This window comes from Desmodus rotundus, chromosome 1 (genome assembly GCF_022682495.2).
Source record: "Desmodus rotundus isolate HL8 chromosome 1, HLdesRot8A.1, whole genome shotgun sequence".
NCBI lineage: Eukaryota > Metazoa > Chordata > Mammalia > Chiroptera > Phyllostomidae > Desmodus > Desmodus rotundus.
Window position 1 is genome coordinate 119,430,017 of NC_071387.1, and position 118,981 is coordinate 119,548,997.

General features: G+C 42.3%; 3 protein-coding genes across 3 annotated transcripts; 2 read left to right on the forward strand and 1 right to left on the reverse strand.

The window, feature by feature from the left end:
* Window positions 1-1,235: 1,235 nt before the first annotated feature.
* BCL7B (BAF chromatin remodeling complex subunit BCL7B) lies at window positions 1,236-13,816 on the forward strand (the record flags this gene model as incomplete). The annotated part of the gene is given in 5 exon segments (XM_053930165.1): window positions 1,236-1,311; window positions 8,764-8,860; window positions 11,627-11,797; window positions 12,415-12,494; window positions 12,768-13,816. Coding segments are annotated over 5 exon segments (517 nt in total), but the record flags the coding sequence as incomplete, so codon positions are not given.
* A 9,207-nt stretch (window positions 13,817-23,023) lies between these two features.
* Window positions 23,024-96,180, forward strand: BAZ1B (bromodomain adjacent to zinc finger domain 1B). The gene is made up of 19 exons (XM_024571328.4): window positions 23,024-23,489; window positions 33,447-33,563; window positions 37,016-37,160; window positions 46,046-46,247; window positions 47,566-47,687; window positions 50,167-50,364; window positions 59,409-61,110; window positions 66,389-66,527; window positions 67,416-67,549; window positions 70,057-70,162; window positions 70,895-70,993; window positions 76,344-76,521; window positions 78,208-78,390; window positions 87,351-87,498; window positions 88,577-88,724; window positions 90,394-90,509; window positions 93,190-93,338; window positions 94,499-94,602; window positions 94,902-96,180. The coding sequence occupies exons 1-19, from the start codon at window positions 23,383-23,385 to the stop codon at window positions 95,257-95,259; spliced, it is 4,455 nt and encodes a 1,484-aa protein (XP_024427096.2). The 5' UTR covers window positions 23,024-23,382; the 3' UTR covers window positions 95,260-96,180.
* Window positions 96,181-100,987: 4,807 nt separating this feature from the next.
* FZD9 (frizzled class receptor 9) lies at window positions 100,988-103,351 on the reverse strand. Its single transcript, XM_024571307.4, has one exon. It carries the CDS (start codon window positions 103,109-103,111, stop codon window positions 101,336-101,338), a length of 1,776 nt encoding a protein of 591 aa, XP_024427075.2. The 5' UTR covers window positions 103,112-103,351; the 3' UTR covers window positions 100,988-101,335.
* Between the last annotated feature and the right edge of the window lie 15,630 nt (window positions 103,352-118,981).

A 118,981-nucleotide genomic window follows, 5' to 3' on the forward strand; every position in this document is an offset into this window, starting at 1 on the left:
GTCTTTAGTTCATTCTTTCTGTTACATTACAGTCTCTTTTATACTTTCCTGTGATGTCATTTGCTGAGTAGCATCATCAGTAGCAACAGTAACAACAGTTACATTTTTTTGCCTTTTTATATGATCAGATTTGGACTTGAAACTTTCAGAAGTCATATTTCAGGCTCCCCACCTCTGCTTGTCCATAATTTACTGCCTTATTCAAGAGTGTCACTTACCTTTCCCTAGATATGTACCTGGGAGGAAAAATAAAGCTACTTACATTTTTAAGATAAGTAGCTTATCTCGAAAGTTACTTCCTCTAAAGTAAAACTGCAAATCAGCCCTTCCATGGCTTGGTCTTCATGTCTTCCAGAAGACAGTGTAAGGCTCGGTTCTGTTAGCTGGAAGCATCCTGGCCTGTGATTATTTTTTAGTGGAGTTGTGTTTCAACCCAGAGTTCCACAGGAGTCATAGTTCTCTCATCTATGGCATATCCTAGTCTTATTCTGTCTTTTTGTTTTAATTTTACATATTTATTTATTTTGGAGATAGAGGAAGGGAGGGAGAAGGAGAAGGAGAGAAGTATCAATGTGTGAGAGAAACGATGTGCGAGAGAATCATTGATCGGTTGCCTCTTGCACGCCCCCCCAGTTGGGGACCTAGCTTGCAACTCAGGCATGTGCCCTGACTGGGAATTGAACCAGTGACCTTTCATATTGCAGGCCAGCGCTCAATCCACTAACCCACACCAGCCAGCGCTTACTCTGTCTTTTAGATTTGTCATCCTTGCCACCTTCAATTATTTCCTTATTCCTTCCAATGAGCTCCCCTAGTAGGGACCATATCTTATACATCTTTTATATCCTACCCTGCAGGGCCTTGTATAATAGGGCTGTGTAAGTATCTGTGAAATTGAGTTAATTTTTGGAAAGTAAAGAGTTGCTAGGTAGATACCTGAGTTTGGAAATGTGCTGACACTCTGTATTGGTATAGTCTGTGAGGAGAAAAGCAGCTCTGGTACATTGTATGTGAGAAAAGGTGACAAGTAGAGAGTTCAGATTCAAAGGAATTTGACAGAAGTGTTTCTGAAAGGATGACTTAGCGCTGAAAGTTACCGTGTAATTAGACGGATAGGGAGTTTGGAAGGCATTTAAGATTGAAGGAATGATCTGCTGAGAAGTAGGGCAGCACAAGTTATGAACAGAAAATCTGTTTTATTGTTTTATCAGTCCTAAGAAGTGTCTTTCTTTTAGGGAGAAAAAGTGGGTGACTGTGGGTGACACATCCCTTAGGATATTTAAGTGGGTTCCTGTGACAGACAGCAAGGAGGTAAGTGTGGAAGAAAATCCCAACAAAAAAAGGTACTGTTTTCTTTCTTTCTTTGACTTTTAATGATAAAGGAATTTATTTCCCCTGACTTTCAGCGTAAAATACGTAAGGGCACCATCCTCTGTCATTGGCCCACACAAAGCTTCCCTTTATTCCCTTTCCCTAACCTATTCCTCTTTTCCAGGGCGAGGTGAGCTACAGCTCAGGCCTGTTCCCTGTGAGTGTTCAGTGTAGCTTTTTTGGAACTCAGCTATGCCCGTTGGTCTTCTTATTGTGTGACTGCTTTTGAGTTACAATGGCAGAATTGAGTAGTTGCCATAAGACCTAATGGCCCACAAAGTCTAAAATATTTATTACCTGGCTCTTTAAGAAAAAGATTGCTGACTCCTGCTTTTATCCAATTAGCTACTCACTGTAATGTACTTTTGTGTGTTTTATATGTGTGTATGCCATTCTCATTTCTCTTCCATGGGTTTATTTGGACACCTGCGTATTCTTGCAAAATACATAGCATTGTTTCATACTAGTATTTTAAAAGTTTTACATCTAAATGTAGCATTGTGCTATAAACCTGTATTCTGTTTTGTTCAACCTTATTCTTGAGAACTCTCTGTGTTTCAATAATTGTAAATAGAGTTTCTGCCTTTGACTCTTGCATTGTATTCTCTTACGTACAGTGATCACATTTATCTACACATCCCCTGGCTAATGAAAAACCCAGATTATCTCCAGCCTTTTTTCTCTAATTGTTTTTGAAAAATCTAAAATATAAAACAGACATAAAAGTATATAAAACATAAATGCACAGTATAATGAATAAATATAAAGCTGATACCCTTGTCAAAACAACCCAGGTCAAAAAATAGAGCATGAACAACTCTCCTGGGGGCCTCTGTGTGACGTTTCCCAGCATCCCCTCCCTACCCGCTAGAGGAAATGTGGCTCTACTTTTCTTTTTCTTACCACTTTTCTAGTCATTAGCAAGCATTTTAAACTTTATATAAAAACAGTATCATGAACTGTTTTTTTGTGTGCCTTGCTTTTTTAAAAACTCAGCATTATACTCATAAAATTCATCCATGTTGTCTTTGGAGCTGTTTGCTCTTTTTTGTTGCTACATGGAATTTCATTATAGAACTATACCATAATTTATCTTTCTGATTCTTCTGTGCGTGGATGTCTGGAGTGTTCCCAGTTTGACATACTAAGAACAACGCTCCTGTGAACATTCTAATTCAGTATGTGAGTCAACATGTGCGTGAGTTTTCCTAGGAGATATTTCTGGGAGTAGACTTGCTGGATCTTGGATCTGTGTTTTTTGACTTAAACTAGCTAATGCTAAAACTATTTCCCAAAGTGAGTGTTTGTATCAGTTTACAGGGGTGAGCAAAATTAGGTTTGAGTATCCAGTTTTGTCAGTCATTGGTTAAATTACCAGATCATTACCTAAAAGATAAATCATAAGTAAGGATAGGAAATGCTAACAATAATAAGAAGAAGACGACAAATAATACAATAATTAATAAATAAATAATAATACAAGAATAAACTCTGCCCTGGCTGGTGTGGCTCAGTGGATTGAGTGCCAGCCTGTAAACTGAAAGGTCGCTGGTTGGATTCCCAGTCAGGGCACATGCCTGGGTTTTGGGCAGGTCCCCAGTTGGGGGTGCGTAAGAGGCAACCAGTAAAGTTTTTCTCCCTCTCTTTCTCCCTCTCTTCCCCTCTCTCCAAAAATGAATAAATACAAATCTTTTTTTAAAATCTTAAAAATAAATGGGAGCTATTATTGTTAAAAAAATAAGTAAACTCTGTTTTGTGTACTCACAACTATAAACCTAGTTTTGTCCATGCACGTATATTCATACCAGAAACATGAGAGTTCTTCTTCCACATCCTCACCAACAATTGATATTGTTGGATTTATATCTAAAGGTATCTCCTTTTGTTTTTAATTTGATGACTAATTGTATAATTACTAACAACATTCAACACCTTTTCAATGTTTATTAGTCTTTTGGGTTTTCTCTTTTAGGAAGTGCCTAAGTCTATTTGTTTGTGGATTTTTTCTTATGACTTGTAGGAATTCTCTATGTTCTGGACATAAATTTTTTTTTTAATCCTCACCTGAGGGCATGCTTTTTGATTTTAGAGAGAGGGAGAGAAACATCGATGTGAGAGAGAAACATTGATCAGTTGCTTCTTGTAAGCACCCCAACCAGGACCAAACCCGCAACCTAGGTATGGGCCCTGACCAGGAATCAAACCTGTGACTTTTCCGTTTACGTGTTGACCCTGCAACCAACTGAGCCGCGCTGGCCAGGGCTGGACATAAATTCTTTAAGTTATGTCCTACCCATACCTTTTCCCAGTCCATGGTTATCTTTACACTGTCTTAGGCTGCCTGAGTGAAAGAACGTTTTAATTTTAACATAGGCAACATAATTAAGATTTTTCTTTAATGCCTTAAGAAATGTCTCTTCAGCCCTGGCCAGGTAGCTCAGTTGGTTAGAGCATTGTCCCTATATTCCAGTGTTGTGGGTTTGATCCCCGGGAGGGACACCTACAAGAAGCAGCCAATGAATACATAAATAAGTGGAACAACAAATTGGTATTGCTCTCTCTCTTCCTTCTTTTCTCTCTCTCCATATATCTCTATCTCTCTTCCTCTCTCTCTCAGATCAATAAATTTAAAAAAAGAGAGAGAAAGACTTTATTTAAAAAAAAAAGAAGAATCCCTGACTGATATGGCTCAGTGGATTGAGCGCTGGCCTGCAAACTGTAAGGTTACCAGTTTGATTCCCAGTCAGGGCACATGCCTGTGTTGTGGGCCAGGTCCTCAGCAGGAGAGGCGCGAGAGGCAACCACACACTGATGTTTCTATCCCTCTCTTTCTCCTTCCCTTCCCCATTCTCTAAAGATAAATAAATAAAATTATTTTAAAAATAAAAAAAGAAGAAGAGATCTCTTCTTAGAGAAACACCAGGACCAGTGTAGTGGTTATGATCCAAGACTCCCCAGGGACCCAGAATCTTCTAACCTTTCTGCTCCTTTAAAAAGTAATTTTAGCCCTGGCTGGTGTGGACGGGTGGATAGAGTGCCGGCTTACGAACCAAAGGGTCGCCGGTTTGACTCCCGGTCAGGGCACATGCCTGGGTCGTGGGCCAGGTCCCCAGTAGGGGGTGCACAAGAAGCAACCACACATTGATGTTTCTCTCCCTCTCTTTCTCCCTCCCTTCCTCTCTCTAAAAGTAAATGAATAAAATCTTTTAAAAGTATATTGGTTAAAAAAAAACCGCCCTCAAACTTTATACCCATTAAACAATTCCCCATTCCTGTACTCCATTTTTGACCTCGTATCCCAAGGTCAGGCTTTAGCCATCATTCATTCGGCACATTCAGGTTCCAAGCAGCAGGAGGAGTAGAAGGATGGCAAATGGTATTTTCAGGAATTTAAGGAGTTTCCTAGGAATTGCCTCAGGACAAATATATACAGTTACTTTGTGTGTTTACAATAGGTTGTGGCACATCTAGTGACCAGGTGGGCTGGGAAAATGTGACCACCTAAAAATCCTATTAATATAGGCAAGGATTTTTGCCATACAATTGCTTTTTTCTCTCTCTTCACCTCATGATGACAAGATAAATTTTCTTCTGCTGATTTGAAAGTCCTATTCTTTTTTTTACTATTGGCTACCTCTAACTTAAGAGTTAATATCTGTCCCTATAAAGCTTATCAAAATCTGTATATTCCCTCTGAACCTGCAATACCTACAACACCTCTGGTCTACACCTGTACCACCTCCAATCCTACCTTGTGCTTAGTTTTTATTGTAATTTTAGATTAGATACTCAGTTCAGATATTTCAGTTTTTTACAGATATTTCTTGTTTTACTCATTGCTTAATTGGACAAAGTAAACATTACTAATTTTTTACTAACCCTTTGCCACCTATTATTATTTTCTCCTAGATTCATTTCTCTTTTTGCTGGAATCCATCCTTTAAGAGTTTTTTCAAAGAGGGCTTTTGTAGAATAATTTTCTGAAAGTATCTTTATTCCTAAAAAATCTGCATTTTATTTTCATGTTTAATTGATTATTTTACCTGTACATGGAAATTAGGTTCAAAATTATTTTCTTTCAGCATTTTAAAATTATTACTCAATTGTGCTCCTGGTGTTGCTGTTGAGAAGTCTGATGTCAGTCTAATTCTTTTTTTTTTCTCTATAAACTGGTAGTTTTTATCTATTGTATTTTTTTCCATTGGCATTTAGTCCCCTTAAAAGAATTCTTGATTCTTTGTAGCTGATCCTCTTGTATTCCTGGAAACTTTTAGAATTTCTTCCCTGTCTTTGATCTCCTGCGTCTTCTCTAAGAATATCCTATAATGTTCACATCTAGCTTCTTTATTTCTGAACTTTTCTCTCATTTATTTCATCTCCTAATTCTTTCCTAATTTCCCTATTCTGATTTCTCAACCCAGTTTTTGCTCATTAATCCTTTCTTCACCTGTATCTATTTCAGTTACTAAACTCATTTACTTAATTTTTGTTTTGAACAATTATTTATACGAATTTTTTCAATTGGTTCTTCAAAACAGCTTTCCAGTATCATCCTTATCTTTGTGAGCAGACTTTGTGAGCTATGTTTTATTTAAACTTTCTGTCCCATTACCATTCTGGTATAACTTGTTCTATTTATAGTCTTTCATGGTGCTTGTTTTCCCCCGGTGTCTGCTGAGTTTTTTCTGTGCACTTACCTGTTATTCCTTTGGGACTCCAAGCTGTCTTGGCTAGTATATGTAACTGGGGAGAGTACATAAGCTTAAGCTCTGGTTTTCCCTCCTTTAAATGAATTTAAGGGATGGGGTTAGCCTCAGGATTCAGTCTTTCTCTTTTCCCTCTGCCATCTTCCCCTGCCTTCCGGGGAACTCCCTAGTACCAGTCTTCCATGTGCTACCTTTGTATAGGAACACCCATCCCTCCTGTCATTGGCAAGCCCAGGGAGCAGGAGGGCGAAAGCTGGGAGGGCTCTGGAGCCACCCTTTTTTCTTTATCCAACCCTGACTCCAGTGATACCATTACTGCTAGAAACAACCTCCTCACCCCACCCCATTTCTCCCATGTAAGTCCCTGGCTCTTTCCTATTCAAATTCTCTCTGCCCAGGACTCAGCTCCCTTTGTCTCTCCTGAGGGCTTCCCACAGTGTTTGTGTTGCTTTCTGAGCTGGACCCTGAGGTCCATCAGTTTATCTTATCCTCCAGTGATCCATGGTAGTATGCCATCTTCTAAAGTACCAGCATAGACCTGTTAGATTAGGAAAAATCGAAAATGACAATCAAATTGGTAAAGAAAAAATTGTGAAGGCCCTGGCTGGTGTGGCTCAGTGGATTGAGTGCCAGCCTGTGAACTAAACGGTCGCCCATTCAATTCTCAGGGCACATGCCTGGGTTGTTGGGGGGACATGTGAGAGGCAACCACACACTGAGTGATGTTTTTCTCCTTCTCATTCTCCCTTCCTTCCCCCTCTCTCTAAAAATAAATAAATAAATAATCTTTTTTAAAAATGTGAAGTTCATAAAAGAGTGGAATACCCACTGCTGATTGGCAGTAAATTGGCACCAACCTTATACAGGCCAAGTTGCTCATAAAGCTTTCAGTGATAGATATGTTGATTAGACGGGGGGAAAGATCATAACGTACAGGTATATCAAGTCACCACAATGTACACTTAGGTATCTTACAGTTTTATTTGTCGTGTATAACTAACTCAGTAAAACTGAGGGGTTAAAAAGCTTTCAAAATATGTATCCCTTAGGTCTAGAAGTTTTACATCTAGCAGTTTATCCTCAGGAGATAATCATATGTGTACAAGATACAGCTACAATGTTCAGTATTACGTTATTGTTCATAGTGTTTAAAATTGCAAGCAAAATGAATTCTTATTGTAGAATTCATTAAGTTATTATGCATCTATATCTTGTAAAGCTTTGTCACCATTATAAAAAAGATCACTCAATGGCATAGGAAAATGTTTTTAATGCAGTCAATGAGGAAAGGGAAGCAAGTTTTAATACTATGATCCGTTTTCATACAAATAATGTATAGGTCGACTGTGATTTTCATTTCTTTTTCTGTATTTCCAGGATTTCCTATAGTGAAATATGTATTTTACATGAACACAGAATCATTAAAATAAAGACAAAGAGAGATCAGAAAAAAATAACGATAAAGCTGAATGTCGGCATGGGTGCTTATGAAACTAGCACACCAAATACCTATATTGCCACCATCCTTGTAGAGAGTGGGGGGGTACACTGCAGTTCAAGGAAAATGATACGTTTATACTTTCTGATCTAGAAGGGATATATTTTTGTGAATTTCATCTGAATAAAATAATCCAGGAAAAAGTGAAAGTTGAGCATTGTGACTTTATTCCTAGTAATAATAAACAAACACAATCCTAAATAAGCTAAAGCTAAATGTTCATTTGTTGAGAAGTTATTAAGTGAATTATCGTATAGAGAATATATGCATTTATTAAAAATTATGTTTATGTAGCTTATGTGGTAAAGTGTAATTACATTAAAATTACATTTGCATAGAAAAAAATGAAGGGAAGGACATACATAAATATGTACAGTTGATTTATTGCAGAGATAGGGTGGAGAGTTATAAACAAAAATTGCACTGTGTTACTAGTACAGTGCAAATAGAATAAAGAGACATGTATAAACAGTATGAATTAGTGAATTGGAAATTACCCCTAACCTTTTGGTTGTTGGGACACTCTCATTTGCAAATTTCCTTTCCTGTGGGCTTGTCTGTTGCAAGCTAGCCCTTCCTACTGTGGTTCTCCATCATGTGTAACCTACATCCTGCTCTAATGAAATCACGTTATAGACAAAGATTGAAGTAGGCTGATCATTTTGAATGGACTAACCTGTTTCATTGGTCAGGAATAGAACTAGCAGGAGCCCTTTTGTCCTATAACTTCTTGCATTACATATAAAGTGACTTCTTCCTTTTTCCAGTCAGAGGTCCAGTCTTTCGCTTATTTTTCCTGCTGTGCTACTAAAATAGGAATCTTTTTCAAATGAGTATTTTGTGTTTCTCGCCCATCCCCATAAGGAAGGCTTGGATAGAGCATTCTGATCAGTGCAGAAAGCAGAAGAATGAGTACCACAGGGGGATCTAGGGAGGCATGCGTATCTATCTTTCACTTTTCATTTATGATATTAGCGCTGAGAGGGTCCATTATACAGATAGAGACACCGAGGCTTGTGGCACCTTGTCCAGGATTCTGCTATGCCTTGGGCCCTGTAGTCTCAAAACCACTGTTGTTATTCCTTTTCAGTCCTAATCCAGACCTCCGTGGTGTCTCAGAAAGCACCAGTCTCCTTCTCTGAGTCTCCTGGTTGGCTCTGTCATATTCCTCTTTTTTTCCTTTTCTAGAAAGAAAAGTCAAAAGCGAATGGTTCAGCAGCCCGGGAACCTAATGGCTTTCCCTCTGATGCCTCAGCCAATTCCTCTCTCCTTCTTGAATTCCAGGGTGAGTTGCATCCGTATGTCTTCCTTGCAGGAAAATGAAAACTTAGATGAAACCATTAAAAATAAGAATCGTTCTATGTATCATTTCAGTGCCTACTGTTTTGCCGGAATCTTGCTAGGCACTATAATATATCTTTTCATTTATACCTTACAATAACCCTGGCAGATAGATGATACTGTTCTCATTTTCCATTTTAAAGAAACAGGCTCAGAGAGGTGAAGTTACGTATATAAAGTCACATAACGTATAAGCGACAGACTTCACATTAGCTTCTGGTTTTCTGGATCAGAAGCTCTTTTCTTTAGACTGTATACTTTATGGTAGTGCCGGAGAGTAGGCCACCCGAAGCCAGCCTTCCTCTGCCTGCCCCCTGCTGGCACAGGTTCTACCCCTAAATCAGTCTTCAGTCAACATCCTGACTGTGTCAGCACTGCATTCATAATGGCGCCTCTCACACCTACGTGGCGGTTACTGGTTGTGAAGCACTTGCCCTTTAGTTTCCCGTTTTTATCCTTACACCCGCCTGCGATATGAACCGGGCAGTTATTGTCATCCCTAGTTAAGGACACTGATGCTCTGAGAAGAGAAGTGTTTGCCTAAGTTCAAAAGTGATAGAGCTTTATTCTTTTTTTTTTTTTTTTGTATTTGTTTTTCTTTCTTTCCTTTTTTTTAAAGAGCTTTGTTCTTTTTATAATAAAATGCAATAACTTTCAGCCCTGACTGGTGTGCTCAGTGGGTTAGGCATTGTCCCACAAACTGAAAGTTTGCCAGTTCAATTCCAGATCAGGGCACATGCCTGGATTTTGGGCCAGGTCCCTGGTTGGGGGCATGCAAGAGGCATCTGATCGATGTTTCTCTTGTACATTGATGTATCTCTCCCTCTCTTTCTCCTTCCCTTCCCCTCTCTAAAAACAAATAAAATCTTAAAAAATATAAAATACAACTTTCATTTTAGCATAGAAGATAGTGGTCTTCATAGGAGTAAAGACTAGAATGGGCTTATGATTTTCTCCCCAAAACTAGTCTGGGAGCATGCAGGTATCCCCTCCCCGCCTTCCCCCAGTCCTCTCCTGACCCCAGGGTCACTGTGCTATAGGAAAGGGAAGGTAAGGGAAAGGTTCTCTAGCTACGTGTGGGGAGTTCAATAATTATAGAGGCATATGAGGCTCCATTTTCTCAGTCCGGCCACCACCTCATCCTTTTCAATCAGTGAACATTTAATGACCTTCTATCATCTGCCAAGTACTATGCACAAGAGATTCAAGGAACAGTAAGCCACAGAGCCGATCTGCAGAGAGTATAATGGAAGGAAACTGGTCTGTAAAATACCAAATATGGGTGTGCACAGCATACAACAGGAGCATAAAAGAGAGGGTGGTCATTTTTGCCCAAGGGAGCCTGGGGTACAGAGCTCTGCGGAGGACATGATGCTTGAGCTCAGTATTGGCCTGTATAGGGGCTTTCCAGGAAGACTAGAAGAGCAAGTTGTAACAGGCACCTGTGCATGAAGCAACTCTTCACTTAGGATCAATCTTGGCTGGAGCCAAGGGGTATGTATGGACTAACAACAGGCAGTGAGCCTGGAGATCACAAAAAGACTCTGTACATTTTGATACGGCCTACTTGTGCCTCCCCAGAGAAGCACTGGGGTTTGAAATGTATCCTTTGGGCAGCAGGGAATCATTGAAGGGTTTAGGAAGATCATGCTAGCTAAGGTGTGAAGTACAGTGGGATTACATAGTATTGAAGGAAGGGCAGCGAGGGGGCTGTTGCTGGAGGCCAGGCCACAGATAATGAGGCCTAAACCAGGGCAGCAGAAGACGAAAGAGTGAACACAACTGATAGAGCAGTAGGATGAATCATAACTGATGACTGGCTGCCAGAGGTAAGGGAGAAGAAGGAGTTGTTGACTCCTATGTTTCTAACTTAGGTGATGACTTTAGTCCTCAGACAGCTTCCCAGGTGGGACTCCCTTGGCCCCTGAAGCATCATATGGTGCCTGGGCCACTGAAGGGCCTGAGCTGAAATCTCCGGACACCGCCACGCTCCTCCTTCAGATACAGAGCGTGGCCGTGTCCAGCTTTCTGGCCTCTTCTCTGGACCAGCAGGGGTGTCCAACCTTCTGGCAGGGGTGTCCAACCTTCTGGCCTCTTCTCTGCGCCACACTGGAAGAAGTGTTGTCTTGGGCCACACAATAAATACATTGCGACACATAATCACAAAAAAATCTCAGTGTTTTATGTAAATTTATGATTTTGTGTGGGGCCACATTCATAGCCATCCTGGGCTGCATGCGGCCCCCGGGCTGCAGGTTGGACACCCCTGGCAGAGGGCCAGACACATTTTATAATTTTCTACACTTTGTGTCGTGAGAAAGGTTGAGAGGCACAGCTATGTCCCTCTCTTCCACCGCACAGTAAGAAAATACCAGGTCTTGAGCTATCAACGGTAGGTAATAGTAACTGTATCCTGACCTTCCTGAAATATACATGTTGCATAAATTTAAAGATTCTAACTGTATCTGGCTAGTGCTCAGAATATGTTGTGAAATAGAAAATGCTTAAATTAATCAACTTAGACTGTCGCTACTTTGCAGTGCACAGAAGCCCCAGGCCTGTCTGCCTTCATTTCAGAGTGCACCTGCAGCAGTGATCGTTGCACCTGGTGTGTCTGTGGCTGACTAAGGAGACCAGGCCCTTGCTCTGTACCAAGTTGGAGGACAAATTACCACTCTCAGCTGTTGCCTTTATTGTGTTTGGTTTTCAGATGAAAACAGCAATCAGAGTTCTGTGTCTGATGTCTATCAACTCAAGGTGGACAGCAGCACTAACTCAAGCCCCAGCCCCCAGCAGAGTGAGTCCCTGAGCCCAGCACACACCTCTGACTTCCGCACAGATGACTCTCAGCCTCCTACTCTGGGCCAGGAGATCCTCGAGGGTGAGTCTCAGTTGACCCAGGATGAGCACCTTGGAGGGGCCTTGCCTCTTGCTCTTGCTGTTTCCCCTGTCTAAGTAAGTGGTTAGAAAAAATGCTGCAGAGTCTGGCAGCCTCAAGCTATTCGTTAACAGTTTGGGCTGTTTTGGAGAATGGTTGTGTTTTCCCCTTTCACAGAATGAAGGAAGAAAACGTGTAAAACAAATGAATGCCAAGCTCTATGTGAGGCACTTTCAATATTTAATGCCTGGTACAATTTTCTTCCAGACCCTACGAAACAGAAGTTATTATCTCCGTTTTACAAATGAGGAAGTGGAGTCTTAGAAAGTTTAAATTGCTTGTCCAAGATCACATAGCTAGTAAGTGGTAGAACTGAGTGTCTCCAATTGCATTCCTTCTAACTTCAGAGCTTATGCTCTTTGCATTATCTCCTGTGAGTTTCTTCTTATAGTACATTATTTTTTCTAAAATATATCTGTTGATTCTTCAGCCAGTGTTGCCTCTTCACCAAGGCACATCTACATAGCTCTTAGGAAAGCTCCCCTAGCTTAAGGCAGATTCTATAGGAGTCTCTCACCTCAGGAGGCCCTGCAGTTGTGCTGACCTTCCTGCTTTTTCAGAGCCCTCCCTGCCTGCCTCTGAAGTGGCTGATGAACCTCCCACCCTCACGAAGGAAGAACCAGTTCCACTGGAGACACAGGTAAGGAGGCACTTTGGGATTACCAGTTTCTAAGTGAAAAAGGAAGCATGTCATTGCTGTGAATTTCACCTACTTTGTTGAAATTGTGTAGTAGGGTAGAGTGGGGAGGCAGCGAGGGAAACTGGTGTCTCCAGGTTATAAGATCGGGGAAGCTGTTTGGTTATCCACGAGAAGGTTGGCATTGGGCTTCTGTGTTGTAGTTAGGGCGGATGGGGAGGTTCTGGTTCACAGGGATGTCCCTGTAATTCCACGTTCTGGCTGCTCTCCTCCTAGATTGCTGAGGAAGAGGACGACTCGGGTGCCCCACCCCTAAAACGCTTCTGTGTGGACCAACCTGCAGTGCCGCAGACAGCATCAGAAAGCTAGCACCATCACGGCGCCCTTCACCTCCTGGCCCCCCGTCTCTATTTATTGCATTCTGGTTCTGGCTGTGCTGTGTTGCTGGGATAAAGGCAAGCACTGGGGTCCAGAGCCTGCCCATAGGAGCCTTCTGTACTGGAAGGCTGACATAGGACTTGGGGTTTTAGCATCATCTTCCCATCCCTGGCACCTGTGTCTGCTTGCTCCTGAGGAGTGCTCATGTCCTTTCTGTACCCCAAGTAGGCTGGAGCATCAGCCATCCCAAGGTTCATCTGTCACCTCCAAATAGCAGTCTCTGCTCCAGAACCTCTGGACAGAGCTGCTGGCACTTCTAGAAGAGGAGAGATGTGGAAGGCACCCTTTAGAGAAGAGTGTCAAGAGTTACTTGAATTTGAATAGTGACTGTAGACTCCTGGACTTGCCCATAGGGCTAGGCGCCCTGTAGGCGGCTATGGGAGAATGCCTGGGTAGGGACTTTGAAGGGAAAGGGCTTTTCTCCACAAAAGGGCAGAAAAGTCCATAATAGATTTCTTGCTGCCCTGGCACTTCTGCCCATTCCTGAGGTTTTCCTGCCTCTCGTGGGCTCTCTGGCTGCTGACAATTCTTTGTCCCCCACCATAAGCATCCCCTTCCCCAAGCACACATACCGCCCATGCAGCATTGTTTTCACCGTACATTTCATTCCAGCGTTCCCTGCCTCCGGCCACGGTCCCCAGCTCTCATGCCACAAACTGCCCCAGCAAGAATATGAAGTCTGACGAGAGTACTCATCCCCCACAGTATCCCTGCAGCTCAGACTTTCTAGAAAGATTCCTTTTCTTTGAAATCTGCATGTTTAATTGAACTTTGTGATTTTATTTTTTGTTTCATAAAAGTTTAAGAAATGGAAATGGGCAACAGTGAGTGAAGACATATTTTAGCACTGAATAGATTATTTTTAAAATTAAACTATTTGAAATATGTCTTGTTGGTATCTGAGTGCTTCATTCTTGAAGGTTGTGGGGATAGGGGCTGGGCGTTGTGGAGGCTGAGTGCTCGTGAAGTCACTGGGCTGGGCTCTGCTCATTGTCTCACTCCTACTGAGTGACTTTGATGAAAGTGATTGGAGACGCCCTTTGAAGTTGTCCTGTAGTTCAAATGGTACATCTGTTCCTTTGTGCACTGAATGCAGAACACCTGGTGTGTGTTCCACAGCTCTAGCTCCTTAGGGAGGCGTTCACGAGTTCCATGTTTTTGTTTTGTTTACAGCAAAATACACGTAATATAAAGTTTATCATTTTAACCATTTTAAAATGTACAGTTCAGGGGTACCAAGTACATACCTGGTACTGTGCAATCATCACTGCTTTCTACCTCCCACCTTTTCACTACCTCAAACAGAAACCCCATAGGTATGGACCTGTGAAGCAGTTGCTCCCCACTTGCCCCTTCCTTGAGGCCCTGGCAATCACATATTTGTTTTCTGTCCATTAGTTCCTTTCTGCTCCTGGTTTCTGAGGAAAACAATAGAGTCATGGTTGAAAAGAATTCTGCATTCTGTATGTTCAAGAATTTTATTTCAGTATTTTCTAAAGTGATTCCTCTCATTTCCCTCTCTTTTTTAAAAAAAAGATTTATTTATTTTTAGAGAGGGGAAGGGAGGAAGAGAGAGAAACCAATGTGTGGTTGCCTCTGGTGCACCCCCACTGGAGACCTGGCCTGCAACCCAGGCGTGTGCCCTGACTGGGAATTGAACTGGTGAGCCTTTGGTTTGCAGGCTGGTGCTCAATCCACTGAGCCACACCAGCCAGAGATGACTTCTATTTTAGTACAATTAGTATTCTAAGAAATTCAGGCTAGGACTCTACTACCATCCTAGAATCTTGATGCGGGTAAGGGTTAGGAGGAGGAGTAAAAGAGAAGGGGAAAGGCATGTTATAAACAAATAACTTGTAAATTTCCTCAAGGTAGTGGTAGCCCCAATACATAGGCACATTTGAACTACTAAGAAAAATCTATATGAACCCAGTCACTAAGTTCACTGAACATGAATAAGCACTAAAAATCAATAGAGCTTGATGGATTTTTTACACAAGAGAACTTTGGAGTGTGGAAAAGGTAAGCGCATGGGAGCAAATTTGCTCATTATCTTAGAAAATGGCATTTATTTGTTTTACAAATATTTGTTGAAAGCATGCCCTGGCTTCTCTGTAAATTACAACTGGTAGACACGTGGTATCCGCCTTTCTGGAGCTTGGAGTCAAGTGAGGCAGAGAAGCTAGATGGGAGTTTGTGTTATGGTTGTGGTGAGGGTAGAATACTATTGGGCCCCAGAGAAGAATCTTGGAGGCTTTGAGATCAATAAAGCTTTTTTGTTTGTTTTTTTTAATAAGAGAAAGTTAATTTAGAAAGCCATAGAAGTAGAAGTGAGCTTGTAGGTATTGTCAGTTCGTCCCCTTATTGGTGATGAGTTTGATCAGTTAGCTAAGGTGATGTTTTCCAGACTTTTCCACCTTTAGGATGCTTTTATGTAAGTAATCTGTAGGGAGTGATAATTTTAGATGGTTCCCCAACAACCTTTCACCCACTGATTTTAGCATACCTTGATGATCCTCATTGGAGGTTGCAAAATGGTAATTTTTGTAAATCATCCTTTTCACATTCACTGACAGCATTCTGTAAAAGATTTCCCTTCTCTTTCACTTCTGTCTTTTCTCTCTGAGTTTCATTACGGGCTCATGGGTTCCTTTTATTTATCTTTTTTAAAGATTTATTTATTTATTTTTAGAGAAAGTGAAAGGGAGGGAGAAAGAAGGAGAGAATCATCAATGTGTGGCTGCCTCTCGCACACCCCCAACTGGGGACCTGGCGAGCAACCCAGGCATGTGCCCTGACTGGGAATTGAACTGGCGACTCTGGTTTGCAGGCTGCCCCTCAATCCACTGAACCACACCAGCCAGAGCATGAATTCTTTTATATTCAATGTGTATTATATTAAATTAATTACTGTCAACTTTTTTAATGTTCAAACTCCCAGATTCAGCCAGTTTGTGGCTCCTATGTCCTTTTGACATGTCCCATCATTATTTAAGCAGTTTCTTATAGGCACAAGATATTCCTGACTCACCTTGAACTTTGCTATCCCCTCTGTCATTTTTCCAAGGAGCCCTGGATCCTTTTAGTGGCCAATGGTATTTAGAAACCTAGATAAACCTGGCTTTGCTGAGTAAGGAGTTTGAGGGATGTGGTAGAAAGACAGGACAGATTGTGGAGGGCCTTAAAGGTCAGGCTAGATAGTTGTGTTTTACTCTGTTGGCTCTAGGGAGCCAACCACTGGAAGCCAAGACCAGGAGAGTGACATAGTGTGCGTGATACTATGGAAAGGAAAGCGAGGGAGGCAGGGGGACAAATTGGAGGGACATTGCCCACCTGATATTTTTGCACATATTGAGAGGAGACATTCAGTTTAGGGATACAGTGAGCCGGTATAGGACACAGAAAACAAAATAAAAACAGACTGAAAGCAAATCAGGGAAAATAAAAGGAAATATAATCAGTTCACCGTGTGGATCACATGTGAATAATACATAATTATAAGTTATACACAATTCTTATTTAAGGGATTACAATATAATTGTTTGGGGAATATCCTTATATATGTATATATGTATGTAGTGTTTCTTGGGGAAGAAGAGGGCTAAGTCCTCATCTTCCACTGGAGAAAGTAAGCAGCTAATATTAAAACTGAAAAATTAGCCCTGGCCGGTGTGGCTCAGTTGGTATAATGTCATCCTGCAAAGCGAAATGTTGCAGATTTGATTCCTGATCAGGTCACATGCCTGGGTTCTGGGTTTGATACTCAGCTGGGGGTGTTCGAGAGGCAACGTATTGATGTTTCTCTCCCTCTCTTTCTTTCTCCCCTCTCCTCTCTCTAAAAATAAATAAATAAAATCTTAAAAAAAAACTGAAAAACTAAAGAATAGCGTTACATACATTATTTAGAAATATGGAGGTAAATACCGGAGAAGGCAGCTTAACAAATTGAAAATGGCTGCCTGGGGGGGCAGGAAGTAGATGAGGACGGGCTTCAGGGCTGCTTTTTGTAGAACTATTTGTGGTGGTTGTTTTTAACTGTTTATATGTTTCCTTTGGGGAACTAAGTACATTTGACCATGAAAAATATAATTTAAAACATTTTAAAACAACGAAGTCATAGTAGTAGTTTTGGGCAGAAATAATAAAGGCCTGAAGCAGGAGGGTGGGGATAGACCAAGATCTTAGGCAGGCAGAATTGGTTTTATCCGGGTTTTGCTTTCCATGGTCTCTGCTACCCAAAGTCAACAATGGCCTGAAAATATTAAATGAAAAATTTCAGAAATGAATTCATAAGTTTTAAATTGCATGCCTTTTGGAAATCGTTCTGTCTCGCTCAGGATAGGAATCATTTTTTTGTCTAGTGTATCCACACTACACACCTCTCACTGGTTAATCACTTAAGTAGTGCTCTTGGTTACCATTGAAGTATTTATGTTCAAATAACCCTTATTTTACTTAATAATACCCCCAAAGCACAAGAGTAGTGATGCAGGCAATCCAGATTTGCCAAAGAGGAGCAATTAAGTGCTTCCTTTAAGTGAAAGGGTCTGGCCCTGGCCTGGTAGCTCGGTTTGTTGGAGAGTGCCCCATGCACCAAGGTTTTGGTTCAATCCCTGGTCAGAGGCACCTGCAAGAATCAACCAACGAATGCATAAATGAGTGGAACAACAAATTGATATTTCTCTTTCTCTCTTTAAAAAAAAGGAACAAATTGTTTTTTTGCCCTGGCTGGTGTGGCTCAGTGGATTGAGTACCAGCCTGTGAGCTGAAGGGTCACCTGTTCGATTCCCAGTTAGGGCACATGCCTAGGTTGCCGGCCAGGTCTCCAGTTGGGGGTGTGCGAGAGGCAACTCATGGATGTATCTCTCACATATCAATGTTTCTCTCCCTCTCTCCCTCCTCCCTTCCCCTTCCTCTAAAAATAAGTAAATAAAACCTTTTTAAAAAATAAATATTTAGCCCTGGTTGGTGTGGCTCAGATTGAGCGCCAGCTTGAGAACTGTAGCGCAGCGGGTTCAATTTACAGTCAGGCAAGTGGCTGGCTTGCTGGCCAGGTCCCCAGTAGGGGGTGCATGAGAGGCAACCACACATTGATCTTTCCCTCTCTTTCTCTTCCCCTTCCCCTCTGTCTAAAAACAAAATAAATAAAATCTTTAAAAAATACCTAAAAAAATAAATACTTAAAAGTGATTAGGTATGTATGTGTAGGAAAAAAATGTGGGGTGTGTTAAACAAAAACTTCTATGGCTGAAATCTTTTCTAAAAGAAAGGGTTTAGTAAGACAAATGTAGCCAGAAAAAGGCCCAGGTCCTGGAACGTGAGTTATAAACCCCCAGTAGCAGTGCTAGTTGGAAAAAAAAAAACATAGTCACAATCTTAGGGTTGATGGCTGGCTCTTATGCAAACAGTTTGGAAAAGAAAGATGTAAGTCATTTTGAAAGAATTTACATTGGCTATAGATAGTGGGAGAAGGTGAAGCTGGGGCTAGTTCAGACTCCATGAGGAAGAAGCGTTTGTTACTTTGGATTGGCTGTGGGTGACTGTCAGGAAAGTTCAAGTGTAAACAAGAAGTTGAACTGCCCAGTAGTGAGCTACTCAGCTATTCTCTTTAGATAATCCAGTGGAAATAGTTCTCTTTAGATAATCCAGTGGAAATAGTGGAAGTTCATTCAAAGTTTTAACATATATTTAGGAATGTAAATAGTCTTTTGTTGGTTTTTCCCTTTATCTGTTGACTGAATAATCTCTCTTGTCTCCTCCTTCCACCCTCATGTCTACTGTGATTTAATTTAGGACTTCTCAGAATTTTCTCTCTGTCATATATAGGGTTTGGTCCTATTTGTGGTTTCAGGCATCCACTGGGGGTCTTGGAAATTTTCCCCACATATAGAGGTAGTGGGGACTACTGTCTGGTTGACCCTATGACTGTAGAGCTCAAGAGATATCAAGGCAGAGCCTGTGAGGTGGTAAGGAAGCTGGGGTCCTTAATAAAAATAAGAAACAGCCCTGGCTGGTGTGGCTCAGTGGATTGAGCGCCTGCCTTTGAACTGAAAGGTTGCAGGTTCGATTTCCAGTCAGGGCACACGCCTGGGTTGCAGGCCTGGTCCCCAGTTGGTGGCACGTGAGAGGCAACCACACATTGATGTTCTCTCCCTCTCTTTGTCCCTCTGTACCCACCTCCCCAAAATAAAATCTTAAAAAAAAAAAAACAGAAGTAAAGAACACCCAGGTAGAGCAGATATTGGAGGAAAAAAAGATAATAAACTATGGTTTGGGGATGTGTTGAGTTTGAGGAGCCAACAGGACAGTCAGGAAAAGATCGGCCGGAAGATGGAACTGTCTAAGCAAGGGTTTATGTCTGCATCAGCAAAGGATGGGTGTCTGGCAGGGCACAGCTCCATATGACACTGACCACAAAAACAGGCCCCGCTGATTGCGCTCCTGCCATAAACCTACCCAGTGGAGATCTGAGATCTGTACAGGGAAATGTGCTATGCTTCCGCAGTGTTATTCCTGCTGCTAAGCAGTCCCAGTTGACTTTGACCAGCAAAGGCTCTGTTGTAGATTCCTGGAAACTACACATTTTAATCTCTGCCCTTTATTATTACGTATTCAAATGTTGGGAGAGACAACACATCAAACAACAAATTTTGCTAAAATTCTGATTAAAACTCGAGAATTCAGTGAAAGCATTACATGGGCTGGAACAATCGGGAAAAGGTATTAGGAAGAAAGTGTGAAATTCAGATGCACAGAGGAGAAAGAAATACACTTTTGGCAGTGGGGAATTCCGGGAATTAGGAAGAAGTGGTTTACTTGGGGCTTGCTGAGACAGGCACTGAAGACTGGACAGGAAGAGTAAACTCGGAAGAGTACTGTAGGCAGCAAGTCAATGAAAGTATTAGAACAGCAAACTGGTAAGTTGCATTAATTTAGTCTCTCCCCCTTTTTTTTTTGACACCTTAAGGACAAGATGTTAAAATATTATGTTAATCGGTTACATTGTAAATTTGAGCCATAGAAATAGAGGAAATCCGCCCTGGTTGGGTAGTTCAGTTGGTTAGAGTGTTGTCCGGATAAGCCAAGGTTGTGGGTACAATCCCAGGTCAGGGCACATGGAAGCAGCAACCAATGAATGCATAACTAAGTGGAACAACAAAATCAATGTTTCTCTTTTCCTTCCTACATCCCTCCTTGTCTTAAAATAAATAAATAATAAAGAACATCCACCAAGGAAGAGTCACATTAAAGTTTTTTTTTATAGTGTTTCTTCATGTTGTTTTCCTTTTATAGAGGTGGGCGGAGAGAGAGAGGCAGAGAGAGAAACATCGATTTGTTGTTCTACTCATTCATGCATGCATTAGTTGACTCGTGTCTGCCCTTGTCACAGGTGGGCACAGGTAACCAGGTTCTTGGTAATTGTGGACAAAGAATTGAACTGAACATACAGAGACTTTATAGCATAAAGAGAGAGAGAGCAGATTTATTAGGCAATAGTATACTCCATAGAACGTGGGAGTGGGCTGACTCTGAGCAGAGACTACCTCAGGGGCTGGAGGGATTCTATTTTTTTAAAGATTTTATTTATTTTTAGAGAGAGGGGAAGGGAAGGAGTAAGAAAGAGAAATGTCAATGTGTGGTTGCCTCTCACACACCCTCTGGGGAGTTGGCCAGCACCCAGGCATGTGCCCTTACTTGGAATCAAGCCTGCGACCCTTTGCTGTGAAGGCTCGCGCTTAATCCAGAGTCACACCAGCCAGGACTGGAAGGATTCTATTCTTATAGGGTGGATATTTTCTGGCAAGTTTGGTTGGGCTTTTATTGCGCATGTAGAAGTAATTATATTGCTTTAAAGCTACTGTGTATGTGCCTCCCATGATTTTCCTTGATTGGCCACCAGAGAAGGGGGTCACACAATGTTATATAATGCTATTATAATGAAGCAGGGGTCATGTAGCATCTTCTGTGCAGGTGCATGCATGATTCACCATGATTCAGCGCTTTCCCAGAAATTGGGAACAACCAGTTTTAGAACAGGGGTCTCTGTCTGGTATCGATGTCCTTTATCTTAGCCCTGGGGCACCTCTGCAGTTTCCTCCTTCCTGACTGTCTCCTGCCTCACCCTGACCGGGGATGAAACCCACAACCTTGGTATATTAGGATGACATTCTAACCAACTGAGCTACTGGGCAAGGGCCTTTGTTTGTTTGTCTCTTACTGTTTTGGGTCTTTACTATGTGTATAGTCTACTATTAGGTATCTAGTCCTGCAAATGTCTATCCCATCAGTCTTCTAGTCTGTGCCTGTTAAATCTGTCAGCCTGTCTCCACTGATCTTGTTACATTTGAGGCCCTTGGTATCACTGCCATAAACTACTGCAGTTCTCTTTCAAGTGGCCACTCCATCACAAGCTGCGGCCAGGGTGATCACTTCTTTTGCCACTCCCACCTCTTGATGTTTTCTGCCTCAAAACCCCTACTTTATAGGCACATGTCCTGAATTTACTAAGTCTGCCCTGCTGATCCCTCTGCCTACAATGTTTGTATCTCATTTTTCGGCCAAGTGCTATTCATCTTTTCACAATCAAATCGAATGCCATATCCTCTGAGATCTCTTCTAATCCTCTTAGAAGAAATAGCTGCTGAAGAAAGATGAGTTCTCTTCTCTGCTCGGCGATCAGAGGAAAGTTCATACAAGTGGCCTCTGATCTAGAACTTACCTTACACTAGGGGTACACTTCTTCCCTCAAGGCGAGAAGGAAAGGAGAAAACGTCTGCTACGGTTGAACAAACTGTGAAGGATGTTCTGGGGCCACTGAAAATCTTTGACTCAAGGTAGACAATTTAATAGGGGGAAAATGATTATCAGTGTGTTTCTGATTGCATTGACTAGCTAAATAGATTCTGGACTATGTTGGTAGTCTGCTTGGAGAAGCAGCCCAAATGTCCTCACTCCCCAAGCACAGTTATTGCTGTCTTCTTACTGTGTATTTTGGTGAGCACTCATCACAATCACAACTATGATTATTTTTTTCTTTCTGTTTTTTTGTGGTCAAGTCTCTCCTTTTTTTTAAACCCTCACTTGATATGTTTATCAATTTTTAGAGAGAGAGAGTAAGGGAGAGAAATATCGATGTGAGAAAGAAACATCGATGGATTGCCTCCCATATGCCCCCCAACTGGGGATCGAACCTGCAACCTAGGCATGAGCCCTGACTCTGGGATTGAACTTGTGACCTTTTGATTTAAGGGACTACCTCCAACCAACTGAGCCACCTGGCCAGGGCATTTGTCTCTTTATCTTTTTTCAGGGAAGTCTGTCTTATCTTTTTCCCTTATAGCACCCAACACAGAGCCCTGAATGTTGTAGGTATTAGTAAAGACTATTTGAAGGAATGGATGTCTCTTTAATAGGTATGTCCTTTCCTAAGAATCTTCCATATTATCCTTTCCAGCAAGCCCCTAGAAAGGAGCACCACACCAATACCCAGATCTCAACCACACTCTCATCCAGCATTAAACTTTGGAGTGAGCAAGACTGGGGCTCAAGTTGTCCTTCAGTTGAACCTTTGCTAGGGCAAGGTTTTGGGGTTACTTACCGCTAACCCCTCCTCCCTTCGGCTCTACCCGCGCATCCCCGGGCGTGGCCGAGCGCTGCGCCTTTAAGAAGGGGGCGGAGCACAAGTGGAAAGACAAAGCCCCTGGCCGCGCGCTCCCCCTTCCCCCTCTCCAGCGCACCACACGGACAGTGGTGCCCGGATGTCGGTGTCGCCGTCGGTGACAGATGGCGCAGTGTCTATGTGTTAAGGGGTTTCTCTAGCCTGCCCGCCTTAAATTCCCGACTTTACGATTCCCCGCTAGCCCCACTTTCAACTTCAATGCTGGACGCCCGCACGCCTGTCACCGGCGCTTACATAACGTGACCTTTCACCTCTTCGTACTGCCCTATAGTGCGCTGCAACCCAACTACGCGGTCAGGGCAGGGGGCGGGATCCGAGCGCCGAGCGGCAGCTCCTCTGAGCCAATAGACTGTGAGCCCCGACTAGCTTTCCGCCTATTGGAGCACTCGCCAGCGGCGCAACAGGGGAGCAAGTTAGTGTGTATGCTGGCCCGGCGCGGGGGAGGAGGGGAATCTCCCGCCATTTTTCAATAATTTCCTCCTGTGCAGCTGAAGAGTCGTGTCTGCCGAACGCGGGGACCGGTAGCGGAGGTTGGCTGGAGGCTGCCAGGCGGCGCATCGCTGTGTGTTGGAATTCTGCGCCATTGCGTCCGGTTCCATGGCCTTCGCGCTGCCGCGCCAGTAGTGAGGGAGCCGAGTTCGCGCCGCCCTCTCACCCCTCCCCTCCCCCACCCTACCCCCAGGAGCCAGGCGCTCGCTCTGGGCCGCGGGGCCTAGTGTTGCGCCTAGGGCTCGTGGAGCTGCGGTCGCCTTCCCTTCCTTCGCCGCCGCCGCGATGGCGCCACTCTTGGGCCGCAAGCCTTTCCCTCTGGTGAAGCCGCTTCCCGGTGAGGAGTCGCTCTTCACCATCGCACACACTCAGGAGACCTTCCGCACTCGGGAGTATCCTTTTCTACCCGCGCCGGCCTGGCCGCCCGCGGGGTGGGGCGGGGTGGGCCGGGGGATCGCCGGGCCTGGGGGCCACGCAGCCCCACACCAGTGGCAGCTGTCAGCGTGCCCGACGCGGGCGGGCCTACACCCTGATCCTGAGTCCGCGGTTCTGAGGGGTGGGCGGGGGTGCGGACCGGCTCCGTTCAGGGCGCCACAGAGTCCCCGCATCTTCCATCCCTTCCCCGGCTCCTCATTTTGTGCAGGGGCCTCGCTGTCGGGGAGCGGCCCCCCGTACACACACATCCCCTGGGGTTGGTTGGCTTTAGGCCCAAGTACCACGGAGACAGGGCTTTCCTTTGCTCTTTTCTTTTTAAATTAAACCTTCAACTTAAGTTTTTGAAATTGTACCCGCGTGGTCTCGTGATCCGGCTTGTACAAGTCTCGACTGCGTTTTACCCCAGTCTGTGCGGGGGGTACTTGTGCGTTTCTCCTCCCGAATGGATTCTAGGCTGTTGATGAACTGACAACGATCGAGAGGCCCAAAACCAACAATAAAGTTCCAGACTTAAGAGTAAAGGCAAAGAAGAAAAAAGTACCTTGGAGGAGCTGATGCCTTCTTTCCCTAGGCAAGCACAGGTTTGAATGTTAACGACTTGGAAGGAGATTGGTATTTGTTTTTAAGTAAGATTAAAAACATAACAGGACATACTTAAAGTTTTTCTGATGTAATTCAGGAGTTTGAGGCTGATGTTTTACATTCTAAGCATTCTCTTTAATGATTGTTTCTTGCATGAGCTTAGTTTTTTGGTTAAAAGTTGCACGACTTTTATTTATTTTATGGGCCAGTTGAGTCCTTTTTGACGCGTTAAGTGTAAAAAAAAGATTTTTGAACAAAGCTTTAATGTACAGAAACTTAAAAGAGTGAAGGCTGCATTTAGTTTTTTCAGCCCTTCCTTTTTGGAAGGACTTGATTTCCTTTTTTCTTTCTCTTTCTTTAATCCTCACCTGAGGACATGCTTACTGATTTTTACAGAGAGGGAGAGAAACATCCATGTGATAAGAGATAAATCTATTGGTTGCTTCTGCAATGTGCCCCAACCGGAACTGATTCCACTACCTAGGCAAGTACCCTGAGGTAGAATCCAAGCGGGAGACCCTTCAGTTTACAGGACAGCACTCCACCCAACTAGCAACACCAGCTAGGGCAGAACTTGATTTCTTGTAGTTTCTTACTGCTTTTGTATAGAGGAGGAAGTGCCCATGAAGGGATATTTGATTTCATTTGTTTTAGATCACCTCTTTAATGTAGTACTTTATAGGATAATCTCATTCTTGTTAGAATGCACTTTGTGACTGTTGAGTGTTTACATATAAAGGGACCTGGATAGTGAGTCCCTGCTGTAAGAATGCTTTTGAAATACAATTATAGCATCTTGGAGCTGAATGGGTCTTGGAAAGGTTCAGGTTTTCCTGCCTGCTTTGCCAGGTGGTCCCAGAGAATTGAGGTTGACATTGTGTGAATGATGAGTATCCGGAGTAGAATCCAGTGCTTTTGCTACCTCATCTCTGTACGTAAATCAAAAAAAACAGGGACCCTGACTGTTGTGGCTCAGTTAGTTGGGCGTCATCCTGAAAAGCGAAAGATTTCAGGTTCAATTCCCAGTCAGGGCACATGCCTAGGTTGAGGTTTCAGTTCCTAGTCTGGTTAGAGTGTGTACCATTGATGTTTCTCACATCAGTGTTTCTCTCTCCTCCTCCCTTCCCCTCTCTGTAAAAATAATAGAAATTAAAACAAACAAAAAACCAGAATGCTATTCCTTCCTTTTAATGCTGTCACTTTTGTGTCAGTTTGGTATAAGGTCCATTTAAGGGTGAGGTAGGGGTGGTAGTCTGGTTCTTTGTTTTGTCCTGTTAGGACTTTTGGATTGCTTTGGAGAAGTACTCTAGCTCTACTAAATACAGCATTATTCTAAAGGTGCCCTACTTTAAAAAATAAATAAATAAATAACACTCCAAACATTGGTGGAGTAAAAGAGTTAATGGTGAGAATCTGCCATATCCTTCTCAAATGTCTTTCAGATATCTTTTGAGCAGTTGAACTACTATTATCAAATGTTAGTTTTTCAGGTCTGATTCTAAAGGCGTGTAAGAGATGAATTCTAAGTCTGTAATAGGTACTGAACCTTGTGGAAGTGATAGTAGCCACCTAATTTAGAACTGGCAGCACAGGATTTTTCATGTCATTTACCGAAATCATTGAAATAAAATGATACATATGAAGAGTTCTGAAAACTTAAGCTTTTAAAAAAAATTGATTTTAAAGAGAGGAAGAAGAAACATAGATTTTTGTTATTCCAGTATTTATGCATTCATTGGTTTTTTGGAGTTTTTTTTTAAAGATTTTTTTTATTTCCCTGGCTGGTGGGGCTCAGTGGATTTAGTGCTGGCCTGCAACTGGTTTGATTCCCAGCCAGAGCACACGCCTGGATTGCCAGCTAGGTTCCTCAGTAGGGGGCGCTGAAGAGGCAACCACACGTTAGTGTTTCCCTCTCTCCATCTCCCTCTAAAAATAAATAAGATTTATTTATTTAAGTAAATTTATTTATTTTTAAAAATAAAGATTTTTAAAAGATTTTATTTATTTATTTATTTATTAAGAGAGGGAGAGGGAGGGAGAGAAACATTGATCAGTTGTTTCTCCCATGCACACAACTGGTGACCTTTCGGCTCACAGGCCAGTTCACAGGCTGGCACTCAAATTCACTTAGCCAGCCACACTGACCAGGGCTTTTTGGTTGATTCTTGTATGTGCCCTGACCGGGGAGCCCACCCACAGTCTTTGTGTATTGGGACAATAACCAACTGAGCTACCTGGCCAGGGTAGAAGCCTGAAACTTATAAATGGTATGTATTTAATAGAAATCTGCATTTAAAAATTCCCATACCAGTACTTAACAGAACGCTTTTAACAGAGGAATTTTTTTTTAAAGACTTTATTTATTTGTTTTTAGAGGGAGGGAGAAAGAGGGAGAGAAACATAAACGTGTGAGAGAAACTTCCATCAGTTGCCTCTCGAGAACACCCCCAACTGGGGAACTGGCCTACAACCCAGGCATGTGTCCTGACCATGTGCCCCAACCCGGAACTGAACCTGGGACCTTTCGGTTTGCAGGCTGGTGCTTAATCCACCCAAGCCACACCAGCCTGAAACCGGGGAATTCTTAAATTGTGTTACATTGGGGGGGGGGGGGGGCGGGAATTGCTCACTTGGGAATGTCTACAAGTAGAAGCACTTAAGGATGGTTTTTAAACAATTGTATTGAGTGGTTAGCAAGTTGGCATAGTTCTTTATTAGGCAATTAGAGACTTTATATAGAGGAGAACACGTATATGGTTGGGAATAGCTGCCTTTGAAATACTGTTATTTCTAGTTCTTAATTTATATTTACAATTGTTTTTAATGGGGATTGATACCTTAGTTTTCTCCTAAGTACTACTTTTTTACTGCATGTGTATTCTATAACATATTTATATGATTTTTATTGACTTAAAGCTGTGAGTGTTGGTATGATCTTAAAGGCATTATTGTACATCTTTATTAAACTTACAGTGGTAGTTGTGAATGATGCATACGTTTAATGACTGGGTATTACATATTATTGATGACTGTTTATTGTACTGTGTCTTTACGTCTGTGCTACATTACTCCCTAGGTAGTACTACAGGCAGGACACTAGATCTTAGTTGGAAAGTTTCACTTTATCGGAATCAGTTTTTCTTTTTTTTTTTTAGAATCAGTTTTTTTCCTTCAAATTATTTTATTTATTTATGTTTAGAGAGAGTGGTAGGGGAGAGGGAAAAATCAATGCGTGGTTACCTCTCGCACGCCCCCTACTGGGGACAAGACTTGGTTCACAGCCCAGGCATGTGTCCTGACTGGGAATTTAACCAGTGACCCTTTGGTTCACAGGCTGGTGCTCAATCCACTGAGCCACACCATCCAGGGCAGCAAATTTTTTTTCTTTTGATATTATTTTTTTCTTTGATTGATTCTAGAGAGAGGGAGGGAGAAAATGAGGGAGAGAATCACTAATGTGAGAAAGAGACATCGATTAGCTCTCTTGTATGCACTCCTACCGGCGACCAAACCCAACCCATTACCCATTGCATGTGCCCTGACTGGGAATCAAACATGTCCTTTCAGTTTCATGACAACATTGGCCAGGGCTATCAGAATCAATTTTTTTTTTTAAGATTTTATTTATTTATTTTAGATAGTGGGGAAGGGAGGGAGAAACAGATTGAGAGAAATATGAATGTGTGGTTGCCTCTAGGATGCCCCTTAGTGGGGACCTGGCCTACAACCCAGGCATGTGCCCTGACTGGGAATTGAACTGGCGACTCTTTGGTTTGCAGGCCAGTACTCAATCCACTGAGCCACACCAGCCAGGGCCATAACAGTTATTTTTAACTTAATGACAGTTGGTCCAAAGAAAAATAGGATGAAAAGCAAATCTTGACTTGGCGCTTTGTTGTCTCCCTTAGAACTCTTATGGTTATAGTTGCACTTATTTAAGCTCCATACTTTTCCAGACCACTTCCTTTAAGGATGTCAAGTCCTTTATTTAAAGAAACAGCCTTACCTGGTGGGTGGAGATATAAAGTTCTCTGATGGAAGGGAGGTGAGTATTTGGAAAGAATACAGTCTACCATATTTTAGGGTTTCAGGGGATGTATTTCGGGGAAACTCACTTTTAAGTTGAGATCTGAAGGATGATTAGAATTTAGATGAATAAGAGAGGACTTCGTTCTTAGAAGAGTTTGTGAATTTGAAAGTTTCTTGATTTAAAAAAAATTGGAAGATGGCCAGAGCAAAGAAGTGGGAACGGAGATGGAGTTGCTTAGTGGTGACATACAGAAAAGGTTGCATCAGACCGGTCCTTGTAGAACAAGTTGAGGGGTTTGGACGCTACCTGAAATTTAGTGGGGGCTGTTGAAAAATTTGAACAGGAAAGAAGCAGGTGTTCAGGTTAGGAAGATCACTGTGGGGAGAGTGGATCTGCTACTAGATTCGTGAAGTGGTCATTAGATAATGTAGCCAATAGATAATGGTGGTCTGAATAAATTTACTAGTCCTTGACATGGAGAGAAGTACAATAGATAAATATCAGAAATAAATCATTACAGATAGATTGGACAGTTTGGTGATTGATTGGGAAGGAGTCAAAGATAATATTTTGGTTGTCACTTGGTTAGTGGTGTCATTCTCTGATATAGAGAACTCTGGAAGAGGAGCAAGTGTTTTATTTATTTTGTTGGCTTGGAGTGGGGAGGGTGGGATAGGAAGCGAAATGTTTAGTTTGGATGTTCTTATATTGAGTTGCTGTGGATATCCAAATGGAGATGTCTATTACTAGTGTGTATGTGGTCCTGGAGGTCAGAGAGAGGAGACTGAACTGGTGATAGAAATGATTACTGTCTAAATTTTGATTGCAGTAATGTAATGGAAATGGATGAGGTCAGCCAGACTAAGATTGCTATACTGATAACAGTGATTTTCAAAGGCGGGTGGGAAAAATATGTATATGGGTAGAAGAGACTTTAATTGTTTGGAAAACCGTAAATCGTTAATATTTGATATCTAAATATGTATTGTTTGAAAAAAGTTTCCCTTTTTTTTTCTTAAAATAATAAAAATAACCAAATCTACCTCAACAAAATCTTATTTGGTGGAGTGACTTTTCAGTACTGTGTGAGTCAGGATTGTTTCCTTGTGTGGGAACTGTTTGCATTTCAGGGGGCCTGAGGGCAAGTGAGTTTTATAAAGTAATCAGAAGAAGAAATGGTTTTAAAAACAAACAGAATTGAGAAAAATGGATATTAGGGTGAGAAGCACAAAAGACCAAACAAATAAAATTGGCTCTTATGGTGAGAAACACAAAGGACCAGAGAAGAGGAGGATTACCAGTGAGGCCAATTAAAATGTTTTGGCTGGGTGAGAAATGAATATCAAAGAGGCTGGATTTAGTTAGTGGCTCTGTTGGAGAGAAAGGACTAAATTGAGAAATATGTAAGTGGTCGCAGTTAGGGACTGAAAAAATGAAGATGATTTCCTGATTTCTGACTTGGGCACTAGGGACCATTCAGTGAGACTGAAAACACCTGTTAAGGAACAAAGTTTGGGAGAATGAGGTGTGGTTAATAAGAATTAAGCTTATCCCTGGCTGGTGTGGCCCAATGGGTTGAAGGTGGGCCTGTGAACCAGAAGGGTGCTGGTTTGGATCCTGGTCAGGCCACATGTCTGGGTGTGGGCCAGGTCGCCTCTCGGGGGCATGTGAGAGGCAACCAGTCAGTGTATCTCTCACACATCAGATGTTTTTCTCCCTCTCTCCCTCCCTTCCTGTCTCTCTAAAATAAATACATAAAATCTTTTTTTAAAAAGAATTAAATTTAGCCCTGGCTGGTGTGGCTCAGTTGGTGGGGCGTTGGCCAGCAAAGTGAAAGGTCTGTGGTGCGAATGCCTGGGTTGCAGGTTTGGTCCCTGCTTGGGGCAGGTATGAGAGGCAGTTGATGTTTCTCATCTTCTTCCTCCCTTCCCCTCTCTCTAAAATAATAAATAAGTAAAAATCTTTAAAAAGAATTTAGTTTAGAAGAAGTTGGGTTTGAGGTATTACTGCGGCATCCAGGTGATCCCAGTAAGTTGTTGACTATATATGTGGGTCTAGAACAAGGTGAGTGGACTGGGCACATTTACTTCTAAAAATAACTAATTAAAAAAACTTAATGTTCTTTGTTTAGTACATATTTGCTAATATCATTTATGTTCTCTGGTTACTCAGTGAATTTCAATGAAGCTGAGTAACTATTACAATGTTAAGCTTTTTGTATTTTAAATAAATCTATTTACTGGTTGTCATTACCTCCCTTCCCCCAGTGCAAAAAGTCAAATAAAAACAAACAAATCCATCTTGTTGATTAATTAGTTATGATATTAGGAGCCATGCTATTGCTATTTTTGTCTACACTGTAGTCCCACCTTTCCACAGGGAATTAGTTCCAAGACCCCCAGTGGATGCCTTGAAACAGTATTGAAATACTGAGACAGTACCAAACAAGGACTGTCTGGGAAAAGTCGAAACATTGTTAATATAGTGAGAACAGTTTGCGTGCCATCTATGTAACCTGGCAGCCAAAGAGAGGGGACTGGAATGTACATGCGTGAACAATGATGACTTTACTAGTCAGTTGAGGCACAGATGCCATTGAGTGAGCCTGTGTACTGTGTGGTCGTCTCATTGAAAATGTGCATCAAGTTTTGCGTTAAGCTTGAACTTCCTCTGTTGAAACCGCTGGGATGATTCAGAAGGCTGCAGCTATGGGCAACTGGTGATTGGCAGCCTCGTCATGGCAACACTCCCCTCATGCATAACATCTGTGGAATTTTTTAGTGAAACATCAAGGCATCCAGGTGACTTAGCTCTGCTACAGCCCAGATTTGGCACCCTGTGACTTCTGGATTTTTCCAAAACTAAAATCACCTTTAAAAGGGAAGAGATTTCAGAGCATCGATGAGGTTCAGAAAAAATACAACGGAGCAGTCGATGGTGACTGGGAGAACTGTGTGAGTTTTCAAGGCGCCTACTTTGAAGGGGACTGAGGCCTCTTTGTCATTGTCCTGTGTACAATGTATCTTGTATCTTGAGTAAATGTCTTTTTCATATTATGTGGCTGAATACCTTCTGGACAGACCTCTCGTATGCTGTATTTTGTTCTTTACATATATACCTCTGATAAAGTTTAAGGCTTCTCTTTGGCACTGAATTGCCAGCAATATTTCTCTTGTGCTTTGAGGCCATTATTAAGTAAAATAAAAGTTATTTGAACATAGCAATAACCATGATGGTCAGTCTGGTAACAGAGATGGCAACTAAGTGACTAATGTGCCTGAATACACTGGGCAAAAGGATGATTCAGGGAGTGGGATGGTGCAAGATTTAAAACTTATAAATTGTTTATTTCTGGAATTTTCCAGTTAATATTTCTGAACCACGTTTGACAGGATAGCTGAAACTGGAAAGCAAAAACTGCAGCTAAGGGGGACTAACACAGGCTTTTACACATTTTCAGTGATTGGATTTACATAACTTTGTATGGATGTCTGACTCCTGGCTTTTACTTTTTCTGTATTTTGTTTAATTCTATGAATATTAGCTTCAACCCCAGTGAGGAAAATAGACTTATTGCTTTGTTTCTGTCAGATCCGGAAAATGATGTGAGAGAAGGTGTTTTTACTATTGGCTAAAATGGCTGTTTTGGATTACCTCTGGATTTGTCCCTGTTAATTGTCTTTTTATTGATCATAACCCTGGAAAACCAAGAATCTTCATAAATTAAAAAGGAATTACTGTCCTGACTGGTATGGGTCAACTGGTTGGGTGCTCGTCCTGCAAAGCAAAAGGTCGCTGGTTCACTCTCAGGTCAGGGCACGTGCCTGGGTTGCTGGTTCGGTTCCTGGTTGGGGTGTGTACGAAAAGCAACCCATCAATGTTTGTCTCCCACGTCAGTGTTTCTCTCCCATGTCAATGTTTCTCTCCCTGTCTTCTCCCTCCCTTCCCCTCTCTCTAAAAATAAATGAATAAAATTTTACAGGAATTACTTGTTCATTTGTGAGGTGATATTACAGAGGGAGCTGTTTAAATACTTTATTTCAACCACTGTAAAATAAAGTCACTTGGAAAGTATAGAGATTGGCAGCTAATTCTCTAGTTGTGTCAGTTTATTTTCTTGCATAGCATCTGTTTATAAAAGTGTATTAGCTAATTATCATTGAATTTGATAGTTGTGGCTGGCTGATAGTGACGTACGGTTGGAATGTTGTAGAAAGTTCCCATATATATGGCACTACCTTATGACGTCCTCTTCCATCTCTCTCATGATGACTGAACAATGACTGGTAAATGACTTGTGAATGTATTGCTGTTGTAGACAACATAAAGACAATAAATATTATGTCAAAATTATTTTTAGGGCTTTATGGAGTTTTTTAAATCCTAAGGATCAACAGGTGTTCCAAAGGTAGACTAGAAGACGTAGTAAATGGATCCTTAGCAGATGCACAAGGTTACTTCAAACCGCGTGTGACGCTGGCGTAGTCATCTCATCTTACTGTGGAAATGATTCTTAAACTTGATGACCATCTGAGTTGTGTAGTAATTCCACATACCCTAAATTCTTATTTCTCAGTGACTTTGTCTTATTTTGTCTTTATTTTTTCTTATGAATTTTTAGTACTGTGTGAGTCTTGTGAAATGAAATTTGGATGAATTGAAGCCACATTTGTACCATAAAGTATTGTTTTTTAACTTATTTTAAAAATTCTTGATTTTAGAGAGGAAAAAACATCAATTTGTTCCACTTATTTTTTAAGGTTGTACTTATTTTTTTAGAGAGAGGAAGGGGGAGGGAGGAAGAGAGGGAGAGAAACATAGATGTGAGAGAGAAACATGGGTCAGTTCTGACTGGGACCAAGCCCTGGCACGTGCCCTGACTGGGAATCCAACTGGTGACTTTTTGCTTTGTAGGACAGGACATCACCCAGCCATCGGTGCTTCACCGGTCAGAGCCTGCCTACTTTTGTATTCGTTGGTTGATTCTTGTATATGCTCGGACCAGGGATCAAATCTGTAACCTTGGTGTATCAGGATGACTCTAACCAACTGAGCTACCCTGCCAGGGCTAAAGGTATTATTACTATTTTATTTGTAAAATGTGACAGACCATTCTGATCATACTTTAGTCTTACTCATCTTGTTTGGATTTGCCAACTGAAAACTGACTTCAATTTTATCTTCTGCTGTATGTCACAGAAAGAATACTATAGGTTTTTTTCTATATATGATAAATATTTTTTGGGTATGGATTAGTTGCCTCTGTTGCTTGAATATTGTTTTCCTGAGCTGCTGCTAACAGAGAATATGAAGCCCGCTTGGAAAGGTACAGTGAGCGCATTTGGACATGTAAGAGTACCGGAAGCAGTCAGCTAACACACAAAGAGGCCTGGGAGGAGGAACAGGAAGTTGCTGAACTGTAAGTAATATAAACATTGCTATTCTAGCACCATCTTCACATTATTAGGAAAGGGGGGGTAGTAACTGCAAAGCAATGTTTGTATTAAAATTTATGGGGCATAAATTGTAATACATTAGTATACTGTATTGGTGTTTAAGGGTCCTTGCCTAGTGGAATTTTGCTAGTAACAAAGTGTGTGGAATATGTAGTTGTGTGTATACTTACGTAGGTATTTACCAAGCTTTTGAGTGTCCTGCTCTATACCTTTCTTTATCTTGTAAATATTTTGAAAATACGGTTGTAAGCAACAGAAACGAATATGATATAGAAGTAATGTGGAGGTGTGAATAAGCAGAACGTTTTTCTTAATTTTGTGGTCATTTGAAATTTGAGATAGTGTTTATAGCAGCTATCAAAATAGAGTTCCAAGACCATTTATCTAAGTGGGCTTGTTGAATGAGGAGTCTTAAAAAAAATCCTGTCTGTATTTGGAGTGCTTGCTTATCTAGGTGTCACCGCAAAGAAAACACTTGGAATTTGGGCAGTAGAAACGTGCAGAAAATAAGTAGAAACTGTGGATGATAGATTACTCTTTTTGGGAATTTGGAATAGACTCCTTTTCTGAGGACTTCTCATTGACTTGTCCTGATAACAGATAAACAGAGCATATAATTCTGCTCTTTTGCGTGTACAGTAACACTGGGTTTAGTTGAGGTTTTGGTTCTAGTTATGGCTATAGCACAGACTAATAATTAGTCAAGTTTGTTAACCTGGTGCCTGTTTCTTCTTTGCTTGGGTCACTTACATCATTCTGTTTTAGATTAGTGTTATTTATGTATATGTATTTTTTAGTGTAATAGACCAGGGGTTGGCTGCCCTTTTCTGTAAAATGACAGGTGGTAAATATTTTAGGGTTCGTGGACCATATGTTCTTTGTTTCACTATTCAATTCTAAGGTTGTACAGTGAAAACAGCCACAGATAATAATACATAAATGAATGAGGATGACTGTTCCAATAAAATTTTACTTACAAAAACTAGTAACAGGCTGGATTTGGCCCATGGGTTGTTGCCTCCTATAGTAGCCTCTAAGCTTCTTCAGGGCAGCTCTCATATTTTACTTTTTGTTGAGTTGGTTACAGTACCTAGGCACAGTCCTCTGCACTACGTAAGTACTATTTGCTCTTTGCAAATAGAGAGAATACTACTTTCTTTGCATGGGTTTTGGGACAAAAAGGAGACTAACCTGGAGTTGTTAGGGAAAACATGGGATTTTATGAAGATGGTGACATTTGAAGGATAGTTTGTGCCAAATTATAGAAGCAAGATGAGACATTTGTATTTAATTCAGTGAATAGTGTGAGGACAGCAATAATTTTGAACAGAAGTACAAATGACAGTTTGGATGATTGAGGTTGGGCTTTGAGAAGATTAATCCAGAAGCAGCTTGTAGGATGAGTTAGAGAAGGAAGAGACAGGTGTGAAGTCCATGTAGGCTGGCAAGGATAGTGTTCAGGTAGGGTATCATGGTATTATTGAGAATAAAAAGAATGAGGTGGGTTCTCTAATTCCTGAAAAGAGAGTTGTTTTTGGCTGTAACTTTGGAAAACCACTGCATACTTTGTTCTTAATACACAGTAGTGTATTAGTTTTCAGAAGACCTGTAGTAAAGAAAATTTAGCTTGGTTTAATCTTGTGGATTTCAAATTAACTTGACCTTAGACCTGATTACATCAGAGGGAAGTTCTGAAGAACACACTTGGGTAATGTTTTATGTGATTTGATAACTGATAGCATATAGTGGGTGGTGGGAGTAATTACTGAAAAATACAGGTTTTACAACTTTTATTTAAAATAGAAAAATTTTTTCTGATTATAAAAGTAATGCATACTTGTTATAAGAATGTAAATAATAGTTAGTAAAAGAATCTGAACATCATTGTCCAACTTTACTTCCCAGAATAACCACAACCAGTGAAGTTTTAAGTCAAGTGACTGGGAGACTTAATGGAAAGAGAGTGAATTTATAAGGGCCAAGAAAGGTCTCATGAAATTGAGGAAGTCTGAGGACATCTGGGAAGGATGATTAAGCTGAGAGGCAGGACAGCGGGGAGAGGACAAAGGTAATAGCCTTAACAAAGTCAGGGAGACTAGAATCTTACTGATTGTGACTAGGGAATAGCAGGTAACTTGGTGGGTTAAATAATTGTAAGGGAGTATTATGATAAGAGATTTTAAGTCTAGCAGTCAGTTGGTGCAACATTTGTAGTTATGAACAGCAGAGAGTGATTGAGAATATTAGAATATGAAAATAAACCTAATACTTGCATTTGCCTGCATGTTCTCATGCCTCTTCCTCCCCTCTGCCCACAGCACAGATACTAAACTCTGGGGGGGGAGGGGGTGATAAGGGGACTAAATAGTAATGGGGAAAAAAATACAATAAAGATTAAATTAAACAAAAAAAACCAAGTACTAAACTGGTTAGAATTAGAATCTAATTACTATCCATTAAGTTTGCTTCCTATTTTCTGCTACCATCAAGAATCCAGCAATAAATATATTTGTGTACACATGATGGTTTTGATAATTGTCAAATTGCTTTCCAAAAAAGTTGAAACATGGGCTATTAAGCAGTGTATGGGTGTTACTTTACACTATTTATTTGCCCTTGTTGGTTATGATAATTAAAATTCCTTTTTGCTAGCTTATTAAGTGAAAAGTAGTACATCATGGTTTTACTTTGCAAGGGCTTTGGAGTTCAAGTCATGGTTCTAACATGTTAATTCTCCCTGATTTATTTTCCTTATCCATAAAATGAAAATTCTAGATACCTCATAAGGTATTAGGAGAACTAAATGAATGAATGCATATGAAAGCATCTTATTGATTCAGTCATAATACAAATAACAGTTGTTGTGGTATCCTAACTAAAAAAATGGGAAAAAGGCAATGAATAAAATAATTTGTACCTACAAAGGGAAGTCTACTGCAAAAACAAATTACTGGGAAAATGACCAGCCTTACTAATGATGTGCCTATTATTTTCATTGTATAGATGAGAAAATTAACCTGGATAGGTCAGTCTGACAAAGCTATTTTTTAAAAAATTTTATTTATTTTTAGAGAGGGGAAGGCAGGGAGACAGGGAGAGAAATATCAGTGTGGTTGCCTTTTGCACGCCGCCCACTGGGGACCCTCCCACAACCTGGGCATATGCCCTAGACTGGGAACTGAATTGGTGACCCTTTGGTTCACAGGTCAGCACTCCTTCCACTGAGCCACACCAGCCAGGGCTGACAAAGCTAGTTTTAAGTTTGTTCTTTTTCCTGTGTATCATGTAGTTCTTAATCTTTGTATTCTCCAGTGCCTTGCATATATTTGCTAAAGAACTGTTTAAATGGACCTGAATTAAAACTCTGGATAGATTTTTCTTCATTTTTGTGGTAATTAATAATGTATTTGTTTAGTTTGAAGGAAGAGTTTCCTGCCTGGTATGAGAAACTTGTTCTAGAAATGGTTCACCATAACACAGCCTCCTTAGAGAAGTTAGTAGATACTGCTTGGTTGGAGATCATGACCAAATACGCTGTGGGAGAAGAGTGTGACTTTGAGGTAAGTGTCTTTTTTTTTTTTTTTTTTTTTTTTTTAATGTGATTTGACTCACTAACCATATGTCAAGATTGGGACTTCTGCTGTAGATAACAGAATGCATTTCTGTATGTATAAAATAGTGTTATATGAAGTCTTCTCTACTTAATATCAGCATAAGGGCCAAATTTTAGAATACTAGGCTAGCCATTTTATATAATATCTTGCAGAGTCTGCATAGACATGTTGAGGTTGTAAACAGGCTCATATTTAAATAGATTGTTTACATTGTTATATGAATTACGGGTGAATTCAGCTGAATGTAATGAAATACCTAATAGTGGCCAGTACTTTTCAAATTTCAGCCTAAATAAAATAAATTATTCTTAAACTGTTTCAAAAAACTGAAGAGGAAGGAATGCTTCCAAACTCTTATCTATGAAGCCATCATTACCCTAATACCAAAACCAGATAAAGACATTACACAAAAAGGAAAATTATAGGCAAATATCCTTGATGAATATAGATGCAAAAAATTTCAACAAGATATTAGCAAACTGGATTCAACAATGTATTAGAAGGATTATACATCATGACCAAGTGGGATTCTTCCCAGGGATGCAAAGATGGTTCAACATCCATAAACCAATCAATCATTGTAATACATCACAATAAACTAATGATCATAAAAATGATCATAAAAACCATAATGATCTCAGTAGGAAAAAGCATTTGACAGAATTAACATACTTTCATGGTAAAAACTCAACCAACTGGTTATGGAAGGAACATCTCAACATAATAAAGGCCACATGTGGCAAATCCACAGCTGCTGTCATACTCAGTGGTGAAAAGCTGAAAGCCTTCCCTCTAAAATCAGGAACAAGGCAAGGATGCCCAGTTTTACCACTTACAGTCAACATAGAAGTGGAACCCTAGCCATAGCAGTCAGACAAGACAAAGAAATAAAGTTCATCTAGATTAAGGAAAAAGTAAAACTCTAATTACTTTCAGATGACATGATACTATGTATAGAAAACCCTAAAGATTCCATCAGAGAACTATTAGAATAAATGATTTCAGTAAAGTTTTAGGATACAGAATCAGTCTACATAAAACTGTTGCATTTCTACACAGCAGTAATGAATGATCAGAGGAAGAAACTTTTTTTTTAGATTTTATTTATTTTTAGAGAGGGGAAGGGAGGGAGAATGAGGGAGAGAAACATTGATGGGCAAGAGAGAAACACCCATCTGTTGCCTCTTGCACACCCCCAACCAGGGACCTGGCCCATTCTCCAGGCATGTGCTCTGACTGGGAATCGAACTGGTGACCTTTCGGTTCACAGGCCAACACTCAATATACTGAGCCACACCAGCCAGGGCAAGAAGAAATTAAGAAAAATCTCATTTACAAATTCAAGAAATTTAACAGAAACGATGAAAGACTTGTATCCTGAAAACTATGACAATGACAAAAGAAGTTAAGAAGATACAAATAAATGGAAGGATATATACCTTGCTCATGGATTGGAAGGATTAATATTGTTAAAATGTCCTTACTATCTAAAGTAATATACAGATTCAGTGCAGTCCTTATTAAAATACCAATGTCATTCTTCTCGGAATCAGAACAACTAATCCTAACATTTATATGGAACCACAAAAGACTCCAAATAGCCAAAGAAATCTTAGAATAAAACAAAGTGGGAGGTATCATGCACCCTGATGATATCAAACTATATACAAAGCTATAGTTTTGTAGTATGATCAAAATAGTATGGTACTGGCATAAAAACATATGTAAATCAATGAGACGGAATAGAGAGCCCAGAAATAAATCCTTACTTACATGGTCGATGAATCTACAACCGAGGAGGCCAGGATACACAGTGGGATAAAGACAGTTTCTTCAATAAGTGGTATTGGCAAAACTTGACAGATACATGCAAAAAAAATGAAATTGGATCACTTTCTTATACCATATACAAAAATAAACTCAAAATGGATTAGAGACTTAAATGTTAGACCTGAACCCGTAAACTCCTAGATGAAAACATAGGCAGTGAAGTCTTGGGCATGAGTCTTTGCAGTATCTCTTTAGATGTGTTTTCTCAAGTGAGGGAAACAAAAGAAAAAAATAAACAAGCAGGACTACATCAAACTAAAAAGGCAGCATTACTAGTAATAGCCAAGATATGGAGACAACCTAGAATAGATTAATGGATAAAGATTATTTGGTAAATATATACAATGGAATATTATTCAGCAGTCAGTGAAATACTGCTTTTTGCAACTACATGAACCTAGAGGCTATTACTCTAAATGAAATAAGTCAGAGAAAGACAAATACTGTACGATCTCATATATGGAATTTAGAAAAAGACAAAATAAGTGAATCAACAAAATAGAAACAGACCCGTGGATGTAGAGATCAAGCTGATGATTGCCAAAGGAGAGAGGGTGGGGAGATGGAAATTTTGAAAAAGGAGAGTGCAAAACAAATGAGTTGCTTAAAAAAAATAGGGTGGGTACTGTATTCCTATTTTGGATAAGAGTTTTATTCGCAAGTTTGATGTTACTATAATAGGTTTACAACGAATCTCACATAAATGGACATATTCACATGGTCACGGATACAGTCAAATAATGAGCCCACCAAATGAAAACAAGAGACAAGGAGAAAAAGGAAATAGACACACACAGAGACATGAGGATAGATACAGAAAAACAAATCAACAGAGATGTACGTAAATACAAGGCCACTTTTCTTAAAAACCCATCAACCTGGCCAGTCTGCCTTCCTTGGGAAATGATAGCTGGTTCAGCTCAACAGGGAGCAGCTGAATAATTGACCTTGAATGATTCCTTGTCCAAAAGGTTTGAATACATGACCACTACTTCAGGCAAGGAGATGATAAAGCCTGATGTCATGTGCCAACTTGTGGGTCCAGTTAACCCTCAGCTTTGGAAAAGGGACAAAAATTCTTATCAGCCTGGTCTATCTATCAATCCTCTATGATTCCCCCTTAAAAAAAAATTAGAAAACCTCTGAATATACATTCTTGGGCCCTATCGCCTGAGAGTTTGGTTCAGAGGATCTAGGGTAGGTTCTAAAGATTGGCAGTTCTCCCAACTCCGGAGAGTGGTGGTACTGACATTCTGGAGACAACACTTTGAGTAGCATCAGTTCAAGCAATGAAGACACTTGACATCTCACATAAAAAGCCTTTAGAGGAAGGCAATTCCAAATTCGGTATACAGGCTGAATAATCTTGTGAAGGACCTAGACATTTTGTGTCTTTCTGCTTTTCTTCTCTGTTCTTAAGAGTGTTGGATTTTGTCTTTGGCATTGTTGCCTCTTGGTTGTAAAACTGTGGCTGTACTCAGGAAATGATTATCAAAGCGTTCTGGGAAAATTTTTACTAGAAGCATATGCCTCCCCACCCCCATTTATCTTTACATGTTGTTGGCTGGATCATGGCTCACATTGACACCCTTAACTGCAAGGGGGCTAAGCAAGTTGATACTGCCCTTTTTTAAAGCCTCAAATGAGGCAGGCTTGCAAGAGGGGGAATGGCTTAGATAGCCCAACAATAGCCAGTAAATGATGGGACAAGGATTCAGACTTTTTTCTGTATGTCTTTCTGGTTCCAAAATCGTTGTTCTTTCCTTACTTTGACTCCCTGTATATCCTAGCTATCTCTTTTTATATTTGTAATGTCTGTGGGACCACCAGTGTGTTTTAATCACACACTTGATATCAGTCAGCACTCTTACAGGAAACAGAGGGAATATACACTGTGCGATTGAACTGAATTTATTTATTTATTTTTAAAGATTTATTTTTAGGGGGGAAGGGAAGGAGAGGGAAACATCAGTATATATACACAGTTGAATGTGTATATACCCTTGACTAAAGATTTTTTTTCTTGAGTGTTTACTCTTTTAATAACTAATAATATTGAGCATCATACGTGCTTTTTGCTATACTTCTATTGATATTTTCTTCGGTGAAGTGTGTGTTCAAATCTTTCTCCATCTTTAAATTGGATTGTTTTCTTGTGTTTGAGTTTGGAGAGTTCTTTATTCTGGACATAAGTTCTTATAGATAGATACATGCTTTTGCTTTTTCTCCCAGTCTAGGGATTATGCTGGCATTCTTTTAACAGTTTCTAGAGGAGCTTAAGTCATAAGGTTTGATGATGCTGATAGAAAACAAATACACTTAATCATATCTATAACTACATTCAAGCATTTTAGTTAAAAGGTAGGGATTGTCAGATCAGATAAAGAAGACCTATCAGAAAGGTACAAATAGAATAATAGTAAATGGATGGTGGAAGAGATACTTCCTAAAATTTGTCAAAAGAAATCTTGAGTTGCTATATAAGTACCAGATAAAGTAGACTTCAGGGCAAAGAATATTACCATGGATAAAGAAGCATTTCATAATGACAAAGGGGTCAGTTTATTAAGAGGACAGAGTAGTCCTTAATGGTTATGCATTTACTAACAAGAGCTTTAAAATATGTGAAAGAAAAATAGAAGTATAAGAAATAGATAAGTCACAATTATAGAGATTTCAACACTCTCCCTTCTCAATAACTGATAGAAAAAGTAGACAGAAAATCAGCCAGAATATAGAAAACTTGAATATTGTTATCAACCAACTTGACCTAATTGTCATTTATAAAACATTCCATTTAATAACTGCAGAATACATGTTCCCTTTTAAGTACATAATTTATCAAGGTGCACCATATTTTGGGTCATTAAAAATGTCAATAAATTGCCCTGGCTGGTGTGGCTCAGTGGATTGAGCACCAGCTTGCTAATCAAAAGGTCACTGTTTCAATTCCCAGTCAGGGCATATGCTGGGGTTGCAGTCCAGATACCCTAGTTGGGGGTGTATGAGACGCAACTGATTGCACATTGATGTTTCTATCCCTCTTTTCCTCCCTCCCTTGCCCTCTCTCTCAAAATAAATAAAATCTTTTAAAGAATATTTTTTAAAATGTCAATAAATTTAAAAGGGCTTAAGTCATACTAAGTATATACTCTGACCAAAATGGAATTAAATTGGACATCAATAACAGGTATGCTGGAAACTGCAAGTAATTGGAAACTAAATGACACATTTTTAACTTACTCATAGATTAAAGAATAAAGCAAAAGGAAAATTAGAAAATGTTTTGAACAGCAAATGACACCCAACCAACTGAGCCACACTCTCAGGGCTGAAAATGAAAACATACTAGAATTTGCGAGATCTTGCTCTCAGTAGTGGTTAAGAGAAATGTATAGCACGGAACACTTGGTTGGAAAATAAAGGCCCCAAATCATTGACTTTGGCTTCTGTCTTAAGAAATAAGAAAAAAGTGACAACATGGGTAGATTTAGAGAGTATTGTAAGTCATATACTTATGAGAGAAAGACAAATATTGTATAGTTTTACTTATATGTGGTATCTAAAAGCAAGACAGAACAAACAAATGAACACAGCAAAAACAGACTCATACAAAGACCAAAGGGATGGTTGCTAGGGAGTGGAGGGAGCGAGTGAAGGGGGCAAGGGGAAATACATTGGATAGTATTGTGATGGGTTTCCATGGTGACAGATGATTGGTGGAACTGGTAGGGTGATCACTGTATTGTACATTTGAAACTAATATAACCAATGTAGGATTGGAAACCAACTATACTTAAATAAAAGAATAAATTTAGAAATTAAAAGAAAAAAATAAGAAAAAGAAGAGCAAATTAAATCCCAAGGAAACAGAAGAAGAAACGAATTAATAAATATCAGAGTGGAAATCAATAAAAAAGAAAACAGGAAAACCAAGGAGAAAAATCAGTGAAACTAAAAGATGGAAATTTGAAGATTAACAAAATTGATAAACCTCTGGCCAAACTCAGGGAAAAAAGAGAAGATACAAGTGAACCAATATGAAGAATTAGAGAGGTGATATCACTACATAGTCTACAGATATTTGTAGGATAACAAGTGAATAGCATGAACAGTTTTATGACAATAAACTTAATGACAACAACTTAAATGGACAAATTCCTTCAAAGATAAGAAATAGAAACCCTAATAGCCCTATATCTGTGAAATTGAATTTGTAGTTAAAACTGTCCTACAAAGATAACTGCAGGCCCAGATGTCTTCACTGGTGAATTCTACCAAACATTTAAGAAAGAAATAACACCAATTCTACACAGATTTTTTCAGAAAACAAAAGAAGAGGGAGTTCTTCGTTACTCATTTTTTGAGGTTAAATCACCATGAACCACAAAAACAAATTTCAAGGAAAAAACTACAGACTAAGGAAAACAAAATTTATGTTCATAGAAAAATCCCTCATGAACATACATATAAAATGTCTAAAATTTTAGCAAATCAAATCTAACAGTGTATTAAAAGGATAATATATTAGGACTAAATAGGGTTTATTCTAGGAATGCAGACTTGTTTTAAATTTGTAATTTCTTTTTGCTAAACAAGAAAACTGTATGATCATCTTAATTTTAAAAACAAAAAGCATTTGACAAAATCTGACATCAGTTTCTATACTACAAAAATAGAAAGTAACTTCTTCAACCCCACAGGATATTTACAGAATCACCTAGAATTAGCATCATCCCTAATGGTAAAATGCTGAATGTCTGCTTTCCTACTCTATTTAACATTGTACTGGAGGTTCTAGCCAGTGTAGTATGTCAAGAAAAAGAAATAAAAGTCACTCAAATTGGGAAAGAAGAAGTAAAATTGTCTTTATTCCAGACATCATTGTCTATGTAACAGATCTCATGGAATCTACCTTAAAAGCTATTAGACCTAATCAGTGAGCTAAGAAAGGTGGCAGGATACAAGATGAACACACACAGACCAATTTGTATTTATTTCTGTGTGTTAGCAACAAAAAACTTGAAATTTAATTTTAAACAAAACTATTTAAGTAACATCAAAAAATATGAAATACATGCCCCAGCTGGTACGCCTTAGTGGATTGAGTGCTGGCCTGTGAACCAAAGGGTCACTGGTTTGATTCCCAGTCAGGGCACATGTGGGCCAGGTCCCCAGTAGGGGGAGCGTGAGAGGCAACCACACATTGATGTTTGTTTCTCTTTCTCCCACCTTTCCCCTCTGTCTGAAAACAAATAAATAAAATCTTAAAAGAAAAGAAGTAATACACCCTGGCTAGTGTGGCTCAATTGATTGGAGTGTCGTCCTATAACCAGAAGGTTGTGGGTTTAATTCCTGGTTGGGGCACATGGCTAGTTGCAGATTTGATCCCCCTGTCCAGGCACATATAGGAGGCCACCAATTGGTGCTTCTCTTTGCATTGATATTTCTCTCTCTCCCTTCCTATTGCTATAAAAGCAATGAAAAAATGTCCTCTGGTGAGGATTAAAAAAGAAGTACTGTAGGAGTAAACCTAACAAAAGATACACATGACCTGTACCTAAAAAATTATTAAACATCGCTGAGAAAAATTAAAGAACTTAAATGATGGAGAAGTAGTTCTTGTTTATGCGTCAGAAAAGTTAGTATTTTTTTTTAAAGATTTTATTTATCTTTAGAAAGAGGGGAAAAGAGGGAGAAAAAGAGGGAGATACACAGCAGTGTGTTGTTGCTTCTTGAGCACCCCCTGCTAGGGACCTGACCCACAACCCAGGCATGTGCCCTCACTGGGAATCAAACTGGCGACCCTTTGGTTTGCAAGCAGGCACTCAATCCACTGAGCCATGCCAGCCAGGGTAGAAAACTTAATATTGTTAATGTGTCAATTTTTCTAAAATTGGTGTATAGATTGAACACAATTGCAATAAAATCCCAGCAGCTTTTTTATTTTTTTGTAGGAATTGCCAGGTTAATTGTAGAATTCACATGGAAAAGCAGAAAACGTAGCCAAAACAACTTTGGAGAAGAACAACAAAGTTAGAGGGCTAATATTGTCTGATTTTGAGTCTTTAAATTTTAATGTGTTAAGACAGTGTGGGCTCTGGCCAGGTAGCTCAATTGTGTAGAGTGTTGTTCTGATACTTCAGGTTTGGGTTTGATCCCGAGCCAGGCACATACAAGAATCAACCAGTGAATGCATAAATAAGTAGAACAACAAATTGTGTCTTTTCTCTTTTTATCTCTCACTTCCTCTTGCTCTCTAAAGTTAAAAAAAAAAAAAGTGTGAAATTGTTTTGAATTTTGATAGAAGTGAAAAGGTAAATTAAGTGAAGAAAAGATAGTCTTTTCAGTTGGTGGTTCTGGAATAGTTGTATATCCTTATGTATAGTTGATTTTTTTATAAAATGGAAATTCTTGAACAGTAATTACACACATTTGAGGTTTGTGCAGTGATTGCCCTTGGGCTCAGTACATTGATACATGAATTATAAACTAGATTGTGTGCGTTTTATTTTTTAAGATGTCATATTTTACTGGGTGAAAAAGGTAAAGAGATTAAGAAGTACCAATTGGCAGTTACACAGAATAATCACAGGAATATGAAGTACAGTGTAGGGAATATAGGCAATATTACTGTAATAACTATTATATCAGGTGGGTACTGAACCTACCAGGGGATCACTTTGTAATGTCTAATCACTATGCCGTACACCTGAGACTAGTATAATATTGAATGTTAACTGTAATTGAAAAATAGTAAAAAGAAATACCTAGCTATTGTAGAAAAAGAATAAAGAAGTGAATGCATGGGAGGGAAAAGATGTCATTTTAAACCTAGAAGTCGGAAAATAAAGTTGGAAAAATCACTGTACTTGGTACTTTAGAGTTTCATTGAATTTTTGTTAAGTGGGATGGAATACATAGGATAATATATTCTAAACATTATCTTTAGGGTTCCAGTTCTTATTTATTATCTCTGAATCTCACTGCTGTATTTGTAGGTTGGAAAGGAAAAAATGCTCAAGGTGAGGATTGTGAAGATTCATCCTTTGGAGAAAGTGGATGAAGAGGCCACGGAGAAGAAATCTGATGGTGCCTGTGATTCTCCCTCAAGTGACAAAGAGAATTCTAGCCAAATTGCTCAGGAGCATCAGAAGAAGGAGGCAATTGTAAAAGAGGATGAAGGAAGGAGAGAAAATACTAGTATGTATGATGCCAGCTTTCCTATGTGACTATTTTATCATACACAAATCTTTTAGGTTCTGTAGCAGTTAAATTTGTAATTGAGTTTTGTGGCTAGATAGACAAGCTTTTTTATGATTCAGAAAACAACTAAAATATCCACAAAGTGAGTCAAGTCTTAAATCACCCTACACAATTAAGATTCCTGGGAAGTCATTTCCTCTTGCTAGAAATCTGTGTGCACAGACCTAGCTACCTGAGTAGTAGCTAGGTCAGAGTAGAAGGAGTAAATTCTAATCTCTGTTTCTCTTTGCATTGCAAGCCCATTGTGTTGGTTTTAAGACACTTCTTTATATCTATATTCTGTACCTCAAGTCCCTGTCAGATGGGAGTTGCCCATTTAGTTAGTTAGACCAAAATCCTGTTTTCATAGTGCCCACAAAACAAATTCCGATCTCTTTAAACTGTACACAAGGTTCTTTATATTTATCCCCGAACTTACCTCTTTAATTAAATTAATTCATTAATTTTATTTATTTTTAAAGATTTTATTTAATTTTTAGAGAGAGGAGAAGGGAGAGAAACATCAGTGTGTGGTTGCCTCTCCCGTACACCCTACTGGGGACCTGGCCAGCAACCCAGACATGTGCCCTGACTGGGAATCAAACCTGAGACCCTTTGGTTCATAGGCCGGTACTCAATCCATTGAGCCACACCAGCCAGGGCTCCTAATTTGATTTTTTTTTTTTTTTACCATACTCTAGATTATATTCACCCATACCTCATTACTTGCAGTCTCTGAACTAGTCATATTTTTATTTTTCATCCTCACCTGAGGATATGCTTATTGATTTTAGAGTGGGAAAGAGAGGGTAGGGGGAGAGAAACATTGATGTGAGAGAGAAACAGTTATTGGTTGTCCCATACATGCCCCTACTAGGGACTGAACCGGCATGCAGGCATGTGCCCTGACTGGGGATTGAACCTGCAACCTTTCAGTCTATAGGATGACGATCCAACCAACTGAGCCATGCTGGCCAGGCCAAGTCATATTTTTTGTAGGCCTTTTCTGCCTATCTTCCTAAGTTAGATATTGCTGCTCTTCCATATTATTTTTCTGTATCCACGTCTATAATAGAATTTCCACATTTTATTATAGTTATGATTGACTCCACCCATAGACTTCAGCTAGTTGAGGTAAGAACTTTATGATTCATCTTGGTGCCCCATCATTCAGTGCCTGGTGCAGAGTAGGTTTTCAGTAAAATAGTAATGAATGAATGAATGGATAGAATTAAAATAATTATTTCTTTCACTAATTTTCTATTGATTTGACTAGATGACAGAGCACGTAGATCTCCACGAAAACTACCTACTTCATTAAAAAAAGGAGAAAGGAAATGGGCTCCTCCAAAATTTCTGCCTCATAAATATGATGTGAAACTACAAAATGAAGATAAGGTTAGTTGGTACTTTATATTAACCCTCTTTAATGTAGTAGATGCTGTTTAAGGAAATATCACAGGGTTAGTTTTGTCAGAGAAAAATGTGCTAAAGAAAAATGGAAATGAATGTGTTTCTACAATACAAAAATTCTGAGTGTTTTCTAGTCTTAGTAATTATGGCTTTAAATTGTATTTTATTTACTGGGAAATTACATGCTTTTTCCTTTTAATAGGAATTATTAGGGTTAAGAGTAATTCGCTTTTGAGCTTCAAACTTAGTTTTAAAAATAAGAATCTGTTTCTAGCAATTATAGACTTTCCAAGGTAGTAGCTCTTCCTAATTAAAAGGAGGACAATTTGTAATGTAATTAAATTCAGAAACTGAGTTAACAATAATCAGTGTTTTTACAAGGAATCTGTGGAATTAATAACCTAAAATAGTAAATACCCTTAAAATAATTGAGTGCTGTGTTTTATTGATTCTAAGGTGTTCGTGTTTCATATTATTTTACTTTTAGAGGCAAAGGGAGGGAGAGAGAGGAGAGAAACATCAATGTGTGGTTGCCTCTCATGTGACCCCACTAGGGGACCTGGTCCACAACCCAGACATGTACCCTGATCAGGACTCAAACCAGCGAGCCTTTGGTTCACATTCTGGCACTCAGTCCACTGAGCCACACCAGCCAGGGCTGTTTAACTGTTTATGGAAGAAAGAGCTAAGGCTTGAGAAATTGAATAAATGTATTGAAGTTCCTAATTTAGTAAATGAGATTGGAAGGATTATAACCCAGATCTTTTGCCTCTTTAGGGTGTTGTTTTCCTGCTTCAGAATGTTGACAAATCCTACTCCATTTTGACTCTGTTTTATAGTTAGTGATCTGAATACATACTTGCATTGTTAGGATTTTTTTATATTTTAAAATTAGATCTTAAGTACAATTTTTTACTAACTTTCTTCCCTCCCATCAGCAAGGTAGCTAGTTGAAACATTGCTGTGGAGTCTGAACCACTTTCCTAATTATCGTTTGTATTCTTATTGTTGAGTGTAAATTGTTTTATTCACATGTAATAAATACTGTTCATAGGAAGATAGAAAATACAAATAAGAAAAAAGATACTTCTGATCCCATACTCAGAGGTGATAACTGATGAATATGATAGTTAATGGTGGTTAGCTTTTCACTGACTTTTAAAAGTAGGAATATTCTATATATACTATTTTGTAGCTTGCTTTTTTCATTTTCTGTCTGGTATCTATAATATAATTACATTTTCTTCCAAAATAATATTCTTGGGTTGTGGTGTATATGATAGTTATCTTGGGAATTTATGAAAAATGGAATTCTTCCCAAAAGCAGCCAGGGGTTACCTCTGAAATGGTTTGCTATTCACTTGACCCAGAAAACCCCACAAAAATCATGTAAATCAAGAGGTTCAGATCTTCATGTTCACTTAAGAACACTCGTGAAACTGCCCAGGCCATCAAGGGTATGCATTATCTGCAAAGCCACTAAGTATCTGCAGGATGGCACTGTAAAGAAGCAATGTGTGCCATTCCTTCCTTATTACAGTGGAGTTGATAGATTTGCCCAGGCCAAACGGTGAGGCTGGACACAGGGTCAGTGGCCCAAAAAGTGCTCAATTTATGCTCTACATGCTTTAAACATGCAGAAAGTAATGCTGAACTTAGGGTTTAGATGTAGGTTCTCTGGTTATTGAGCACATCCATGTGAACAGATTTCCCCAGGTGTGACACAGCTTACAGAGCTCATGGGTAGGTTAACCCATATGTGAGTTCTTCCTACCACGTTGAGGTGATCCTTACTGAAAAAGAGCAGATTGTTTCTAAACCAGAAGAGGAGGTTGCACAGAAGAAAAAGATAATCCAGAAGCAACTGAAAAAAAAAATTTATGGCCTGGGAGTATATTTAGCATAAAATCAATAATAAAAGTAAAAACAGAAGGAAATGAAAATGTGGAATCCCAGGTTCCACTGCCAGAGATTTCTGATTCAGTAAGTTTGTAGTGAGACCCAGGTATATGCATTTTAATTGCACCCCAGATGATTCTGATGTTTGCCGTGATTGAAAAATGTGTTTTTTTCCCATAGCTGTGTGGTATCCATTATATGGATGTATTTTAATTTAAAAAATGAATCCCTTATTAATGTACCTTTTAGTCTTCCCCCTTTTTTGTTTTTTATAAGCAGTAATGATGACTATCCATTTATTTCTAAATTTTTAATAAGAGAAATTATTGGTTCAGTGAGTATACACATTTTTAGAGCTTAGATACATATTGAGAAATTGCCTAGGGATTAATTAATTAACACTCTGAATGTGAAAATTATTCCTTTTTTTTTTTTTTTACACCTATTTTATACCTCTATTTTATAGATGGAATTAAGATTTTTCTGGAGAGAATACAAATTTTTGTTCTCATTGATTAATTGCGTTTTTACCCCTGTGATGAGTTATTTATATTTGTTAACCTAGATCATCAGTAATGTGCCAGCAGACAGCTTGATTCGTACAGAACGCCCACCAAATAAGGAGATACTTCGATATTTTATACGGCATAATGCCTTGCGGGCTGGAACTGGTGAAAATGCACCTTGGGTGGTAGAAGATGAGTTGGTGAAGAAATATTCCCTACCAAGCAAGTTCAGTGACTTTTTACTTGATCCGTATAAGGTAAGGTCACTATTAATTTTTGGACAGCATTTTTGGATAGAACACTTAGATGAATTTATTTTCTCAGATGGGTCCAATAATATTAGATTTATAGCAAATTTTGAACTCTAACATCAGATAAGGAATTCAAAAATTTTTGGATATAATCTATTTCATGTAGGTTGTTGTGTTGTGCGAGGTTGGTAGGGTAAAGGATACATTGAGTATCTCCCCTAGTTCAGTTTATTTTTTACTATGATTATATAATTAAAAAGAAACTACATACGTGTGCTTTTTTGCCTCAGATCCTTCTTGGAATGAGGTATGGTATAAACACAAAAAAATATTTTGCAAATTGAATCCTAAAGATGAAAGCTGATTTTGTACATCAGAAAAGATGATCAGATAGACTGCCCGCCTTGAAAAGGACTTGGAATGAGTATTGCTTTGTATAACAGGTTAGTAGAAAATCTAGCATTTCGGTTTTGAAACGTCGTTTTTTCTTTAATTATCTTATTTGATGTTCAGAACATTCTTACGAAGTTGTATGGTCTGTATAAATATATTAGTCTTCCTTTCCAGATGGGAAAACATGGGCTAGTCTAATTAGAAGCAATAGTAAGTGAATGACAAAAGACAAGACATTGGCCTCCTATTTCTGATTGTCTTTTCCATCTTAGGGTTTTTCCAGTAAGATTTTAATGTAGGTTATGACAGTATTTATGCTTCTCGTGTTGGTAAATTTCCTTATTTGCATACTGATATTTTCATCTGGGTTTCTGGGCCAGAATGCAAAGGACAGAGCTGCTGGTCCATTAAAACTAAGTGAGTTGTAGGATTTCTTCCCCCTCTCTTGTTTTTAATTGTGAAAAACAAAAGATATCTTGAGTCATAACTAAATCATTTCAATTATCTTAGGTTGATTTTGCTGACAAAAGTGTATTGAGAAATAAGTTTATTTTTTCAAACATTGATAAAGTCTTCTAACCATAGTTTAACATTTAGCATGATCAAGCATTAGCTTTCATTAGGCTCTTTAAAGTTTTATTATTTACATAGAAAGAAGAATTTAGGAATTAATTGGCTTTTTCTAGATCAGACTTAATTTTTCCATGGAACTATAGTAAACCTAAATTTTTCCCCTCAGTATTTAAAAAACATTTTTCTATTTATTGATTTTAGAAAGAGAGAAGGGGAGTAGAAAGAGAGAAAGAAACATTTGTTGTTCCACTTATTTATGCACTCATTGGTTGATTCTCATTATGTGCCCTAACCAGTGGGCCGGGGTCCAGGGATCGAACCCCCAACTCTGGCATATCAGGATGGTATGCTAATTGACTGAGCTACCCCACCAGGGCTTTAATATTTTTCTTTTCTTAATATTTTTATTTCCTGAGGGGAATTCTAAGTCATTGTAATTTCATTGCTGTAGAATTTGTAACTGGATATAGGTTTTGGTGGTTATAACATGAGATTACTATTTTTACTGTATGAGAGTCCTATATAAAATCATCTGTGAATGGGCTTTAGTCTCTTAGGCCATTCGAGTCCTTTAATATTTTTCTATTTTTTATTTTATAGTTGTCTTTTATGTAATTTTAGTAGTAATCCAAGTATGTGAAAGACTGAGTATTTATGGGTAAAAAATCTGTGGTTTAATAGAATGAAAAAACTGATTCATACTTTTTGTAGAAGTCAGACTAGAATTACAGAAACTTGTCTCTTGAAAAGCAATTTCTGAAGAAATCAGCTACTCTCACTTTTTCTGATGAGGGCTTAAAATATTAACTTCGTGAAATTTGGCTATAATTCATACTGAGACTATGAAGTACAAGCTTGTGTAGACTAAATTATTATAAGAAGATAGTAATTCTATTTAGTAAGAGAAATTGAGACTCCTGTAAAATACCCGGTCTGCAAAATTAAAGGCACATATATGTTATCTTTGTACGTATTTTTCCTGTCTTCAACAATAATTTATTATTTCTCATTATTAACTGTTAGATATTTCACTGACTCTTGTCTCCTCAGTTTTTTATGAAAGTTTTTTCTTTTGTAAAATAAATTTTATTAAAGGTTTTTTGGCATCTTAGCCAGGACAGAATATAGTAAAGGCATAGAAAAATAGGCCATAAAACAGTGCTTTTGGGTTCTTTCGTCATTTAATGCATTGAAAATGAGAGTGATCATACATGTTCCACCTATTGTAAAGGCAGTAGGTTAAAAAAATGTTTTCTGTCTTTGTTGTCTTTGGTTTTTGTAGAATTTAATGTTCTATTAGGCTGCTGAGCTGCAACTATTGTTGAGAGAGATGAGGCTTGGAGAGAGGAAGTGAGTTCTGAGTAATTTTTTTAGGAAAGGAGTGATGGGGAGAACTTAGGTGGCAGAGGAAAAATAATTTAGAGGTATGGAATTTTGAAGTGTCACTTAAATAGAGTTGAGTAGGATGATGAGGGTGTTTGTTGTCTTGCAAACTCTAGAATATAAATTACTTCAGAACAAGCTCTTACTCATTTTATGTTCTGTTATGTCTAAAAGATAATAGGTAAGTGGCTAGTGAATTCATTTCTTTAAGAAATTCTACTTGTTAAGGAGAAAAATGCTACTGACAGAGTTTAGGGATAACAATTTTTTGTAGGCCTAATGACTTGGAGGAATGATTAATAAGGTAGTTGGTAATAACTCATTTAAGATGAAATCAGCCATCTTAGCTCATTTCCCTCTTGTAATACACGCAGCTTTAGTGTTTTATTATCCTACCCATAATGTTTGAACTCCTAGTTTTAACTATTATGTCCTGATGGGGAAGCTTTTGGATAGAGACATAACAAGAAAATAGCGCTTTTAAAGACATTAAGAATCCTGAAATAATGTGGGCTAATTTATTATGGTTCTTAATACATTTTATTTATTCATTTTGATTTAATCTTGATCGTATTTTTTTCCATTACCATTTAGTCCCCTTATGCTCCCCCACCACCAGCAATCACCACACTGTTGTCCATGAGTCCTTTTTCCTTTCTGCTCAGTCCCTCCACTCCCTAATAGCTGCCTCTACCCCCCAGCTGTCATCCTGTTCTCCACCTATGAGTGTCCACATTTTCTTTGTTAGTTTGGTTTGTTCATTAGATTCCACATAAGAGTGAATCATAAGATATTTGTTGTTCTCTCACTGGCTTTCACTTAGCATAATGTTCTCCAGGTCCATCCATTTTACTGAAAAGGGTAAAATTTTCTTCTTCTTTTTTTTTTTTTTATGGCCAAGTAGTAGTCCTCTTAATACATTTTACAAACATTTTATTTTGAAATAATTTCACATGGAAGAGGTGACAAAATACAATAAAGAATTTTCCTTCAGGTAGATTGTACTCTTCACCTTGATTTCTTAAATGTTGTTACATTTGTTTTATTATTTTCTTTATACACACACATTATTTTTTTCTGAGACATTTGAGAGTAGGTTATAAGACACAAGATGCTCTTTTATAAAATACTTCACTATGTGTTTCCTAAAGACAAGGATATTTTCTAATATAACTCAAGTACAGTTATCAAAATCAGTAGACTAACATTGAAACAATACTACTATTACTTGACTTACATTTCTTACTCAGATTTTGCCATTTATCACAGTTAATGTCTTTATAGCTTAAAAAAAATTTTTGTTTTGGTTTTAGTGAGGATCCATTTACTCAGCCCCTCACCTTTTCTTTGTCTTTTAGAAACCTTGATGTTTTTGAAGAATACAAACCAATTATTATACTCCTTAATTTGGACTTATTTCCTTATGATTAGATTCAGACTATGAATTTTTGGTAGAAATATCACAGAAATGATGTCGTATTCTTCTCAGCTGAGTTACACCAGAAGGCATATGATGAAATTACTATATATTTTAAAAGATATTTCTTATCTGCCCTGGCTGGTGTGGCTCAGTGGATTGAGCACTGGTCTTCGAATACAAAGGTCACTGGTTCAATTCCCAGTCAGGGCACATGCCTGGGTTGCAGGTCAGGTCCCTGGTTGGGAGCATTTGAGAGGCAGCCTATGGATGTTCCTCTTGTACGTCTATGTTTCTCTCCCTCTCTTTCTCCCTCCCTTCCTCTCTCTCTCTCAAAATAAATAAATAAAACCTTTTAAAAAAAAAAGTTGATTCTAATTGATGTTCAAGAAAGTGCTAATAGCTTTAAGATTTTTCTTTAAATTTTGGTTCTTGAAATTTATTTATGAGTTGGAGACTAGAGCAGAAGTACTTTAAAATATAAATTATATTAATTTTTAAAGCACTTACAAATATTTTATAGCCCTGGCTGGTATGTGTCGCTGGGTGGATTGAGAGCTGGCCTGCAGACCAAAAGTTTGCTGGTTTGATTCCCAGTCAGGGCTCATGCCTGGGTTGCAGGCTGGGTCACAAGTTGCGGGTATGTGAGAGGCAACCAACTGATGTTCTCTCCTCTTTCTCCCTCCTTTCCCCCCTCTCTAAAAGTAAATAAATAAAATATTAAAAAAAGTTATAGTAATTTCACAAGTTCACTGATAAAGGCATCTAGAGATTGAGACAAGACCGCTATGTGAATGTTGCCTTGAAACTCCTACATGATTCCTTGGGTGAATGAGAAGAATGAAATAAGAATCAGATTATAAATTGCCAAAATTTTCTAATTTACGGTTCTTGCTGCTTCTGTTAAGTTAAATTTAGCATCTGAATGAGTTGCTTTAGAGATTTTTTTATTTTTATCTTAATTTACTAGATTTTCTTATTTGTGGTAGTGGTTTGTTCCAGGTGACAGGGAACAAGTATAGTATTGTATATAGTGTTCTTCTTATAGCCTCTCATGTTGCTAAGACAAATATTTTTTCATGTTTAGCAGTTAGGAAGGGAAAACTATAATACTGCTAATCCAGCTGCCCATTCTTTTCTCCCTTCCTAGTCATTGTTTTAGTAGATTGATTACGCTGACTGGGGGTTAGGGAAGACCCTTAGCACATAAGTGGTTTTATACTTTTTCAGATCCCCCCGAGTCCAGCCATGCCGGCTCCCATTTGGCTGTGATTGCCCCCAGCATGCCCTATGCTGAGATCCAGTTACTGAAGGACTGCTCACTCAGGGAGCTGGCCTGTTGGGAGGGGGTTGGGTGAGTTAAATTTCTTTCATTTTTAAGAGAAAAAAAATTACACAGTGTTACTTGGCAAAAAACACACCTTATAAATGAAAATGAGTAGCTGGACCGTTTCATGGTTAAGCCATCCCAGCCTTTTCTTGCATCATTTCTGAATAACAATGCTTCTAAGTAGAAGAAATTTTTTAAGAAAATACTAAATTTGACTTTTTAAATAGAAAGAAATGTAGCCAGTAAATTAAGTGACCCAATTATAATAGACCATTTTAAAACAGTAAAAATGAGTCTAACATTAGTTTCCTTTTTAGTGATAAATTTCATTTTAGAATGACTTCAAATATATCCTGTCACCCTGATCGTTAGAAAAAATGCAATCTATGTGTCTGTACTCTGAAGATTTTCCAAAGCTATTGAAGAGGATGGTTAACTCTTAGGAGGCACATATTTGTCTTTAATTCCTGGCAGCATAGTGTTCAGTCTTACTGTATGACAGCAATTTTCAATCCATGTGCTGTGGCACACTGGTATGCCGAAAGAATTTTTAAAACATCCAATACCTGACTAAAAGGTCAGGGTCACTGACATCTTTTCCCTTAGATTGTCAAGTAAAAAAATGACAGCCAACACAACAATAGCTGTCTGGTGTGAATGAATGAAAATTACACCTACCTTTTTGTCAGATTGGCAAGAAATGTATCTTTTGGTGTGTTGCAGGATTTTAGTAATTAGTTTATGCATGCCATGAGATGAAAAAATTGAAAATCGCTGCTCTATGATTTTTTTAAAAGATTTTATTTATTTATTTTTATACAGAGGGGAAGGGAGGGAAAAAGAGAGGAAGAGAAACATTGATGTGTGGTTGCCTCTTGCACACCCTTTGGGGACCTGCCCAGCAACCCAGGCGTATGCCTTGACTTGGAATTGAACTGGTGACCCTTTGGTTCCAAGGCCAGCACTCAATCCACTGAGCGACACCAGCCAGGACTCTATGATTTTTTAGAATGGTCTTAAAATCTGGTTCTCTTTGGAGCATTGGTACTGTCGTTGTCCACGAAGAAAATGGAATCTTGCATTAGTTATTTTTGCTTATTGTTTTTATCCTTTTGAAATTTATTTCTGGGGAACAAGAACTGGGAAATTCTCCTCCTGTGAAAAGTATCCCTTGATGCACTGATAGTGTTTCTGCTTTGTAAACTACAAAATCACTTTGTCATCCCATACTGAGGATGATAGTTGAGGGACAACCGATTTTAGTCGGGCACCAAAAACAGCCAGCTAGAGGAACAGTAACCTGCAATTGCCTGTAATTCTTAAAAGGCAGGTTGGCCTTTAAAGTTATAGGACTTGGCCAGAGGAAGGATTTCTTAAGTACAAGCCCACTTGCTGGAATTGCAGACCATATTTATACCTCTTGTGCTGCCTTGGTTCTGTGAGTTTGTTTTTCTGGTTATATTCTTTTCTTTTTTAAAGAATTTTTTAAAATCCTCACCAGAGGATATATGTTCTTTTTTATTTTAGAGAGGGGGGAAGGGAAAGAGAAACATTGGTTGCTTCTTGTACATCCTCCAACCAGGGATCGAACACAACCTTTTGGTTTACGGGATGATGCTTTAATCAACTGAGCCACTTGGGCAGGGTTCTGATTATATTCTTAATGTTTGTAAAATTGGCATTGTAGTGTGGCTTACTAAGTTTTATTATACCTGTTTTTTTACTCCTAACAAGAGCGTAGGTGTTCTTTTGTATCATCTCTAGGATATATTTCATCATAGCCATTTCCCTATAGCCTTTCTAAAAGGGCACATAATTTCATATTCGATAGCCTTTAGGTGTTTCCTTGCCTACATTCTCATTTCACACTTATTTGTCTTACCCACTGCCTCCAGACTGCTTCTTTACATGTTGCTGTTACCAAGTTAGTTCCTTCCACTCAAAAACCTAAATTTTTTTAGAATTTAATTATCTTAGATGTTATTAGTCTTTCTTTTAATCACTTGAGACAGTATATATGTGTGTGTGTGTTTGTGTGTATTTTTTTTTTTGAAATTGACTGTACCTTTTCATTGCTGGCTGGTATTTAATTTGTGTTTTAGCTGCCAGTTTTTTTTCTTTTAAATTGTATTTTTTAAAGTATAGAAATCAGGTGTTTTTGTTTGTTTTTTTAAATACACAGAAACAGTGCTATTATGACAAGTTGACTAGTTCTAACCTGTTGACAAATTCTGTATAATAGGAATAAGGTGCAGGGGTGTCCAACCTTTTGGCATCTTAGGGCCATACTGGAAGAAGAGTTGTCTTGGGTCACATGTTACACATTGTGACATAATCACAAAAAAAAAATCTCATAATGTTTTAAGTAAATGTATGATTTTTTGTTGGGCCACATTCATAGCTGTCCTGGGCCGTGAGTTGGACACCGCTGAAGAGGTTTGAGGAGACAGGAGAAGATGTGTATCTAAGAAAATGGAAAGTGAATGGGCTAAGGAAATATACTGTGATTACTGGGTGACATTCAGGACCCATTTGAAGTACTTGGTTATGACTTTAAATAACACCACATGCTGTGAATGTATCTTTTTCCTAGTCATGTTTAAGCTGAATATGTGCAGGCCAAGAGTGACTAGATAAAATAGAGCAAGGGAGACAAGGGAAGTGTAGCTTCGTGCAAGATTGATTGTAATGATTGATTGTGGAATTTAATCTGGGTAAGAAGGGCAGGGAAGTGTGAGCATGATGAAAATGTGATAAAATTAACAGATTTAAGGTCCTTAACAGATTGAAGTATTACAGAGTTGGGGTACTAGAGGGAGTGAATTAGAAAGATGTGAGAGGATGATCAAAGAGAAAATTATATGAAATTGAGAGTTTAGAGGGCTTATAGTTCCTAATATATTCATGGGTGTGAGTTCTTGAGTTATGTGGAGAGGTCAGAGGGGAGTTTGAGGACCTATGAGGCCAGAGTCACGAGGGTTCTTTGTTTGTGAGCAGTGTGTCTTCGTTGTTAGTATACTTACTGATGCAAGAAAATGCGCTTCTGAATTTAAACAAAAATACTTAAATGGTAAATTTTAAACATAAAACCTAAGCACGTAGAATACTCCCAGTTTTAACAAAGGCTTAAAGATAAAAGCCCAGTCCTATCTCAAAAGCAATGCTTTTTATTTTGCGTGTGTGTGTGTGTGTGTGTGTGTTTAAAAATCTTTATTACATTTTTTCCATTACCATTTAGTCCCCTTATACCTTCCTGCCCCCAGCAATCAACACGCTGTTGTCCATGCCCATGAGTCCTTTTTCCTTTTAAGAGCAATGCTTTTTAAAAAAGTTTTAGTTACTTTTAGAGAGAGGGGGAGGGAGGGAGAAAGAGAGGGAGAGAAACAGCAATGTGTGAGAGATAACATCACTCAGCTGCCTCTCTCTCATGCCCCTAACTGGGGACCTGGCCTGCAACCCACACACGTGCCCTGATTGGGAATTGAAACGGTAACCTTTGGTTCGCAGGCTGGCACTCAGTCCACTGAGCCACACCACCAGGGCTAAAGAGCAGCGATTTTTAAATTTCTTACATGTTGCCATTATTATTAACCTGGGGTCCATAGAAGGACTCTGAAATTGTATGCATAGTGTTTTTTCTGGGGAAAGAGTTCTCAGTTCATTAAAGTATTTAAGAACTGCTAATCTGTATATAAGCAGAAAACTAGTTGCATAGCAAAACTGTCCAGTAGTGAGTATATATATTTAAGCCTGGGTATGAAGAGAATTTTGTGTTAATATGGCTAAAACATTAGCTAACTTCATTACTTTGATTTTTCAGGGACATAGTGTCTATGAAGAGAAAAGAATTTGTAGTTTTACCTGAATTCCAGAAAGAGGGCCTTTAGGATACTTAAATATTGCTTCTTTAAATTAGTTTTTAAAATTAATTTTGTTCCTATTCTTAAATTCTAGTATATGACTCTCAATCCTTCTACTAAGAGGAAGAATACTGGATCCCCAGACAGGAAGCCCTCAAAGAAATCCAAGACAGACAACTCCTCTCTGAGTTCACCACTAAATCCTAAGTTATGGTGTCATGTACACTTGAAGAAATCCTTGAATGGTTCACCACTCAAGGTGAAGAACTCAAAGAATTCCAAATCTCCAGAAGAGCATCTGGAAGAAGTGATGAAGATGATGTCAACCAATAAGCTACATGCTAACTTTCACATTCCTAAGAAAGGCCCACCTGCCAAGAAACCGGGGAAGCACAATGATAAACCTTTGAAAGCAAAGGGCAGAAGCAAAGGCATCCTGAATGGACAGAAATCCACAGGGAATTCCAGATCTCCAAAAAAGGGCCTGAAGACTCCTAAAACCAAAATGAAGCAGATGACTTTGCTGGATATGGCCAAAGGCACTCAGAAGATGACACGAGCCCCACGAAATTCTGGGAGTACACCCAGGTCCTCTAGTAAACCTCATAAACATCTGCCTCCTGCTGCCCTACACCTTATTGCCTACTACAAAGAAAACAAAGACAGGGAGGACAAGAAGAGTGCCCTGTCGTGTGTTATCTCCAAAACAGCTCGTCTTCTCTCTAGTGAAGATAGAGCTCGTCTCCCAGAAGAATTGCGAAGTATTGTTCAAAAACGCTTTGAGCTTCTAGAGCACAAAAAGAGGTGGGCCTCTATGTCTGAAGAGCAGCGCAAAGAATACTTGAAAAAGAAACGAGAGGAGTTGAGAGAAAGGTTGAAGGAGAAAGCCAAAGAGCGGAGAGAGAAAGAAATGCTTGAGAAACTAGAAAAACAGAAGCGATATGAGGACCAAGAGTTAACTGGCAAAAACCTTCCAGCATTTAGATTGGTGGATACTCCGGAAGGGCTGCCCAACACGCTCTTCGGGGATGTGGCCATGGTGGTGGAGTTCCTGAGCTGTTACTCTGGGCTACTCCTGCCAGATGCTCAATATCCTATTACTGCTGTGTCCCTTATGGAAGCCTTGAGCGCAGAAAAGGGTGGCTTTTTATACCTGAATAGAGTGTTGGTCATCCTCTTGCAGACCTTATTACAGGATGAAATAGCAGAAGACTATGGTGAATTGGGAATGAAGCTGTCCGAAATCCCTCTGACTCTGCATTCTGTTTCAGAGCTGGTACGGCTCTGCTTGCGCAAATCTGATGTTCAGGAGGAAAGTGAGGGCTCAGACACAGAGGACAATAAAGATTCAGCACCATTTGAGGATAATGAGGTACAAGATGAGTTCTTAGAGAAGTTGGAAACCTCTGAATTTTTTGAGCTAACATCAGAAGAGAAGCTACAGATCTTGACAGCACTCTGCCACCGAATTCTCATGACATACTCAGTGCAAGACCACATGGAGACCAGACAGCAGATGTCTGCGGAGTTGTGGAAGGAACGGCTTGCTGTATTAAAGGAAGAAAATGATAAGAAGAGAGCAGAGAAACAGAAACGGAAAGAAATGGAAGCCAGAAATAAAGAAAATGGCAAAGAGGAGAATGGATTAGGCAAAACTGATAGGAAAAAGGAAGTTGTGAAGTTTGAGCCCCAGGTAGATATGGAAGCTGAAGACATGATTAGTACTGTGAAGAGCAGACGACTGCTTGCCATTCAGGCTAAGAAGGAACGGGAAATCCAGGAGAGAGAAATGAAAGGTAAAATAGTCAAAAATCATTTGACTATTGATTTATTTCTGGTCTCTTGATTCTGTTCTATTGATCTATACATCAATATTACAGTGGCTTGATGACTTTCTTTGTAATAATTTTTGAAGTAGGAGAAGTGTGAATTCTCTAACTTACTATTTTTTTAAGACTGTTACAGCTGAGTTCTGGATCCCTTGCAATTTCATAGTAATTTTAGAATCAGCTTGTTAATTTCTACAAAGAAGTCATTTGGGATTCTGGTTGAGATTGTTTTGCATCTATAGATGAGTTTGGGGATCTGTACATTAGAACTATAGATTTATTACCATCTTAGTGATATTTTGCCTTCTGATGGGAAAATGGAGACAACTGTACATCAACAACAGTTAAAAAAGAAGGAGGGGTATCACCTAGCCTTTATCCTAGGTTAAGATAAATATAACACACAGAGTAATACTTCAGAAACTCAAGAAACATTATTTCAGGTAAAATACACTGAAGTGTGATATAAAAAGAATTCATTTACAGGCTGTTTTATATGGACTGCAATTATACTGACTTTCAAATTGAAAAGTATATATATACACATTCTCACACAATATGCATATATACATACATAGATACTTCAACGGCCTCAAGTAGTATAACCTAAAATCTGTTTTAAAATAACTATTACATAAGTTCTGATGAATATGAGATGTTTTTCACTTATTTAGACTTTAATTTCTTTCAACATTTTGTAGTTTTCAGAATATAAATTTTATGCTCCTTTTGTTAAATTTATTACAAATTAATCTTGACATCCAAGGTTTCAGCTCTGCTTTCCTCATTCTGTATTTTATCTTCCTTCTTGTATCATGAGACCCCCAGCACCTATCAATCGCAGTATTTACTTATTTGATCAATCTTATAATGTACACAAAATTTGTTCAGAATCGCTGTTACCCACAATAAACTATAGTAGTTTTTTTGTCTTTAAGACTAAACTATTTTGATCTTGGTCACAGTTTTAAACCTTATGAAAGTTGCCAACTTAAGAAATGATGACAGTAAAAACTATTTTCAAAGTGGGTGCTAAGGGTTGAGTAGATAGGTACCTAAAAATAGTCTTAAATTATGTGTGAGAGATTTTAGGCTGAGTCAGATAACTTAATTAGTTCTTTAATTAGAACATACGTAATATTTATTTTAAAACAGATTTTAGGTTATACTACTTGAGGCCATTGAAATATCTATGTATGTATATATGCATGTTGTGTGAGAATGTGTATATATGTACTTTTCAATTTGAAAGTCAGTATAATTGCATCCTATATAAAACAGCCTGTAGATGAATTCTTTTTATATCACATTTCAGTGTATTTTACCTGAAATAATGTTTCTTGAGTTTCTGAAGTATTACTCTGTGTTATATTTATCTTAACCTAGGATAAAGGCTAGAAGGTGATACCCCCCCTTCTTTTTAAAATGTTGTTGAAGTCCAGTTGTCTACATTTCCCCATCACCACTTTCCCATCACCTCTTTCCCCCACTCCACCCACCCCCACCTCTCATCATCAATCCTTTCCCCCTTTGACTTTGTCCATGGGTCCTTTATGCATGTTCGTTGATTACCCTTACCTTTCTTTCCCCTGTTATCCCCCTCTCCTCTCCTCTCCTTTCTGGTAACTTGTCAGTTCTTTATTTCCATGTCACTGGTTATATTTTGCTTGCTTGTTTGTTTTATTGATTAGGTTCTACATATAGGTGAGGTGATATGGTATTTGTCTTTCACCGCCGGGCTTATTTCATTTAGCATAATGCTCTCCAGTTCCATCCATGCTGTTGCAAAGGGTAGGATTTCCTCCTTTCTTTCTGCTGCGTAGTATTCCATTGTGTAAGTATACCACCGTTTTTGGTCCACTCATATACTAATGGGCACTTAGACTGTTGCTTCCAGCACTTGGCTATTGTAAATTGTGCTGCTATGGACATTGGGCTGCATAGGTTCTTTTGAATTGGTGTTTTAGTTTTCTTTTTTTTCTTTACTCCTTTCTTGGGTTTTTATTTATTTATTTATCTATTTATTTATTTAAAGTATATTTTATTGATTATGCTATTACAGTTGTCCCATTCCCCCCCGTCACTCCACTCCATCCTGCACACCCCCTCCCTCCCACATTCCCCCCCTATACTTCATGTCCATGGGTCATACATATAAGTTCTTTGGCTTCTACATTTCCTATACTATCCTTATCCTCCCCCTGTCTATTTTCTACCTACCATTTATGCTACTTACTCTCTGTACCTTTCCCCCTTCTCTCCCCCTCCCACTCCCCTATTGATAACCCTCCATGTGATCTCCATTTCTGTGGTTCTGTTCCTGTTCTAGTTGTTTGCTTAGTTTGCTTTTGCTTTTGTTTTAGGTGTGGTTGTTAATAACTGTGAGTTTGCTGTCATTTTCACTGTTCACATATTTTTTATCTTCTTTTTCTTAGATAAATCCCTTTAACATTTCAGATAATAAGGGCTTGGTGATGATGAACTCCTTTAACTTGACCTTATCTGAGAAGCACTTTATTTGCCCTTCCATTCTAAATGAAAGCTTTGCTGGATAGAGCGATCTTGGATGTAGGTCCTTGCCTTTCATGATTTGGAATACTTCTTTCTAGCCCCTTCTTGCCTGTAAGGTGTCTTTGGAGAAATCAGCTGACAGTCTTATGGGAACTCCTTTGTAGGTAACTGTGTCCTTTTCTCTTGCTGCTTCTAAGACTCTCTCCTTCTGTTTCATCTTGGGTAATGTAATGATGATGTGCCTTGGTGAGTTCCTCCTTGGGTCCAGCTTCTTTGGGACTCTCTGAGCTTCCTGGACTTCCTGGAAGTCTATTTCCTTTGCCAGATGAAGGAAGTTCTCCTTCATTATTTGTTCAGATAAGTTTTCAAGCTTTTGTTCTTCCTCTTCTCCTTCTGGTACGCCTATAATCTGGGTGTTGGAACATTTAAAGGTGTCCTGGAGGTTCCTAAGCCTCTCCTCATTTTTTTGAATTCTTGTTTCTTCATTCTTTTCTGCTTGGATGTTTACTTCTTCCTTCTGGTCCACACTGTTGATTTGAGTCCAGGTTTCCTTCCCATCGCTATTGGTTCCCTGTACATTTTCCTTTGTTTCTCTTAGCATAGCCTTCATTTTTTCATCTAATTTGTGACCAAATTCAACCAATTCTGTGAGCTTGCTGATTACCAGTGTTTTGAACTGTGCATCTGATAAGTTGGCTATCTCTTCTTTGCTTAGTTGCATTTTTTCTGGAGCTGTGATCTGTTCTTTCATTTGGGCCATTTTTGTCTTGGTGTAAAGGGGCGGAGCCTTAGGTGTTCAGGAGGGCGGGGTAAGAGCATGGGGTAACTCTGGTGCCTGCACTGTAACGCTGTATGTGGGGGAGCAATGGCGCCTGCTCCACTCTGCTGGATTTCAGTCACTCCCTCTGCTGCCCACAATCAAATTGGGCCCCTCTGGTGCTGATCCCCGAGTGAGTGGGTTTGTGTATGTTCCAGGATCCTGTGGGTCTCTCCAACAAACTCTCCTGTGAGGCTGGGAGTTTCTCCTGCTACTACCTCAGCCCCCATGGGTGTTTTCAGTCAGAGGTTTGAGGCTTTATTTCCTCGAGCTGGAACTCTGGGTTTCGAGGTCTGTTGCCGAGTCCACCCGCTGCTGCCTCTGCAGCCAGCTGCAGCTTTGCCCACCCTGCCCCACAGTCCGCAAGCTGCTGCCTTGCCCACGCCTTGCCCTACCCCGTCCTCCAACCACCACATTGCCACCAGTCCTCTCTGCCCGGCTTCCCATCTCCGCCCCTACTACCGGTCTGGATGAATGTTTCTTTATCTCTTTGTCAGACTTCCATACAGTTCGATTTTCTGTCAGTTCTGGTTGTTTATTGTTTTGAAATTATTGTCGTTCTTTTGGTTGTGCGAGGAGGCACAGTGTGTCTACATATGTCTCCGTCTTGGCTGGAAGTCCTGGTGTTTTAGTTTTGTTAGGGTGTAATCCCAGCAGTGGAATCACTGGGTCAAAAGGCAGTTCCATTTTTTAGTTTTTTGAGGAAATTTCATACTGTTTTCCATGGTGACTGCACCAGTCTCTGCATTCCCATGATACTCTGTTACTGATACAGAGAAACAAGGGACAAAGAATATTAACATTTTGCTAAGGCCAGTATTTGAATAGTAGAATTCAGGTCTTTCAATACCTAGTTCAGTGTTATAACGGCTGAAACTGAATTTGGTTGTCTTTTGATTACTTGCCCTAGATTGTTTCTTGTTTGTAACTGCTGGAGAAGGCGCTTTTTCTTTATTGTGATTTGGCCATCACTCTTTATCATTTACCTTTGTGTACTGATCTCTACTGTATTGTTGTGAACATAGTTCTGTCCAGGCTAGTAAACTTCATTAAAGGTAACATGCCATGGTGGTTTTAAGCAAATGAGATTTGTCTTAACTTTTTAAAAGTAATATTATTAGATTGATGCATCTTTCCAATATTGAAGATGTTGTTACCAGTAGAGGATCAGAGTTAAAAATTCTGGCATTGTAAACAGCAGTGCTTTGTATCAAAATTTGTGGTGGTTATGGAAAAACTTACAAGGCAAGATAACTGGGCTTTTGTTGAGGGAGATTTCTGTCTGGATAGAATAAACCTATATAATGAATGATCAGACATAAACTGATTAAAACTTTTTGTATGTGTCCTTAACAGTGCTAATTAGAAAAACAGTATTTAGTATGCAATAATTGTTATTTTCCACAAGTGCTATCCGGCCCGTGCTTTCTCAATTCTTTTTTTTAATCACAAGGCTAATAAGCTATCAAATTCCTCAAGACTGGAATTTGTCTTTTTTAAATAGCTATTGTAGTTGTATTCATCCCACATTGGGAGGATCCAATGACTTATCCTGTCATAAAATGTTTCAATTAATTCCATTTAAGGACTGTTTTAAGGTTACATTTTAAATTATAAATAAAATAAAATCAATTTTGTTATTAAAATTACTAAGTTAAAATATATAGAGAGAAGATTTTACATGCAGTTGATGGCTGAGACAGCACCAAAGTTCAAAGGACATAGGAGGACCAGAATAGAAATTGCTGCTGCCTTTACATGTCATTTCTTACAACATCTTAGAATTAGGGGAAGGAAACTAAGATTTGATGAAAATGTACTTTATACTGGGCACTTCTCACTCCCTATGTTATTTCATTTGCAAGAGTGGAATTTACTGGAAAAGAAAATCTACTTGATTCTTTTTGTCTTGAACAGTGAAGCTGGAACGAGAAGCTGAAGAGGAGCGAATACGAAAACACAAAGCAGCCGCTGAGAAGGCATTCCAGGAGGGAATTGCCAAGGCGAAACTAGTTATGCGCAGGACACCTATTGGTACAGATCGAAACCATAATAGGTACCTTATTTAACTTAATTTTTTGTCATCATGTAGGGCCTTTATATTTTTACTAGTTAGGAAGCTGTCTAAAGTGCTAAGAATACATAAGCTTCCCTGTTCAAGGATTTTGGAAGACAGAATTGCTTATCACACATTCATTGAATATTCACTGTGCAAATGGTAGGCTTACAAAGTTAAGTAAGACACGACCCTGTTCTTAAAATACCACAAATAAAATTATGGTGATAGGTGAAATGTAAACCAAATAGAGGTCTTTGAAAATGGTATTATAGGCCCTGGCTGGTATGGCTTTAGTGGATTGAGCTCTGGCCTGTGAACAGAAGGGTTGCCGGTTTGATTCCCAGTCAGGGCACATGCCTGGGTGTGGGCTGGGTCCCCTGTTGGGGGCGTGCAAGAGGCAACCACACATTGATGTTTCCCTCCCTTCCCTTCTGTGAAAACAAATAAATAAAACCTTTAAAAAAATGGGATTATATTTGTTTCTTCATTCATTCATTCATTCATTCATACTATAAGAGAAAGTTTATTTAGAAAGTCACAGAGGTAGAAGAAGTGAGCTGTGGAAGAATTGGCTCAGGAAACAAATTACAGAGGCCGTAGACATTAGGAGAGAGAGGCAAGGAAAATATGCCTGTAGGAAGTGGGTGGGGAAGGGCATGCTCCACAGAGAGAGCTGCCAAAAAAATGGTATTATATTTTAAACCCATACATTGTATGGAATCTAAAGTCAAGAAATATTAGAAGTTATAAAAATTACAGGTATTAGACAAGTCTTAAATCCTAAAATGTTTGGTTTTCTTTGTTTTATAATTTGTATATTTCTGACTGCTGAGTAATATTTTATAATTGTTCTCATGACCTATCATATGTGGTTGTGATTTGTAGATACTGGCTCTTCTCAGATGAAGTTCCAGGGTTGTTCATTGAAAAAGGCTGGGTACATGACAGCATTGACTACCGGTTCAACCACCACCGCAAAGACCATGCTGACTGTCCTGATGAGGATTACTGCCCCCGTAGTATGTATTTCTATTAGTTATTTTACCTTGCTCAAGTAGGGTAAACATTAAGGGTTGTCTGTCCTCTGTCAACTTTTCGATTTGTAAACTTTCTTCATTGCCTTCTTAGGTAAATGTATTTGATTGGGGTGGGAGGATGTGAAATGCACAAAAAGGAGGGAGGAAATTAACGTATGAGTACCAAATTTATTCCAGGCATCGTGTGAAAAGAAAAAGAGCTTGAAAACTACACATACAAAATCTATACGACTATAGTAACTGTCTGGGTATTACATTTTACACGAGTAGTTTGCAAACTTCGTTCCTTGGAAACCTCTTTGTAGGTACCTCAAGGGTTAGAATTGAGATAAGGGGGCCAAAAAGGCTATGTCTTCTCCCTCCATTTAAAAAATTTATTTAATATTTATGGATCATCTTTTATGTGCCTACCAATTTTTTCATGTGCTATGACACAAGGTAGCAAACAAAACAAGTAAAATTTTGAACTAAAGTTTGATGATTTAACTAAAATTCTAGTGAGAAGAAACAAGGACTGTCTAAAAATAACTGAGGGAGGGGGTCATGAAAAGGGACTGATAATGTTCTTTTTCTTGGTCTGGGTTCTGGTTATATGGGTATGTTCAGTTGGTGAAGTAAATACAGAAGTGTACTTTTCTAAATATATAAATATATAAATTTATGTATTGGTTGAGACGGAAAATAATAGAGTTGACCTTTGAACAACGCAGGTTTGAACTGCACAGATCCACTTAAATACGCGGATTTTTAAAAAATAAATACCTGCACTGTTTTTCCTCTGCGGTTTGGAGTTCATGGATATGGAGAATCGACTTCATGCATTGATCTACCCTGTCTTATCTAGGGCACTTGAGCATCTGCAGATTTTGGCCTGTGCGTGGGGGCGGGGCGGGGGGGGGGTCGTCCAGGAACCAGTCCCTCATGAATACTGAAGGGAGTTAGGTTTTGGGGAAGTCAAAGTTACACATGGATTTTTTGGGCAGGGGAGAGTAATGGGAAAAAATGTGGGACCACTGTAATTGAACAACAATGAAAAAAAAAAGTTATACATGGATTTTCAATTGCCCAGGGGTCTGTGCCCCTCACCTTTGTGTTGTTGTTCAAGTGTCAACTATATATTTCAATGAAAAAATTAAAATTTTTTACTAATTAAAAAAATTCAGATGGTTAGTTTAGGTCGAGCTTTTTCAACCTCAGCTTTATTGACATTTTAAGTCAGATAATTCTTTGTAGTGGTAGGGGATTAGGGTGTTATTTTATGCATTGTAGGGTATTTAGCAGCATCCCTGGCCTCTTCCCTATAGATGTCAATAGTGACAACCAAATATGTGTCTAGATGTTGCCAAATGTCCCCTGGTAGCAACATGACTTCCTGTTGAACCATTGGGTTAGGTGATCCACAAGCTTCCTTCCAGCTCTACTTTCTGTAATCTAATAAAATTTGCTTCTCAAATAATAGGGTGTGTTTTTTGGAGAAGTCGTCTTCGGTTTTTTTAAAAAGTAGTTTTTCTTCATTTTAGATAAACTCTTAACCTAAATTTTAAACTCAAAAAATTGATAATAGGAAAATAATACATAGTTCCAAACTTCAAATGTAAGACATGTTTCTGTTAAATTATATTAAAGTATTAGACTGTAATACATAGTAGAAAAATCTAGTTCTGGTGTACTGTAAATACCCAGGTGAGAGCAGTTATGTTTGAGAGTAATAAATGTGAAGTCAGGGTCTTCAGGCATTACAGATTCCAGTGGGCTGAGAGACCGTGACTGTGTTTCCAAAGCTGAGTGGCTGCCTTAGAAATTGGGCCAGTACAGTTAGAGCTTCCTGAGAGAATGTTGGCACCCAAGTCCCTTCTATTACGTCCTTGTTGAAGTTGTTGCTTTCTTCATGTTTTCTAGTCCTAGCATGGCAGGGTCTCTTCAAAATTACCTGGCTGAAAAGACTAAAAAAAAGATTGTGTTAGTATTGCAGGGGAAAGAATGGGAGCAGGGGGACAAAACAATTGTAGTATGAGGTAAGGCTTCACATACTGGCTAAAACTCTGTCTATGTTAACATCGTATATTAGTATATAAGGGTTGGTTTACAAAAAAGTTAATCATATATGACATTGGAAGCTTCCAGGGGTAAGTTTTTAGTCGTTGATATATGTCAGTTGACTCTCCTTCGCCACAGATGTCTTTGTGTTAACATTGGAGTAAATTATTTGCTTTTATGTAGAGTTATGTAGGTATTTCTCTCCATTTCAAGTTGCTAAACTCTTAAACTTTGACCTGTACCGCTGTTCTCCTGTATAGAGAACAGACATCTCAGATAAAGTGCTATATGTCAGATATTCAGGAGAAGTTAGCGTCTATTGTGAGTGTGGGTAGATTTAATAGGCAGCATCTGTGTTATTAGTTGTTAGATTTGGCACTGTGTACTGCTTGGTTTTGAAACTAGGAATTGGATATTTACTATATTCAACCTAATGTATTTATTTTTATTAGGCAAGAAAGCAAACCTAGGCAAAAATATAAGCGTGAATACACAACATGGACCAGCAACAGAAACTGCCGTAGAGACCACCATACCCAAACAAGGACAAAATCTATGGTAATATGAGCATTCATCTGGCTGCTCTTTCTTTTTCCTTTTAATGTTAAAAGATTATTTAATATATTAACACCAGTGAGTTAGCGATTATCTATTAAGATCATTGTGTGTGACTGATTTCTCAGACAGATAAACTCATCATCGCTTTAAAAGCAGACTTGACAGTTTGATTAATATTTGTTTGTTCATTATAAATTTCCCCCTGTAATGTAACCTTGTATGTAATAGATACCACAAAGCATTGGAAATGCTTTTCAGTCTGTTTGCAAATAGAAGTATTTAGGATTTTCATCTTCATTAATTAAAAAATAAAAAATTGTACACATAGTCATTAATCTTCTTTTGTGTTGATTCTGCTTTTAGGCAGGGTGCTGGGTTTTGAAAGGGCCATTACTTTGTGATTACATTAACTGCTTTAGCTATGATCACCTTTGGTTTAATGACCATTTATCTTTTATTTTTGGATAAGTTCACTCTTTGAAGATGTATGGACAAATGTGCCAAATGTGCCTGTTAATTTTATGAAATTTGTCTCATTATATTTAGTAGGAAATATTGGCTCCAAAGTTCAAGGATATAGTTAACATTAGACATGGAAATAATAAATTAGTGCTCCCTGTGAGCAAGTTTAGGATTTTGCTCTCCCAAACCCCACCATCAACCCTAGATTCCTTTCTTAGTGGTTGACTTTTCCCCCCTGCTCAATTATTCAGGTCTCTTTTGTCCCTACAGGTTTTTATGTGATAGTCAGAAGGAACTGGATGAGTTGCTAAATTGCCTTCACCCTCAGGGAATAAGAGAAAGTCAGCTTAAAGAGAGACTAGAGAAGAGGTAAGGATTTTCATCTTGTTCCTCACATCTTATTTCTCTTCAGCATTAGATATTATAAAGATCTTAGGGTTTTTTGCTTATCCATAAAAATGATTAACTTTTAAAAAATGTCTATAACTTCTGTATTCCTTTTGCTTGGCATTTTCTTGGCTCATCATACTTATTTGGAAAAATCTTCTTTTAAACCATGTAATACAGAGTAGCAGGATTAGTCATTGAATAATGCATGCCATGTACCATACTGAGAGCCCCTTTGTAGTTAGGTAGCCTTGCACATGCAGTTTGACATCAGTTGGTGATCGAAAGTATTCTGTCAGTATTCAAAATAGTCACAAATGAAAACAACCTGAATGTCCATCAACTGATGGATAGATGCGGTTCATATTTCCATAAATTCAGCCATAAAAAGGAATGAAGTACTGATATATCCAACAAGGTGGATGAACCTAGAAAACATGCTGAATCAGCGAAGCCAGATATAAAAAACTATATATTGCATGATTCCATTTATATGAGACATCTAGAATAGGCAAATCCATAGATAGAAAGTAGATTAGCGGTTCCCAGGGATTGGGAGGTGGGGAGAATTGGGAGTGACTGCTAACAGGTATAGGTGGTGAAAGTATGTAGGAATTAGGTAGTTTTGATGATTCCACAACACAAAACCACTGAAAATGAATGTTTTAAAATGGTGAGTTTAATGTTATGAGAATTATATCTCAAAAGGAAAAAAAAATACCAAAACTCCAAACAAAAACCATTTTGTCTACAAAATTAGCATCGACTGTAGGTTTGCTAGTGTCCTTCCTGTTCTAGACATTGTTTCTATCAAAGCCAGGGCAAGGTTTTGGATTAAAGCACTTTTAATTTCTGACTGCATGCTTTCATGGTTGAATTTAGATCTGATTGAAGAGAGAAGAAAAATACTACTTAGTACATGCTCTGCAATTTTGCAAGACTTTTGTGAGTGGTAATGGGTACATCATAATTGCTTTTAGCCCACTGCTTAATGTGAAAATTTAATTAAAATTTTATCAGTATCATGCTGTATTAATACCAATGTGACTAGGAAAATTAAGAATAAGGGAAAATATCATACATAGAACCACAAAAATATATATTTCTATGATGTTTCTTCTGTTTAAAATATTTGCACCCAGGCTAGTGTGGTTCAGTGAATTGAGCGCCAGCATGAGAACCAAAGGGTCACAGGTTTGATTCCTGGGTTGGCATACATGCCTGGGTTGTGGGCCAGGTCCCCAGTTGACGGTGTGCGAGAGGCAACCAGTTGATGTTTCTCTCCCTCTTTCTCCCTCCCGTTCCCTCTTTCTAAAAAATAAATAAATAAAAATTTTAAAAAAATGTATGGCACCAACCACCACCATACCACACTAAACAAACAAATAAAATATTTGGTAGGCACATGCTTAGGATTGAAAGGACTTGTTCCATTCACTAAATACGAAAATATGAATAGATGAAATCCTTCCAGTAAAAGGTTAGAGATTATAAGGCTTAAAAACAAAACTACGCACGTGTGCGCACGCGCGCACACACGTATTTGGTATTGTCGAACATTAGAAAAATATCCACCTTGTTTTGTTTTACTTGGTTTTGAACTTTTTAGTGGCTCTCAAGTAACATAGATTAGTCTTTAGGACTTACTGCTCTTTACTTGGCAGTAAAGAGCCATCCATTTTTTAAAAATAACTGAATTGTATTTTCCTTTCTATTATTCCATGACTGCAATATTTGTGAATCTGCCCCAATTTATCTATTTGTTCTCCTGTTGGTGGTTGAGTTGCTTCTTCTGGAGATTGCTAAGGGGATAGGACAATAAGTCACAAGCCATTTTACGTTCAAATTTGTTTTTAAAAAATGCTTTTTATAAGAAAATATGTAAAGTGATGAAGGATCTAAATTAAAGGGTTTGCAGTCAGTTGTTAAAGCTCAATTAAAAAGTTTAAGTGTACAAAAGAATACAACTCCAGTTGGAAACACAAAGAAGTAAATTTTTTGGTCATATCCATTGAACATTTATAAAAATTGATCATACACATAGCCAAAGAAACAATCTCAATAAATTCAAAAAGCTTCAGTATACATTCTCTAATCAGATTGCAATAAAAAATTAGAAATAAATTATTTAAAGGTGATTAAAAGATCTTAACTGGTAGTAAGTTAAATATATTCCTAGGTAACACTTAAAGAAGAAAATAAAAGGGAACTTATGTTGTATCTAGAAAGAATCCTTTATAAGAAAACTAGTGGGATACAATGAAGTTGTATTTAGAGGAAAATAATATCAAAAACCTGCCCTGACTGTGTGGCTTAGTGGATCAGGTGTCAGCCTGCAAACCAAAGGGTCTCTGGTTCGATTCACAGTCAGGGCACATGCCTGGGTTGTGGGCCAGGTCCCCAGTAGGGGTCGCGTGAGAGGCAATAACGCATTGATGTTTCTGTCTCTTTCTCCCTCCCTTCCCCTCTGTCTAAAAAAATAAATAAATAAAATCTTTAAAAAAATAGTATTAAAAACCCTTATTATTAAGAAAGAATAGGGAACTTAGTACTCAACTTAGATGACTTTGAGTTGTAGTTTTCATTTTATTATGGGAAGCCGAACAGTGAGGCTTACGGCCCCATCCGGGCTAGAGCGTCTTATTGGAGTCATTCTTGCTGGGACCTCAGATGGTTAATCTTTAGTTTAAGATGTGAAAGTCTTTATGTAGGTTTTCAGTTGAAATCATTTGTCTTTTGTGTTGTGAAGAATTTCAGGCAGGTAATTTAAAATTGTTTTGGGTTGGTAGCGATTCCTGGCAACTGACATAAGCAAATACACGTTTTTTTTTCTTTTTTTTTGCTGTACTTAAATATATTTATTGATTATGCTATTACAGTTGTCCCATTTCCGCCCCTTCACTCCACTCCATCCTGCACACCCCCTCCCTCCCACATTCCCCCCCTATACTTCATGTCCATGGGTCATACATATAAGTTCTTTGGCTTCTACATTTCCTATACTATCCTTATCCTCCCCCTGTCTATTTTCTACCTACCATTTATGCTACTTACTCTCTGTACCTTTCCCCCCTCTCTCCCCCTCCCACTCCCCTATTGATAACCCTCCATGTGATCTCCATTTCTGTGGTTCTGTTCCTGTTCTAGTTGTTTGCTTAGTTTGCTTTTGCTTTTGTTTTAGGTGTGGTTGTTAATAACTGTGAGTTTGCTGTCATTTTCACTGTTCACATATTTTTTATCTTCTTTTTCTTAGATAAATCCCTTTAACATTTCAGATAATAAGGGCTTGGTGATGATGAACTCCTTTAACTTGACCTTATCTGAGAAGCACTTTATTTGCCCTTCCATTCTAAATGAAAGCTTTGCTGGATAGAGCGATCTTGGATGTAGGTCCTTGCCTTTCATGACTTGGAATACTTCTTTCTACCCCTTCTTGCCTGTAAGGTGTCTTTGGAGAAATCAGCTGACAGTCTTATGGGAACTCCTTTGTAGGTAACTGTGTCCTTTTCTCTTGCTGCTTCTAAGACTCTCTCCTTCTGTTTCATCTTGGGTAATGTAATGATGATGTGCCTTGGTGAGTTCCTCCTTGGGTCCAGCTTCTTTGGGACTCTCTGAGCTTCCTGGACTTCCTGGAAGTCTATTTCCTTTGCCAGATGAAGGAAGTTCTCCTTCATTATTTGTTCAGATAAGTTTTCAAGCTTTTGTTCTTCCTCTTCTCCTTCTGGTACGCCTATAATCTGGGTGTTGGAACATTTAAAGGTGTCCTGGAGGTTCCTAAGCCTCTCCTCATTTTTTTGAATTCTTGTTTCTTCATTCTTTTCTGCTTGGATGTTTACTTCTTCCTTCTGGTCCACACTGTTGATTTGAGTCCAGGTTTCCTTCCCATCGCTATTGGTTCCCTGTACATTTTCCTTTGTTTCTCTTAGCATAGCCTTCATTTTTTCATCTAATTTGTGACCAAATTCAACCAATTCTGTGAGCTTGCTGATTACCAGTGTTTTGAACTGTGCATCTGATAAGTTGGCTATCTCTTCTTTGCTTAGTTGCATTTTTTCTGGAGCTGTGATCTGTTCTTTCATTTGGGCCATTTTTGTCTTGGTGTAAAGGGGCGGAGCCTTAGGTGTTCAGGAGGGCGGGGTAAGAGCATGGGGTAACTCTGGTGCCTGCACTGTAACGCTGTATGTGGGGGAGGGGGCAAGGGGGAGCAATGGCACCTGCTCCACTCTGCTGGATTTCAGTCACTCCCTCTGCTGCCCACAATCAAATTGGGCCCCTCTGGTGCTGATCCCCGAGTGGGTGGGCTTGTGCATGCTCTAGGCCCCTGTGGGTCTCTCTGACTAACTCTCCTGTGAGGCTGGGAGTTTCTCCTGCTGCCACCTCAACCCCCATGGGTGTTTTCAATCAGAGGTTTGAAGCTTTATTTCCCGCGCTGGAGCCCTGGGTTGTGTGGTCTGTTTCACTCCCCCACCGTTCCTTCCAGTTTATCAGTGTGTGAATGTGGGGCCGCAGGGTCTGCCAGCCACCACCTTGTGGGTCTGCTAGCTGCAGCCTGGCCTGCCCCACTCCACAATCCGCCACCTCACTGGGTCCGCCAGCCGCCGCCTTCCCGAGAGCCCTCTCCACCCCTTCTACCGGTCTGGATGAATGTTTCCTCTTTATCTCCTTGGTTGTCGGATTTCCATGCAGTTCGATTTTCTGTCAGTTCTGGTGGTTTTTTGTTTTTAAATTGTTATTGTCCTTCTTTTGGTTGTGCTAGGAGGCACAGTGTGTCTACCTACGCCTCCATCTTGGCCGGAAGTGAGCAAACACACATTCTCTCTGGAGGAGCACAGCATCAAACCAGGCCTCAACGAATTGCTGTAGGTAAAATTCCAAGAAACCCATAGTAAAAAAAAAAAAAAAAAGTTTGAAAATATACAAACTAGATACCATGAATAAGAGCTAGGAAAAGCAACCCACTTCATATACTGGAATTTATCAAATACGGGATAAAATGAACGGTTCACTTGGTTGAGCATTGTCCCACAAAGTGAAAGGTCACCAGTTCAATTCCCAGTCAGACACATGCTTGATTTGTGCCAGGTCCTTGGTTAAGGTATGTGTGAGAGGCAACTGATCGAGTTTCTCTTTCTCCCTCTCTTCTCTCTCAAAAAAAATAAGAGAAATTTGAATATTCATACAAGAAGCATCAGACTATTAATAATTTCCAAGGAGAAATTAAAAAATCTAAATATACCTTACAGAAATAAGACATATTATTCAAGTGGTTGAAATTTATGGACCATCTTCAAAAGTTTCTGTATTTTCCCTCCTGCTCACCCCAACTTTCTAGGTACCAGGACATTATTCATTCTATTCATCTGGCCCGGAAACCAAATTTGGGCCTAAAGTCCTGTGATGGCAACCAGGAGCTTTTAAACTTTCTTCGAAGTGATCTAATTGAAGTTGCAACAAGGTTACAAAAGGGGGGTCTTGGTTATGTGGAAGAAACGTCAGAATTTGAAGCTCGGGTAAGAACCTGGGAAAACACCCTTTGAAATCTGTTACTCTTGAAAACTCAATTTGGAATTATTCCCTATACTGTTCTTGACTCCCCCTGATGGTCCTGGAACTCATATATTTTGGGTTATCTTGAAGATGTGTGTAACTTAAACTTCTCTATACACATACGGTATTTTTACTTTGTCATCTTTTGCTGGTATCCAGAAAATTCTAATAGTTGGCTCAGAGCCTTTGTTCAAAAAGAGGTTTTCTATTAAGTTGAATGAAAAAAGATCCTGGGGCCATAGTCCTATGACATTATTTAACATGTTCATTCACATGTAATATATGTGCTTTAAGGTCTAAAATATATCTGTGTACTCTACTTTTATTCATTCATTACACCAGATTAGTTCAGAAGTGTTATGCTTATATTGGGGCGACAGTCATGCTGTTAAATGGTACGTTTCAAAGCTTCTTCATAGTCCTCTTATTTACTGGTCAGTAGGACCCATAAGTGGTATAAGCAAAGCAGTTCAAGAGACCCAACATTCCACTTTAGGTTTAGGTGTCAAAGTTGGAGAGATTGGAGACTACTCTCCATCAATTACTATTGTAAAAAGTTTTTTACTGATTTTAAATAATAAAGTCCATATTAACTCCAAACAGTATTTGTGGGTCTTTTCAAATTATTTATATGCATTATTGCATGTGTATTATTGTTGTATCATCAGATTTTTTTTTCAACTATACTTGACAGTACAATATTATGTTAGTTTCAGGTATAATTGTGTGATTTTTATGAGCAGTTACATCTTTTGCCCCATTTTTCCTACTTTATGAACACTTTCTTTATATCACTTCGGGGTACAAAATAACCCATGGAGTTGATATGATTTTAAATCTTCCACTGTCCAGAGTTTGTGTTTCATTTTCTTTGCTATTAGAATTTGCAAATTATATATGCATCTTATATATGCTACTTTTTTCTTTTTAATTAGTCTGGTTATGAATTCTTGTTACATTTCCTATGGAAAAGAATTTAAACATCATTATGTTTTTTAATGATTTTTTTGAAGAATTATTTAACCCAAATGACTGTCAGTTTCAAATATTACATTTACTCTTTTATTTATTTAGCAAATATTTATCAATGGCCTACTTTGTGCCAAGCTATACCTTACTAACATCGGGTTATCATCATTCTTTATTTCTCTTTGTGATTATAAAATAGTGTCTTTTAATTGACGTATCTTGCATGACTGAGAAGGTAGTGTTGGTATTTAAGAGCATTATTTGGGTCAAAGTGATTTACCTTCTATTTCCTCATCCATAAAATAAATGTGAGGCTTAGATGAGGTCAAGTATGTAAAGCATATTATCTGGCTGATAGTTTGTAAGCTAGTAGGTCAGAAAATTTTTTTTTTTTTTTTCAGTTTTTCTTTGCCTTGAGACTGTAGTTTGCACATGGTTTACCGAGCCAAAGAATGATTTATGTAACTTCCTTAAGTAGACCAAGTTTCAGCATTTCGTGGATCCCTTCACTGAGGAAATGGAACTAGTCAGCTACTTTTAAATGCATAAGCCATCCAGTGAACTGAGGAAGCCCATTAAATTCATGTTGTGACCCATTCGTTGATTTAAATTTAGTCAAGGATAGTTTCATTTTTCTCTTGGGCTTTCTCTCAATCTGATTTTTAAATCAATTCCTGTAGGTGGTCTCTTTAGAGAAACTGAAGGATTTTGGAGAGTGTGTGATTGCCCTTCAAGCCAGTGTCATAAAGAAATTTCTTCAAGGCTTCATGGCTCCCAAGCAAAAGAGAAGAAAACTCCAAAGTGAAGATTCAACAAAGACTGAAGAGGTGGATGAAGAAAAAAAAATGGCCGAGGAAGCAAAGGTATCTAGTTAATGAAGATGTAGTTTTATGACTGTAGAAACGTGTGGTTTGGTTTTAAAGTAGTCTAACCTTGTGCTTTTTAGCTACTGTAAGTGTTACAGGAGAAACTTGGTTCTTCTTGCTGACGCAGTAAAGAGCTACAGATCAGCAAGCCTATTAGCATGCAGGCAACATTTATTAGTCCTAAGTTCTAATGGGAGAGCAAAAGCAAGGGTGGCCAGAGAGAGTAGCCACAGGGCCCCTGGCCAGAAGCCAGGTTATCAGTGGTCCCCTGAATGGCGTTAGAGCGCGTCCTTGGTTGTGATGACTTACATAGTTGGTGGGATGTGAAGAAGTTTACATACTGATTGACAGGTAAAGGTGCCAGCTTTCCCCCAGGGAAACCTGACTGCCCAAACATTTGTGGGGATGTGTTGATCTGAATCCTCCGCTCGCTCTCTCTCTCTTTTTTTTTTTAAGATTTTATTTATTTATTTATTTATTTTTAGAGAGGGGGAAAGGAAGGAGAAAGAGGGGGAGAGAAACATCAATGTGTGGTTGTCTCTTGCGTGCCCCCTACTGGGGACCTTCCCTGCAACCCAGGCATGTGTTCTAACTGGGAATTGAACCAGCGGTTGCAATTCCAGGTTGTGGAATTGCAGTGCCAGGTTGGCAGGCAGGCACTCAGTCTACTGAGCCACACCAGCCAGGGCCTGAATCCTTATCTTGCTCTAGACTCTATTTGTTCCTTTTGCATACGTGACAGGAGTCAGGCAGTTAACCGAAGTTGTTTTCTGGGCTTTTTCTTTAAGCACTGTGGACCCCCTCTTCCTCCCCCTTCTAGGCCTTGGGGTGAATACACAGTCTCAAGGTTTTCCTTTTCCCAGAGAGTGGAGATGATACACGCAGACTTTTAAGGGCTCCTCACCTCCTGCACTGTCATAGTTGTGCTTGTGTTGTTGGAAATGCCGAGCAGTATTACCGGACCAGGCTCAGGACTGCTGGGTTAGTGGGGGAGACATGTCTTCCTTTGCTGCCAGCCTCTTGCATTAAGTTCTTTGTTAGATTATAAGGGTGAGGGCCCTGCTTTTGTCCCTCCCCCCCTCCTCCCCCGCCCCCGCCATTTATTCCTAGCTGCTACTTAACAAAAGCACTATGAACCGGTGTTCCATTTTTGTCACTTTCACTGACGTTTGTGGTTTTCAAACTGTTCTGTGGAGCACAGCCCTGCCTCTAGGGCTGGGTAATGGGTCAGAATGACCCCTTTCCCCTTTCTCAGAGCTGATTCCTTTTTTAAAAAAGGTGGTAGTGGTTTTTAAGCTTTTAAAAATTGTGGTAAAAAATACATAACAGACAATTAGACATCGTAACCATTTTTTTGTGGTACAGTCCTGTCATTAAATATATTCACATTGTTCTGCAACTGTGTCACCATCATCCATCTCAGAACTTTTTCATCTTCCCAACTAAAACTGTTCCTTACAAAGACTAAACTACCCATTTTTGTAACCCCCACCCCCACTCTTGGTAACCACCATTTTATTTCTGTGTCTGTATATTTAGATGCTATAGGTACCTCATATAAGTGGAATCATAGGATATTTGTTCTTTTGTGACTGGCTTGCTTAGCTTAATGTCTTCAAAGTTCATCCACATTGTAGTGTGTGCCAGAATTGTCTTTTTTTAACACTGAATAATGTAGTATTGTACGTATATAATACTTCATTTTACTTGTTTGTCTGTGGATGGGCACTTGGGACACTTCCACATTTGGCTATTGTGAATAATGCTGCTATGAACGTAGTTGTACAAATACCTATTTCAGTCCCTACTTTTAGATCTTTTGGGTGTAGACCTAGAAGTAGAATTACTGGATCATACAGGAATACTATTTAATTTCTTGAGGAATTGCCATACCGTCTTCCATAGCGGTTGCACCATTTCACACTCCTACCAGTGATGCATGAGGGTTCAGGTTTCCCACATCTTTGCCAGCACTGGTTATGCTGTTTCTTTGATAGTAGCCTAGGGTATGAAGTGGTATCTTGTGGATTTGATTTGCATTTCCCTAATGATTGGTGATGTTGAGTATCTTTTCATGTGCTTATAGACATTTGTCTGTGTTCTTTAGGCAAATGTTCATCTAGTCATTTGTTTATTTTTTAATTGGGTTGTTTGGAGTTTTTTTGTTATTGAGTTGCATAGGTTCTTTATATGTTCTGGATATTAGTTCTTTATCAGACACATGATTTGCAAATATTCTCTGCTTTTTTTCTGTTGATAATGAATTCTGATGCACAAAAGTTCTACATTTTAATTTTCAACTCATTTTTTTTCTGTTGTTGCCTCTGCTTTTGCTGTCCAAGAAATCATTGTCAAATTTAATTTCATGAAGCTTTTCCCTGTTTTCTTCTACAAATTTTATAGTTTTAGCTTTTATGTTTAGATCTTTGATCCATTTTGAGTTAATTTTTGTAGATAATAAAGGGTAAAAGTCCAACTTCTTGTTTTTGCATGTGGATATCCAATTCTCTTGTATTTCAATTTTAAAAGTAGTATGCTCATTGTAAGTAAATCAAATGTGAGAAGTAAGTAAAATAGAAAATAACTCCCATCCTAATTTCATTCCCCAATAATACTACTCTTCAATAGTTTGATGTGTTTTCTGTGTACAGACAAGTACTGGTTTGTGGGCTTTCACAGAATGGAATCCACAGCATAATGTTATGCAGTTTTTCACTTACCATCATGTCCTGAGCATCTGTCCTCTCTCCCTCTGAGTTTATGTAGATGTTCATTTTTCTAACATCTTAATTTCATACTGATGAACATTATGTTGTCTCTGATTTTTCTTTTTCTTTCTTATTTATTTATTTATTTCTAGAGAGGGGAAGGGAGGGAGAAAGAGAAGGAGAGAAACATCAATGTGTGGTTGCCTCTCATGCACTCTCAACTAGGGAACTGGCCCACAGCCCAGGCCTGTGCCCTGATCAGGAATCGAACTGGCAACCTTTCAGTTCGCAGGCCAGCACTCAGTCCATTGAGCCACACCAGCCAGGGCTCTTTTTTAAAAAAAACAAAACACAATATTTTTAGTAATTTAATCTTTTTAATTTTTAATTTTTTTTAAAGATTTTATTTATTTTTAGAGAGGGGAAGGGGAGGAAAGAAACATCAATGTGTGGTTGCCTCTCACACGCCCCCTACTGGGGACCTGGCACTCAATCCACTGAACCACACCAGCCAGGGCTAATTTTTAATTTTTTTAATTGAGTTTATTGGGGTGACATTGGTTAATGAAATTCTATGGGTTTCAGGTGTACAATTCTATAATACATCATCTCTATATTCAGTGTTCACCGCTCCAGGTCATGTCTCCTTCCATCACCCATTTATCCCCCTATAACCTCTTCTCCTTCCTCCTACCCTCTTTTCCCTCTGGTAATCACCATACTATTGTCTGTATCTGATGAGTGTTGTGTTGTTTTTACTTAATTCTTCACCTTTTTCATCCAGCCTGGATTTTCTTCATTAGAATAATTAATTAGCAGCTCTATTTTTTGTATCTTTTCTATATTAGATTTCTGTTTAAGATTATTTAAGAATTTGAAAACAATACATTATGGGAGAGGTCCCAGCCATTATCCAGTGGCATATTTTCACCTATTTTTGATTTCTTCTTTTCTCCCTTCTTTTTTTTCATAAACAACTGACTGGTAAAAGCTTACTTGTGCCAGTCACTGTGGTTAGTCTGCAGATTACAATGATGAGTTGAAGCTAGAAGTCTGCCCTCAAGGAACTCAGTTTAAGTGTGAGAGACGATTATAGTAGTGTAACAAGTACTGATGATAAAGAGCAGTACTGGCTTACCAGGGATACCTAGTGGCAAATTAAAGAGAACTTCCCAGAGGAGAGAGTGTATTAGTTGGGTTTTGAGGAATAAGTTGGAGTTAATCAGGTCATGGAAGGGTGTACAGGTTGAACATGTCCTTCTTGTCATTGACAGTTGCCCTCTCATTTACACAGAATAAGTCTACTCTCTCAAGCTCCTCAGATACTTGAACACAGTTGTCATGTACCCCCTAAGTTTCTTCCTGAGGTCAAGGGTGATAATGTGGTACAAGGAAGATCATTTGGGGGAAGAGGTAAGCATAGCAGAGAACTTAAGAATCAGTTAGATAAAGGTTTAACTATTAATTCGTGACCTAGGCTCGGAGACTTCACACATGTCATTATTGTACTAGCATTTAGTTCTCACCTTCTTACGTTCTGATTATACGGCATATAGATAACTTTCCAGATGAAGTCTAAGACATTAGATAGTTAATAGTCTCCTTTGTGAAATCACTTCTCATTCGGCATAATTTCTAGCTTACTGCATACTATATGGGTTTTGTTTTTAACTTAGTTTTGTACAGAAGAGTCTCTTTTCTTCATGTGATCTTTCTTTGACATTTCTTTATCTGCAGTGTTTTATTGAGAACTAGATATGTAGATTTCTCATTAAGTTTTGTGTTTGGGGTTTTTTTTGTTTGTTTTACTCAACCCTATAGTGAAATAACCTCTTCTTAGCTTGTCATGTGATGAGACTTGATTGATTCTTAGCTTGATTAGGGAAGAAAATAGGAGCACTTTGCAGGTTTAACCTTGGGGCCCAGACAGAAATGGAAAGCATGGGAGAGTTTCATGGAAAATCAGTTTCTGTTGCCTACTGCGCAGTTCAGCAATATTCTCAGTTAAAATGGCGTTATGCCCTTCAGTTCCCCACCAAAGGTCAACGTTGCCACAGCTCTGAAATTTTCCACTGTTCTTTGCTTTAAAGGTTTCCACTCGGCATGGGCGAAGGTGGTTTTTTCATTGGCACTAGGTTGTTGCATGAGCTAGTGTCAGTCTCTAATCTGAGCTTCAGTTTCCTGATTTATGAAAGTAGATGATCTCTCAAATTTTTTTGTAATAGTCAGTGATTTCAACTATTTAATGCTTATTTCATCTCTTGTATTAAACGGGAAAGACATTGTATAATTTGGCAAAATCCTGGGTTCTTTTAGGCCCTCTGTCTACTTTGGACCCATTTGTCCTGACAACACGATTATCTGTTTTTGCATTTTATACATTTTTTGTGGAAGAATATGGTCTGAAGAAGCCTCATTAAATTTTTGCCAAGATAGACTGCCTTTTTACTGTTAGGCAGAAGGATTGAAATGTAAACTGGCTTCCCCTTGGTTCTGTTATACTCACTTCTAACTAGGGACTGACTTCATTTAAATATTTAAAAAAATCCTGACCTGAGGATATGTTTGTTGATTTCAGAGAGAGCGAGACATCAATGTGAGAAACATTGATCTTTTGGCAATTGCCTCCTGAATGCACCCCAGCCCGGGGTATTGAATCCAAACCTAGGTGTGCCCTGACCGGGAATCCAGCTCACAACCTTTTGGTGTATGGGACGATGCTCCAACCAGCTGAGCCACCCAACCAGAGTGGGACCAACTTTATTGAAATGTGGAAGCAACTTTACTTAAATGTGCCATAGAATTTGAATTCTTCACCAGGATAGTGTGTCTAGCCTTGCACAGAGTATTTACTGAGTTCCACCAGTGTTTTAATGCCAAAACTTTTTCTTGCTGCTGTTGATGTGTTTTTAGAAACACTCTCTTGACTGTGATAGGGATTTTTTTTTCTTAATGTGCTGTACTGTTTAGAATTTTGTGTAGTAAGAGAATACCAGAATGTTTTTTTCAAATCTTGAGTGCCTCATGTTTTTGTCCTCAAAATTCAAGGCTAGTCTCGATATATAATTTCGTCGGTATATAATAGGACACTAATGATTAGTATGTAAAATGCCAAGAGCATTGGATTGGGGTAAATTGCTCCTAAATTGCTGTGAGACCTTGAGTAAACTTCCTTTCCATGAAAAATAATAAACGAACATAACCCAGATATACACAGTTCATACCATCATTATTCAGAACAGCCAAAAAATGGAAAACACCCACATTTTCATTATCTGATTAATGGATAAAAAATGTAATATATCCATACAATGGATATTATTCAATAATTAAAATGGAATGAAATACTGTTACGTGTGGTTATGTAGATGAACCTATAAAACATGTTCCATAAAAAAAAAAAAAAAGCCAGTCACAGAACACCACATGTTATATGAAATGCACAGAATAGGCAACTCTATAGACCAGAAGTAGATTAGTGGTTGCCTAGGGCTGGGAAAGTGTGGTGGGGGGTTAGTGTAGGGAGTGGGAAGTAACCTGCTAGTGGGTAGGTACAGTGTTTGTTTTTAGGGTTCTGAAGTTAAGATTTTGATAGTTGTACAATCCTGTAAGTACATAAAAAACCATCGACTACACTTTACAAGGTGAACTTGTTAATATAAATTTTATTTCAATAAGTATTTCTTAAATAAGGTTAAATAAGCCTATTTCCAAGATCTCTTCAAGTTTTTTATTTTAATGAGGCCAGTTATGGAGTGCTCAAATTTAGAGGCAATAACTTCAGGAAGTAAAAAACAGTACCCTATTCTGATCAGACTTTTTCTTGAATACTTCTTTGCATCTGACTATCCACTAGAGGACAGCAAAGCCCATTGTAGCCATTTCCTCCTTGCTCTCAATAACACTCTTCAAGGGACTGAATCTAAAAATCTTAAATTTATATTCCATTTGAAGAATTTGGGTTGTGTTACAGTAAGAGAGTCTGGTATCGTACAATGGGGGAGAAAACTGGTGGTTCTCATAATGGATCTCATGTTTTACTGAGCAGCTCTGAAGAGGGAAGGAAGAAAATTGTGCTGTGTTTCGAAAGCAGATATTGAAATATCTGCAGTCAGAGGTTGGAGTAAGGAATGAGTCAATGTCCACTAGAACTTTAGCAGCCTCTTAAATAGATTTTTTTGATGTGTTTAAATTATCCTTGCTATTCATAAATGTATACCTGCAAGTCTCTCTGTCGTTCTCTATTTCTGTAGGAAAGAGAAAGGACAGCATTAGTTTTTCTCCCTCACGCAACAGCTTCAGAAGTGGCTGGACTATCTTTGTCCCTCAGCAGCTTTGTTTTAAAGCCTGTGGCCTTCCAGAATAACTGGCCTTTCCTATAGGAGGAAGACTGTATTACTTAAAATAGACCTCTTTGCCTAGGGCAGGGCAGTGAAGTCCAGCAGTGGTGTTGTCAGTTAGCTTGAACTAGCTAGAGTTGTAAAAGTAGCAGGATTGCTAACCTGCTTTAGTTTAGTCATTACTGAGTCAAGCAATATGACCTCCGCAAGGCTGATGATACTAAGGTAACCTACCTAGTCTCGCAGCTTCTGGTGAACTGTCTTAGCTTTACCTTGTCCATCTCAGTTGTATTTTCTGAATATAATGCCCCCAAGTTAGCCTTTCTTTATGTAGATGTTTGCCTAATCATTTAGGCAAGAAGTGGTAATACAAGTAAATGAATTATTTTAAGATGGCATTTCTGTTCCTCCTGAGAGTGTATATTTTATAGGAGGGAGGGTTGTGTTTATCATCAAAACTCCAGATTACATTTTCTACCACTTCACTAGGTTTTGCTTCGCTGAATCTAAATTAATTTGCAATGTATGGTCATGGGAGGAGGCGGTGCAGGTTATGCTGAGGGTTACCCGCCCGGAATGAAATCATGCTAACTCCTGGGACTTTGAAATTTTCATTTAACTTAGAAATTGATGATAAATTTACAAGGAATATTTTGTGTCAGTACTTCATACTTATTAAGTGTATAGAGTACTTTGTTGGCCAAAAAGTTCGTTTGTTTTTTTTCTGTAAGGTGACTCTAGTAGTATTTAGTTGTCCTTTTTTTTTTTATTATTCTCCTGAATGTGGATATTGTGCATGTTTATTATGATTACTCTAAATATATATATATTTTTATTATTTTTTAAAATTTTTATTGTTATTCAATTACAGTTGTATGCCTTTTCTCCCCATCCCTCCACCCCAGCTGAACCCACCTCCCTCCCCCCACCTCCACCCTCCCCCTTGGTTTTGTCCGTGTGTCCTTTATAGTAGTTCCTGTTATTTACTTGTCCTTAACTTCACTCAAAACAATTTTGTTAGATTGTATTTGTGACAGCTGTCATAATCAGTGTGTATTTACAAATAACATCAAAATTGGTAGATTTTTGTGTGGCCATTGTAATATTGGAAGGTGGAAGAAAATAAGCAACATTTTTGGCATATTACACTTTATTGTTTTAAGAAAGGTAAAAACACAACTGAAATGCAAAAAAAAGATTTGTGCAGTGTATGGAGACGGTGCTGTGACTGATGGAACGTGTCAAAAGTGGTTTGCAAAATTTCATGCTGGAGATCTCCCTGGATGATGCTCCATGGTTGGGTAGACCAGTTGAAGTTGATAGCACTCAAATTGAGACATTAATTGAGAACAATCAATATTACACCATGTGGAAGATAACTGACATACTCAAAATACCAAATTAATAAAGTTACGGTGAAAATGAACAATGTGCCTTTCACTTTATGGAAAAAAACTAAATGAACTTTTTGGCCAACCCAGTAGGATTTTTAAATATTATTTAGGATTGTGGCATGTATTAGTGCAGAAACTAATAATCTTGTTAACCACAGTTTTATTAGCTATGGGACTATTGTATATCAGCATTTGCACAATATAAGGGTTCCTGCCTTTAAATGATACTGAATCTTGAAATAGTTTTCACTAGAACAGATGTGTCTTTAGTTATTTCCCTCCTTTAATTCTTTGTGTGACCTTTGGCACATTGTTTTCACCTCCGTAGAGCTTTGATTTCTTCTATAAGATAAATGAGATAGGAGGAGCTCTATGAGGTAAAACATACTCAGAATTCTCTTGTATCTTTACCTATTCCTAGTCTTCTTTCAATGCATACTCTATCAGTATTATGTGAAAAATCCATGTCTTTGAGGTCACTGTGGTAATGCTGGCCTGATTTGGTCTCTGTTTAGGTTGCATCTGCTCTAGAAAAATGGAAGACAGCAATCCGTGAAGCTCAGACCTTTTCCAGAATGCATGTTCTGCTTGGAATGCTGGATGCCTGTATCAAGTGGGATATGTCAGCAGAAAATGCCAGATGCAAAGTTTGTCGAAAGAAAGGTATATTTACGTCAATGTTGCTTATCTGAATGTGTATTAGGGCCTAGGATTTCCATTCCCCAGATCTTTTCTCCCCTAAAGAATTGTGCATACACAGGTTTTTAATGTGGTGGGACAGATTTTATCTTCTGGAGGTCTGCAAAATGCTATACTAAAGTCACATGCCCGCAAGTCACAGCAGGCCCTCTGTTCCTCAGTTTTGAGTATAAACTAAGAGCAGTTGATGTTTCCAATCTTTAAATGTTTGTTATACAGGAAACAAAATTAGTTAACTAAACATTTTAATCCCTTTTATTATCTGTGAAGTAAGACGGGTGCTACCACCAGAGGGCAGTACTTGTACATTGTACCTTGTGAAGAATATTCAGGTTTGGGTGTTTCAGCACTGAGTTCTATAGACAGGCATTTGGGAACTGTTTAATGCTGAGAGCTTTCAGAGTCCATATGTGTAAAAGGAACTTCATGGCTAAAAGCCTTCCCTGGTGATTAACTTTTCAGTGGCTAAAACTGTTTTGTGATTTTAGCAAGAATTTAATTTCCAAGTATGAAAAGGCCTATTATGTAAAGTCATTCAGTTGCTATAAAAGAGTAAAGGTTTGGGAGGAGAAATGACCATGTCAGGTTGGTTCAGTGTATTTTCAAATGTAGGGAAACTTGAGTGTTAGAAGGGAAAAGTACCAGGTATGAGTTGGGACGTGTTTAGGGGGGTCCAGGAGAAGGAAGGGCATAAAATGTAATACTTCATGGGGAGTCATTTCTTAGTGGGAAAGGAGCAGCAAAGTTTCCTGCTATTGCCTTGCTTGGTTTTTGCTGCCTCTTAGTAAATGTTAACGGTCCTGTCCTAGTGCTAGATAGACTTTGGGATATAAGTCAGAAGACCTAAGCCCTAAATTACCTACATACTAATTTGTGAAATACTTCTTTTCAGAAAATTACTGCATTTTAAAAAGATATGGGGTAGCACTATACTAGAATGTTTGTTCTTCCATGGTGCTAATTGAGGGTGAGCGGCTCTTTCTTACAACTCGTTGACTGTTGCATGTTCCTGATAGTCTTATACAAGTTTATCTCTTTGCAGGTGAGGATGACAAACTGATCTTGTGTGATGAGTGTAATAAAGCCTTCCACCTGTTTTGTCTGAGGCCTGCCCTCTATGAAGTACCAGATGGTGAGTGGCAGTGCCCAGCCTGCCAGCCTGCTACTGCCAGGCGCAACTCCCGTGGCAGGTGAGAATTCTTTTAAAAACAAATAAATGAATAAATAGCTATTGTAATTATGCTTCATTTATTCAAACTGAATGATTCTGAGGAACTTTAAGTTCATCTGTTGAGAATAGAGCATGTGACCATTTTTAAGGTATTAAAGTAGGAACTCTGATTTAATTTTAGCTTAATACTGACATTCGTAGTTTCCACTACTATGTTCTCTGTCTTCCTGACCATACCTCTGCCCCCTGCTTCCAGTTTGCAACCACCAAATCCTGACAACTCCTTATTATCTTCCTTACCCAGACCTGTTACTTTCCTTCCTTGTAGTGATTAGAATTTGGGTGTCACTTGGACGTCTTCCTCTTTGTCCCCTTCCATAGTCGTTTATTTGCCAGATGTTATCAGTCAGTGTCCAGATGTCTTAGGAATCAATCTGCTGTTCATTCTGCAAGGTCCCTGTTGTCATTGGCCCTCCTACATCTCTCACCTTGTCTCCTTCAGTCGCTTCTCAACTCCTTACCTCCTATCTTTACCCTCTTAGCTTTCCAGCTTTTGTGGTTGATACCAGGGTGGTTTACAAAAGGCTCTTAGTGTACAATACTGGCATGTTTTTATGAGCCCTTCTTCCCATATTTGTGTGCTTGTGACAGACTATTCATTGTGCGTCTTTGTCTCTTGTGCTTTCCTCCCAGTGGGGAATATTCTCTCTTCCCAGAAGTCCCTCATTTTACTGGGTAAACTACCAAAAATTTCATGCTCTTTTGAATTGTCCTTGTATCCTTAGAATGAATTGTTCCTCTTCTGTGTTCCAGTTGGGTGTTCAATCTCTAAAACAGTATTTTGCTGCATTTTGCCTTTATGATTCGTTTTATACCTGTCTTCCTATGAGATTGTTAGTGCCCTGTGAGTAGAGGTGGTACTTTGTTACTCAGCCTAATCCCAATATGACCAAACACAGGGCTTTGTAAAAATGAGAAGCCTGATATTTGCCAAGTTAGTACTGTTGTTTTCCACGTTGAAATTTGAGGTTGTAAAAGGGCAGCTTATAGGCATTCTGGCTTGGTCTCTCTTTGAAAGGGCAGAACTGTTTGATCCTGACCCCACCTAACAGTATTACTTGGTTATTTCTCACTCCATTCCAGCTACACTTAGAGAGATGAGGCATGCTATTCTGAAATGGTGGGGCTTTGGACCAGCTGTTCTGAGCTGGGATTACCATTGCTTTGATGTTATGGTCATCTGCAAGCTGTTTCAGCTCCTGGAAGGGGGCCATCAAGGTGGAGTAACACCTGTCTGGGCTTTTATTCTTTCAGTCTACCCCAGAGATGGGGACACATTTTAATACCTTAAATGTTACGTTATCTGGCTGTCTTTGCGAGATAAAAGGAATAGAGTTTTGTATTGTTTTGTGTGGGGACGGATAGGGGTTGCATTTTGCTCTTGATTTCTGTTTCCATTGGTATCTCATCCAAAGCATTTGGGGCCTGGTGGAGGAGGCATGCAGTTGAAGTTTAGGTTTTTATTCTCTTTCCTGTGTCCTGGCCTAGATTCAGTTTCCCTCCCCTCATTATCAGATCTTTGTAGTGTGTGGAGAGGAGAAAGTTGCTGGGATCCCCATGGGGCTTTATACCCCTAGGCACACTTTGGCCTAGAACCACATTCCCTACGTGCTCTTCCCCCCTCACAGGAATTATACTGAAGAGTCTGCCTCTGAAGACAGCGAAGATGATGAGAGTGAAGAAGAGGAAGAAGAGGAGGAAGAGGAGGAAGAGGAAGAAGATTATGAGGTGGCTGGTTTGCGATGTAAGTATTTAGTTTGCCTTCATAGTTAACTTCATAGACTTCTAGGCCGACTTGGAAAGACTGGGTCAGCTGCCAGTGGGTAGTCATTGTCGCTATGGTGCCTTCTTCCTTTTCTCCTATGTTGTGGCTGCTGGGGTGACTTCACTGCCATGGCTTTATTTTATGTATGTATGTATGTATGTGTTTATAAAAAGTTCACAGAATATCCTGTCTTTTGGGGGAACATGTAGATTTTCCTTTATGTCTTTTTTTTTTTTTTTTAACTTTTATTTGTGTTTTAGAGAGAGGGGAAAGGAAGGAGAAAGGGAGAGAAACATGAATGTGCCAGAGAATCATTGATTGGTTGCCTCTTACATGCCCCCAACCAGGGGCCTGGCCCACACCCAGGCTTAACTGGGAATCAAACTGGCAACCTTTTGGTTGATAGGCCATCACTCAACCCACTGATTCACAACAGTCAGGGCCACTGCCACGGTTTTAAAAGGGTTTTCAAGACGCCATTTAACTGCCTTCCTATTAGGAAGGTAGCTTGATTCCTGTTAGGAAGGTATTAGGATTGGGTAGCTTGATCTTAAGAACATCAGTTCATGGCAGATTTACTTGATCCAAGATTTAATGGAATTCAAGGTCCCAAGTATGTTTGTGACAGGTGTTCTGGTTCTGAACCTCTCAGTGGCTGGGGACAATGGGTAAAAACGGTCTAAGGACCATCGTCATCCCCTAACGGTTCTTTCGCCCTCTGGTGTAGTTATGCTTTCAGAGAAGTTATATTTCTCTGGTTACAGGGTTTTTCTCTTTCGTGCAGTATGCAGGACCACAGCCGTGCTAGCTTGCAGAGAGAAGACTGGTTTTTCATGGTTTAGGCCTAACGTTGTTAGGAAGGTTCAGATCTGTTTCACACTAGGTGCCAGGAGGGGGAGAAAAAGGCCTCATCATTTATGCTCACCTCATTGACTCTTATTCTCTCATGTTTATTTTGTGTGAGTCTTTAAGAGCCTTGTTATTTTCATGGTTAAACCTAAAGTTCTCCAGTTTACCATTTGAACAGCCTCCCTCTTTCTAATACATACCCTTCTTTGTAGGTTAGTAGAAAAAAAGACCACAGATCAAAATTTTGATGAGCTCTTGAAGAGATGGTCTGATTCCCAGGATCATAGCCCTCTGCGTGATTGGGTTTGTGTGAGGAGAGAGTGGATGTTTGGCATGATCGGTCTCTGACTGCAGTAATGCTGCCAAACGTGAGGGCTTTGGACATGCACACCTGCTCCCGTCTCTCCAGTCCGGCAGGCTTTTAAGTTGGGACACCTCAATTTCACCCATTCCTATTGGGTTTCTTTTGTTTATTCCCTAGGCATGATTTTCCAGTTATATAGGGTGAGAGGACAAGCAGTCCATTAAACTTACATTACAAAAAGACCAGCATCTACTGGCCGAGCATTGTGACTCAGTGCACGTTTATCTGGGAACAGATTCTGAATATAGCAGTGTATTGCTTTTGTTTATTTTCAAACTAAAGATTGCTTTCCACTTCTGAGTTGTTGCTCTCTTTCCAAGGAATTGTTTTCTTTCCAGGTTTCAGGGCTTTGTCTGCCAAAAGGATATTTGGTACTTTAGAGTTTTTTTGGTCTATTTTACCTTTTAGGCCACCAAAGATGTGGTTCCCTAGTTCAGCACAAGTCCTTGGGTTGGTGGCTGTCTCGAGCATCCCAAGTTTTATCCTTGGTATCAGCTTCTTACTCTCTATTCCTAACCTAGTCTTGAGCTTGAGATCCTGAAATAGCCGACAAAGGGCTATATCATGGTCTAGAAGTAGAATATAAAACAGCTTATTCTTGGTATCACTGCCTCTGTATGCCCCTGTCTTTGTCCAGATGTCACCTCCTTGCTTTCCAGGGAAATGTGTTCAATGGAGAAACCTTGAGCTAATCCTTGTGGAGCATTGCTCCCCAAGGAGATATTGAGGAATGTTGGTTTGTGTGACTTGAGCACCTGTTGTAAACCTGTGACACAGTTAGTCTTGGGTGCTTTTGTATTTTTTCTTTCTTTGGGGATCCTGGGCAGGGTTCTTAATGGAAGTAGCCTAGCCGACTGTCTGTGGTTTTCAGAAATGCAAGAAAGCAAGACTGGGGCTATCCCTAAATTGTATTCAGTGAGGAAGGCTTGGCATAAGTACTTCACATAAGTATCAGCTTTTCTCTGAGAAGATTGTGTTGGTGAATTTAGGATATACTGGGAATTATAAAGCAGGACCTCTTCTATAGTCAGATTTCATCTCAGATGTAAAATACATTGTACTCTTTCAGGCTGAGTGTGGCCTGTAGGAATTCCAGGCAGACCTGTAGCCAATGTCCTCTCCTCGGTGAGTCAGTTTACAGTTGACTCCTTCAAGGACCTTGATCCCAGGAGTACCTGGACAGGGTGGGGCCAGGGGATAGAAGAACGGAAGGAACTGACCTTCTGAAGCAGCTCTTAAAAGGTCTTTGGCGGCTTATGAAAGGTGTCCATTTTCACCTACTGCCACCTTTAAGAGGTTCTATTAGGTAGGGCAAGAGAGATATTAGCAAACAGCACCATGTAACCCAGGGAAGCCATTGTTGGTTATCCAGATTATCTCCCCATTCCATAACATGCTCCCTTTATCCTCGGTTTTTCTCCTCTGAATCTGTATTTTTTATTTCAGTGAGACCTCGAAAGACTATCCGAGGCAAGCAGGGTATCATGCCCACTGTGGTAAGGCCAGGCCGACGACCAGCCAAGAAGCCACATCCTTCTACCAGGAGGTCTCGGCCAAAGGCACCACCTGTGGATGACGCTGAGGTTGATGAGCTGGTAAGAATTATTTATCATTCTGCCTCTAATGTTTGTTTCTTATGCCCTGCTCCAGCATTAGGAATTCATCGGGCAACAGGTGGGAGCCTCCCCCTCTCCTCCTTCCTCCCTAACTTTGGAGGCTGATGGGTGGGCCTGTAGCAGACGGAGGCAGCAGGCCCTCCAGGAACAACTATGTCCGGCATTCCCCTGCTGTAGCCTGCAAACATTGTCTCCTTTACTTAACAGGCAGCCTGTGACTTGTTAAGGATTTTAAAATAGTATCCATGTGTCTCCAGTGGCTCAAAGGGGGCTGGGTCTCCATTGTGGGAATGTCAGCAATGTTGGAGCCTCATTTACTCACTGGTCTTTTGCTGGCAGTTGTTACGGGAGGGACATTACCCTCCCCTCTGCTCCTCAGCCAATGTGATTTTAGTAGTTTTGTTTTAGATTTCACTTGAGCTTTAAAGAACAAAAAGAGGCCTCTGAAAACTTTGTTTCAACGGGTCCAATTGGGATTGGGGTGGGCTGGGGGCATAAAGCAAACTATTACAGGGGCATAAAGCAAGCTCAGAGGGCATTGAGAGATTTTCCTACTTGCTTAGCCCTAACCCCTTCAACTCTGTGGCTCCTTCTGCTTCGAGTCACAGCGTGTTAATGGCTACCTGGGAGGGAGGCCCCACCTCTTTTCTCCTTAGTCACTTAGCTCCCACATGCCTCTAGCAGGAGAGCATAGGAAAAGCATTGTACCTCTTCTTTTCTTCCCTGAGACTATCTACTCCCACAAAGTTGTCTGCCAGTGGTCTCCATAACCCCTCTGGCTCTCTGCAGTTGCTAGCTTATACCCAACCACTGTGTTTCCACAGTCCCAGGCCCATCTGCTCTCAGTGGGCTAGCATCCTGTTGACAGTGGCCTTCTCTAGCTGCCCTCCATCAGGACTGCTGTAATACGGCAACTGCTGCCTGCCCTCTGCCTCTTTGATCACTGTCTACCAGGCAAGATGCCCATTCTCTGGCCGAGAGGGTTTTCTGACTCGAATGTCAGATGATTTTGACTCTGTCTGCTCCAAGAATTGTTGAACTCTTTCATTCTCTGTTTAAAGCAGACATACACATTTTCTGCTTTGTCCACTCTTCTCCTTTTGGAACTGTAATAACATACCTTCTTCCTTTGGCACCAGGTGCTTCAGACCAAGCGGACCTCTCGGAGGCAAAGCCTGGAGTTGCAGAAGTGTGAAGAGATCCTCAACAAGATTGTGAAGTACCGTTTCAGCTGGCCCTTCAGGTGAGCTTTGTGCTTCCAAGCACAGAGGAGTAGGACCGACCTAGCAGCTGAGGGAGTGCTTGTTTGAACCCCGAGGAACTAACCTGATCTTTTCTTTTCAAGACCTGTCTCAGTGGCAGGGGATTAGCGTTCCAACCCAGTAGAGACAGCTCTTAGTACGTGGTGAGCACACCTTCTCTGTGCCTGCCAGCTGGCTGATCTCAGCAGGGGTGGGCCTTCTGTGGCTGATGGTTTAACAGCAAAGTTTGTCTGTTGTATTCAAGGCTGTGCTGATAACTCCATTTGGTTCTTCTCCACAGAGAGCCTGTGACCAGAGATGAGGCCGAGGACTACTATGATGTGATCACCCACCCCATGGACTTCCAGACAATGCAGAACAAATGTTCCTGTGGGAGCTACCGCTCTGTGCAGGAGTTTCTTACTGACATGAAGCAAGTGTTTACTAATGCTGAGCTGTACAACTGCCGAGGCAGCCATGTGCTGAACTGCATGGTAAAGACAGAACAGTGTCTGGTGGCTCTGTTGCATAAACACCTGCCTGGCCACCCCTATGTCCGTAGGAAACGCAAGAAGTTTCCTGATCGGTTTGCTGAAGATGAAGGGGACAGTGAGCCAGAGACCATTGGACAGTCCAGGGGACGAAGACAGAAGAAATAGAAAGGCGGGGCCCTGGTAAGGGAGAGGGAGCTGATGTTGGGGGAATAAAGGGAGAGCAAGGGAAGAGTGGAAGGGAGGTGAGAAAGGAAGATGGAGAAGAATGTGGAAGAGAGGAAGACATCACAGGGAGTCCAGAAATTCCTGTCATCCCAAGTTCGTGGTTTTTCTAAAACTCTCCGTAGGGCCTTAATCAAGCAGAGCTCTTTGGAGAGTGTCATACTGTGTTGGTGGTCTCTGCCTAGAAATATTATGGGTGGTAGATGGCCTTAAACTCCCCCTCCCCCTTCCTGAGAGTTTCCAGGAAGAGCCCAAGGGTTTGAACCCAATTTCTTTCCTTTCTTCTTTCCTAAGGTCTCTTCCACTTTGGCCACCACAATAGTGCCAAGCCCTCTGGTCTGCAGGGGCGGGATTACTGTATTTCATAGAAGGAGCAAGTGTAATCAGGCCCAGTTAGGGAGGTGGTGTTGATTTTTAAAAATCTATATTTATATACAGCCTTGTTTCTTTATGCCCATGCTCTGTCTCTTCCTCCCTCTCCCTCTCAGGTGACGGTATCAGTGAGTGCCATACAGAATTCTGTATTCACCAGCATCATGAAACAGTTGTGCTCTTTTGAGTTGATCTTGGCAGAGTAAAGGGACATGTCCTGGAGCCATTCCTGAGTACCCTTCCCCTTCTTTGTGACAACTCTCTTTCCATTCCCACCCCACCCCACCCCACCCTCTCAAACAAACAAACAAAACTAAGGCACTTCACTTAGAGACTGGAGTCCTGCTTATAATCATGCATATAATCTTTACTTTGATGGGTCTGGCTAGAGGGGTGTTGGAGCCCAGCCCACCCACATACCAGACAAGCTCTTAGGGGAGCAGAAGAAAAGCAGGAAGAATTGAAATGTTTAATTTTTTTAAAATCGACTTTTCTAGTTATTAAAAGTTGCTTGTTTCAGCAGTGATATTGTATAAAGAACATCTTGTAAAATATTTCTGTCATCTTGCTTTGGCACATGTACAGTACAATTTATATGATAATGTGTTTGCTTTCCTTTGCCCCATCTCCTCCCTCAGCCCACGTTCTCTCCTTTAGAGAAGTGGGTTGGAGGTTCATCATAGCAATCAATGTGACCTGGTGGGGGCGCGGGCACCCCCTTGCCTGCCCCTGTGGCTATTTCCCCCTCCTCCATATCCATCCGCACCGCCCTCTTCCTAGGCCTTTTCTGGCCTCAGACTCTACTCCCTGAGAACCTGGATCTTTCAGTGGTGTCATTGGGAGGAGGGGCGGGAAGGGAAGTTAGACAGTCCCTCCCCCCAATGACTAGCGCTAGTAGTTACATTTAGGCAAAACTTTGTAGTCTTCTTTCCCTTTTATGAAAGATTTTGATAACAATGCAAAACAGGGTTTAATTTTCTTTTTTATCAACTTTGAATTTGGAAATTTTGAGAACTTAGGTTCTTCTGTACCTATTTAAATTAAGGGAAAAGAATTCCACCAAGGGGATTGCAACTTATAGAACTTGAGAATAAAGCCTCTTAGTATTAAACTTTTAAGGTGTGGTCCCTGTCTCTCCCGTCCTCTTCATTCAAGGACTTTGGGGATTTGCTCCAGTGGCTGGTGGATAGGTTTACCGTCCCCTCTCTCACAGGCTTGGAATTAGCACTGACATGACAGTTTCATAATCCCAGCCACCGACACCTTTTCCTGCCTCTTACCCTAGAGCCAGCCTGTTCTTGTTAACAGTAAGAATCCTGTGTTCCCACTTTAGTGACACCTGAATTGTTTTTTAATTGTCTTTAAGGAGGAAGGGCCCCATTGAGGGGTGAACTTGTAATAAATTGGAATTTCAAATAAACATTATGTACTTGTGTTTATAAAGAAGAAACAGTTCTGGTGAATCTTTCTTTCTGCAGGCGGTAGTGGGTAGTACGTAGTCCCGAGCACTGTTTTCCTGTTGACTCTTGGAACCAGTTTGTCCTCGGCATCGAGAGGACCCCTGACTTAGTCTTTTTAGCCACAGATTAGATCCAGCTTCTGACTTCCTTGCCTCAGGACACATTTCCGATGCCCTGGGCACCAAAATAGGACCTTCAGGTTTCTCCTACCCTTGTCTCTGTCTGAAACCCCCCGAGTTTCATTTGCAATTTCTAAGAGGGGAAGCATTTTTTAAGACTTCACTGTGGAAATTTATGTACTACTTCAGTTAATTTTGGGGAAACTCCTGACATTTTAAAACACTTTCAAGGAAAATTTCAGACTACACAAAAAGAGTGAAAGTATAACAAATTGTCATGTATATAGCTTTAACAATTCTACCACATAGCCAATCTTGTTTTCTTTATGCCTTCATTCATTTTTTATGCTGGGACTTCTTATAAAGTCTGAGTGGTTGATTTCGAGTAGGAAAGTGCTGGGTGGCGGCTTGTCTGTGGAGTTCAAAGATTTTGTAGAGCCCACTGCGTGACCCCGTTTACTGAGAAGGGAAACTGTCGGTTGCTGACCAACGGAACCAGGGGCAGCATGTGGTAAAGTGGGAAGAAGTTTGAGGAGGCACCGAAACCCTGGGTGCGGCTCCTGCCACTGACTCGCTGTGTGGCCTTGCTGAACGTGGGCTTGGAGCCAGGCCTGCACTGAGTACTCCGGGGTTTTCAGTCGCACAGGGGAGGAAGCAGTTTGCCCCAAGGTCAAGTTGGATTTGATCTGCCCTAAGGTTCTGGGTAAAGGAGGGTGCTACTTCAGCATTTTCTACACACCGTTGGACTCCCAGCTCGTAAGTTCGCAGACCTGTTCCTTGGGTAGGTTCCTTAGGCCACACTAGGACAGTGCCTGTGGGGCCATGTGACTTCATCCAGGGTCTGTGTCCCAGTCCTGTCCAGCATCTCAGCCCCATTCCTCCCTACTCCTCCAGTGGTGTGGCCGTGGGGGACCACCTGATTTTGGTTGACTGCTACAAATGGAGGCTAGAACTTTTGGAAGACAGGTCTGAATCATTACTTCCGAGAACCAGCGAAGCCCTCTCCCTCATCCTGCTTTTTCCTCTGGAGACCAGGCACTGCAGGGGTGGCAGTGAGGTGGTGTCTGGATTCCAAAGCCGCCGTTTGGGCAGTGAGCGTCTACAGCTTGCCAGGGAACCAGGGTCTCCGTGGTGGGGGTGAGAAAACTCAAGCAAGGTAGAAAGAGATGGTTGCCCTTGTTACTGCTTCCATTACCACTGCCACCTAGGGCCTTCAGGCCTTTTCACACCCAGGATTGCCCCAGAATCCTGGAGCTTTCTGAGGGTAGGACTGACAGTGGCTACTGATGCCCCTGGGGCCTCACCTCAGTCTGACCTCAGTCCGGACTCCTGCGGACTTTGGATTGTTTCCGGGAACTAAAACCTACTGAGAAGTTCCCTTAACTCAGGCCCTCCCACTTAGGAGTTCTGACTGTGGATATGTGCACAGTGACGTGCTGCGATGCTCCAAGACCCACCTGCTGAGCCACCAGAGCCACTGAGCGTAGGGGCTGGAGGCACATAATGCACAGGCTAGCAGGTGTTGGTTTCTGAGGCATTTGGGGGAGGGGGGCACTCTGGAATTTTGTAGGGGTGGGGGGAGATACTGCTTTGGGAGGGGCTTCTCTGGACAAAACCACCCCAGGTTACAACGTCTACTGTTGCCCCTGGGAGGAGTGGTAGTGGCAGTGGTAGCGGAAGTCACAAAAGCTCTGGAGGCTGCAGACACCCTGGCTCTGACCTGGAGCCAGCCAAGTCCTCCACTTGCCGCTGTCTGTGAAGTGGGGAGAGGAGGACCAAATTGAGGACTTCGGTAAAAGGTCTTCAGTGAATGTTTCCTTCGTCCTTCTCCTCTAGGGTCTGGGACATTTCCATAGTGTCTTCCAGTGCTGAGAAGCCTTGGCAAGCAAGGTCCACCCTCCTTCCCAAGTGAACCATCTCAGCCTCAAAGCAGACAGAGTCCCATTGCACTTCCCCCACGACCCCCACCCCCTCCCAGTTCTGGAGGCCAGTCTGGTTTCTGCCGAGTGGGACATAGCCAAGGACCACCCCTCCCTTGTCCAGCGATTGGCAAGGAATAGGGAGAACTGGTGCCACAATAACGCTAACCCTCTGCCAGTACACACTTGCCTTTCTCTTCTCACCTGCTGAATCCTCTCCTTTCGCTCTAGCTGCCCCAGCCCTCTGCAGGCCTGAGCACTTCAGCTCCACTCCCTGCGCACATGGCCTATCAGCCCAGCTTGGTGCAGCCACCGCCCCTCCCACTCTGAACTTGGGTCCCTGTCACCTTTAATAAGCTCATCTTGTCTCATTCAGGGACCCCTCATAGGGAGAGTTACAAGGTGTTACGGCCACTTGGCTGCATTGGTCAAAGAAGGCACGGGGACCAGCTGTGTACTCCGTGAGAAGGGAGAGATTGGACGGGGAGTAGGCCACACATAGGACACGCAGAAGCAAAGGCACAGGGGTTGCAAAATTCCCCCAGCAGCCAGTACTGTGTCTGGTGATGAGGGACAGCCCCAAACCCCTCTCAGCTGATGGAGCTAGCTAGCTGTCTTCTAAGACATTGACACAACTGTTGTTTTTAGTTTCTTTGAGATGTGTGGTTGGAGCAGGGTGAGAGCTCTGGCCTGAGAGGCCCTGGGTTTGGGGGCTGAGCCCTAGCAGTGAAATGAAGCAGTTGACCTCGGGCCTCCACTTGGCTCTAAGGTGAGGCTGGCCAGGTTCCTGGATCCCTGGGGTCTCCTGGCAGTGACCGCGGTGTGTCTTAACACACCCAGGGACAGACAGTATCAAGACCTTCATCTTGCTGGAGTCACAGTGTCTAAAACTGAGGCCAAGATAGGGCCCTGGAGTCTGACCCCAAGCTGAGGGGGGTCTCTGGGACCTGGGACACAGAAACACACACACCTTTTCTTACCTTTCAGCACAGGAGTCTGTGAGATGCCCCGGGGTCCATACATACCCCTGCCACATTACTCATTGCCGCTCCCAGCGCCTCAGATCTCTTCACAGCCCCTTAGGAGCTGGGGGCCCAACACCCACGATACCCGGGGGATCCCATCTCTATGCCTACGTCTTGCTACCAAGGTGCCCCGATACCAGTCCAGACACATCTCTGCTGCACCCAGAGAGATGACGGGTGGGGTGGGATGCACTGACTGGAGCCCCAGTGAGTGGCACGGGAGCACTGACAATCTTTGAAGGCAATGAGGGTGGTCAGAGTCTAGCCTCAGGCCCCAGGGAGGAGATAGCTGGCTGGGCTACAAGAGGCAGTAGGAGCAGGTCCTGAACCTCTGAGAGAAACAGAGGCTGATGCCCTCATTTTCTACACAAACAAGGAAAGCAGAGTCTGAGAAAAGGAAGACTTACCCACAGCCCGGAACAGGCTAGACTCTTCAGGGCCAGAGGTGGGAGTGGCATCCCAGGGGGTTCCCTGAGCATCCTGGCAGGCGTTCTGGTCTCACTTTGGGAAGCAGGAGCCCAGGCCTCAGAGGCAGGCAAACGGGTTGCCAAAAGGAGCAAAGACAGGCAAAAGGGAAACACACACACACACACACAGAATCTGGGACTCCAGCAAAACAGCTGTTCCATGGGGTACGTTCTCCTGATTGGTGGGGAGCCAGAGAACAGGGCCAGCGGGATGAGCCCAGCACCCACCCTAGCTCTGCTCACCAGGAGACTCCTGCAGAGCACCCACCCTCCTACCTTCCCCCTTCCCAGGCCAGAGAGGACTCAGGGTGCCACAAGGGGGTTTATTCCAGTCACAGCTTCCAGAGAAACTCAACAATAAATTACATCATTAAATAAACTCCCGCCTGGACCATGCCCCCTTCTGCCCCCTCTCCACATGCTCCCCCAGGAGGCCGTGGAGACTCAGCCAGGCCCACCCCCTGCACTAGGCCATAGGGGAGTGAGCCTCATTAGGACCTCACACGCGAGGGTTGAAGGAGAGTCTCCCCACCCTGGTCCTTGGCCCCCTTGCACTCACTTGCCTGACCTTGACAGCTGGGCAGCTGCTAGTCAGCTGTCTCCTCCGGAGGGTGTGTGTAGGAGGGGGCAATAGCCGCCCTGTGCAGGCCTGTGTACCTAGAGGTGTGTGGGGTTCTCCAGAGATGGGTCCGTCTTAGTCATGTGCAAGACCACGGTGGGGGCCTTATAGTGGCAGTGCGTGCCACGGCCATAGCCCCCCGGGGCCCGGCAGGCCTTCGCACGGGCCCGGCCAGCTGCCATCTTGCGGTGGCATAGGCTCTGCCAGGTCTGGAAAGTCTTGGAGCTCCATACCCAGACACCGCTGGTGATGCCCACCACCAGCGACATGAAGATTTTGAGCATGAAGACAGCCACGGTGGGCACTGAGCCCCCTTGCAGCGAGCAGTCCCTCCGGCCGCCAGGCATGCTGGCTGGGGAACACGGCTGCTCTGTAGCCCGAAGGCGCCAGAAGTCCATGTTGAGGCGCTCATAGACGTAGCACACAATGACGCATGTGGCTGGCACCGTGTAGAGGATGGAGAAGACCCCGATCTTGACCATGAGCTTCTCCAGCTTCTCTGTGTTGGTTCCGCCTGTCTTCATGATCTTGCGGATGTGGAAGAGGGCCACGAAGCCAGTCAGGAGGAAGCTGGTGCCCAGCACCAAGTAGCAGGAGAGGGGCACCAGCACGAAGCCTGTGAGGGCAGCCGCATCCATGCTGGCCACGTAGCAGAGCCCAGTCAGCTCGTCCCCTGCCACCTTGCGCAGAGTCAGGATAATGATGGTCTTGAGGGCTGGCAGGCCCCAGGCTGCCATGTGGAAGTAGCTGCCGTGGGCCTCAATGGCCTCGTGGCCCCATTTCTTGCCGGCTGCCAGGAACCAGGTGAGTGTCAGCACAACCCACCACAGCGAGCTGGCCATGCCGAAGTAGTAGAGCAGCAAAAAGACGAGGGTGCAGCCCGTGTTCTCTAAGCCCTCCTGGATCACGTAGAGCGCACCCGCCTCCTGGTCACAGGCTACGCTCTGGGCCCCGGCCACTGCGCGGATGAGGAAGGCCAGTGAGTAGACGTTGTAGCACATGGACAGGAAAATGATGGGTCGCTCCGGGTACTGGAAACGGTGAGGCTCCAGCAGGAAGGTGAGTACGGTGAAGGCCGTGGAGAAAAAGCACAGCGCTGACCACACGGCCATCCAGACGAGCGCGAAGTCTTTGTCACGCCGCGACCAGAACACCTCGACACCCGGCCCGCAGCGCGGCGCGCAGGAGCGGCTCTTCTCTACGTACTGGAACTTCTCTGGGTTCTCGCAGGTGCCGCCGCCGCCCAGGCCCGGGGCTGCGTCTCCCGGGGGCCGCGCCGGCCGCGGCGCCACCGGCAGCATGCCCAGGCCCTTGTGGGGTTCGGCGGGGCCAGCCGTGGCGTTCTCGGGTGCCTCCATACAAAGCGCGTGGGGGTCGTTGCGCGTGGGCAGCCTGGCGCAGTCCAGCGAGTCCGGCCAGCCAAAGTTGAACTGCTCCATGATGGGCGCACAGCGCAGCCGCGCCTGCTCGCACATGGGCCGGCAAGCGGGTATGGGCGTCGAGACCTGGTCGGTGCACATGGGCGCGTAGAGTGAGCACAGGAAGAAGCGCAGGTGGCTGTGGCACCCGTACTGCACGAGCGGCGCAAACTCCGTCAGCTCGGCGGCTGCCTCGCCTTGCGACGTGTGGCCCAGCAGGTTGGGCATACGGGTCAGGTTGTAGCCGATGCCGCGGCACATGGGGATCTCCACCGCCTGGCACGGCGGTGGCCCGCGCCCGCGCTCCGGGTCGAAGCGGCCGATCTCCAGCGCCGCGCCGCCCGCCGCCAGCAGCTGCCACAGCAGCAGCGCCGGGCGGAGCGGCCGCACAGCCATCCCGGGCTGCCCCCGCCGAAGGCGGGAGGTCGGCCCCGGCTCACTCGGGCCGCGCCGTCCGGCGCCCCCGTGCTGGCCCGCCACGTCGCGGGGCGCGGGCCATCGCCGAGCCACCCGCGTGTGTCTGGGCGCAGCTGGTCGCTCTGAGCAGCGCACAGGAAAGCCGCCCGAGAGAGAAGAGGCGCGGAGCCGCCACCGCCGCTGCCACTCCAGCGGCCGCGGAGCCAGAGCCGCCGCCGCTTCGGGAGGCCGCCGCTACAAGCCTCGAGGTGGGGCGCCGGGTGGACCAGCCTAGGGGCGGGTCCTCCAAGTGCCGGGCCCGCCCCCGCCCGGGCTTTAAAGGAGCCGCATCCCGCAGCCACCTCGGGGCACCCCGGGGCTGCGGTCCTATGGGGCACGTTGTAAGCACCACATCGTCTGCTCGCTCACACTCCGTTATTCCCCTTCCCTTGCTGCCCAATCTTCCCCCCCCCCCCCCCCCCCCGGCAGGACAGGCAGCCGGGAGATTCCCCCTTCTCCATACTGAGTTGTCTCTTCTTATCCTGCGTGGGGAGACCCTTTCTAAAGCTTCCAAGCGTGGGAAACCGTGGCCTTGCACTCAGTGACACTTCAAGTGCTGCCTCTGCCTTTTCATAGTTATATGTGACTTTGAGTTCTCTGTAAACCGCAGTTTTCTTTCCTGTGAATCCGCCAGGAATCCTGTAAAAATTAACAACACACTTTTTGCACATGTTCTGCTTATGGGTCACAATGCACACCTGACCTCATAGCCTCTTCTGGGCTCTCCCTTTCCCAGATGTGGAAGCAAAGGCTCAGACAGGAGTGACATGTCCAAGGACATAGAGCTATTAAGTGTTACATTTGTGATTGTCTGTTTCCAACCTCGCTACATTCCCTGAGCTCCCCTCCCAGAGGTGTTGTTACCCCATCATCCAGGAGGCCCTGCTCTCTAGGGTAACCCCTCAACACCTCCAGGACCCGCTTAGAAACTGCTTCCCACAGGACTCTAACACCCCAGTCTCCCCTTCCCTCCTGTCCTCTGAGCTCCCTCCGTGCAGAGCTTGCTCTGAATTCTCTGTCCAGAGAGCCAGCAGTTCTTCAGTGCTGTCTGCACCAGCAGCCCACAGGCCCCAGAGAGACCCGTTCTCCTTCCTGTGCCTGCAGAGCCAAGGGCGATGTGCAGCGGCACCTCACGTACAGGCTCTTCTCACGGCACCACTATCAGGATGATACCAGATTATTCCTCCTGCTGCTTCCGTGGGCTGCACCTAATCCGTGGGGAGAGGGAGGACTGCCCTTCTCATGGCACAGATGGAACCACCAAGGCAGGGCACCCTGCAGTAACCGTGAGTCCCCCGGGATATGGTCCAGCGTTTCTGGGACAGCTAACCGTAAATGAATGAGGTAGGAGATTGTGCCCCCTTACTGCCCACCCCGCCCACCTGTACACACCCAGGTTGGGACGGTGTTTCTGAGGAGCTGGGGTTGTGGGGGCTCCTTAGGTTCCCAGAGCACCTCAGCTCAATATCTTCCATGGTTCCTGGGTAGCTCTGTGGGTGAAACCCAAGAGCACCCCCCAGGCCATCCAAGGGGCCGTGCTCTGGTCTAGGACTTGCTTTGAGACCGCTGTCCCCACTCCCTTGCCTACCTCCCATCTGTCCTCACCCCCTAGGAGTACTTGGAAGTCTCAGACTCATTCAGCGTGTACACTCAGAGCAAGTCCAGTCTGCCTGGCAGCTGCTCAGGGGTCCTTAGTGGAAGAATGGCTGAAGGGGTGACCTGTGCAGCAGGGGCCCAGGAAACTGACTGAGGACCTGCGGTGAGCCAAGCAGGCGCAGGCCAGGCATTCGACAGTGACCTTTTAACTCTCATAAATAGTCCTACAAGGAATTCTGTACCTAGTTTACAGATGAGAAATTGAGGCTCAGAAAACTCAAGACATGTGCCCTAGATGACAGAGCTCACGAAGGGCCAGGGTTGGCATTCAGGCTCTTCCACTGCACGAAGTAGCCTGACACCACCAGAGGAAGGGCACCTGCCCAGCTGGCCCAACTCAGCCAACACCACCCTGCTTAGAGCCTGGCCTGTGGTGGGGGCTCAAGAAGAAGTCAGGGCAGTGGCTGTAGTGAGTGCTCACCCCGTCTTAGAGCTGTGCTGGAATCAGGAAGGGAAAAGGAAAGAAAGATGTTCTTTCGCAGGCATGCACCCAGCCTCTTGCTCTCCACGGGTACACGAGAGATTGGGCATCCGTGGAGATTCAGCCGGCACTGTGCCCAGCACTCAGTATACACTCAGCTCACCTGAGCCGTGGGAGGTGGCGCTGCAAGATACTGAACCTCCCAAGGAGGCAGCTCAGGAAAAAGGACCTGGCTTTGATCACCTGGTTTCCAAAATGCCAGTGGCAGCTCCCCATTACACAGGGTGAAAGCTCTTGCTCCTGGACGTGGCAGCAGAAACCCTTCAAGGCGTAACTTCCCCACCTGCCTCTTCTTGCCCTGCCAAGCCCACTGCCCATCCCAGCTCCTCCAGGGAAACATGTCCCTCCGTCATGCCTCCAGTCTCCCCAGCTCAGAAGACCCTTCTCTCCTGCTCTGGCTGGCACTGCAGCATCATCTCCTGGGGCAGCCCCTCACCTGGATAGAGCTGGAGGCTCTGCTCTGTGGGCCCCGGGGCCTCACCCACCCACTCTCCACCCTTGTGCACTCAAGGGCCATCAGCCTCTATCCATTCCCCCCTTCTGCTCCACACTAGCAGCCACTCAAGGAACCGAGGAGGAATTTTATTTTCTCTGTAGCTTGCCCCAAGTAAGTGCCAGTGCAGGGGTGATCGCAGAGCATGGCCCTGCCTCCTGAGCCCCTACATCCCAGTGTTGGCAGGAGGTGGGAGCTCTGGAGCTGTCCCCTCTGCTGGCAGCCAGAGTAGGAGTCTCAGACTGCTTCCCATTGCTAGGGCTGGCCTGGGAGCCAGGCTTTTTATGCCCCTTGCCCCCTCACTGCCCCTTTCCCCACCAGAATGGGGAGGAGTCAGGGGCCCTTCCTCTGGCAGCCATAAGGGGGAGGGCGCCCCAGGAGCTGTGGGATGCCAGGCCTGTCACCATAGCAACAGTGTCACTGCTCCTGGGAAGCCAGAAGTAGGGAGGGGGTGTGGAACAGCCCCTCCCCCATGCAGATGCTGCCTGGGAGAGAAGAGGCCTCTTGGGCCGCCTGCCCACCCATCCGGCTTTGTCACTTGATCCCCCCCTTTACAAAGGCTGAACAATACCCAGGCACTCACTGAAAGGGAGACTATGAGGAGGACCGGAGGGGACTGTGAGGAGGGAGATTACCATCAATGCCTAACCCCATTCCTGCTCTACTGGGCAGAGGGGGCCAGAACGGGGTGGGGGGTGAGGGGACGAGGTGGAAGGTGGGAATGAAGCCCCTCTCAACTCCTCCTCCTGGAGGAGATGCCTCCCTTCCTGGGGGCCCTTGCTTGTGAGCCAAGTTGCCCTGCATATGTGGGAAAGGACATCTTCCTGACCTGTGCCCCCCTCCTACCTTTTCTGTCTCCCCAGACTCCCCACTCCTGAGGCCCTTCCTACTGTATCCTCCCTGACGGTAGTCATCAGTCACCCCCACTGGATACATGCTGTCCCTTCCTTCCCCACCTCGGGTCTGATATTGCCATTTATGGGACACCCCCCATCCGATGGCCCTAGTGCCTGCCTCTGTGCCTTGCATCCACCACACCTGTGCCTGTCTCCCCACAAGCCTTGGAGCGCCTAGGTGGCTTGTCACCTGGCCTCGAAAAGGCTATTATAAATGTTTGTTAAATGAAAACAATGTTGTAATGAGGATGGGGCCATAGATCCTTCTGGAAGAAGCTGAATGCAAGTGGGGCCTGAGGTTGGGAACAGGATGTTGATTGGACTCTTGGGGACAGCAATGTCTGTGATTAAACAGGAACTAGACGGAGGCCATCCTACATCTCTCCCAGGGGCCCTGGACTCCCCTTGGGAAGCCCTGTGGCTGGTGACGGAGGACCCAGCAGGTAGAGTGACACAGCGGCTCCTGGGCAGGGACAGGGTGTGGAGTGTCATTGCAGCCTGGGCAGACAGAGGTGGGCCCTGGCACTCGTGTGCGCTGTGTGTGTGGAGATCAGGGGTGAGCTGAGTGCGTGTGCACACCCAAGGACACGCAGCAGCCTGGTTATTCCCACGTGTGCTCGCCCCCGCCCCGCCAGGGCTGGGTAAGACTTGGGTGGGCCTCAGGGAATGGGCCTACCTCCCTAGTTCTGACTCAGTTTCCCTTTAGGGGACTAGACTATTCCATCCTTACTAAAGAAGTGTTTTAAAAATTCCTTCCTGGGGTTTTTACAATTTTCACAACTAATTCAACATTAGAGATGAGCAGAGAAATAAAATAATTATTTCTTCTCCCTCTTACAACCTCAGCCCTCAGGTAATCAGTGTAAAGAGTTCAGGTGTCTCTTTTGATACTTATTCTAGACGTTACAAAACACTTGTGCAGTGTTTTATTTCTTTTACTAAAATGGAATTAATCCAGTACATTTCACACTTCATTTTTCTAACCTAATAATCTGACGTGAATAGATGACTGAATACATGATAAAAATAAGTGAAATATTAACGGTAGAATCTAGGTGGCAGGCATTCAGGTGTTCACTATAAGTTTTGTTCAACTTTTCTGTGTATTTAAAATTTTCCATAATGGGATATATATATTTAAAAACTATTGAGAATGTCTTTCCATTTCAATATATAGGGTCCAACCATTCTTTTTAATAGGCAATCTGATTTTCACAGTGCGAATTTATTATAAATTTTTTAGCTAATCCCCTTTGGACAGACAATTAGGTGGCTTCTGTTATGATCTAGATTAGCCACGCAGAATCTATATTTGGGGTCTGCAATCTGTGGTCCACAAGCCAAATCTGGCCCACTGCCTGTTTTTGTAAATAAAGTTTTATTGGAACACAGCCATGATCATTGGTGTAGAATCTATGGCTGCTTTTGAGCTACTATGGCAGAGTTGAGTAATTGTGGCAGAGACAATACGGCCCACAAAGCCAAACATATTTACTATTTGACCCTTTACAGAAAATGCCTCTCAACCCCTAAATGGGCTTGTGTTTCTATTTCTAAAGCAAAGAGTCTGTGTCAATGGGCGTGTGGATTTTTTGTAGCATTATTGAGGTACGTTATTGATATAAAGTAAACTTACATGTACTTAGAGCATATGATTTGATAAGTTGTTTTAGAGATTTTATTTATTTTTAGAGAGAGGGGAAGGGAGGGAGAAAGAAAGGGAGAAAAACATCACTGGGTGGTTGCCTCTCATGCGCTCCCCCGCTGGGGACCTGGCCCTCAACCCAGGCATGTGCCCTGACTGGGAATCAAGCCGGCGACCTTTTGCTTCGTGGGCCAGCGCTCAATCCACTGAGCCACACCAGCCAGGGCCCATTTGGTCAGCTTTGACATATAGATACATTTGTGAAATCACCACCATAATCAATCCAGATAATGACTGTCTTTCAGTTAAAATGCAAATATCTTACCGGGAAGTAGCACGTTAAAAAGTTAATAACTGGTGTGTATATGACAACTGGTCAATATAGTGTGAAATGAGCTTAATAATAACTACCACTTTTTAAGTATTAATTTACATCTCATTTAATCCTCAAAAGACCGTATGAGGTGATTATTATGTATTCTAATTTTTAGATGAAGACAAAGGCTTAAAGAGAGTTGAGGCAACTTGCCTAAGTACAAGCCATAGCACCAGGATTAAAATAATAATAATAATAATAATAATAATAATAATAATAATAATAATATATTTGTTACTCCAGAAAGCTTTCTTGTACCCTTCTTTCCCTTCCCAGGCGCCCACTGAGCTGCTGTCACTATACATCAGTTTGCACTTAGTGTATGTAAGTGGGACGTTCACGTGGTGTTACGGAAATTTGGGGTGCAAGCATTAACTGAGCACCCGCTTGGCGTGAGGCACTGCCTCGTTTGCGCCTTGCACAGCACACAGCACACAGCACAGACGGGGCTGGGCGCTGGGGACGCAACATGAGCAAGACAGGGCCCCTGTCCTCTGGTTGTTTGGGGTCAGCTGGAGTCACAGATAGAATAGTGACAACTCTGGGGTCAGCTGATGCCTGTGATTAGAGAGGGCACCTGGGGGCGGCTTTCGCAGAAGATGATACAGAAGCAGAGTCTCAAACTCAAGTGGGAGCCAGATCAACGAGAGGGACAAGTGTTCTAGACACAGGGAACAGCCTTGTGAGAGCACTGGCAAGAAAATGGAAGCAGCCTGCCAGGGCCTGCAGGGAGCCTGGAAAGCCAGGGCTTACTTACCCTTGGGGATGGGGAGCCCTGGGAAGGCTTTAAGGGAGGGAGTGATTTACGTGGTTTGTGCACAGTGGCAGGGGCAGAAGACAGGCATGGGCTCTGCTGGGGTCGGCTGGGACCAGAAGAGGTGACGAGTGCTTGCGTCCTAGAGAGGCAAGAGGCACTTTAAGGGCAGAGAGGGGGGGGCAGGCAGGATGGCAGAACTAACAACGGCAGGAAGCAGGTACTTTCATTGCAGCGGCTTGGACTGTGGGGAGCTGCTGGGAAGGGACACGGTGTCTGCGTATGTAGGGGCAAAGGGTACCCCACCTCCAGGGAGCCCCCATCTGTGTCCAGCTCCAGGCCTGCCAGAGCTCCTGTGGCCACCCTGTGGCCAGGACGCCCAGAGGCGCCTGCTCCTGCTGAAAGCCGCTTTTGTGTGGCAGCTCCAGCTCCTGTTTCGTTGACGTTGGAACCTGCCGCTTATTTATCCAACTCGAAGGGAAATTCGGCAGCGGCCGAGGGGAAAAAAATAACCTCAGTTGCCGAGCAAGGAGGAAAGAGGCCCCGCCACCCTCCCACCACCCTGCCCAGCCCAGAGAGGGGCCTCACCCTGCCCCCCAAGAGGGAGGCCTGGCAGGCCTGCCTCAGCTCGGAGACCTGTGACCCTCATCCGCTCTGAGGCTGCTGGCTCTCTGTGGGGCCTCTCTGTGGCCTCTCCCTGGGAAAGTCACCTGCCTTCCTGGCAAGCTGGTTCCCACTCTGCCCTGACCCCACCTAGGGGGCTCCATGTAAACAACCCCAGTGTGTTCCAAGCGTTCTCCCGTCCCACCCCAGCCGGGCCACTGCAGCCAACCAAGGAGCCTGGATCTAACCACACTGGCCTCACAGGGTGTGAGGGCAGGAGCCCAACAAAGCCCTTCAGATGCGGAGGTCGTGACCTTGAGCCACTCCAGACCACTGCCTCCCTCAGCCAGGGGTGGACACGTGGTGGAAAAGGTGTGAACCTTGTCCCCAGTCCCCACCACACCCAGGGAAGGGTTCCCAGCTCTGCACAGCACAGCCCACCCTGCCCCTCGTGGCAGCCCTTTCAGATTACAGCCCGTCCTGCATCCGCGCGTCCTGCAAGGCCTTTCACACCCACAGCCCTGTTTGCCCCGTTTTACATGAGGAAACTGAGGCTGAGGGATAGAGCTGGACCCCAGGCCTCCTGACACTAGGCCCGCACCCTCCCTGCCTTACTTCTCTGCCCTAGGCTGTCGCGCCAGACAGGTCCACTTGCCTCCACGGCCTGGTCAGCGTGTCTGAAACCTCGTCTGCCTCTTTCCCACAAATACCTGCACCAGGAGCTCCCACAGGCAGGGAGCGGCGTGTCTATCCATCTCGGCTCATCCTGGTCCTTGCCTGTTCCTGGCCTCACTTAGGGGTGTGGTAGGGAAGGGGGATTATTCCATGTGAAGGACAGAGGCACCCCCCACACACGGTATGTCTTGTCCTTTGCTTGCACTACCATCTCGGCAGGCACCCACCTGCACAGGGAAAACCTCATGTCTTTCTCTGAGGAGCTCAGGCCCTGGGAGGCGATGTCACCGGACGGCTCAGAACCCCGTTTTGGGATTCAGCTGCCTGGACGCCCATCGTGCGCCGCAGTGTCATCTTAGATAATCTGCCGAGTGTCTCTGGGCTGCGGTTTTCTCAGCAGGTAAAGGATGCTCTGGTGGTGCCAGCATTCCAGGGAAGGCAGATGACCCGCAGGTGCTGGCTCCGCGCAGTGTGGGGCCTTCACACTGGACCCCCTCCCGCACCCCTCCTCTCACACATACGTTCTTCGGTCTCTCCAGGACTGGTAAACTGTTGTCTCAGGTTGTCCTTCGAGGCCCCCATTGTCATCAGGGCTGCACTTTGACTTTTTTGATCCCCAGGCACTTTTGCTTCCCTGGCCCCTCCCTTCATTAAAACAACATATTAAAAATTGTATTTTATGGCTGACTATATGAACTATATTTTATGAGTACATTCTATTTTATGAATGTATTAATATTTTATATAAAAACACTTTTTGACCTAAAAGTTTATTTTTTTCTTCTGTTTTTAAAAGAAGGCATTTCGGTGGGTCCCTGACAGTGTTGTGGGCCCTGGCATGGTACCCACTGAGCCTGATGGTTGAGTTGGGCCTGGGTGTTGGCTGGTCCGGCTTCCCCTCCTCCTCTGCGACAGTTGTAGCCCCTAGGGAAACATACCCACTGACGGGGGCTTCTCTCCCTCTCTTCTTGCCTGGAATTCCGTCCTCCTCTCCTATGCCCGGGCACAGAAGGCTGCCTGCTGTAGGCCTGGGAGGGCTGGCCCAGGATAGCTCAGCAGGCCTTCTCACGTCCTCTGCAGATGAGAGCGCTCTGTGGTTCCACGCTCCCTGCTGTCCAGATGGGCTGGCCTCTACTCTAACTTGCTGCAGCCCCCTCCGCCATCTTCTGACCCCAAGTGGTTTCCCTCTAAAAGAGGCAGATCTTCCGGACACGTTACATCTGCTCTGCTCCAGAGCCTTCACTGGCGCCCAGCTTCTGTAGGGTCAGACCCAGAAGGTCTAGTCCGGCCATCAAGACCCCTTGCCCTGGGCTCAGTGTCCAGCCTTCCTGACTGCAGCCCCACTCCCACTTCTAGAGCCCAGGATCCCAACACTCATGCCCCTCAGTGGCCCCAAACACCCCACAACCCCTGAGCTTGGGTCACTCCTTTGCTCAGGACAGTCCCTTTGCTGACTGTATTCACCATTGTTTGAGTTACTCTTTTTAAAAAGAAAGAAAATAATATATATATAATTTATAACACATATACTTTAAGATAACAAGCGTTATGTGCCATGCCAACTTCAGACTATAGACGAGGCTAAATAATACAAGTGAAAATCCACGCTCCAGGCAGCCACCTGCCCCTCAGGAAGGGGCCCCCCTTGGTAGTCGGCGGTGTGTCCCTCCAGGCCCTTACAGGCCCAAACACGCGTGCTCACTTACAAGTGAATAAAATGGGGATGCATTTATTGACTTATAATTAATTTTGTAATCAAAGGAATACATGCACATAATTTTTTAAAAAAACTGAGGTATGACTTACATTAAAATACACAAGTCTTGAGTGTCCGCTTGATAAATTATTAACAGTGTAACCACCACCCCCATCCAGACCCAGAGCACGCCCATCACCCAGAAGGCTCGTCTGGGTCCCCTCCCAGCCAGATGCTGTGCCGTCCTCCCTGCTCCCGCCTCGGCTGACCGCGCCTGTTCTTGGATGTTGTATAAACGGAACCCTGCCGTACGTGCTCTCTGCGCCTGGCCCGTTTGGTCGGCGTGTTAGGAAGGCGTCTGCGCTGCTGGCACCTGTACGTATTTTGTCCCTCCTCACTGTGAGTCCTGCTCCCTTGCGTGGGCGCAGACACTTCGTGTTTTCATTCTCCTGAGGACGGACGTTTGAGTGGTCCCCAGTGTGGCACTTCCTTGTGTGCCCAATGTTACATTTGTGTCCTCCTGCCCCCGGATTCCTAGGTTGAACCCTGACCCTCAGTGTGATGGTGTTAGGAGGTGATTTGGTCATGAGGGGATCATGACCTTCACTGAGCTTCATAAATGGGATCAGTGTCCTTATTTTAAAAGGACAAAGCTCCAGAGAGCTTCCGAGCCCCTCCCCCGTGAAAAGACACGAGGAATAGATGACCCCCACAAACCAGGAAGTGGGCTGTCGCCAGAGAGCAAATCTGCAGGCAGCTTGACCTTTTTTACACCATTCTGTTCTCATTTCCTTATAAAGAAAATTTAAGGCCATCGACTGAGGATCTAGAGCGATGAAAATGTGTGAACGGCAGTTACGTGCTTCCGCGTGGTGGGTCTTTAAATCATAATAAGGTTGAGTAAAAAAAGCCAGGCCTGTTTGTTTATAAAAAGTTTGAAAACAGGCAAAACAAAACTAGATTGATATTTATGAGAAACGTTAAAAATGTAAAGACATGAACATCAAAATTGTTAGGTAGGAAAAAATTTGTTAGGGAGGAGATGGCAGCCGGGGCGGGGCGGGAAACCAGGTGGGTTAGGGAAGGGTGGGCAGGTGGCTTCTGGGGGCTGGCTGTGTGTTCTCCTTGACTGTTTTACTGCGCGCACTTACGCTTTGGGCACTTTTCTGTGGGTTACATTTTACCTTTAAGACGGAAAAGGTACATGCAGTGTGTGAAGTAACGAGCAAAGGCCCGTCCCTCTCCTCTCTGCACAGGGAACGCTGTGGGTCCCCTCCAGTTTCCTTCCAGGCATTTCATGCACTTACACCCTTATACACACGTGCACAGGACACAAGTTTTCCCGTTTCTCTTCAACGCTCCACGTATCTATCGTTCTGTAAATTGTTTTTACCCATTTAAAGCTCAGTCTGCCTTCCTCTTTACAGCTGTGTGATAGCATTTCCTGCAGTATGAATGCATTGTAGCTGGACTGAATTAGTAACAGTAGCTACTGCAAGGGGTTGTGAGGCTTCAGTGAGATGGATGTTAGATGCAAAGCACTTAGAACGGGCCTGAGCCATGCGGACTAGCTGTGAGGCAGTCGCTCCACTCCTGAGGGCGTCAGTCTCCTGGTCTGGAAATGGTAGTGGCCATAGAGTGGGATTCACATGAGGATCGAGTGGGTCAGGACAGGAAAAGCTGTTCCTAACAGCGCCTGACACGCGTAGGCGTCGGCCGTGAGAACAGGTCCGTGCCGGTGCCCCTCGTTTTAATTGTTGAGAACGTGCAGTTTGCTTTCATACCTGGAAGGGCAGGCTCCCTGTCTTCGTTCTTTATTTCGATCAATGCTTAGGCTCTTCTTCCTTGTTTTCTCTTCTAGATGAACGTTGTCATCTAGTTTTATAAATAATCCTATTGATTTAGAGATTACTTTATTGAAGGTACGGATTAATTTGGGGAGAACCGACGTCTTTATGATAACGAGCCTACCCATCTGGGGGCAAATCATCTTTCCTTTTATGCCAGTCTTTTCCTTCCTTCCTCCCTCCCTTCCTTTTCTACTTCCTTCACCCCACACACTTACTGAGCACCTACTACACAGTGAGGGAGGCGGACCTGGTCCCTGCTGGTGGAGTTGATGATCTGGTCAGGAGAGGAGCACCAGCTGAACCCGTACACAGTGTGATGTCCAGCTGTGAGGACGGCAGGGGTGGGGGCAGAGAGTGATGCCCTGAGTGGGTGTGGGAGGTAGTCATTCAGCTGGGAGGGGCTGTCCTGGAGGGATGCAGAGGTTCCAGGCAGGTGACAATGGTACACATGTCTTGTCCCGGAGTCTTTTGGACTCTCTTCCAGCTGGAAGGACATGTTCATCCCAAAGGCCCCTGAGTGCTGGGTGGGAGAAATCCGTCTCACCTCCAACCCCGCCTTGTGCCCCCTACACCCAGTCATTGGTGTTCCAGGGCCCGAGGGGTAGATGGGGCTGAGCTCACGGGGTGTGTGAGCATCTTAACCCAGAAAGTAGTAGGAAGTCCCTAAGACCTTTAGAGACAGGAGTGACAAAATCAGATCTGTGTTTCTCCAATAACACCCTGGGAACTGGAGAGGGGGGTTTGGAGGAGGCCGTTGCCTTCAGTACGAGTGGCAGGAATAGCGGGGAAGGTAGTGCATGTCCTCCAGACAGGGAGCCACATGAGTGAATGAATGAGCCAGTGAAAAGCAGCCTGTGTGGACACCAGCGTGCTGGTAAGGAAGACCCAGGGTTGGAGAGCGGCCAGTCCTCCCCAGGTACACCATGATGACATCACAGCCCGTGCCAGCCGGGCCTCGTCAGCCAGGGCAGGGCTCTCACCGCAGGACTTGCCAGCCTCCATCCGTCCCGGGTGAGGAAGCTGGAGGTCAGGTGAGCTGCCTGGCAGGAGTTGGAACCCAGAAGGGGAGGCTAAGAGCAGGACGTTCCACCGCCGAGGGGTGGCATCGGCCTATGACAAGCTGGGGGTGCCAGGGCTGGCGGCTCCAGGGTCTCTTCCCTCCAGCCTAGGCTGGCAGGTTGGTGCCAGGTGGGCTCTAGGCTGCCATGAGGGGCCATCCCCTGCCGCGTCCCTGCCTCATCCACTCCCATTGCCCCCGCACAGAAGCCCTTTCATAGGCAGGCTGGCTGGGAGCACTGGCTGCCCCTCAGCCCCACGCCTCCTTCCTGCCTGGGCCCCCACGCAGATCCCCCTCTTCGGGCTCTGCAGCAGGCCCAGGCTGGGGAGCGGCCGGCGGGGAGCACAATGTGGCTCCTTGTTCCCCAGCCCAGCCCAGCCTCCTGGAATTGGCCCGTTTCCTGCCTAGGCCATGGGGCCTTTTCCAAGGTAAATAAACAAATACAGAGAAGTTGGGGCCTGGGGTGGAAAGTGGGGTGTTGGGGTTTTCTTTCCCCTCCCTCCAGTCCCTGGCCATAGCTGCTATGTGACCACAAGGGCAGGATGGGGAGGCTGAGCCCCTGGCCTCCAGTCCTGTTGGTCCTGGGAGATCAGAACCCACCGAGGGTTTGGGCAGCTCTGGTCCTCCTGTCCCACCCTAGCCCCAGGGCTGCCCCCACAGAGGAAGCCAGGATCCAGGGAACCCTGTCAGGGACCCCCAGCAAGGGAGACAGCAGCTGACCGTGGGCAGAAAGGGCTCCCTGGACTCCCTTCCCAGCTGTGCCACTTTGAGGGCTGTGCCCTTGGGGAAGGAAACTCCCCTCCAGCTGCAGGAAGGGCTCAGGAGGGGCTGCCTGCCTGGAGGGCCACATGCCCCAGCTGCCTGATCTGGACAAGTCTCTTAAGCTCTCCGGGCCTTAGCTTCCGCAGCTTTAAAATCAGGATGTCGCCTTCTCACAGGCGCGCGGCACGCACCCTGCATTTGGGAGAAGGAGGCTGAGCTCGCCCCGCAGCCTCCGTTCTCTTGTCTGTGAGATGAGAGGAGTGAGCAAGAACAGACCCTCAGCTTCTTCCAGGACTGAGATTCCAGACTGAGCCCCCAACCCCACCTCTGCCCAGGCTCCTTCCACCCTCTAGGTCCCCACAGAGCCCACCCTGGACTGTTGGTGTGAGAAGGGCACAGCGCAGAGACGGGGACAGTCAATCAATCCATTCCACGCGCTTGCCCCCGCCCTCTCTTCCTGCCCGCTCCCTGGTCCCAGCACACGCTCGTCACAGCCTTCAGTGAGAGGCACTGTCTAATCGCTTTCTGGACCCCAGCGGACACTTTGCCTTTGTCTCCAGCACCTCCGACCTCAAGCCCTGCCTTTCTTCACTCATTCACTCTGGCAACAAAATTCGAAAACGCCTTGCACAGTGCTGACCCACAGACACCGGGGGGCTTCTGGGTGGGGGTGTTTCCGGTGATGCCTTCCCAAACGGGAGTCTGAGGGTGTATTTGCAGAGATCGAGTTCCTTGAGAACTGACATTTTTAGTTTTCATTTCAATGGTAATTTAAAATATTACTTTATCAGTTACAGTGGAAAGTCGCTCTCGCAGTAACCCTTTGCAATTACAGAAGCACCCGGGTATATGTGGTTTTGACTTCTGAGGTTTCAGTTACCCTCGGCCAACTGTGGTCCAAAAATATTAAATGGAAAATTCCAGAAATAAACAATTCAAGAGATATTTTGAGAGAGAGACCACATTCATATGACTTTTATTACAGCATATTGTTATAATTGTTCTATTTCAGTATTAGTTATTGTTAATCTATTATTGTGCCTGGTTTATAAAGTCAACTTTACCATAGGTGTGTATGGGTGGGAGAGAACAGTGCGTACGGGCTGTGGCGCTCTCTGCGACCTCAGGTGCCCACTGCAGGTCTTGCAGATGTGCCCCCACCGATAATGGGGGCTGCTTTCTGTAAGCTAAAGCTTTAGGCCCTTAGTCAATGTTCTCCAAACTTTAGTGCCATGGGAGTTTGGGGACATATTTTTTATGGTTTCTGACATGTATTTTTTTCCTTTAAAAGAAATATATATATATAGCCTTGGCTGGTGTGGCTCAGTGGATTGAGTGCTGGCCTGTGAACTGAAAGGTTACTGGTTCGATTCCCTGTCAGGGCACATGCCTGGGTTGTGGGCGTGTTAAGAGCCAACCAATTGATGCTTCTCTCCCACCTTCCCCCTCTCTCTAAAAATAAATAAATAAAATCTTTCAAAAAATAAGTATGTAGTACAATAAAACATGCTCGATGCCACCGTCAGCTCCACCTTGGGGCCTAGAAGGCTCCCCAATAGGGCCAATGTAGGGAAACAGACAAGGTCCCTGCCGACATGGAGCTTACATTCCCGAGTCCTCTGCAGGCTCCTTACCTTGACCTGCGCTGATGAGCTCTGCAGGTGGCCTCAATTTCCACTTCACTTTCTGAGCCCTTGAAATCAGCACCGGTTCTCATTTCCATCAGTGACCTCTCTCATCTGCATGCCTGCGGCTGCCAAATCCTCCTCTCCCGCCAGACCCCCTGTGAGTTCCGACACCCAGTGGGTACCCGGCATCTGTCTGCACTTGGATGTGCCGCGGGCATTGCACACGAAGCACCGTGGGGTCAGAACTTTTGCCTTCCCCCCACCACTCCTGCCCGCCCCCTGCCTCCCTTCTTGCCCTCATTTCAGTGGATGACATCACATCTAGCAAGTGGTTTGCATTTAGAAACCTGGGACTACCTTTGGCTTCCCGCGCCCAGTGCGTCAGCCCGTCCTGCAGGCTCCACCACCTCCAGGAAGCATCCTGCATCCATCCTTGCAAACCACCTTGTGGACATGGTCCATCTACCCAAGCAGTTACTCCGTACAACCAAACAGTAAAAAAGAAATTTTAGGGACAGATGGATTTTCTCCCTGGCACAGAGACTTCAATGGGGTCTCCTGTGGACACCTTCAGACTAGCAGGGCTCGGTCTGAACGTGGAGCTCCGCCTGTTCACAAGGTGTGTGGCTCCAAGGCCAGACACCAGGTGCCCACCACGAGTGGCTGGGCCGGCCCCTCCCCTCAGCACCAGGGCCAGTCCTCCGAGTGGGGGCAGCTCATCACTGGGCACAGAGAGGTGAAGATTCAGGGAAGCGGGGCTTCCCAGGGGGACCCAGCACCCTGACGGCGTCACTGCTGGGAGGGACACTAGCTACAGGAGGCCTGCCCTGCCAGCCAAAGCCTGGGGAGCTGGGAGCGGAGACGGCCAGCCCGGGGGCCCTTCCATGGCCAAAGCAGCGAAGTTGGGACTGTCTGGGGGGTGGGGCTGGGAAGTATAAGGTGCGGTGGGGTGGGATCCACACTGTTCTGCTGCACCCTTTCCTCCCCTCCACAGCCCTGACACCCGGGCAACACACGCAGCACTTGGCTGAGGCCCTTGGTCTTCTCTGTCCAGAACCTCTTCCCAGAGGCCTTCCCAAGACAAAGTGGAGGCCCCCACATGGGGTTCCCACTGCCCAGGTGTGGGCCCCCTGCCCGCCCTTGGCCTGGGCTCCCCCTATCATCTTCCCTCTCTGGCCAGCCTGGGATGGGTGTGAGGACCACAAAAGGACAAAAAAAAAAAGAGGGGCTGGTTTGGG

What these genes read in the sequence shown, in the direction of transcription:
- BAZ1B (XM_024571328.4), top strand. Translation starts at nt 23,383, where the DNA reads ATGGCGCCACTCTTGGGCCGCAAGCCTTTCCCTCTGGTGAAGCCGCTT. An exon ending in GAACAGGAAGTTGCTGAACT is followed by an intron (nt 33,564 to 37,015) that starts GTAAGTAATATA and finishes GTATTTGTTTAG; the next exon opens with TTTGAAGGAAGAGTTTCCTG. An exon ending in AGGAAGGAGAGAAAATACTA is followed by an intron (nt 46,248 to 47,565) that starts GTATGTATGATG and finishes TGATTTGACTAG; the next exon opens with ATGACAGAGCACGTAGATCT.
- FZD9 (XM_024571307.4), bottom strand. Translation starts at nt 103,111, where the DNA reads ATGGCTGTGCGGCCGCTCCGCCCGGCGCTGCTGCTGTGGCAGCTGCTG.